This window comes from Rhinoderma darwinii, chromosome 5, assembly GCF_050947455.1.
Source record: "Rhinoderma darwinii isolate aRhiDar2 chromosome 5, aRhiDar2.hap1, whole genome shotgun sequence".
In the NCBI taxonomy this organism is placed as follows: domain Eukaryota; kingdom Metazoa; phylum Chordata; class Amphibia; order Anura; family Rhinodermatidae; genus Rhinoderma; species Rhinoderma darwinii.
In genome coordinates this window covers 316,038,569-316,182,747 of record NC_134691.1, presented here as the reverse complement: position 1 = coordinate 316,182,747, position 144,179 = coordinate 316,038,569, and the positions used below count along the sequence as shown (strand labels likewise).

Below are 144,179 nucleotides of genomic sequence, written 5' to 3'. Positions count from 1 at the left end.
CAGCAACAAAGAGAAATATAATGTTGTTGGTTCGGTTTATTAGACCCATCGAGCCGGGATTTGCGGCCATAACACGGGTGCCGTATGTCAAATAGCAATGACGCTCGATGGACCCCACTGACTTAAATTGGGATCCGTCACGGTGTCTGGTGCATGGGACATCCGACACAAATGTTAAATTTAAATTGGAAATAGTCTTGAAAGGTTTGTAAATGCAAAATAATTACCCATTTGGTTTGTGTCTCTTTTTAGCGTCTCCTCTAAATACTTGACACTATTGGCACTAGGACCCTCTCTTTGCTGTGTGTCCTCAAACCTTGCCATCTCTATACTATCTTACACTTGATATATAGACGCTATAATGATGCAATATTGATATTGGCCTCTGTACATCACTGAGGGCATATATGTTCATTTTAATTTCTCAAACGTAGGACACTCGTGGTTAAATCATTTTTCTTAAATCAACCACACTGGTATTTTAGATCCTTATTTTTAATCTGTGTTATTTAATATTGTGTGTTCAAATATTAATAAAGTTTTGTAATCATTTTCATTACTTGTGGCGCTGTGGCTCCTTTTTCTCAATTTGTTCTCAAAATAATTACCCATGCAGCTCTAGGAAGTGCAGAGGTTGCAGTTGCAACCAAACTCTGGTGTCTAAAGGGGCCAAAGGTCTCTGCCAATTAAAGCAGCTGTCTTATAAAGGAGCAGTGTAGAGATGTGATAGCAAATTATATATATATATACACATATATATGTGTATATGTATATACATCATTTTATATGTATGTGTGTGTGTGTGTGTGTGTGTATGTATATATATATATATATATATATATATATATATATATATATATAGCATATAACCTATACAGTGCAATGTCACAGCACATCACAGTTGGGGGGGGGGGGGAGTATGGCGCACATTTGTATTGGAGTCCAAGAGCTTCAATGGGCCTCCTTAATCAAAACTGTCTAACAGAAAAACTATCCATGTTGCCTATAGCAACCAATCAGTGCTCTGCATTAATTTGCTTAAATGCACTGGAAAAATGAAAGCTGCACTGTGATTGCTTACTCTGAGCAACTAGGACAGTTTTCTGCTAGTTTTGATGAATGAAAACAATCAAAGGAGTTATCCAGGTTGTTAACATATTTTAGGAACAGTTGCAAACGTCCTAAAGGAAAAAAATAATCAGTATTCACCTATTCTTTTCTCCGGCGATCCAGCTATGATGCTCCGGCTGTCCACTTGAACAGCATGTGACCGCTGCAGCCAATCAGAGGCCTCATCAATGACGTGTCACATTCCTGGCATGGCGCCAGGTATACAGCACGTGACAGGGACGTAACTAGGAAAGTCTGGGACCTCCTTGCCCGCAACCAACACCCCCTAACCCCTCATCCTCCACCCTCCCGACAATGAATATTTATCAGTTCTGTGTACAATGTAAAAGTACAACTGGGGCCAATAGTGTTCTCCTATTAACCGTTAGTTACAGGGTTACGAAAATTGTAAAAAACATTAAAAAAAACTGACCCAAAATTTTAAGCACCGGGACACACCCCTGTAAATAGTGCCACACAACGCCCTTGTACATAGTGCCACATACCATCCTTGTAGATAGTGCCACACACAACCCCTCTTGTAGATCGTGCCACATACCGTTCCTTACAGATAGTGCCACTTACCCACTTGTAGATAGTGCCACATAAACCCTCATTGTAGATAGTGCCACACAGCACCCCCTTGTAGATACTGCCACACACAACCCCTCTTGTAGATAGTGCCACATACACACTCTTGTAGATAGTGCCACATACACCCCCTTGTAGATAGTGCCACATACACCCCGTGTAGATTGTGCCGCATAACCCCTCATTGTATATTGCCACACAGCTCCCTTGTAGATACTGCCACACACAACCCCTCTTGTAGATAGTGCCACATACCCCATTGTATATAGTGCCACATAGCCCCCCTTGTAGATAGTGCCACATACTCACCCATTTTAGATAGTGCCACATAGCCCCCATTGTAGATAATGCCACACAGCCCCCTTGTAGATACTGCCACACACAACCCCTCTTGTAGATAGTGCCACATACCCCATTGTATATAGTGCCACATAGCCCCCTAGATAGTGGCACCCAAAACAAATAAAAAAACTTATACCCACCTGCCCCATTCCCGCGACGAATGGTTTCCATCAAGCGACGGAAACGGCGCTTCCATTTTTCTCCTATGAAGAAGCAGAACAATGGAAGACAGAACAGAGATGTGAACAATTGTTCTATATTGACTGCATTCATTTGACATTGTTGTTTTTGTAACAGTCCTCTTCCATAGCCCACAAGCTTTTCCTGGGGTTTCTTCTCTGCTGATTATTTTTAATACTTGAAATTCATTTCTGGAAATTATGCAGCTGATTTTGTAGAAGGAGACAGAAGCCCATCTGTTTGAAAGGCCTCTGCTAACAATCATTCCTTTATGCAAGTCATAAATGAGTTTTCTAATAAGAAAGAAATGACAGTACATTCAGTGCAGCTCTGTTCTATAGTATGACAAGCACAGACGGTCCTGGCCATTTCATTCACTGAGAAGTGACAATTTAAAATGTATTTATAGTTGAACAGACGCTCCATTTCTTATCATCTGGGTGGAGATGGAACATACAGACAATTTTTCTTTACCACTTGCACTTATAAGTAATGAGTGGGGGTATCAGAAAACATTATTTTAGGACTATACACCTTGCTTGCCATGCTTGTGGCTAGTAAAGCAAAAGGTGCACCATGGATCCATGCTTTAGGGTTCATGTACCCAACTGAATTATGGATCTGTACAATCTCCAAGTTGTCTTAATATGGCACCCATAGCCATAGAAGTCAGTGGGGACCTAATGTAAAGTAAAGCACCACATACACACTGCCCCCTGTAGATAGCACCACACCTCCTTGTAGATAGCTGTCAAGATCTGTGGGTGTGTGGACACACTGGGTCGCACTGCCATAGCGGGATGGCAGCTGGACCAACTACAGTGTCCCAAGATAATATATATAGTCCAAGCACAAAGGTACCTGTGATAGTCCAAACAGTAGCAATGGCTAGGCACAGATGGGATCGTGACGGCATGTGATGAGACGAGACAGATGACAGCAGACATGGTGTAACACAGCAGACGTGGCAGATGGCAGAACTCAACTCCAACACTAAAGCGGGCACAGGAACAACTACAACACTGGATACAGGTAGCAGGGCACAGGAACAATGGGAACAGGATAACACTAAGGGACCATTTGAAAGACTAACAAAGGAATACGAACAATGCTCAGGCAATGAGCAAAAGGGCAGGGGCCTACTTACGTCCAGGGTGATCATGGGCTAATTAGTGATGTTAAACATGTGCGCACGCTGGCCCCTTAAGGCCTGGCGCGAGCGTGTGCACGCACCCTACGGGACACAGCAGAGTGGAGCGGAAGTGAGCGCTGGTGTCTCCTGGGGAGGAGATGCGGAACAGCGCTCACAAGTCAATGGCTGCGGCCGTCGGGGGGTGAGTAGTCCTGACGGTCCGCGGATGTTACAATAGCGGCACACACATCCCCCTGTAGATCGCGCCACACACATTCCCCTGTATATAGAGCTACACACATCCCCTGGTAGATAGCGCCACACACACCCCTGTAGATAGCACCCCCCAGTAGATAGTGTTACACACACAGCCCACTGTAGATAGCAGCCCCCGTAGATAGTGTCACACACTCACACCCCTGTAGATAGCATCAGACACAGCCCCTGTAGATAACTCCACACCCAGCACCCTGTAGATAGCGTCACACATTCCATTGTAGATAGCTTCACACACAGCCCACTGTAGATAGCATCACACACAGCCCCCTGTAGACAGCATCACACACACCCCCCTGTAGATAGCGTCACACACACACACACAGCCCCCTGTAGACAGCATCGCACACACACACCTGTAGATAGCGCCACACCCCCCTGTAGATAGCATCAAACAGACCCCCTGTAGATAGCATCACATACCCCCCTGTAGATAGCGCCACACCCCCTGTAGATATTACCACACACTGCTCCCTGTAGATAGCATCACACACAAAACACATCCATCTGTAGACAGAGTTACACACAGCCCCCCTATAGATAGTGCCACAAAGCGCTCCCCCCTTGTATATAGTGCCACACAGAGCCCCCCCTTGTATATAGTGCCTTACAGCGCTCCCCTTTTGTATATAGTGCTACACAGCACTCCCCTTTGTATATAGTGCTACACAGCGCTCACCCCCAAAAAAAACAAATAAAAGAAAAAATATTTTATGTACCTTGCCACGTTCCCGCTACAGACAGAGTGCTACACATCCTTCGGGCAGGATGCATGTGCAGACCAGCGTGATGCAGTGACGTCATCACGTCGGCCTGTGCAGGGAGTCTTCTCAGCGCCTTATAGGCTGCAGGCCTAACGTGGCCTGCAGTCTATAGTATTCATTTGTATCTGCATCCTGAGAATGCTGATACAAGTGAATGTGGCTGTCGCTAGCACCGGTGCCCCTTCCGGAGCTAGCGACGCCACGGGGGGAGGGGGTGCAGTTCAGGTGGCCATGGGCCCCCTGGGAGCCTTGGGCCCTGGGCGCCCTGCCCAAACCGCCCTAATGATGATCCGCCACTGGTTTGGGGTAGTAGAAGGTTCTCTTTAATGACCAAGCTATTTTTTAAATTTTTCCATCGCCGCATTCAAAGTGCTATAACTTTTTCATTTTTGCGTCGACATAGCTGTATAAGGTCTTGTTTTTTGTGAGGCAAGTTGTATTTTTTAAAAGCACTATATGCATACCTCCCAACTTTTTAATTCAGAAAGAGGGACATTTTAAGCCACGCCCCTAACCCCGCCCAATATCCCGCATAAACACATCAAATCACGGCCAGATCCTTCTGCAAATAACAAGCGCACATTCTCACTTTGGATCTCTAGACTGTCTGGATATCACAGATATTATGGATCCGGTTATATCGTCTTTGTGTTACTTTTCCTAACTTGGGTATAATATTTGCTCATCACGGCAGCAGCTACAGGACAAACCAAAAGGCTGAGAACAATGAAAGTCAAGAGGGAGACCCTGTGGTGGATGACTTTTCAATTGACAGGTAGCAGAGTTACATGATGGGGATTTTTTTTTCCAGCTGTGTAACTCTGCTACCGGTCAATGGAAAAATCATCCACCAGAGCCCCCCTGTAGATCGCTCCACACACAGCCCCCCTGTACATAGCGCCAGACACAGCCCCCCTGTAGATAGCTCCAGATACAGCCCCCCTGTAGATAGCTCCACACACAGCCCCCCTGTAGATTGTTCCACACACAGTCCCCCTGTAGATAGCTCCAAACACAGCCCCCCTGTAGGTAGCGCAACACAACCCCCTTATACTTTGTGCCACAATGCTGCCAGAGCGGAGAGTGTTAGAGGTAGCTGGCCCTACTGCTGCCACTCTCCGCTCTGGTTTGACGTCACTCACCATCAGAAGAAGGCAGGAGTCTTGCAGCGGTGTTCTCACTGGTGTCGATGCCGGCCCGGGAGTGAACCAGTCCAGTCACCTGACCTGTCACCTGACCGGTGACGTCAGATGAAAGGTCAGGTGACTGGACTGGTCCACTCCCGTGCCGGCATCGATCCCAGTGAAAACACAGCCGCAAGACTCCTGCCTTCTTCTGATCGCTGCTGCAGTCGTCTGGCATGCAGGGCGCCTGTCAGCAGCGATCAGCTGTTTTGATACAGCTGCAGCGCCCAGCGGGACATTTTGCAGACCGCCCGGGACAGAGGTGAGAAACCGGGACTGTCCCGCCGGATCCGGGACGGTTGGGAGGTATGCCATATGGGCTACATATAATTTATTGACTAACTTTTATTAACTTTTTTTAGGGGGAAAAGAGAAAAAAAAAACAGCAATTTTGCCACACTATTTTGCAACCTAAATTTACGTTGTTTATCATGTGGTATAAATAACATTTTCACTATATAACAATATTCACTTATTTAGCGGGTTTCTACGACTGCGACGATACCAAATTTATATAGTTTTTTCATGTTTTACTGCTTTTACACAGTAAAAGCAGTTTTTTTTTCAAAATTATTTGTTTTTGTGTCGCCATATTTTAAGAGCCATAACTTTTTTATTTTTCTGCCGATGTAGCTGTTTGAGGGCTTTTTTTATGTGTGACGACTTTTTGATTACTTTTTATCAAATATGTTTAAGGCAGGATGAATGGAAAACAGTAATTCTAGCATTGTTTTTAATTGTATTTTTTACGGCATTCGCCGTGCGGATTAAATAATGTAATTGCTTTATAGTTGGGGTCGTTACGGATGTGGTGCTACCAAATATGTGTCATTTTTAAACTGTTTTTTTTTTTAAATAAATCATTTTATAATAGGCATTAACTAGAGGCAGACCTGGGGGCCATTGTTAGGCCCCCGGCTGCCATAGCAACTATCGGAACACGCGTGATCGCATCGCGGGTGTGTCGGTGGGGTAAGAGAGGGAGCCCCCTCCCTCTAAAACCACCCAGATGCGGCGGTCGCTATTGATTGCCTCATCTGTGGGGTTAAGCGGGCAGAATTTATGCTGATTTCGTTCCCATCCGCTCGAGCAGGTCTGCTCCAAGCTTCAACTGCTCCTGGCCATGCAGATTTATTCTCATGCAGTGTCGTAAAAACACCTATGGGCGGTCTCTAACGGGTTAAAAAACCACACACAACACACAGGGCAGACAGGGAGAAGAATGTAAGAGCTGTTCCACACAGACACTGAGGCCCCATGCACACGACCGTAAAAGACCTCAGTTTTTGCGGACCGCAATTGCGGTCCGCAAAAACGGAGCCATTCACTTTCATTGAACACTGACACCTTTCCGTAGCACTACGGAAGGGTGTCCGTGCCGTGGAAATGTTCCGGGAATTATGGAACATGTCCGTTCTTTCGCATTTTGCGGGCCGTTCTCCCATACTTTGTATGGGAGCACGGCCCGAAAATGCGGCTGTCAGTCAGCGGCCGGCCGTGCCCGCAATCGCGGGCCGTGATTGCGGGCACGGTCGTGTGCATGGGGCCTCACAGACATAATGATGAGATTTCGCGGTTTTTAGAAATATTTTGATAATTTCTGTTCCTCAATAATCTACTATTTAACGGATATATACCTGGACAGTGTTACCTGAATGCCAGGGGTCACATGACTGTCCATTCAGTGATCCTATGGGTGCATTTTTTTTATGGACAAATCTGTGGGCTATACATATTTTTTATTTATTTTTAGACAAAGACAACTGCAGTGATATAGGAAAGATATCTGAGCAGAATTTTAAATACATGTATATTAGAAATCTGTATGATTTCCTATTCTATAAATAAATTTTTAAGGGTATGTTCATACTGAGTTTTTTGCAGGCAGAAAATTCTGCCTCAAAATTCCGTCTGGAAATTTGAGGCAGATTTTAATCTGCCTGCACGCCGTTTGCCTCGTTTTTCACCTGCAGCCATTGAGCGCCACAGGCAAAAATGCTGCGAAAAACGCTTTCTCTGCCTCCCATTGATGTCAATAGGAGGTCAGAGACATAAATACCCGAAGATAGGACATGTCGCTTCATTTTCCCGGGAGCTAATCAATGGGAGGTGTTTTCAGACGTTTTTTGGAGCGTTTTCTGCGTCAAAAAAACGTGTAAAAAAACTCTGTGTGAACAGGGCCTAAAGGAGTTTTTCCCATCCAAAACATTTATGACATGTCCACAGGATATGCCATTAATGTCGGATAGGTGACAGTCCCACCAATGGATCCCACTCCGAACGTGAGAATTGGGGGCCCCTGACTCCTGTTTTGACAGACGAGACAAGCTTTATAGCTGTTTTCAGAACTCCCAGAGACTTTAATGGTGAGAGCTGCGCCCACCTTTCAGTTTATTCTCTACCCCGAGAACCTGTTCTATCTGTAGGTTTGATAATGATTACATCTACGGTCAGAAGCAGAGAATATTATGTCCTATCTCTGAAATAATGAGTCTTTGATACAAGGATATATGAACAAATGACTTACAAAATCTAATACACTTTCTTCGGGATTCTGAAAAAGATCTTGAAATACATGATTTTGATGTTTGGGGAGTGTTTCCACATCTAGAAATATCAGTCACTGCAGTACAACATATTGAATAATAGCAACGGCCAAAGTAAGAGCAATTATAGGATTTCTTACACTTGTGTTCTTGTCCACCTTGTCTTGTATTTCATCATGGTAGCTCAATACTGACATACTTACTCTGTTTGACTACATGTCAATCAATGCCCAAATGCCCACTAAGTATTCTACACCTATTAGTGTAAGGCCCCATGCACACGACTGTATTTTTCATCCGTAATTACTGACCCATTTATCTCTATTGGCCACGGACACCTTTCAGTATTTTTACGGATGGGTATCCGTGCTGAACCAATTATAGAACCTGTTCTATTCTTGTCCGTAATTACGGCACGACTCTCCCATAGAAGCTATGGGCGCTACCGTAAATACGGTATTTACGGAAGTGTTGCTATGCAACATGTTGGTGACATCATTTGAAGCCCTCCTCTTTTTTTTTTTTTACAGATCCGTATATACGGATCAAATACGTATGCATTACGGACCGTATTTACGGACATATTCGGACACTTCCGTATATTTGGATAAAATACGGATTACTACGGATCGGTTTTTACGGAAAGATGAAAATAAATGGGGCCTTAGGAGAGTGTCAGGAACATGAACGACAGAGCAAAATGGCGATGGTGTATACAAAGATGGAAAAGGGCAAGAAAAGGACGGTAGACATTGCAATGGCCCATTGTCCTCTTCCAATGTCCTATTAGTTCATGAGGTCTGGGTGTCTGTATTTACGGTGCCTGTGGTCTGTATTTATTTAGGGGATCTGGGTTTTTTATTTAGGGGGGTCTTTATTTTTTTGGTAGATTTGGTGTGGGGTTTGTATTTGTTTAGGGGTCTGTGGTCCGTATTTGGTTATGTTGTTTGGACTGGGGTATTAGGGTGTCTGAGGTCTGAATTTAAGGGGTCTGGAGTCTGTATTTGTTTAGGAGGTCTGTATTCATTTAGGGGGTCTGGTCTGAGGTTTATATTAGTTTAGAGGATCTGGGCTGGGGCCTATATTTATTTAGGGATATGTATTAGTTTAGAGGGGTCTGGTCTAGTGTCTATATTTGTTAAGGGGTTTGGTCTGAGGTTTATATTAGTTTAAATGTTCTGGTCTGGGGTCTGGAGTTATTTTGGAGGTCTGAATTTGGTTAGGAGGTATGGTCTGGAGTATGTATTAATTCAGGGGTTTGCATTAGTTTAGGGGGTCTGATCTGGGGTATGTATATGTTAAGGGGGGTCTATATTTGCTCAGGAGGTCTGGTCTGGGGTCTGTATTTGGTTTGTGGGTCTGGTCTGTATTCATTTTGGGGTGTGATGAAAGGGGGGGGGGGTTCTGCACTATTTGGGTTTCAAATGCTAAAGGTTGGGGGCATGTCCTATATAGGTGGGCCGTGCATAAGGAGAAACCCCTTGCCTTGCTTTTCAGAATCTTCCTGATGTCAATTCTCAAAAGTAGGAGAAATTCTACCATCACATGACAGGAGCTCAGTTGAGGGATGTGTCTAATGAAAAGCTTGTTGACTGTGTCCAATAACAACTACCAGAATTTTTAATGCAGCCAAAAAATGAAGTGGACACGACACCTGACTTTATGTTTGGCCAACACAACTACAAACCTTTATGACCAGGCACTGAAACCAACTGAAACCATTGGCACCGGATCCGTCACCATTGTCACCAGTGATGGAAACGGAAACCTACGGTTTCAGTTTGTGTCAGTCAGGGCTCCATTCCAACGGAAAGTTCCGACAGAACGGAGCCCTGACGCAGGTGTGCACGAAGCCTAACACTGTTATAATGTTATTTGATGTATGTTTTATGCTAACTTTCTACAATAGCATACAACACTTTTTAAAGATGACATGACCATTGCATGTAAAGGTGTCCATAGAGAAGCACTTTGGTTGTTACTACCGCCAATATGACCAATGAAGTATCATTCATATTCACATATATAAACTGTTGTGCATATAATATGCTATAAATTAAATACTATAAAAATACAATTATTATAATCATTATGCAGTTTTGTATCCCGTCATACATCGCATACTGTTCAGTTTGTAACATTGCATTAATATTTGCAGAGCAGCAATCTTATCTATTGTTCTATATTTCTAATCCACGGCGCTTCTTACATAATGTTACAGCACTGGGACAGTCTTCGTTTGATTTGCACCACAAGCTGTTCACATGAGATACAGTTCACTCATAATGAAATACCATGAAAATCTCATTCAAGGTTAATCTCCATATCAAGGGCTTGAAAACTACAGGGAATAGAGATCAGAGAGGATGTACTTGCTGTCTTTGAGATGCACAACCTGTCTGGATTTCTTAAAGTTTTAGACTGTTTCATTATCAGATTGCATTCAGATTGAAAATCTCGGGCAGGTAGAAATCAAGTATCGTTCAGAAACGCTCGGTAGTGGCTCCCATCTGGCTCCATCTCTGGTACTGGATCAAAACATGCCTGACCTAGCTTTTTACACAAATTCATTGTCTATAGTCTTAAGCTATAGACTACAGACTATAGTCGGCCAAAAAGACCATTTTCGGCCAACCATTGGTACCAATTTGTAAAATGAACGAGTGAGTCAGATGCCAACCAAAGACATATCTGTGGAAAAGTTGTCGTTGTTGGGTTCAGTCTTGCAAAGTCGTTCATGCGAATGACAGATCTCATCAATCCATTAATTGATGCCCAGACCAGGCCGCAGATCGAGGCAGAGATTGATCGGCGATTTGTCATTCTAACTTATGGAGTATTCGTCCGGAACGACAACCTTCACAGACCAACTGTGAATTACAATTCGCTCAGAAAATGGGCGTCTGAAATACCTAATGTATGGTCAGCTTTAGATTTGCCAAAACTGCAGCAGATGAAGCATACTTACCTCCAGCTGCCTTCTGTAACTTCCAGAAATTACAAAATTAATCTTCCAGCAATGGTTACTTGCCGAGGCTTTCCACCTGACATATCTACACTAATTTTTACCATGCTTTTAAAGGGTTATTCCCCAAATCATAAATAATCACATATTCATAGGATGGGTGATAATTTTCTAATCGCTGGGGGCCCCAATGCTGGAACCCCCACGACCATGAGAACAGGGGTCTTGAACCCACTGATCCTTGACCGCAGTGAGGCCGCGGCTGAGAATGCACGCTGCCGCTCTGTTCAATGTCTATGGGAATGTCGGAAACATCTGAGTACAGCTCGCCTGTTTTCATCATTCTCATAGACAGTGAATGGAGTGGCAGGCACATGCTCCATTCAAGTTCCTCTTCACTGTGCGTGTGTGTGTGTGGGGGGGGGGGTGCAGTGAGTAGGATATGGGGGTTCAGGACCCTCATTCTCACAATCGGTGGAGTCTCAGCAATGGAGCACACAGCAATCAAAAAATTATCACCTATCTTGTGGATAGGTGATAATTTATGATTTTGGGAAAACCCCTTAAAGTGCCGTAGCCTCCTGTGAAATTTTACATCGATTTCCTATACTTAGAATAAGCCATCAATGTATTGTAGGTGGAAACCTCCAGGACCCGGCTGATCAGCAGAACAAACAGGAAGTGGAGCAGCTCCTTTACTGCAGTACCCGGCACAGCAACATCTATACAAGTGTGGCTGTGCCTGGTACTGCAGCTCAGCCCAATTCACTTGATATGCCTTTAAACCTTCTTGTTGCCAGACACAAAAGACTTGTATAGACAATGGGCAATGATCTAAAAAATGTTTTATTCAAATCAAAATAAAATCCAATTAAAGCTTACATCATCATTTTCTAATAACATTTGGAGACGGCTCCGCTTCCTGCACATGCCTCAGGTTCAGTGATATAAATGTCTTACTTCTGGTAAGATTCTCTTTAAAACAAATTACGCAAGTTAATTTCCTTATTATTAAAATAATTATGATTTGTAATGGTCAATCGCTGGAAGCAAAGTGTTTACATTCCTGCTCCCTGCTGCTTATTCTCATTTTATGTGCAGCAGCGAGAAGCCCCAAGCTGTTTAATGTGCAGAGGAGAGAATCCTATCAGAAGAATATGACATCACAGGTTATCTGAGGACCACCAGCTTCACCAGCAGGAGGACCTATTAACATCTTGAGACATCTGCACAATCTTACCTTTCTCCAGTCATTGTCTGTGGATTACAGGGAACACATACTTGGCTTATATACACTGACCAAACGACAACCACCTGGAGTTTTAATAATCTCACGCTTATAGATAACTCCACCTAATAGAAGAAATAAATCACATTGTTATTTTATCTTTAGATGTATTCAGTTTAGTACTTTTTTTTTAAATGAAAGTATATAAAAGGATGACACAGCCTCACCCAAAAAAAATACTAGTACTATCATACCTTGCTACTTTTAGAGGAAGGAATGTGTATATGTGTAATGCCTTCCATTGAACGTAAGCTTAGTATCCCTATGATAGTACCTACCACAGTCCTCCCGATAACTGTGCTAGCAGCGGTGTCACCAAAAGGTGTTAGCTTAATCACATTGCCCAGAGCCATAACTTAAAACTCCTGGGCCTTAATTCAAAATCTGTAGCAGCGCCCCCCAATTATCAAATAGTACTAGCCTCATATTGGTCAGAGGGACCTTTTGGGCCCCCTTAGGTTCTAGGGCACCGGTGCGACTGCAACCATTGCACCCCCTATAATTTCGCCCCTGACAGTGCTCCCATAACTGTGCCACCACCATGTCTGGATTACAGGTGGACAAAGGAGCAATTGACCTGGGGCCTCCACCACCTAGGGACCTCCACCAGCCAGTTCCCTCTAGCCATACCCAGACCTTACCAGGTGCAAGCAAGAATTTGGAGTTTGAAAAGATTAAAATGTACCTTAATGCTAACTAGAAGAAATCCGGTGGTCAAGCATGTTTATTGTCATAGGGAGCGGAGGATAAGCAGTTAGCAGACACCTCTGTATTCGCTTATCTCCCAGTTGAACAAGGGATTAGGCACTTTAAAATCCAACCTGCTGAACTTTGTTTTCCCAACAACATACAATGGGGTCTGCCCTTATAAACATGAAATGGTTGTTGAGATCTGCCAACATCGGTGGGATCTGCTGACAATTATCTCTGACCAAATTTTGTGCCTAGGGGCTATCACCAACCATGTTCCAGGCCTGTCAGTCACAATGTCCATAAAATATAATGCATTTAAATAGGTAGTTACATGGGATTAAAAAACATACTAATGACTATAAACTAAATCAACCTTAACAAAAATAAACATAAATGAAATAAATAGACATGACACTGGAGTGGTGGTAAAAAAAATAATTCTGGCCACGGCCTTTTATTAAAGTTACCATAAAACATTGCAGAATAAAAAAACATTAAACATATCAACCGGAATTATTAACCTGGTGTAAAGGATCTGGCAGACACAACTTCTGTGTCGATGCCCATAGGTAATCAGTCTGCACCTGCTTCTATGTCTGTGAGACTGACTCCATCTTCCACCACCCAGGATGGCAGGCTTAGGAGTGGGAGAGCCTATCACAGCCTGGCCAGACGGAGCTAGCTCCCGCCCTCTGTCTATTTATACCTGCCTTTCCTGTTCCTCCTTTGCTTGTGATTCTTCTCTGTTGGTTTCCTGGCCCTGCTGCAGCTTCTTGAACTACTGATCCTCTGCTTGTGATTGACCTTGGCTTTTCTGACCACTCTTCTGCTCTGCGTTTTTGTACCTCGCTCATCTCCTGGTTTGACTCGGCTCGTTCACCTCGCTTGTTGCTCACGGTGTTCCCGTGGGCAACTTCCCCATTTCCCTGGCTTCTTTGTACCCTTGTCTGTTTGTCTGTCGTGCACCTATTGAGTGTAGGGACCGTCGCCCAGTTGTACCCCGTCGCCTAGGGTGGGTCGTTGCAAGTAGGCAGGGACTGAGTGGCGGGTAGATTAGGGCTCACTTGTCTGTTTCCCTACCCCGACATTACACCTGGCTTAGCCATAAACTCAAGCCTACTATAAATAATATATATGTCCACTCAAAATGCTGAGCGACTTACCAGTTTCAACAAAAGGCCGTAATAGTACAATACATAATATAAAAAATACGGAGGGAGGGCAGGCGGTGGCAGTGAACACTTCTTCCAGGAATATGTCAGGTCTGCCGAGACCACCGCATATTCCTGGTTTATATCTACCATAACTAATTACCTGGCCACAACTCCTTCACCAATCCCTGATTGTCATTAAGGCCCTAAACTATCCTCACTGTCACATAGGCCACAGCTGTGGCCCAATGACAGACATCACCGGGCAAACTTCATATTCTGCCCTGATACCGGCGGGAAAAAATACCCGCCAAACCTATCTTATCTATAAACCAGGGATATCTGTAATCCCATGTAGAACCCTCCTAAAGGTCAGGGTTCTTTCATGGGAGCAGCCTATCAGATTTGCTGTTGTTCTAGCCAGGGTCGTTGTCAGCACCCGGCAAACCCGGGCAAGTGCCGGGGCCCACTCCACTTGGGGGGGCCCACTCGGCCGCCTGTTGCTGACGCTGCCGTCGTTAAGGCATCACTGTCCATATATGGACAGTGATGTAAGGAGGGGATTCCCAGGCAGAGCGCTAGAAGCGGTTCTGCTCCGGGACTCTGTCTCTGGGAAAGCCCCTGACATCGCTGTCCATATATGGACAGTGAATATGGACAGCGATGCCAGAACCAGAGCAGTGTCCCAGCTTGGCTGCGCTGGTCCCGCCTCGATTCAGTTGGGTTGAATGCTGGAGCCTCGCTCCAGCATTCACTGTGCCGTGAGCAGATCGGCACAGGCAGGCGCGATGTAGTGACGTCACTACCTATCACCTGTCTGCGACGAGTCACTCACAGGACAGTGCAGAGGAGGAGAAGGATCCTCCCCACATTGGTAGGTAAGTAATTATGTTTTTTTTTTCTATTAGGTACATATGGGGGCATTATACTGGGTATGGGAGGGGGGTCCTATTGTAGCTGCTGAGGGGGCATTATACTGTATGGGACAGCTGTGGGGGGCATTATACTGTATGTGGCAGCTATGGAGGGCATTATACTGTATGGGGGCATTATACTGTATGGGACAGCTATGGGGGGCATTATACTGTATGGGACAGCTATGGAGGCATTATACTGTATGGTGCAGCTATGGGGGCATTATACTGTATGTGCAGCTATGGGGGGCATTATACTGTATGGGAAAGCTATGGGGGCATTATACTGTATGGGGCAGCTATGGGGGGCATTATACTGTATGGGACAGCTATGGGGGGCATTATACTGTATGGTGCAGCTATGGGAGCATTATACTGTATGGTGCAGCTATGGGGGGCATTATACTGTATGGGACAGTAATGGGGGCATTATACTGTATGGGGCAGCTATGGGGGGCATTATACTGTATGGGACAGCTATGGGGGGCATTATACTGTATGGTGCAGCTATGGGGGCATTATACTGTATGGTGCAGCTATGGGGGGCATTATACTGAATGGTGCAGCTATGAGGGCATTATACTGTATGGTGCAGCTATGGAGGGCATTATACTGTATAGTGCAGCTATGGGGGGCATTATACTGTGTGGGGCAGTGACGGGTAGCACTATACTGTGGTGGCCAGCTATGGGGGGCATTATACTGCGTGGGGCAGCTACGGGAGCATTATACTGTGGTGGTCAGCTATGGGGGGCATTATACTGTGTAGGGGCAGCTATGGGGGCATTATACTGTGGTGGTCAGCTATGGGGGCATTATACTGTGTAGGGGGGCAGCTATGGGGGCATTATACTGTGTAGGGGGGCAGCTATGGGGGCATTATACTGTGTGGGGGGCAGCTATGGGGGCATTATACTGTGTGGTGGATTTATACTGTGGGAGCAGCTATGGGGGGCATTATACTGTGGTGGTCAGCTACTGGGGCATTATACTGTGTGGGGGGAAGCTATGGGAAACATTATACTGTGGTGGTCAGCTATGGGGGGAATTATAATGTGTTGGGGCAGCTATGGGGGGCTCATTATACTGTGGAGGCATTCATGGGGTCTGTCGGGCAAGGCAGCTGGGCATAGGCGTGCCCAGGGGTCTGGTGGTGTTGGGTAGGGGGGCCTAAGCTGAATTCTTGCACCAGGTACCATGAGCCTTTAGTTACGCCACTCCCAGGCAGAGTGCTAGTAGTGCTCTGCCCGGGACTATGGATCTGGGGTTGCCCCTGACAACACTGTCCATAAATAGACAGTGACGTCAGGAGCTGTGTGCCACTACCTGGGAGGAGGGTGCTGTGTGGCACTATCTACAGAGGGTACTAAATTTATTTACAAACTGGGGGCCTAACTTTTATATGGGGGCATAAACAGGGCACAAAGTGACGATTTTTGGCATTTTACTGCCGCCGTGAGTTTCCCCGCAAAGGGGCCCACTAAGTCTGTGTCGCCCAAGGGCCCACATAAACCTGGAGCCGGCCCGGGTTCTAGCGCAAACCTACCAGTATGTTTGTTCATACCCCATCAAAGTACAATGAAGAGGAAGAGGTGGACATAAAGAGTTAATTTTTATTTCTAATATTTGATTTTGGAGGGGTAACCAATATATGACAGCATCTTATAACCTAAGCAATGTCACTTGCCACTAGATTTGGAAAATAATAGAATATATCCTTGAAATACATTTTTCATAGCACTTCATACTACAAACTACCGGCAGCATAATATAGACAACATATGGGGGAGTATCCCACACCCCCACATATTGTCTATAATATATGTGGCTGGACTCGCTTAAGACAGGATGCATTTCACCAGCGCTTTGCTCCTGTTGTGCTGGCAATGTAATGGCACCAGCCAAGGGCATATGTACTATGGAGGCATCCCATACAGCTGGGTTTCCACTGCCCCTTTGACACTGGGCTGTGGAAATCGCCATGTTCTCTCCTCATTCATCAAGCAACATACTGGGTGCCTACCAAAGGAATTGGGTGCACTTACACTCTGGCATCAGGGGTGAGGAAGGAATTAAAGTATGCTATCAGATTTATTTATTTGGAGATGTAACAGGTCCTCTTTAAAGAGTACCTGACACCTCTCCTGACATGTATGTTTTAGTAAATAATTGTGTTTTCCATAAAATAACAATTCTGGAACAAATTTTTTAAAGCTATGCACTGTGCCATTCCTCTGTTATGTCTCCTGAAAATGTATGAAAACATTTACAACTTGGTAAAACTATTGTCATTGGGGCGTGTTCCTATACACTCTAATACAGTCCAATCTGAGCTGAGAGTGTCAGATTGTGTAGGGACGCGTCCAATTGCCAAGGCTAATGGTAATACCCAGTTGTCAATTTACTCCTACATTGCCAGGAGAAATAAGAATAAGAATGACACAACTCAGAGTTCTTTTCAAGAAAGATGCTTTAAGAATTTTTATTTCAGGGGGAATACAAGTATTTACTAAAATAGACATGGCAAGGGGGGATAACAGGTCCTGCCTAAGCTGAATACATTCTCTTACCCTTTCTGATTTAGACAAAAAAAATGATGCTTTGAAAGTCCCTCCCTTTTATCTGATCAAATTTCTCTTAAAAAAAAATTATATTCCTCCCACAAATCTTTTATGTGTTAGTAAATTTCCCAGTTTGGATAGATAATTCCTTTTATTAGACCGTGGATAGAATATGTACTTAGCTGATCTATAAAAGCTAATCCTCCATGCATTCGGCTCAACCATTTACACCGTAGCAGTGAAAAGGGTGGTCTTTCTGCAGAGGAGCAGCTAGGTTCTCAGGCACCCGAGGCAAAGATTAAGTTTGGCACCACCCCAACCTCTTTCCCGACATCTCCTTCAATCCCTGTAGTGTCACACCTCCCCCTTGTAGATAGTGCCACACAGACTCCCTGTAGATAGTACCACACTCCCCCTGTAGATAGTGCCACACATTCCCCTTGTAAATACTGCTCCACAGCCCCCTTTTAGATAGTGCCACACAGCCCCCCTGGAGATAGTGCCCCACACCCCCCTTGTAGATAGTGCCACACCCCCTTGTAGAGTGCAACACCCCCTTTGTAGATAGTGCCACACATTCCCACCTGTAGATAGTGCAACATAGCCCCCCTTGTAGATACTGCTACACAGCCCCCTTTTTAGATAGTGCCACATATCCCCCTAGTAGATAATGCCACACAGCCCCCCTGTAGATATTGCCACACCCCCCTAGAAGAAAGTGCCACACAACCATTGGGGCTCCCTCTAGGAGTGGAATCCCCAGCCAGAGGGTTGCCGATGCTCTGGCTGGAGATTCCTCTACTGGAGGAGCCCTTGACGTCACCATCCATATATGGACAGGGATGTCAGAGGCTCCCTCTAGGAGCGGAATGCGACTGTTGCCGATACTCTGGCTGGGGATTCCACTCCTAGAGGGAGCCCCTGACGTCCCTGTCCATATATGGACAGTGAAGTCAAGGTATCCTTCTGGAGCGGAATCCCCCGCCAGAGCGGCTCTGGCAGTGGATTCTGCTCCAGAAGGAGCCCCTGACGTCACTGTCCATATATGGCAGAGATGTCAGGGGCTCGATTCTGGGAGCGGATGCCGGGCCAGAGCTTTGGCCCCCCCACCTTTTCTCTTAGTTGCGCCCAGGGCACATGCCCTGCCTGCCTCCCCCCTAGCTACGTCCCTGCTTTCTGTACATAATCCACAGGATAGGTGATAATTGTCTGATCACTGGGGGCCCCACTGCTGGAACCCTTACAGATTGCGAGAACGGCGTCTTGAAAGCCCCATTTCTCCTCACTGCACTCTTCGCAGTGAGGACAAGCTTGAATGAAGCGTTAGTCCGCTCCCTTCAATGTTTATGGGACTGATGAAAACAGCTGAGCATTGTACTTGGCTGTGTCCGTCAATCCCATAGACTCTGAAATGAAAGGCAGCACACATGCTCAACCGTCGCTCCATTCAATGTCTTCATCACTGTGATCAAGCAATGAGGAGGAACATGGGATGTGGGACCCCCAATCTTGCGACCGGTGGGGGTCCGTGGTGGGGCCCCCAGCGTTCAGCAATTATCTCCTATATAACCCCGGAAGTCCGAGGTTTGTCATGGAGAACTTCAGAGGACTTTCGGTCCCCTGTTCTCCTTATCGCTGGGCGTCCCAGCGATCCCACATGTATCCCCTATCCGGCGGGCAGCACAGGCCCCCTCATGTTGCTTTTTGGGAGTTTTGATAACTGATAGTTATATCTGATGGAATAGTGCATGCTTAGGATACATTTCTGTTGACCCCTCATGTTGCGGGCCTTGTAGCAAGCGCTACAGCTGCTACAGCGGTAGTTACGCCGCTGCTGGGAATCCATGGGTTGAAAAGATTGAACCAGAATTGAAAGTGATTATAGATTTCTGGACTAGAGCAAATATATAATCCTAAATGGAACTCCCCAATAAAAAAAATAACTGTTTCCTCCACTATAATTTACGGAGGGATTGGGGGTGTGTTGAATATGTGAATGTTTTTATGTAATGTGTGTAAGCAATCAACCAATTTATAAACCTATTTTGCAATTGACATTACTTTGTTCTATATACTTATATTGGTATTTGTTATGTCTTCTCCTTAAAAAGCTCTTAGAAATAGGAGAATTTAGAAAGCAGTCGATCTGCAAATCAATATAGATCATTCCGTAGACAACACTGACCTCTAATGTGGAAATCTATATATTTTTTCACAATTAACCAGAAAAAGCGATGTGTGCCATAGGAGTAAAGCGATTTTGCAATAGTTTTAAGTTTTTGTCATTTTTTAATTATTGACTTAATTGGGGTAAAATAATGAATAGAAAAAGAACATATGTAAAACCAGCATCATTAGCTTTTACATGAAGGATTTCACATGCAGTCCCTATCAACGTGAGTTCAGATGTAGCAGATTTGTTGAGGGTCTTCGTTGCAGATTCTGCATAGAAAATCAGCACCAGTTCACACTACAATACAAGTGGATGAGGTTTTCAACCACATGTAGCATAATGAATCCACACGGAAATCAAAATATTAATACTTTCGTGGAAATGCTGCGGATTTCCACAGCGAATTTCACTCTTTGCAAAGAGTGACATTAGCAGACCAGTCCGTAACAAAATCTGTTTGTAACACATGCAGATTTTGCTGTGGATTTGCCACGCAGGTGCAGCGAACTCTGCAGTAGAAAAAGTCTGCTATGTCTGGGTGTAGCTTTGGAAGCAGATCTAGGATTGCTTCTGTGATCTGAACACATATAAAACCACATTAATGGAAAAAATAGACACACATCCAATAGATTCAACCTGCCCCTAGATTAGCTGTAAGGTTATACACATGACTATTTCCACAGTGGATTTCGCAGAAAAGTTGTGATGAAATCCGCATACGATACATCACCTATAGGTAGCACTGGAGAGACAGTTTTCTTCCTTCTGGAGGAGAGCTATTTTGCATACGGATTTCGGTATGGATTTCGACCCATGCATGATAAAGAGTAAAATCCACGCTGAAAATCTGCAACAGAACAACAGAATTGTCCATAACAGAATTGACATTCATTATCTCCATAATATGGCGCCGTACTGAGCCACCACACAGTGTCACGCAGACAGCCAAAGGGACTTCATGTGCCTCGGCAAAGACTCTGTGCACACAGCTCTTCTATGTGCATGAGGACTTCGATCCAGAGGAAGACAGAACAACCCCTCTAGACATTTGTAGTACATTTTGAGGGAGAACCCTTCCTGACCCCACAAAGATAGTCGGATAATTTCTTTGGATAAAGATAACATAATTCTCTCCCTTATTATTTTAACAATATGTAATGACCGGGGGGTAGGGAAACGGACAAGTGAGCCCTAATCTACCCGCCACTCTGTCCCTGCCTACTTGCAACGACCCGCCCTAGGCGACGGGGTACAACTGGGCGGCGGTCCCTGCACTCAGTAAGTGCACGACAAACACGACAAACATACAAGGGAATACAAGCAAGGGAAAGGGCAGTTGCCCACGGCAACACCGTGAGCAACCAGAGTGGTGAACGAGCCGAGTCAAGCCAGGAGTGTGCGAGGTACCAAACGAAGAGCAGAAGAGTAGTCAGTAAGCCAGGGTCTGTATGGAGCAGGAACAAAATAGAAGGAGCTGTAGCTGGGCCAGGAAACCACACGAAAAAGAATCACATGCACTGGAGGAACAGGAAAGGCAGGCCTAAATAGACGGAGGGCGGGAGCTAGCTGAGTCTGGCCAGGTTGCGATAGGCTCTCCCACTCCTAAGCCTGCCAGCCTGAGTGGTGGAAGCTGGAGTCAGTCTCAGGGATGTAGATTCAGGTGCTGACTGATTAATTAAGGGAGTTAACCCCGAAGCTGTGCCTGGCAGATCCTTTACAGTACCCCCCCTTTTATGAGGGGCCACCGGACCCTTTCTAAGTGGACCTGGCTTACTGGGGAAACACAGGTGGAGCCTCCTGAGCAATACCCCAGCGTGAACATCCCGGGCGGGTACTCAAGTCCTCTCCTCGGGCCCGTAACCTCTCCAATGGACCAGGTACTGGAGGGAGCCTTGGACCTTCTTGCTGTCCACAATCCTGGCCACCTCGAATTCCACCCCCTCAGGGGTGAGGACGGGAACAGGAGGTCTCCTCGAGGGAGCCAAAGACGGGGAGCAGCGTTTAAGGAGGGAGGCATGAAACACGTCGTGTATACGAAAAGACGGCGGTAACTCCAGCCGGAAGGAGACAGGATTGAGGACCTCAATGACCTTATAAGGCCCAATAAACCGGGGAGCAAACTTCTTGGACGGAACCTTGAGACGCAAGTTCCTAGACGACAACCACACCAGATCCCCGACCATAAACAGGGGGTTAGCAGAACGTTTTCTATCAGCCTGAGTTTTTTGTACGCTCTGGGACGCCTCTAGGTTCTTCTGAACCTGGGCCCAGACTGTGCACAGTTCCCGATGAACGACCTCTACCTCGGGATTGTTGGAACTACCAGGTGAAACGGAGGAGAACCGTGGATTAAACCCAAAATTACAGAAAAAGGGAGAGACCCCTGACGAGTTACTGACCCGGTTATTGAGGGAAAATTCGGCGAGGGGAATGAATGAGAGCCAATCATATTGACAGTCAGAGACAAAACACCTTAAGTATTGTTCTAGAGATTGATTATTCCTCTCCGTTTGGCCATTGGTTTCAGGATGGAAGGCAGAGGAGAAGGACAGATCAATCCCCAACTTCATACAGAAGGCTCTCCAAAACAATGAAACAAATTGTACCCCTCTGTCCGAAACAATATTGACAGGGACCCCATGGAGACGCAGGATGTGTTTGACAAACAAGGTAGCCAACGTATTGGCGTTGGGTAGTTTCTTGAGGGGCACAAAGTGGCACATCTTACTGAAGCGGTCTACCACCACCCACACCACCGACTTGCCTTGGGATGGAGGCAAATCGGTGATAAAATCCATGGAGATATGTGTCCAAGGTCTCTGGGGAATGGGCAACGAACGCAGTAAGCCCGCTGGTCGGGACCTGGGAGTCTTGGACCTAGCACAAACCTCACAAGCGGCGACGTAGGCCTTAACGTCTTTAGGCAACCCAGGCCACCAATAATTTCTGGTAATGAGGTGTTTGGTACCCAGGATGCCTGGATGACCAGATAGTGCTGAGTCATGATTTTCCCTAAGTACCCTTAGCCGGAATTGCAGGGGAACAAACAGCTTGTTCTCAGGAAGGTTCCCGGGAGCTGCACCTTGATCAGCAGCAATTTCAGAGACTAAATCAGAATCGATCGAGGAAATGATTATACCTGGAGGCAAAATACAAGCAGGATCTTCCTCCGAAGGAGGGCTGGCCATGAAGCTACGCGACAGTGCATCAGCCTTAATATTTTTAGACCCAGCCCTATAGGTAACCAAAAAATTGAATCTGGTAAAAAATAACGCCCATCGAGCTTGTCTCGGGTTTAGCCTCCGGGCAGATTCTAGGAAAACCAGATTCTTGTGGTCGGTAAGGACCGTTACCTGGTGTCTAGCCCCCTCCAGGAAGTGGCGCCACTCTTCAAATGCCCATTTAATGGCTAAGAGTTCGCGGTTCCAATATCATAGTTACTCTCAGTTGGCGAAAACTTCCTGGAGAAGTAGGCACAGGGGCGGAGATGGGTGAGGGACCTGGTACCCTGGGACAGGACAGCCCCCACTCCCACCTCAGATGCGTCAACTTCCACGATAAATGGCTCCATTTGGTTGGGCTGAACCAGCACCGGGGCCGAGATAAAGCACTTCTTAAGAACCTCAAAAGCCTGGACAGCCTCAGGAGGCCAGTGGAGGAGATCAGCACCTTTGCGAGTGAGGTCCGTAAGAGGATTAGCGATGACCGAGAAGTTAGCAATAAATCTCCTGTAATAATTAGCGAACCCCAAAAAACACTGTAACGCCTTCAGGGAGGCAGGTTGGACCCATTCCGCCACAGCCTGAACCTTGGCGGGGTCCATGCGGAATTCATGAGGAGTGAGGATTTGACCCAAAAATGGTATCTCCTGTACCCCAAACACACATTTTTCGGTTTTGGCAAACAGTTTGTTTTCCCGAAGTACCTGGAGCACCCTCCTGACATGCTCAATGTGGGAGGACCAGTCCTTGGAAAACACCAGTATGTCATCAAGGTACACTACAAGAAATATCCCCAGGTAATTTCTCAAAATCTCATTTATGAAATTCTGGAAGACCGCAGGGGCATTACACAACCCAAAGGGCATGACGAGGTATTCGAAATGGCCTTCGGGCGTGTTAAACGCAGTCTTCCACTCATCCCCCTCTTTGATGCGAATAAGGTTATACGCCCCCCGTAGATCCAATTTAGAGAACCATTGGGCCCCCTGAACCTGATTAAAGAGATCAGGAATCAAAGGAAGGGGATACTGGTTCCTTACCGTGACCTTATTCAGGCTACGGTAGTCAATGCATGGCCTAAGACCACCATCCTTCTTCCCCACGAAGAAGAAGCCAGCACCTACCGGAGAAGAAGAGGGACGAATGTAACCCTTGGCCAGGGATTCCTGGATATACTCTCTCATGGCTTCACGTTCGGGACAAGAAAGATTAAATATCCTACCCTTAGGAAGCTTAGCTCCTGGTACCAATTCGATAGCGCAATCGTATTCTCTATGAGGAGGTAACACTTCGGAGGCCTCCCTAGAGAAAACATCAGCGAAGTCCTGAACAAACTCGGGTAGCGTGTTTGCCTCCTCAGGGGGAGAAATAGAATTAACAGAAAAACATGACGTACAACATTCATTACCCCATTTGGTAAGATCCCCAGTATTCCAGTCAAACGTGGGATTATGCAACTGCAACCAGGGAAGGCCTAGAACCAAATCGTACGATAATCCCTGCATCAACAGTACAGAGCATTGCTCCAAATGCATGGAGCCAACAAGGAGTTAAAAAAAAGGGGTATGCTGTGTAAAATAACCATTAGCAAGAGGAGTGGAGTCGATACCCACTACCGGGACAGGTTTAGGCAAATCAATCAGAGGCATAGCAAGAGACATAGCAAATTCCACAGACATAATATTAGTAGAGGACCCTGAATCCACGAAGGCACTGCCGGTAGCAGACCTACCAATTAAGGGAGTTAACCCCGAAGCTGTGCCTGGCAGATCCTTTACACAATTAATACCATTAGACATTAGACAAATGTCTGGACCGGGGGTAGGTGAACTTGGTGATTGACTGGAGTAAAGCTAATGAATACATTTTAGCCATTTCATACTGTAGCTTTAAAATTTTACATGAATGATCGATGGCTGAAGATTGTCTGATGTCTACCAAACGTGATCGGTGATGTTGGAATTTTTGGCCAGGAATCGGCGGAGACGAAGGGGAGAATTTATTAAGCACCGAACAACTGTTTTTCTGGAGTAGAAAAGTCGCACTTTTGAATTTTTTGGGCGCCTCCTGCACTCTTTTAAATGGCTGATGAGGCTTAGCGGGAAGGGAGGTGGCCACTCGCGGCCCAACAGATTCACTATGATTTATGTCAGAAGTTATGGAGGAATTATGGAGGAAATCTACTCCAGCCCATGGCCGGCGTAGATTTCCCTTTTTGGTGCACAGACAGCCAGTAATTTAGAGACATGCGCTTCTCACTAAATAATGCAATTTTTTCTCCTGCTCTCCTATCTCTATCTATCACACACACGCACACACACACACACACACACACACACACACACACACACACACACACACACACACACACACACACACACTTTTGCCAACATTTGAGTTTTTTTCCCAAAAAACACTTAGGGTGTGGCGTCTTTGTTAGGTATGTCTAATGGGGCGTGGTTTATCTGGTGGGTGGGGCGTGGCTTTTCAGAATTTCTGCATACAAATAAACAAACAAAAATGTCTGGAATAATTTGGCTGACTACTATGGTGGCCATTATCTCGCTCTGGTTATCTGATTGTTTACAGGCAGGTGATGTCTCACTTTTTCACTACGGCTAGGCGATATGTGCTGACCACTACTGGTAGCGTAAAAACCGGCATATCTACTGCTGATAATGACACACAGCTCCCTGTAGATAGTGCCACACAGCACCCCTGTAGATAGAGACACACAGCCACCTGTAGATAGAGCCACACAGCCCCCCTGTAGATAGAGTTACACAGCCCCCCTGTAGATAGTGCCACACAGGCCCCCTATAGATAATGCCACACAGCCTCTTATAGATAGTGCTACACAGCCCCCCTGTAGCTAGAACCACACATCCCCCTGTAGATGGAGCCACACAGCCCCCCTGTAGATAGAGCCACACAGATCCCCTGTATATAATTTCACAGGGACCCCATGTAGTTGATGCCACACAGCACCCCCTGTAGATAATGCCACACAGCCCCCTGTAGATGATGCCGCACAGCCCCCCTGTAGATGATGCCACACAGCCCCCCTGTAGATGATGCCACCCAACCCCCCGTAGATAGTGCCACATACGCCCCCTGTAGATAGCGCCACCCCCCTACCCTGTAGATAGAGCTATTGTGGCTCACTCTAGGAGGGGAATCCCCAGCCAGAGCATTGCCGTCGCTCTGGTCAGGTATTCCGCTGCAGGAGGTGCCCTTGACGTCACTGCCCTTATATGGACAGCGAAGTCGGGGGCTCCGTCTACGAGCAGAATCCCTGGCCAGGCTGTCGGCAACGCTTTGGTCAGGGATTCCGGCACTCCAGGAGGAACCCCTGACATCACTGTCCATGCATGATCAGTGACGTCGTCAGTGGCTCCTTTCATGAGTGGAATCCCAGTCCAGAGCATCGGCAATGCTCTGGCCTGGGATTCCGCTGCAGGAGGTGCCCCTCCCTGATGTCACTTTCCTTATATAGACAGTGAAGTCAGAGTCTCCATCTATGAGCGAAATCCCCGGCCAGGGCGTTGGCAACGCTTTGGCCGGGGATTCCGTCACTCCAGGAGGAGTGAATGGCAGAGCAGTAGTAGTTTCCTGCTCTGCCATATTATTCAATTGTATCTGCGTCCTGAGGGCGCAGATACAATTGAATGTAGCAGTTGCCAGGACAAGTCCCGAGAAAGTAATTTGCCAGGGCTGCCTCTGTAAATTCGGGACAGTCCCAGCAAATTCAGGACTGTTGGCAAGTATGGTAAGTGCTTTATGACAATTTAATAGGACATATAGTATTATAAAACACTGATCACTGGGGTCTGGCCTCTAAGACATTCCGACCAATCCTGAGAATAGGAATGCATGGTTGCACTCCATTGAAGTGAATGGAGGTTGCGGAAATTGATCAATAAGAGCACTCGTGTCCAGGTCAGCACTTTCTTTCTGGTCTTGCTCTGACACGTTTTGCTTGATCCCAGACAGTCATTTGATTAAGTTCATGAATGGGAGTTATTATATACTAATGGGCAGCACAGTGGATCAGTGGGTAGCACTGTTGACTTGCAGCATTGGGTTTGAATCTGACCAAGGAGTTTGTTCTCCCAGTGCTTGTGTGGGTTTCACCCGTGTACCCTGGTTTCCTCCCACATTGCAAAAAAAAAAACATACTAAAAGAGAATTTAGATTTTGAACCCCACTGAGGAAATTGCCCCAGAAATACACAGGACTATGAAAAAATGAAATAAAATGTTTAACAACTTGACAAATCAGTACAAGTCTTTGGGACAAATGCCTTGTAAGTTTCTTATTAAAAAAAAAAAAAAAAAAAAGGTCACTTATAGTAATAACCACTAGATGGCGTGAATGTATTAGAAAATCTACAGAAAGGATTGGATGCAATATATAGTACTGAACATTCCATTCCATGCTAGAACACATGATATACCATAATTATTCAATACTATTAGATAATTATGATCTATATGGACAGGCCTACTTTTAATTATACATGTGCAGTATATGGTGCCCAAGGTGTACCAGCGAATATGTAATTGCACTGAAGTTTGCACTGCATACCCCATACAGTGCCCGTTTATAGAAGTTATGCCGGGTTGCAAATTTTTGCAGATCACATGATGCCACACAGACTTTTTTTTCCAACGATTACGAAATATGTTGGAGGAAAAAGTGACAGAAGGCTGAATAAATATGGCGTTCAGCATCAATGCCATCCTTCTCAATGCCATGAAAATAATCGGTCTGAGGGCTCATTCAGACGAGCGTGTAACCCGTCCGTATGACGGCCATTAAAACAACGTCCGTCCCACAGACACATCTATTTCAATGGGGCTTTTCACACGGCAGTTGTTTCAACGGAGCGTGTGAAGGGTCCATGTACAAATAGGACATATCCTATTTTCTTGCGTTTTTACGCATCCCTCCATAGACTCAAGCCTATGAGGGATCTTTTTCACATCTGAGGTTGCACACGCTCGTCTGAATGTAGCCTTAAAGAGGCTCTGTCACCAGATTTTGCAACCCCTATCTGCTATTGCAGGTGATCGGCGCTGCAATGTAGATTACAGTAACGTTTTTATTTTTAAAAAACAAGCATTTTTGGCCAAGTTATGACCATTTTTGTAGTTATGCAAATGAGGCTTGCAAAAGTCCAAGTGGGTGTGTTTAAAAGTAAAAGTCCAAGTGGGCGTGTATTATGTGCGTACATCGGGGCGTTTTTAATACTTTTACTAGCTGGGCGCTCTGACGAGAAGTATCATCCACTTCTCTTCAGAACGCCCAGCTTCTGCCAGATCACGCTGTGACGTCACTCACAGGTCCTGCATCGTGTCGGACACATCGGCAACAGAGGCTTCAGTTGATTCTGCAGCAGCATCGGCGTTAGCAAGTAAGTCGATGTAGCTACTTACCTGCAAACGCTGATGCTGCTGCAGAATCAACTGTAGCCTCTGATGCCGATGTGTCCTCGCTCGTCTGACACGATGCAGGACCTGTGAGTGACGTCACAGCGTGATCTGGCAGAAGCTGGGCATTCTGAAGAGAAGTGGATGATACTTCTCATCAGAACGCCCAGCTAGTAAAAGTAGTAAAAACGCCCCGATGTACGCACATAATACACGCCCACTTGGACTTTTACTTTTAAACACACCCACTTGGACTTTTGCAAGCCTCATTTGCATAACTACAAAAATGGTCATAACTTGGCCAAAAATGCTCGTTTTTTTTAAATAAAAACGTTACTGTAATCTACATTGCAGCGCCGATCTGCTGCAATAGCAGATAGGGGTTGCAAAATCTGGTGACAGAGCCTCTTTAAGCACAATTTCTGTTTCTAGTGTGTCGCATGTGCCATATTTGCGCTATAACTTGAGACTTTTCGTTCATTGGCTGACCGTATAGTTTCTGCAGCCTAAAATATTATCAATATAGGCAGCAAATCTCCCAGTGTAAACAGGGAGACGTGCTGCGGACATAATAGAAATGTATGGGGACGAGCGATGGTAGTAACGAGCGCTCATCCCCATACGTAGCTCCTTGTGAAAGGAGCAAATGAGCACCGATGAACGAACTATCTCGTTGATCGGCGCTTGCTTACACACCCCACGTTCGGCTGTGTAATAGGACCCTTAGGCCCTGTTCACAATGAGTTTTTTTGCAGGAAGAAAAATCTGCCTCAAAATTCAGTCTGGAATTTTAAGGAATTTTGACCTGCTTGTACGCCGTTTGCCACGTTTTTTGTGGCGTTTTTTTTACTGCGTTTTTCGGCCAAGGCCATTGAGCACCGCGGGCAAAATATGCCACAAAAAAAAACGCTTTCTCTGCCTCCCATTGTCAATGGGAGATCAGAGACGTAAACGCCCGAAGATAGTGCATGTCGCGTCATTTTCCCGCGAGTGTTTTTTCCCATTTTGAAATCAATGGGAGGCGCTTTTCAGCCGTTTTTTTGTGCGTTTTCCGACGTTTTTTCTTCGTCAAAAACGGTGCCAAAAAACTTCATGTGAACTTCCCCTAAGTCTATGCTCACATATGCGGTGGAGGCTCTATTCGGAGGTTCTGTCGCAAATTGCGTTAAATTTTACATGAAAAAAATAATAATTTCCTGTCAAAATGACCGGCACTTTGGCGGCACCTGACGGATCCGCCACTGTATCATGGCTTCCGTTAATATAAGATTTTCCATTCCATCCGGGATGCACACAAGTTCATGCCTTTTGAAACAACATTCAATTTTTCTTGAAATCAAATTGTGACCAGTGAAGGAGAGAAGTGTTGGGTTAGGCGCTAAACATTCAGCAATACTGAATGTGTTATGTTGGCACCTCCTGACCTAGCATTTGCTTTGTGCCCTCAATGTTTGACTGTGAAGCGGTTTTCTGCTGATTCCATAGACTGTTTTGTCACGGTGTAAATGTGAGCTTTACGCCAGATTCATGCACAGTCCAGTGATTCTCATAAACATTGCATCGTCTTCTACTTATTATTATTATGGTTGAATTCACATATGCATTTTTTGATGCGGCTTTTGCAGAAGTTTCTGGTGCAGTTTTTTTAAGACAAAGTCCGGAATGGATCCAAAAAGAAGAAAACATATCAATTAAAGACTTGTACAATTCTCTTTTCTATTCACTCTTGTGTCTGGCTCAAAATACTGCATAAAGTACTGCACATGATAATCCAGCCTAAGGCCCCATGCACTGAATCCGTAATTACGCATGAAATTGCGGACCCATTCATTTCTATTGGCCACGTACAGCTTTCTGTATATTTACGGATGTGTGTCCGGTCAGTAGAAATGATCTGTAAAATATAGAACATGTCCTATTCTTGTCTGCAATTGCGATACAGACTCGCCCATAGAAGTATATGGGCGCTTCCGCAATTGCGGACGGCTACGGATGTGTATCTGTAGCTGTCGGATCCGTATTTGTGGACAGTAAAAACTATTACGGTCGTGTGCATGAGGCCTAAGGCCCCGTCTATATGTTCAGTATTTCATGCGTATTTCTACGCTGAAATCCGCGTGGATTTCCCTCTCAAATCCACATAAAATTTGCCTCCTATTGACTTAAATAGGAAACCCATTTTTTGTGCAGTTGTGGCAGTAATTTTCCGGAAACATGTCACTTATTGACTTGGATTCCGCACAGTAAAGCACGCAGATTAGCGCTATAGAATAAAACTAATCCGTGTGCAGATCCACCGCAAATCTGCAGCTATGGCTGTAACCATGGAAAGAACATATCACATAAGGCTAGATGTGGGTAGGGTTGCCACCAGGCCGGTAAACCACTGGCCCAGCCCATATTTACAGGTAGGCCAGTAAAAAAGTGAAAGATTTTTACCTGAAATAGCAAGTTCGGGTATTTTTGTATAATAAAACAATGGATTTGCAGTCAGGTTGCTGAACTTATACTACATGTGCTGCCTTTGTGGAGCTTTTTTTGTCATGATTTTAATAAAATGACGTCTAAAAATTTCACAAAACCGTTGTGTAAATACACCATGAACCTTACCGGTATTTTTGGCTGGAGATGGTGGCAACCCTAGCTGTGAGTGTCATTGTTTGTGTATTACTATACTATAGATTTTGTCTACTGGGGTCCTACAGTGTGTGGCACTGTGTGGGGGGCACAGAAGCACCCACAAAAGTGGCACATAAAAATGTTTTACCTGTTCACTGTTGCAATTCAAAAGTTGCATAGTTGCCAACTTTTGATTGTTATCTATCCAGGGACACTTAGGGTGTGGCGTCTTTGGTGGTTTATCTGGTGGGTGTGGCTAGTGGGCATGGCTTTCCAGAATTTCTGCATACAAAAAAACTAACAAAATGTCTGCACTAGTTTGGCTCACAACTACTATGGTGGCCGGTATCTCTCTGGTATCTGGTTGTTTACAGGCAGGTGATGTTTTACTTTATCACTAGGGCTAGGCGATATGTGCTGACCACTACTGGTAGCTTAAAAACCAGCATAGACAGTGCCAAACACAGTGCCCCTTGTAGATAATGCTCCACACTGCCGCCAGTAGATATTTCCACATACTGCTCCCAGCAGATAGTGACACACACTACTCCCTGTAGATGATGCCACAATTCCCTTTATAGATAGTGCCATGCAGCCCCCCTGTAGATGCCACATAGACCCCCTGTAGATGATGCCACACACAGCCCCCCTGTAGATGACCCCACACACAGCCCCCCTGTAGATGACCCCACACACAGCCCCCTGTAGATGACGCCACGCACAGCCCCTCTGTAGATAGTGCCACTCACCTCCCTGTAGATAGTGCCACATACTCCCCCTGTAGATACCCCCCTAGATAGAGCCATTGTGGCTCCCTCTATGAGCGGATTACCCGGCCAGGAATCGGCAATGCTCTGGCCCGGGATCCCGCTGCAGGAGGTGCCCCTGATGTCACTGCCCTTATATGGACAGTGAAGTCATGGGCTACTCCTGGAGCTCCGGAATCCCCAGCCAAAGCGTTACTGATGCCCTGGCCGGGAATTCCGCTCATAGAGAGAGCCCTTATTTCACTGTCCATATAATAGCAATGACGTTAGTAGGGCGCTGGCAATGCTTTGGCTGGGGATTTCGCTCCAGGAGGAGTAAATGGCAGAGCACGAAGCGGAAAGTTTTCTGCTCTGCCATAGTATTCAATTGTATCGGTGTCCTGAGGATGCAGATACAATTGCATGTAGCAGTTGCAGGGACAAGTCACGGGACAGTAATTTGCCGGGACTGTCTCTGTAAATTCGGGACAGTCTCTGCAAATTCTGGACAGTTGACAAGTATGAAGTTGGTGTATATATAGATTCTACATAATAATAACAGTAGTAGTAATAATGATAATAATAATAATTAATAGTAATAATAATAATAAAAAATAAAAAAACACTTATCTCTAGTATATATGTAGGAAATATTGCACCATTATTATTGCATTTTAATACACTAAAAAAAAGAGACTTATTTGTAGAAAATATAATGGATACTATGCAAATGCAAAAATATAAAGTGGACAGGTTTCGTTCGTATGTAAAACACGGTTTTAATAAAGTTGTGGCTTTGAAAAAAAAACAAAAAAATAATATACATACACGTCATTGCCCAAACGCATATTTTTCGCTTGCGTGTTGACGTCATGATTCTAGGTGGTGCTGCGCCTGCTCCTTTGGAATCTGGGTAAGGCGGGGCAGCGCATGCGCGTTCCTGCAGCCTTGACGGGAGCTGTGTAGTGCGCGTCCCCGAGTGTCCGCGCAGCCGCCTCCGCCGCTGTGTCGTGCTGTCTGTGTTTGTGTGTGCGGGGGGGAGATGGATGACGGGCGCTCGCCCCATTAACGTACAAAGTATTGCCAGTAAACCCTCGTGACCCGAGCGTGTATATATAGTGATATAGACTGGGGCCTTTCCCCGATCACCGTGCCCCGGTACCGCGCCCGCCGGTGGACGGGTGTCTGTTATCAGCAGCCCTCTCGCGTCCACACCCCACTCACACACGGCATTGATGGTAATGTATGCAAGGAAACAAGCGAGACTCAGTGATGGGTAATAAGAATACATCGTTCTTCCTCTTCACCCTCCCCTCCTTCTCGCCGCCATTTTCACCCCCCCCTCCTCTAGTGACGGTGGCGACTAGAGCTCCCCCTTCTCTCCCTGCACCCCGCTTCTCTTCACCCCGCTAACACGTCTTCTCTGTCTTGTCTCTTTCAGCTGTCACGACCGAAGGGACTCCCAGCCCTACCAGGTATATACGGAGCGCAGCTACTACTACAGGCAGGCTTCGGCCTGTACTTTAGGCCTTCGCACCGAGCTCTCGGCTTCTCTGGGGGGGTTTTGCTGGTTTTCCTGCAGCTCCCTGACACTATATCACTGTCTATGGGCTCTGCTACATGCGCAGCGTCCTGTTTATTTTATTTCTTATAATGTTATAGGGGGAGGGGAGTCATCTCGATATAATAATTGCAGCAAGCCAAATAGTGCCTTGTCCCGTGTGATCTTCAGCACCAGTGTTGTTTATCACTTCTGGATGAATTGTCAAGAAACTTTTTTTTCTCCTAGAGACGTCAGTTGACCTATAGTTCATCTGTGTCCGTAACCTGTGGGTGGGCAAAAGTTGTAGCGAGCCGTGACTTGGCCGATGCCTTTTAAATCGCATTATGTCAATACGAAGCTGGAGGAGTCGGGTAGCAGCGTGCCCAGAAATTTGGGCTTTTCTCTGAGGTCTATTTGCACTGGTACTGTGCCCACTAAACTCCAGGAGCAGTCACCTAAAGTCTTCAGTAATTACTCCACCCCTCGATTTTGAGGTGACTGATCTGTTTTGACAGCTGGCAGACAGTGTCTAATGTCTGTGTAGCGGGTCTTATATAGATGTATAGGGGGCCATCAACTAGTCAGTCAGGACGAAGAGTATAGTTTTCATTAGAGATGTGGGAGAACAGTACTGTACCACCAGTAAGTTTTACATCATGTCTCAAACAGGGAGAAAACATGCGGACTAGTCAAATAACTATGTAATACTGGGACTGGTCAGGACTGCCGGAACAGGGGACCCATTTCTATGAAGTCTAATAGGGCAGGTGGATAGGTTTTGTCTTGTTGAAACAACCGCTTTAAATGGGTGGTTCTTAGCAGTAACTTGTATGTTCAGATCAAATATAGAAAATATTCTGTCCGATGTTGATGAATCCCCAGAGTAGGCTGGATAGTAGGACATGCTGAGACTCTTAGTTCTGCTGCCTATGGAGCGCCACGTGCACTGACCACATACCAATGGATGAACCTCATACATTAGAGCGATGATGCACATCGTATTACGTCTCAGATGAATGCTCACTTTTACCTTTGATCAAGATATCAGTTTCTTCAATTTTTTTTCAGATCTTTTGGATGAAGGGTCAGTGTCTGTCACTTGGCTGGCAGGTTTATATACAGGCTATGTATTTGTGGCTGAAAATATCCAATATGGTTGGTCTGGTTTTTGCAGTTTTTTTGATGAGTCTTGAGATTTTGTCTGAAGTGCCTTGTATCCAGGAGTATCTAAGGCCTCGTTTATATCTGTTTTGGAGCCTTCGTTGGGGGCCTCCGATGCAGATCTGGCCAAGATTACAAGAAATAATAGCGCAGCATGCTGTGCTATAGTTTATGGAAATACCCTGGACACCCCGACGGTACCCATTAAAGTCAATAAGTTCCATTGACCGCATGTGGAGTCCGTGGTGCAACGGAACTTTTGCTTCCGGTTCTGATCCTCCGATAGAGCAGAGCGATAGAAAGACCAGACACAGATGTGAACATAGTCTTATGTGTAGGGTCATTTTAGCTCATTGTCAGTTTCTGTTGAAGTACATGTGATGGCATGCTTTTCCGGGTACTGGCTATTGGGGGGCTGTCATTTCTGCTGTCACTGGAGAACCTCAGGATGCAACACTGCAGTAATGCTTTGGTAAGATTGTTTTTAAGCCAAAGATCTGGTGAAAATTGGTCTGCTGTTTTTGACTTTTGTCAGTGACTTTGTCCGTGGAGAGCTCCATTGTGTAGGCTTACATAAGTCTATGTACTTGAGGGTCCAGTGATCTACCAGTGGTCCTTGTCCCAGCAAGTTCATGTTGAATGTCTGTGACCAGCCCAAGTCTTTTGTAGCGCTTCACTGAAGACCTCTAACTTAAAAACAAGCTTGAAATCTCCGGATCCAAGTAGCCATGCATGGCATCTAGTAAAGTTACTGGCTTGTTTTCTTTTGCTTTTTGAGAGCTCTTATTGTTGGCCCAAATTGGTTCCTACCTAATATTTTCCACCAGGGCATCGTTTTTAGAATTTGATGCATTCTTGCAGTGGTCTCAAGCTGTTGTGAAAGTACAACTTCCAGCACATTTTTACTACTTTATTGCATAGATCATCTAGCGTCATCACTGCTCATGCACCTTATTCAGCTTGTATCGAACATATTCAGTTTAGGCTCTGTTCACATCTGCGTCAGGTCTCCGTTCTGTCTGAGCTTTCCGTCGTAACGGAGTCCTGACTGACAAACTAAAACCAAAGGTTTCCGTTTCCATCACCATTAACTTCAATGGTGACTGATCCGGTGCCAATGGTTTCACGACGGAACCCTTCGACAACGGAGACAAACGGACGCAGATGTGAATGAAGCCTAAGTTCGTCATGTTCACGAACGTTGCATTTAATTTTGTAATACCCATTAGCTTTGGGTCATGTTTACACAATGCCGTTTTTTTTCCATAATGTTTTCTAACTAGATAAAAAGTAAAAAAGAAACAAAAATGCATCAAGTACATATGACATGACCAAGGCTTTCAGTCAAGACCTTTCTGTTTCAGAGGTTCAGTATATTCCTTTAAGTTGGCTTCACACGCAGTGTTTTTTTGTTTTTTTTTTGTTTAAAAGGGGTTTTCCCTTCTTGGACATTTATGGTATATCCTCCGGATCTGTTATAAGGGTATGTTCACACGCACTGTTTTCAGACGTAATTAGGGCGTTTTACGCCTGAAAGAATGGCTTCATTACACCTACAAACATCTGCCCATTGCTTTCAATTGGTTTTACGATGTTCTGTTGCCACGAGGAGTTGTTTTACGCGTCGCTGTCAAATGACGGCGCGTAAAAAGGCGCCCTGGTCAAAGAAGTGCATGTCACTTCTTGGGACGTTTTTGGATCCGTTTTTAATTGACTCCATTGAAAAACTTCTCCAATAACGTCCGTAAAGCACGCTGTGAAAAAACGCGAGTAGTTACAAAAAACGTCTGACAATCAGGAGCGGTTTCCAGGTGAAAACAGCTCCGTAATTTCAGACGTTTTTGCTACTGCGTGTGAACATAACCTAAATGTCCGATAGATGCGGGTCCCAGCTTTGGGACTTGTACGTATCTCTAGAACAGGGCCCCCTAAACCCCGCTCTAGTTTACTCAGCTCCGCTGCCTCCCGACCACTTCCTAGTTGGGTAGTCGGAGGTTTCGGAAATAGCTGAGCTACGCTGTTCCCGTTATTCACATAGAAGTGAATGGCAGTTATGGAAACGGCGTAGTTTGTCGTGCTGCGCTGTTTCCGTAACTCCTATTCACTTCTATGGTAGTTACGGAAACTGCGTATTTCAGTGAACTCAGCTTTTTCTGTAACTCCCGACTACCCAACCTGGATGTGGCCGGGACGCAGCGTGAGCCAAGTAAGCTAGAACGGGGTTTAGGGCGTTCCATTCTAGAGAGGTGCAGTTCCCGGAGGTGGGACCCACGTCTGTCGGAATTTTATGGCATATCCTGAGGATATGCCATAAATGTCCACGATGGGGAAATAAATACCTTTAAGAAAAATGACACGTATTTTGCGTAGTTTTCCCTTGTTTTTTTTTGCGGCATAGAAACGCTGCGGCCAGATGTTGGCTTGAATACAATAGGTAAATATATAGCGCACTACATTTATGTTTTTTTGGGGGGGAATTTTTCTTTCGTATGTTTTTTGGGGTCAGTGCTGATTTCTCAATTGCAGCAAGACTGGGTGTCTTCAAGTACTTAGTGGCACTATTCTCCTAAAAAAAACATTTTTGCCTCTTCAAAAAAATAAAAATAAATGCATGTCAACCTCTGTATTACATTATTTGATCAGCTGATCAACGGAGCATCTAGCAAAACTGGACAACCCTTTTAACTATAAATAGATTTTAATAGTTTTTCAATAATAATTCTAAAATCTGCTTATTCATTTTTTTTCAGACTCTTAAATATTCAAAGGGTCACCCAAGCAGCGGTGATCACCGTCATGACAAGATGCGAGACTCTGCAGATCCGTCTCCCCCAAATAAAATGCGCAGATCAGATAGCCCTGAAAAATATGCTGACGGTGTTGGACATGGCAAGGCCAAAAGCGTGCACATTCACCGGGTGCGAGAGAGGGATGGAGGTGAGTTACAAATATATGAAAAAAAAACCGAAAAAAAAAACCCTTCAGAGCCGTTTGGATTGCAGTAATTTATAATGTAATGTTATTTTGAGTTGAGGGCAGTTGAGCAAGTTTGTCTTCCCTCCGATATATGGTTACTCTGTGCTAATGGTGCAATTGTTTGGAAAAATTTGACATGCAGATATAGATGCCATGTTCACCTTCATTTGAGACGGGTGAATTTTGCAAGATGCCCATGCAAAAATTGACTGGAAAGATATGAGGATTTGAAAGCGCCATTCATATACATTGTGTTATGCCAAATCCACTCTACATTAGAAATTATTGAAGAAGTTCAGCGTTTTTTTTTTAAATTTGTACTTTTTATTAAAGGTTATAAAATATATATGCAAATGATGTGCCAAATGCAATCCAAAAGCATCTAGAGTTCACGCAGGAACTCCGGTATACAGAGTAAACAATGAAGCAAAATGCAGGAGCTGATAAAAGTCAGTAAAGGTAGAAACGTAAGGAAAAAAAACCACAACCGTACTCATGTATAAAGCACATTCAATCAAGAAGTGGCTTAGGGCTCACATCAGCATTTGCTTTCTGCTCAGGGGTTCCTTCTGAGGTTTCTGTCGTGGAACCCCGCAACGGAAAGTCAAATGTAAACCACAGCTTCCATTTGCATCACCATTGATATGAATGGTGACGGAAACATTGCTAATGGTTTCCATTTGTCACCGTTCCGGCAGGTTTCCGTTTTTTCGACTGAATCAATAGCGCTATTGGTTCCATCGAAAAAACGGAAACCTGCCGCAACGGTGACAAACGGAAACCATTAGCAATGTTTCCGTCACCATTCATATCAATGGTGATGACACTCCGATCCTCAAGTACCACTCAAGTCATGATTTGAGAATCTCCAGTACAGATAACTGGGTCTTACTGATGCATTGACCCCAATTAAATCACCTCTGCGTGAACTGTTGAGCGGTTTCAGTTGAGGAGCGTTGGCCTAGACTTCAGTGACTCGCTTTACTCTTGTCATTCGTTTCCACAGCAGAAATCCTGCGTATATGAAGACGTCCCTGTTTTCATTGCTTGGTGCTGTGTAATTGAATAAGCGGTTACAGCATGATTCCCCGTACAGGGTGATACAGGGAGTCTTATCTACTTCTGTGTCATTTACTGAAGGAGGCAGTACTATCTATGTCTTCATCATTTAAGGGGAGGCAGTACTATCAGTTATCAGTTTGTACTTTTTCCCCTAGAATAGTGACCACCACACTACACTGAAACCTTAGCACAACGATGGTCACTGCTCTGATGTGGTCTGCTAGTATGGTACCACTCCCATGTCACAGGAGGTAAATAAGAAATTCCTTTCTGAAAAAGTAATGGCGTTATAATACATCTATTTTTTTTGGTGCTATTTTGTGTAAGCATTGGTCAGTGGTTCCCACCTTATCACTTCTGTAGACATAGCTTAACAGGGTATTCCCATCTAAGACATTTAAGGTGTATCCACAGGACATGCCATGAATGTCTGATAAATGCGGCTTTCAGCTCTAGAACCCGCACCTATCTCAAGAACACGGGCCTCAGTACTGCATGAAAACAGCTGAGCCAGTGGGATAACCCTTTAAGCAGCACTTCAATGCGAGAACCTTGCATACAGCATCCTAAATCTGACTTGGGCGTAGTAGGGGTGGTCATTATCCGCATTCAAAGCTTAAATGGACACTAACTTTTCAAACAACTTATGCTAATCTAACAGTATACCTGATAGATTATCTTTGTAATATACTTACTGTTAAAATTTAGTTTTAGCCATAAATTCTTTGAAGTTACTGCCACTAAGTGTCTCGCGTCCTGTAATCTGCTGTCCACCCCATTTTGGCAAGCAAAATCTGTCCCTGGTTACAGAGCAGAGGAGACTAATTGCAGGAAGTGGGGGTGTGTCTATTCACTGCCTGCCCGTAGAAGTCTTTGGAGGGGGGAGCAGGGAGAGACAGACCATGATGCGGCCCATATAAGTCTATAAAGGGGAGGTGAGAGCAGGAGCAGAAAGGAGACACAGGCTGCTGGTAAAATTTCTGTCGCTCCAGTGCAGGATTCTCAGCTACACAGCTCATTACTGCTGTATAACCTCCTCCATGATGCTGCAGCTTATATGATAGATAATTATAAAGCATTTGGCAAGTCAGAGCATGCTGGGAGTTGTAGCTTCACAACAACTGGAGTACCAAAGTCTGCTGAGCCATGTCCTAAAGGTTTGAGGGACCTGAGGAATTGTAAGCCTGATTCTCGAGATTTATTAAAACTAGGTAAAAGTGCATAGTAACTAAACAGCTTATCTTGTAAGGTGCTTTAAAAAAAACTGATTTGCTTGCTATCAGCAGCTGCTCTCCTTTTTTTTTTTTTTATTTTCCCTTTACTAGTTTTGGCAAATCTTCCTCAATGTGTGGTGTCTGCCATTCTCCAGCCACCCAGCTTGTCCTTCTCTATTAGCAGGAAAAATATTACATCAAAATATCACATATCAGTAATGTAGGCCATGGAAGTTTTTTTTTTTCTACATTTTATTAGTTAATGCACCACGTCCTATTCTGGCCATGCACCTAAGTTGAAAGATGACCAACTTTGACCCTTTTGCCATGCTATCACTTTAAAATTTTACGTGGCTGACCTTCTACCAAAAAAAAAAAAGTGATCTTTGATTTTGGAGATTTGTCGACTGAAACTAGGCATGACTGGTGTGATATTACTTTTTTTTAATTTTTTTTAAATTTAATTTTTTAATCTATGTTCCTGATCCGCCAGTTTAGTCTGACATTGATGGTCAGATCGTTCACCACATTGTGATCCTAAATTAAGTGTATACTCTAGTCTTTAAAGAGGCTCTGTCACCACATTATAAGTGCCCTATCTCCTACATAGTATGATCGGCGCTGTAATATAGATTACAGCAGTGTTTTTTTATTTAGAAAACTATCAATTTTCAACAAGTTATGACCTTTTTTAGCTTTATGCTAATGACTGTCTTAATGCCCAACTGGGTGTGTGTTTACTTTTGACCAAGTGGGCGTTGTGGAGAGAAGTGTATGACGCTGACCAATCAGTGACCAATCGGCATCATACACTTCTTTACATTCATGTACTCAGCACAGCGCGTGCTGTCGCTTACACCCACATTAACATTACCGAAGTGTCTTGAGAGTACATAGACATCGCTTCCAGCCGGGACGCGATGTCTATTAAACACTCCCGACACGTCGGTAACCTTAATGTGTGTCACTTACTCGATCACGCTTGCTGTCATTTACGGCGACATCACGCTGTAATTGACAGCAAGCGTGGTCTCGAGTAAGAGACACACATTAACGTTACCGAAGTGTCGGGAGTATTTAATAGACATCGCGTCCTGGCTGGAAGCGATGTCTATTACATAGTTAGTACGGCTGAAAAAAGACACATGTCCAACCAAGGGACGGCAAAAGGCCAGGTAGAAATTTCTACACATAGGAGCGAATGTTTTTGTTCTAGGAAATTATCTAAGCCTTTTTTAAAGCCATCTACTGTCCCTGCTGTGACGGCTCCTGCGGTGACTATCCCATAGATTCACTGTTCTCACAGTAAAGAAGACTTGTCGCCTCTGCAGGTTGAACCTTTTTTTTTTTCTCCAGACGGAGGGAGTGCCCCCTTGTTTTCTGAGGGGGTTTTACATGGAACAGGCTTTCACCATATTTTTTGTATGTGCCATCAATATATTTATATAAGTTAATCATGTCCCCCCTTAGTCGTCTCCTGTCAAGGCTAAATAGGTTTAATTCTTTTAATCTTTCCTCATAACTTAGATTCTCCATGCCCCTTATTAGCTTCGTTGCTCTTCTTTGTATTTTTTCCAACTCCAGGGCATCCTTTCTATGAACTGGAGCCCAGAACTGAACTGCATATTCTAGATGAGGCCTCACTAATGCTTTGTAAAGTGGTAATATTACATCCCTGTCCCGCGAGTCCATGCCTCTTTTAACCCCTTCAGGACGCAGCCCTTTTTCAAATTTTCTCCCTACCTTTCAAAAGCTGTAATTTTTTTATTTTTTTTCCGTCTCGCCATATGAGGGCTTGTTTTTTCCAGGACAAGTTGTAGTACAGGTTGATACGATTACGGCGATACCAAATTTGTTTTGTTTATGTTTTACCACTTTTAAAAATAAAATAAAAAAATCCATATGCTAAATTAAAAAAAACGTTTGTGTTGCCGTATTCTAAGAGCCATAACTTTATTTTTGCATCAATTTAGCGATGTGAGGGCTCAAGTTTTGTGGGGCGAGCTGTAGTTTTCACTGATACCATTTTGGGGTATATGCGACTTCTTGATCATTTTCTATTTCATTTTTTTGGAAATGTGCAAAGGGTTTTTTTTTTTTTTTAACTTTTAATACTTTATTGTTTTTGGAACATAACACAAATCTTTATTTAACAGGTTTTTTCCTTTTTTTTTAAAAATTGTTTTATTAGTCCCCCTAGGAGACTTGTAGCATTAGTCCCCCTAGGAGACTTGTAGCAGCGATTTAATGTATTGCAGTATATTGTGATTCTGACAGTCTTCTCTGAAGCCCTGCCAGAGGCAGAGCTTCAAAGGAGTACAAAGATGGCGGACCTGGGGGCTTTTGTTCCGCCCCCAGGCAGCCATAGTAACCGTTGTAATCGCCCACCTGATTCTAACACTATAAATGCAGTGGTCGCGATTGATCGCTGCATTTAAGGTGTTAAATGGGCGGAATCAAAGTAAACTTTGATTACGCTCATTGCATTGAGGTGTCGGCTGCGTGTAACAGCCGTCACCCGCTGTGTATGGAGCGAGCTCAGCCCGTGACCTCGCTCCATACTTCCCCTTAACCCTTATCACGTACAGTTATGTGATTTTGCGTGAAGTGGTTAATACACTACTACCTTGCTGTTATTTAGTTTGATTTACAAGTACACCCAGATCCTTCTCAACAAGTGACTCCCCCAGTGTAGCTCCCCCTAGGACATATGATGCCTGCAGGTTGTTGGTACCCAGGTGCATAACTTTACATTTATCTACATTAAACTTCATTTGCCAAGTGGACGCCCAAACACTTAGTGTGTCCAAATCAGCTTGTAAATTACGAACATCTTCCATAGTCTGAACTATATTACATAGCTTGGTGTCCTCTGCAAAAATAGAAATAGTGCTATTAATCCCATCTTCTATATCATTAATAAATAAGTTGAATAATCGTGGTCCCAGCGCTGAACCCTGGGGTACACCACTTATAACCGGGGACCATTCCGGGGACCATTCAGAGTCCAAAAATACTATATCCACAGCGGCCCCTCTGTCTAGGCTTCTGCTCACCTCTTCATAAAAACAATTTATGTACTCTCAAGACACTTCAGTAACGTTAATGTGGGTGTAAGTGAATACGAATGGAGAGAAGTGTCTAACTCTGGTCAATGTCACACACTCCTCTTTACTTTTGACCAAGTGGGCATTGTACATACACGTTTATTCAGATCATTAGCATAAAGCTAAAATAAGTCATAACCTGGTGAAAATTGATCGTTTTCCTAAGTAAAGACCACTTTTGTTATCTACATTAAAGCGCCTATCACATTATGTAGGAGATAGGCCACTTATAATGTGGTGACAGTCTCTTTAACCCCTTAAGGACGCAGCCTAGTTTGGGCCTTAAGGCTCAGAGCCCATTTCTCAAATCTGACATATTTCACTTTATGTGGTAATAACGTCGGAATGCTTAAACCTATCCAAGCGATTCTGAGATTGTTTTCTCGTGACACATTGGGCTTCATGTTTGTGGTAAAATTTGGTCGATATATTCAGTCTTTATTTGTGAAAAATTGCAAAATTTAGACAAAATTTACAAAAAATAGCATTTTTCAGAATTTAAATGTATCTGCTTGAAAAACAGACGGTTATACCACCCAAAATAGTTACTAGTTCACATTTCCCATATGTCTACTTTAGATTGGCATCGTTTTTTGAACATTATTTTATTTTTCTTGGACATTACAAGGCTTAGAACATAAACAGCAATTTCTCAAATTCTTAAGAAAATTTCAAAAGCCTTTTTTTGAAGGTGCCAGTTCAGTTCTGAAGTGGATTTGAGGGGCCTATGTATTAGAAACCCCCATAAAACACCCCATTTTAAAAACTAGACCCCTCAAAGTATTCAAAACAGCATATAGAAAGTTTTTTAACCCTTCAGGCATTTCACAGGAATTAAAGCAAAGTGGAAATGAAATTTGCAAATTTCATTTTTTCTGCTGAATTTCAATTTTATTCAATTTTTTTTTAGTAACAGAGAAGGTTTTACCAGAGAAATACTACTAAATATGTATTGTCCAGATTCTGCAGTTTTTAGAAATGTCCCACATGTGGCCCTACTGCGCTCGTGGAATAAAACACAAGCCCTAGAAGCAAAGAAGCACCTAGTGCATTTTGAGGCCTCTTTTTTATTAGAATATATTTTAGGCAGCATGCCAGGTTTGAAGAGGTGTTGAGGTATCAAAACAATGGAAACCCACCAGAAGTGACCCCATTTTGGAAATTACACCCCTCAAGGAATTCATTTATGGTTTTTGTTATCATTTTGACTGCACAGTTTTTTCACAGCACGTATTTGAATTGGGCTGTGAAATGAAAAAAATGATATTTTTTCCAATAAGATGTCATTTTTGATCAAAATTTCTTATTTTCACAAGGAACAACATACCCCATTTTGTTGCCCAATTTGTCCTTAGTGCGGCAATACCCCATTTGTGGTGATAAACTGCCGTTTGGGCCCATGGGAGGGCTCAGAAGAAAAGGACCACCATTTGGCCTACTGGAGCTTTTCTGGTGCTAAGTCATGTATGCAGAAGCCCCTGAGGTACCAGTACAGTTGAAACCCCCGAGAAGTGACCCCATTTTAAAAACTACACCCCTTAAGACATTCATCTAGAGGTGTAGTAAGCATTTTGACCCCACAGGTACTGTGTAAAAGATAATGCGCAGCAGATGGTGCAGTGTGAGATTTGCAATTTTATATATATATATGGCATGTCAGTGTCCGATATATTGTGCCCAGCATGCGCCACCGGAGATATACACCCCTTAAATTGTAATGTGGGTTCTCCTGGGTACGGCAATACCCTACATGTGGCTGTTATCAGCTGCCTGGGCACACGGCAGGGCTTAGAAGGGAAGGACCACCATTTGGCCTACTGGAGCTTTTCTGGTGCTAAGTCATGTATGCAGAAGCCCCTGAGGTATCAGTACAGTTGAAACCCCCGAGAAGTGACCCCATTTTAAAAACTACACCCCTTAGACATTCATCTAGAGGTGTAGTGAGCATTTTGACCCCACAGGTACTGTGTAAAAGATAATGCGCAGCAGATGGTGCAGTGTGAGATTTGCAATTTTATATATATATATGCCATTTCAGTGTCCAATATAGTGTGCCCAGCATGCGCCACCGGAGATATACACCCCTTCAATTGTAATGTGGGTTCTCCTGGGTACGGCAATACCCTACATGTGGCTGTTATCAGCTGCCTGGGCATACGGCAGGGCTCAGAAGGGAAAGATGAGGGGGGTAAGCTGTGCGGAGTGCATCAGGGTAAATTAAAAATCAAGGGATGTATGATACATTTTAAAACAATCTTTTATACAGAGCCCTGGTTTTTCGGGACACGTGTCACATTGGTATATTGTGTTCTTCCTTATCCCCCTCTTATAGCAGACTCTGCACCTCTTTTGACTCTTTCCCTTTCCACCGGTTTGGGGAACTTCTCCTGGAAAGTGTTGCCCTGGTACGATGCGTGTGGCCTCGCTTCCAGAAGTACTGGGTGCCCCCCTTCCTGGTCCCTAAAGATTAGATCTTGAAATTCCAGGAAAGTTCCCCTCTGGCCTGCACATCGACGTAGCACGTACGCATTGTACAAAGCCATCTGTATGATGTGCCCGGCCAGCTTCTTATACCACACCGCATGGCGCTGTAGGGCTTCAGGACTTGATTTGACAAATCCATCCCTCCCATGTACCTATTGTAGTCCAGGATGCAGTCTGGTTTGCGGGTGGCCTTTCCTTCATATATCCTAAATCTGTAGATATACCCTGATGCACTCTCGCACAGCTTATACATCTTCACGCCATACCTTGCCCTCTTACCTGGCAGGTACTGGCGGAATTGAACCCTCCCTTTAAAATGTACCAGGGACTCATCAATAGAAAAACACTTCTCGGGGGTGTATGCTTGGGAAAACCGGGCACTGGAACGGTCTAATAGGGGTCTCCGTTTATACAAACGGTCAAAACTGGGGTAATCTCGGGGTGGGCACGGCTCATTATCAGTATAATGTAAGAAGCGAAGTATTGCCTCATTTATTTATTTTTTTAGGTTCCAGTTCATTTCTGAAGTTGCTTTGAGGGGCCCATATATTAGAAACCCCTATCAAACACCCCATTTTAGAAACTAGACCCCTCAAAGTATTCACAACAGCATTTAGAAAGTTTATGAACCCTTTAGGTGTTTCACAGAAATTTAGAGCAAAGTAGAGGTGAAATTTACTCTTTTTATACCATTTTTTTAATAACACAAAATGATTTATCAGAGAAACGCAACTTAATACGTATTGCCCAGATTCTGCAGTTTAGAGAAATATCCCACATGTGGCCCTAGTGCGGTAATGGACTGAAGCGCCGGCCTCCGAAGCAAAGGAGCACCTAGCGGATTTTGAGCCCTCTTTTTTATTAGGCACCATGTCCGGTTTGAAGAGGTCTTGTGGTGCCAAAACATTGGAAACCCCCCAAAAGTGACCCCAATTTTGAAACTAGACCCCTTGAGGAATCCATTGTAGTTTTCTTGGGGTGCATGCGGCTTTTTGATCAGTTTTTATTCTATTTTTAGGTGGCGTGGTGACTAATAAACAGCAATTCTACTATTGTTTTTGTATACTTTTTTTTTTTACAGCATTCACCGTGCGCTATAAATGACACATTCACTTTATTCTGCGGGGCGATACGATTACGGCGATACCAGATGTTTATAGTTTTTTTTGATGTCTTATGGCGTTTGCACAATAAAATACGTTTTGTAAACAATCATTCACTTTTTGTGTTACCTTATTCTAAGAGCCAGAACGTTTTTATTTTTCAATCAATAAAGCCGTGCGAGGACTTATTTTTTGCGTAACGAACTGAAGTTTCAATCATTACCATTTTTCGGGACATGCGACTTTTTGATCTCTTTTTATTCCATTTTTTGGGAGGTGAAGTGACCAAACAATTGTGATTGTGGTACGGTTTATTAATATATTTTTTTACGGCGTTCACCGTGCGGGATAAATAACAAAATAATTTTGTAGTTCAGGCCGTTACGGTCGCGGCGATACCAATTATGTATAGTTTATTTGTTTATATATTTAAATTAATTATAAATGACTGATAAGGGAAAAAGTGGGACTTTTACTTTTATTACTTTTAAAATTTTTATTTTCTTATTTTTACACATCTTTTTTTAACTTTTTTTTTACTTTATTACTTTGTCCCACTAGGGGACTTGAGGACAGGAGGCCCTGATCGCTATTCTAATACACTGCACTACATGCGTAGTGCAGTGTATTAGAGCTGTCAGCTACTCACTGACAGCAAGCATAGTGGGTCCTGACGTTGTCAGGACCCACTAGGCTTCCGTCTATGGCATAGCCGGACGCCATTGTTTGGTGTCCGGTTGCCATAGTCACCATCGCCGGCCGCTATCGTGTAGCAGGCCGGCGATGGCGGATTAACCCCTAAGAAGCCGCGATCGCTATTGAACGCGGCTTCTGAGGGGTTAATCGGCGGGGGAGCTCCGCGATCGGTCCCGGCACATTGAGCAGTGATAGTCTGCTGTCGGAAACAGCAGCTATCACAGCTCATGAACGCGCACCGCGCGAACGGCGCCGTGTTTACTCCATGACCTACTATTAGGTCACTGAGCGCGAACGCTACAGTTAGCATGACCTAATAGTAGGTCATGGAGCGTTAAGGGGCTAAAGAAGCACTCCGTTTTTTTTTTTGTTTTTTTTTTCTTGTTTGAAAATATGATTAGGTGAAAGGTACTTGGGTGTATTGGATTACCGGACACTTTATTAGACAGTTTAGCAAACGCTGTAGGATATGGGTGTTCAGAGTGGAGCTCACGTGACCCAACGACTGTCGGCAACGGTGCGTCTAGCTATCCAATAGTACCAAGTAAGCCAATACACCTCGCTACCTTTCGGCCAATAACATTTTCAAATGGGGGCGGGGGGATCTAAATTTCGACTGATCTCTTTAACTGTAATCGCCCTTTAAAAAACAAGGAAACTAAAATTGTAAAGTACAAATCATACTGAGGTTTTTCCATCTCGGACATGGCGTTTCCACTGGAGGCCACTTCTAGACAGACTGAATTGTGAGGTGACAGAGTACTGTTCTGTAAATCCAATAGACTGCAATGGCACGAGCAGCTACAATGTTCTCCCGATAGGTTGGGGTACCAATGATGATAAACGTCTATGGTAGGAAAAAAACCTTTAAATAAACAAATGCTTATAATATTCAGACACGTAAATGGAGGTTCTTATTACTGGATATACATGAGTTAAGTTAGTCATTATAGGGCAGGCGTTTTTCTGAATTTCCTGCCTGTGTTCCCATTGATGAACACTACACTTATCCTCTCCCTAGCTGAAATGATAGGTTAAGGTTTAGAATGATCGGTTAAGGTTTAGAATGATCGGTTAAGGTTTAGAATGATCGGTTAAGGTTTAGAATGATCGGTTAATGTTTAGAATGATCGGTTAAGGTTTAGAATGATCGGTTAATGTTTAGAATGATCGGTTAATGTTTAGAATGATCGGTTAAGGTTTAGAATGATCGGTTAAGGTTTAGAATGATCGGTTAAGGTTTAGAATGATCGGTTAATGTTTAGAATGATCGGTTAATGTTTAGAATGATCGGTTAAGGTTTAGAATGATCGGTTAAGGTTTAGAATGATCGGTTAAGGTTTAGACTGATCGGTTAAGGTTTAGACTGATCGGTTAAGGTTTAGACTGATCGGTTAAGGTTTAGACTGATCGGTTAAGGTTTAGACTGATCGGTTAAGGTTTAGACTGATCGGTTAAGGTTTAGAATGATCGGTTAAGGTTTAGAATGATCGGTTAAGGTTTAGAATGATGGGTTAAGGTTTAGAATGATGGGTTAAGGTTTAGAATGATGGGTTAAGGTTTAGAATGATGGGTTAAGGTTTAGAATGATGGGTTAAGGTTTAGAATGATGGGTTAAGGTTTAGAATGATGGGTTAAGGTTTAGAATGATGGGTTAAGGTTTAGAATGATGGGTTAAGGTTTAGAATGATGGGTTAAGGTTTAGAATGATGGGTTAAGGTTTAGAATGATGGGTTAAGGTTTAGAATGATGGGTTAAGGTTTAGAATGATGGGTTAAGGTTTAGAATGATGGGTTAAGGTTTAGAATGATCGGTTAAGGTTTAGAATGATCGGTTAAGGTTTAGAATGATCGGTTACGTTCATTGCACAGCAAGAAATTTCAGGTTTGGTGTTTCTCTGTTAGAATTCACTAGCGTCTCCATTAAACTTTATACGTAGTGTTAGTGTCTCCATTAGAAATGTTTATTCCGTGCGCATCATATTCATCTTTCATGCAACCATTGGATGTCAATTGCAGACGACGTCTCCAGAATGGCAATATCCTTTCTAAATTCCAGGTACTACTTTGTTCAAGTGATAAAGGTAAAGTCATGTTAAAAGTGAATAATCGATCACACTGACTTGTATGTCCTTATCTAAACACTGTGAAAGATTTGTATTCTGTCAGGGTATATTCACACTTAGACATTTCTGCAACAAATATACTAACTGTCCCATTCATCTGAATGGGGTTTGCAGAAACAACCCCATTCATATGTATGGAACAGATTCTGCTGTGTGTGAACATATCCTTCTAGTCCAAATGGAGGTGTTTTTTTTGTTGCATGATAGATACAGGCCATTATCTGCATGGCACATGTTTTCCCACACCAGCAGTGACTAGGTATGAGAAGATGTTGGAATTTTGACAGAATTTAATGTGCAATGAAAACATTATTTTAAGTTTATTCTGCGGGTCAATACGGTTACGGCAATACCAAATAAATAGGGTTTTAGTTGTAAAATATAGAAAAAAAAACTACCGTATATGTCGGCGTATAAGACGACTGGGCGTATAAGACGACCCCCAACTTTTACCCTTAAAATATAGAATTTAAGATATACTCACCATTTCGTGCAGGAGCGCTTCACTATGGCCATCGGCGGCAGGACCCAGGACTCTGTCTCTTTGAACTCGCGCATGCGCAGATAGGCGAGGTACATGATGGGGTTAATTACTATTAATGTGAGGAACATGGAGGGTAAATTCATCGCACCTCGCGCCTCACATTAATAAGTGAATGAAAGCCGTGTTTATTTCATTTTTTTACAGCGTACACATCATAAATGATGCAAAAACATTGTTGTCCGCGCCATTACTGAATGTGTGTATTTTATGTATTGAGACTTATTTTAATGTTTATTGTAAAAAAGGTGAAGGTGTATTTTTTTTAAAATGTAACCATACTTTGTTTTTACTTTATTTTTAAACTTTAATGTACTGACATATATCAGATATGTGCCAGTACATTAGCCTGTGGACGGATAGCACACAGGCAGTTGTTAGGACATACTTGGGTATATCCTAACAACAAGAGATATGGTCAGACAGCCCTGGGGTCCGTCAATAGACCCTGGGCTGTCTGCCCATATATGGTATGGCCCTCGATCGCGTCACAGGAATTCCCTGTGACGCGATCCAGGGGCATCCCCCCTTCTCACTTTCCCCTGAATGCTGCAGTCAGCTGTGATCGCAGCATTCACGGGAATAACGGCGGAGATGAGAGGTTCTCTGATCTCCGGCGTTATAGAGCGGGGCTGCGGCTGTGTAATACAGCCATTGCCCCGCTCCTGACAGGAAGTGCGCGCGCGGTCAGCATGAGGAGATGCGGCCGGCGCTGCACTAATGAGCGGCAGTTCAGGCACTGAAGACAACATGGGGGTGCTTTGTAGCGCGCCCGCCATGTTCTGTCTTCAGTGCCGCAGATCATTAGTGCAGCGCCGGCCGCATCACATGATGCTGACCCCGCGCGCATATGTCAGGACTCAGGAGCGGGGCTGTGGCTGAATTACACAGCCGCAGCCCCGCTCTCATAGTCATGTGTACTATACTGAGCTGTGCGGCTGCAACGTGCATCCCTAATATCCGACAATATCCGGCATATAAGACGACCCCACACTTTTGACATTTTTTTAAGGGTGTAGAAAGTCGTCTTGTACGCCGATATATACGGTAAGTATTTATTTTGTGTAGCCAAATTCTGAGAGCCATGACTTTTTTATTTTTCCATCGATGTGGTATGAGGGCTTATTTTTTGCGGCATAAGCTGTAGTTTTTAATACTATTTTGGGGTACATGCGACGTTTTGATATTTTTATTCAATTTTTTTTGTGGGAGATTAGGTGACCAAAAAATAGCTATTCTGGCGGCTTTACAATTTTTTATTTTTTACGTCCTACACCGTGCGGGTTAAATAATGAGATATAGTAATAGTTCAGACTATTACGGATGCGGCAATACCAATTATGTTTTTATTTTTTTCCTGTGCTCCAGGTGGAAAATAGGAAAGGGTTTTTTTAACTTATTTTTTTTATTTTTGAAATATTTTTTTTTTACTAGTTTTACTTTTTTTTTTTTATTAGTCTCCCAAGGGGACTTCAACCAGCGACGGATTGCAGTATATAGTCTTTCTGACAGGCTTCTATTAAGCCCTGCCAGAGGCAGGGCTTAGCAGGAGCACAAAGATGGCGGACCTCAGGGCTTTCATTAGGCAGCCATAGCAACAATCGCCACCCCGCGATTGGGGGTTGCCCCCTCTTTCTAACGATTTAAATGCCGCGGTCGCTATTGACTGCTGCATTTAACGGGTTAAACATACAGCCAACACCTGCATTGTATGGAGCGGGATCACTCCGTGGGCCCGTTCCATACTCCCCCCCCCCCCCCCCCCCCCCCCACCCGGCTATGACGTATGGATGTGTCCAAGGTTGGGAAGGGGTTATCCGGGATGCAAACCTTTTTTATTAATCGCATGAAATGAATAAACAAAAAAAAGCAATACTTGCCTTTCCTTGCCCCCGGCGATCCGTCACTGAGGCTTCAGCGGTTCTTCTGGTGGTTTACATGCAGGTAGATGGTGACTGCTGCAGACAATCATTGCGCTCAGCGGTTGCATTATGTCAGAAATACGATTAGCCACCAGTGAGCCCTGCTGAGCCTTCAGCAGAACCTGAGTTAGAGCACTATAGAAGCCTATGGTGCTCTAACTCCAGTCCCAATCACCCGCGGGGGATACAGATGTTGCGTCCATAATACGGGGTAAAAAGAGCCCCTGTATTACGCTCGTGTGAAAGCGGTCTTAGGTTTATCAGGGTACACTCAACGACAGTGTGCCACGCGGCACCAAATTACCACTTTTTTTTGGGCCGCGTGACTTGCCTTACACATTGAAATCAGGTACTTCAGCTGTTGAAGCAGTGTGGCCAAAAACCACATCCCAAAAATGTGGCATTTAACGGTAAAACCGTGCGCCATACAGTTGTGTACGGGCAGGCTGACACGGTTTTGGATTTCGTTGTTCGGTACCTGTACAGATCTCCTTTCTGAATGATTTATTAGCTCAATGACTTTTTAATTTAGGCACAGGTTCATACATTCCACTGTCTGAACATAAGAGTTCCATCTATGCTATGAGCAAAGCAAGCAAAATGGATGGAATTGTTATCAATTTTGTCATTTCCATCTGTGGCAAACTAGCTGGTGTAACATCATTACTAAGAATCAGGAGACATGTCAGAGCTTGATTTGCGGTTTTATAAGCTAGATAGTGACCATATGGTTCTAAATAAAAAAAATGTTAAGGGCGTATTCCCAACTAAATATTTATTACCAATCCAGGCAGGACGAGAATTGAGTGCCCCTCCGTCTTCGTTCTGAAGAAAAGTGCGGGGCTTAGGTGGGACCCAAATCTGTCACGTTTATGGCCAATACTTCAGTTGGGAATGCCCCTTTAATGAGCTACCCCAATCCAACCATTAGAAGATTGTAAATAGGGTCTATACCTAGTCCCAATATACAGCAGCTGTAGTAGATTATAAAGATGACAGCACTAGTATGTACAGAAAAAAAATCTCTATTATATTCAGTAACACTTTAATCACAATACATAAATGACATATCAGTGACGGGCACCTTTTTAAAGAGAACCTGTCATTGGGTTTGGGGCCACTAAGCCACCAGCATGTCATGCAGCTGGGGTTTAGCATTTCAATCATACCGTTTTGGCATTAGGTTATAATGGAATTTATAAATTATGAGCGAAATCTTGAGGTTAATCCAGCAGCATGAGGTGCAGGTAAAGCCAAGCGACCAAACTCCTCTACACTGGGTCTACTGTCCCCGGCTTTATCTGTGCAATGTGATATGCTGGTGGTTTAGTGGCCCTAAATATCAAGTTACCTTTTTAAATATCTGGAAACAATATAAAAGTAACAAATTTCTACATCAAATGTAAACTTCTTGGGTACAATACCTTATGTCATACTACTATGCATGCAATACGAGTGGAGGTGGGTGGAATATCCGCTAATGAAAAGTTTCTCTCTTTCCATTGTTTTACTAACTGGATGAAAGCTTGTTCTGCTCATGTGGTGATCACACAGACGCACGGCTCGTTACAAGGCACCGCTCCGATAACTAAAACCATGTACCTGTGTGATCGTCACGTGACCAGGTGAGTCTTTCCTCCCCCTCCCCCGGAAGCAAACAATGAAGGTTTATATTGAATAACCGCGAGCAGAGATCTTGAAAACCGCGAGCACTTAATACAGGAAGTGAATTGGGCAATTGTGTAACTTTTCATTATATAAAGCACAACATTTGTGCTGAAATTGGCATACTGCTTTTATTGCCAGTGAACATCCATAATTAGTTATTTTTTACCTCGCCACTGTTAGAAAGGTGTGTTTTTCTCATATATATATATATTCTTGTTAACCGGCGAATTCATGTAATGTGTCTATTCTCACTACTTGTAATACTACAATATGCAAGTGCTTTTCCTAGTCTATCGTACTTGATGATCACATTAGTGATAAATGCTTTTGGCTTTAGCTGTGATTGCTTGCTGGGCAGGTAAAAATTATTTTTTTTCTGGTAATATGAATACAGCAGTAATTGGTCAAGAAGTACTACACCCCCCCCCTAATTTTTTTTTTTTTTACTGAAGATGGAATAAATAAGAGTTTATTCCTAAAGATAAACTTAATTTTCACCTAATACGGCCTAATAGTTGAGACGTTGGAGTCCTTTTTAATGTGGTTTTTCCATAATTTCACTATATGTGATTGTTGGGGGTCTGACTTTTGGGACCTCCCCATATCATGAGAACGTGTTTACCTTGCCGTTCCTGGGAGCCCAGCAGGAATGGATCAGTAGTGCACATGGTCTAGCATGCGCAGCATGGCTTCATTCATATGGGGCTCCCAGAAATGGCAAGGTAAGCCTGTTCTCGTGATCGGTGGGGGCCCAGCGCTCGGACCCCCACCAATCAAAGATTTATTGCATATCTTGTGGATAGGTGATAAATTAACGATTAGGAGGAACTGTGGGGAGACCCAGTTTTATTAGTCATACATTTCTGTTTAACCCCTTCCTGCTTCAGCCATTTTGTGGATTTTCACTTGTTTTTTGCTCGCCACTTTCCAAAAAGCTGTAACGTCTTTTGTTATTTTTCCCCATCAATATTGCCGTATGAGGGCTTGTTCTTTGCTTAACGAGTTGTTGTAGATTTTCACAGCGCCATGTATATTACCATATAATCTAGTGGGAAACTGGGGAAAAAATATTTGTGGGGTGGAAAGAAAAAAACCCCAGCGATTTACTTAATCTTTTGGTTGGTTTTGTTTTTACGGCGTTCAAAAACAGCATGTTAACTTCATGCAATACGATTACAGCGATACCAAATTTTTTTATTTTATTTATTTATTTTATTTTTTTTCACCACTTTTACAATGAAAACGTATTAACATTTTTTTTTCGTTTTATCACCATATTCAGAGAGCAATAACTTTTTCATTTTTCCGTCGAAATAGCGGTCCCCCTAGGGGGACTTGAACCAGCGATCGCTGGATCACCTGCACAATATACTGCAATACTAATGTATTGCGATATATCGTGATACTAACAGTCTCCTAAGGAGCCCTGCCATAGCCCATAGGAGTACAAAGATGGTGGACCTGGGGGCCTTCGTCAGGCTGCCATGCCAACCAGTGTTACATGGGTTCTGTTTTTAGTAATTTAAATGCTGCGGTCGCTATTGACCACGGCATTTCATGGGTAAAACAAGCAGGCTCGCCCTCTAGCAGGAACCTGCTTGTTACCCAGATGTGTCGGCTATAACACACAGCCAACACACGTTATATGGAGCGGCTCAGCCCTTGAGCCCGCTCCATACTCTTTCCCCCCCACCCCATCCGACGTTGTCGGGAAGGGGGTCAAAGTAGTTAAATATTCCAGTAGTTTGACAACATCGGTGGACAAAGTTTGAGAGGGTAAACGTGCTACAGTTTTTTTTGTTTTTTTTTAAAATGTATTCTTCTATACATACCTACCTACTTTTTTATTTTTTTTTGGGCTGTGGAGGTTGTAGTTTCTGCACTTGGTGAGCGGAAACTGAAGGCAGAAGCAGCTGGTCTTACTACTGCACACAGTCCTTAGGCCCCATTCACATTGCGTTTTGTGCTATCCACTGAGCGTGCATCGTTTTTAAACACTAAAAAAAAGTATTTCAACGCATAGCTCCGCATAAACATAGACTATAATGTGTCAAACGTAGATAAATATATCATCTGTTTGTCATGGTCTACATTGGGATAGTTTTTTTTTGTTTTTTTTTGTTTAAGTACTGAAAAGCGTAGTCTGCTACTCTATTCTTCAAAAAAAGGTATACGCGACTTAACTTTTTTAGCTTTGATCTCAATGGACGACATATGCAAACGTAATGCTATATGTTTATCCGTTTACATACAGTATTCACTTAATTTTTATTTATTTTTTTATTTTTTTTTTACTTAAAAGATGGACAAACGTATGCTGACGTATGAGTATACGCTAAACGTACACGCTATAAAAAGAACTCGTAAACCAGAAATGGTTCATGTTTGTATACGATTTCAATGGTCCACACTTAAATAAAAATAATCGTATATCCTCGGTGGATAGCACAAAAGCGATGTGAATGGGGCCTTGCTTTTGAAGCACGGTCAAGTTTCCTTTTTTTGGTTGGAAATATTCTTTGAAGCACAACTTCGCAATCTTTTTCCAGTAAGGCCTCACCAGCCACTAGTGATTCCAAAGGCTTCAGCATTAATTGTAGTCCAGATAAAAAATTTTTTTAAGAGTTTTCCTAAAATTAGACTCCTGAACCTAGTAGTCAGTTCAGTTGCTAAACCAATTTGTGTATAGGTTCAGACAGCACCAGATACGTGGAAGGATGGGGTTTTGCACGTATAGGGGCCCAACCCAAATAGGAGTATAAGAGTATCCGGCACACCAATTTTGAAACAAAGGTATTCTACCGCCATGAGACAGCGGCCAGCTGCTATCTGCACCACTAGCGCTCATCTAAGCAGTTTTCCAGCACGGCGAAGTGCCTGATGAAGGTCGCTTTGGCCGAAACGTCGCACTCTGCCACTGGCATTAAAAACCAAATGAAAATACCTTTTATTTCAAAATTGGTGTGCCGGATACTCTTCTATACTCTGTTGCTAAACCAGACATCACTGCAGCCAGAGAAAGACTTGTGCAGTTTATAATCCCTTATATTAAAACGAACTACTGAGACCTGCTTTAAAGAGAATGTGTTGCTAGATTTAATTTTTTTAATTTTTTTAGTAAAACCATGATTTGAGTGATTACACATTGTTTGAATTTTTTCACAAGTCAGGAAATATTATAAATAAGATTCTAATTTATAAAATTTCCATGTGCTGGGCACTAGAGGGAGCAGTTCCCAAAATTTCAGCATGGTCAATGTGGTAAAGCAACCTCATTGCTTTATGCTGCAAATTTTGGGGTAGACACACTCGCTCTAGTGTCCTCGCACAATCCCCCCCCCCCTCCCTTATTCTGGCAAGTGGCAGGAGAAGGAGGGGTTTGAATCTTCAAACCTCCTACACTGTGTGCCGCCATTTTCTGAGCGACTGCACAGTGTAGGAGGATTAGATACAGGGCTCAGCAGACAGTATAACACGAACATGCACGAACATAACTTAGCTGCTCCTGCCGTCTCTGCTCCTATGCCTTGCGCCTTCGCTTCCTTGAACATATGGCCGCGGCCGGAAGTCGTCATCTTACTGTCCGGCAGCGGCTTCCGGTCCACATGAAAATGGCGCCGGATTTCGCTCTGCGAACGAGCTTTGTTTTGGTCTGTGTTCCCGCACAGACGGTGTACTCTGCAGAGAGTGGAACGGCTCTGTTAATGGACACATACAGAGATGAACAAAAAATGGCAGCCCCCATAGAGAAGTAAAAGTAAGAAAAAAGTAGAACACAAATAAAATTTATTTTAATATCATACTAAAAGCAATATGATAAAAAAAGTGTCATGAATTTATATATTTATTTTTTTTTTTTTTTAAGTGGACTGATCGGGTGAACTTCGGTCATGGCAGCTATCAGCCGATGAATGAGCAAATGGCTTCATTGTCGGCTGATTGGTCTCTCTTATGCTGCCATAAGAATGATTGTTTGCGGAAGCACATCTTTCTGCCGACTGTATGGGAGTGAAACGCTGCATTAACAATCAGTTGCCCCCCCCCCCCCCCCCATATCACTATGATCATAGCTTCATGTAAATAGAACAAACGAATGCCGATCGACATGTCATTACCGATCGGCACTCGTTACCAGGCAGGGATCTGCCTGTGTAAAAAGGCCCCCTGCGTAAAAACCGGGAAACCTCATCCACATGCTGCTGAACAATTTCTGCTCGGAAATCAGAATATGCTGCGTGTTTTCAAATCTGTCCCATGCTCATTCTGTTGTGGATGATTGCTGCGGAGTTCACCCTTTTTTTTGCACACAATGTTTTTCTGTCTGCTCAGGGGCAGAAAGTTCTGTGCGTTTTGGACTTTCTGGTCACTGTGCATGCTACTAGTTGGATAAATACGGTCTTAAATAGTGCAGCAGTTGCATTGCGTAAGTTAGGGCTGCACGATGCATCGAAAAATCCATACTATTTCGCTGCTGTGCACCCTCAAACGGTTCAGTACTGTGAATTCATGTATTTTGATACTAAGCTGCATGGTCCCACAGCTTAGTATTGTAATACATCAATTTAGTGACTGGCATAATGTGATTAGCGGCGCTGCCGGCCCTCAAGACCTAGAACGTGGCGCATACACTTCACAGCGCCCCGCGTTCTGTCTTCAGTGACTGCAGCTCATTAGTGCAGCGCCGGCCGCATCACATGCTGATCAGGAGCGAGGCAATGGCTGCAATACAGCCTCAGACATGCTCTAACGGCGGAGATCGGAAAAACCGCTCATCTCCGTCCTATATCTCCTTGAATGCCGCTATCAAAGCCGACTGCGACATTCAAAGGGAAAATAAGAAAATAATCCCCCCCATTTGATCACGTCACAGGAAATCACTATCACGGGACATACCTTATATGGACAGAAAGCCCAGGGTCCATTGAGGGACCCCAGGGAGGTCTGAGCATATTTCCTGTTAGGGCATACTTAGTACACAGGCAGTTGTTAGGGAATACCTGTAAGTACACAGACTAATGTACTGGCATGTAGATGTATACCGGTTAATTAAAGTTTATAAAAATAAAGCAAAACTAATAAAAAAAAATAAAAAATAAAAATCTGAAAAAAACACAAATGCTCATACAGCTATATTGACCAAAAAAATAAATAAGTTATGATTGACGGGATGCAAAGAGGAAAAAAAATGTAAAAAAAAAAAGTATTCTGTCCTCGTATTGTTTTGGTATCGAGAATCGCAATACTACACGAAGTATTGTTATCGAAGTTATAATTCTGATATGGTGACAGCCCTCGTGTTCAGACGAGCGTTTCCAACCTTGGACATGAAAGTCGTTTTTCATGTCTGAGGTTCACTCTTGCGGGACACATTGTCACGTTTTCCCCCATAGACTAGTCTATGGAGGCATGTTATACAGTAAAATAGGGTGTGTCCTATTTTTTTCACGGACCCTTCGCGCGCTCCATTGAAACAGCGGTTGTGTGAACGCCCCCATTGAATTATATGAGTCTGAGTGACGGCTGTTGTTTTAATGGCTGTCACACGGACTTAATACAAGCTCGTTGGAATGAGCCCCTTAGTGGCATTACGGGCTTCTAAATTGAACAGTGCAGGTTGTGCTAAGATTGGATTTCCTTGTGTGCACGTATGACATAGACGTGAACCCAGAGCTGGAGGAAACACAATGCTATTATTTATTATTATGATCCAATCCTTTTTTACCTGGAGTGTAGTGAATCTTCTCCAAGAGACCTCCCAATGTAGGTTTTCTTTTTCCATGACAAATTTGCTATTCCCTTCTATCCTATTTATATAGGCCCTGTCCTTTTGAGATGACCACCTCTGTAGAAGACTATTCTCAATTTTGCCTCAGACTGCAATGCAATTGAAAGCATAAATTGAATGTCACTCGTATTTGGGTTGTAATTTTCTGTGGTTTCAAATGGATGAAAATACTTTCCTAATGATTTTTCCTTTTTGTTTCTAGGGACCAGTTTTTCTCCACAAGAAAATTCACATAACCACAGTGCTCTTCATAGCTCAAATTCACATTCTTCTACTCCAAGCAAGACAAGTGATTCTGTAAGTTATATTGCCGCAACGCAGACTTCTTGACTGGCACTTTATTTCAGTAGTTTTGGCTTTAGACTATCGGATCAGACTATCAGATTGAGCACTGTCCAAAATAGCCACTTTATTGGGTCTAACCCTTTGTCCACAGTCAAGGGTTACCAAAGGTGTGTATGGGGTAGTGTTGGAGCATTGATTCATTTCTGCTTGTAGTTGGGTATGTACAGTCTACACTGAGAACACTCTTTATTAAAGACACTTAGAGATTAGAGCTTCCCTGTATGGAAATTAAACAGGTGACCCCCGTGCTGTATAAAATAAAGTGAGCACGTTTTCCATGTATCGGTTTCATGGTGAATCAACATTAAAATTGGAAAATCAATAAATTTGAGTGACTTCAAACAAGGTATGATCATCATTACTAGACTAGTCAAGGCCAGTGTTTTATAAAGAAAAAAACAGAACAAAAAGGAAAAAACCTGCCAACCTTGGGGGGCTTCTCATCCAATGGTGTCGAGAGTTTACCGGTAATTATGTGATGGAGGGAGAACATTTAGCGCAAGGGGATCCTGTGGATGGCAACAAGTCATTGACGGAAGTGGTCAGCGGAGGATGTCAAGAAAAGTTCTGGCTAACAGGCGGTGCACAGTCAAGCAAATTGCCACGGACTACAACACTGGTGCCACAACTAACCTGTCCAAACACATAACTTGTAGTTCGCATAGATTGGCTATAACAGCCGACAACCAGTTCCAGTGCCAATGCTATCTAAAGGGATACAGAAAGGCAAGACTCCGTGGGCAAAATATTGCAAAAATGAGGTTACTGAGCAGTGAAAAAAAAACCCCACCTGGCCAGATGAAACCAGATGTCTGTGGCACTGTGCTGATTGGAGGGTCAGAATTTGTCAGGTGTGAAAAGTTCAGGCTGGTGGAGGTGGAGTTTTGGTGTGGGGAATGTTTTTTTTTTTTTTTTGGTACATCCTGGGTACTCTGATAGATGTGGATGGATGTTTAAATAGTAGGGCTTTCCGAAGCATGTGGCCGACTAAGTTCATCCCTCATGGCAGTTGTTTACCCTACGGCAGAAGGACACTTTAGGTCCTGTTCACATCACCCTTTGGCTTCGGTTCTGGGGTTCCGTCGGAGGGTTCTGTCGGCAGAACCCCGCAACGGAAAGTGAAACTGACCGCACAGCTTCCGTTTCAGTCACCATTGAACTCAATGGTGACGGAAACATCGCTAATGCTTTCCGTTTCGTCACCATTCCGTCTGGTTTCCGGTTTTCCGACGGAATCAATAGTGTAGTCGACTGCGTTATTGATTCCGTCAGAAAACCGGAAACCAGACAGAATGGTGACGAACGGAAAGCATTAGCGATGTTTTCGTCACCATTGAGATCAATGGTGACTGAAATGGAAGCTGTGCTGTCAGTTTCACTTTCCATTGCAGGGTTCACCCGACGGAACCCCGGAACGGAAGCCAAACGGTGATGTGACAAAAAAGCGATCCTGTCCGCATGCGCCAATATTCCTGCAAACTGTCAACACCTAGTGTAATCTGTCATGACAAATTGCTGCACTTTTGAAGACCAAAGGAGGTCCAACGCGCTACTAGATGGGTGCCTGTAATAAAGTGGCCATTCAGTGTATATAACATTTTGAAGTGTTTTTAATACTAGTAGATTTTGTCACTTTTTGAGGGGAACTTTTTTTTTTAATTTTTTTTATATGAATCTCTGTATTTAATGGTTAGTTCTACTTGTCTGAAAATATCAGATTGTGTACAGTTAGCATTGAATCTTCAAAGTCTCTTTATGCTTTGTAGACATATGAACCTGCAGATGACTGGTCTGAACATATCAGCTCTTCTGGTAAAAAGTACTATTACAATTGCCGAACAGAAGTGTCTCAGTGGGAGAAGCCGAAAGAGTGGCTTGAGAGGTAAACGTGCAAGAAATGATAATGCTTCAATATCTACTATGGCTAAAGATGATCAGCTGCAGATGTCTTAAATGCCACTGTCATTACAATTGTACAAAATTAGGCAATCTATATCATTCCCAAAAATGGGGGAGCAGTTAAGGAGTGCCTGCTTTTTGTTTTTTTGGAGCATGCAACAGAGGTCCGGTTTAAACTCTTACTAGCAATTTTCCTGATGTCTTTAAAATGTCCTGCTCTTACGACAATGGCGCTGTACATTTTAGTGCATCAGGTGCAAATTATTCATGGGGAACTAGAACTGTACCTTGGACCAGTCTTAAAGGCTATGGACACCTTTGAAATCATGCTTGTTTTTATATAAAAGTGTATCAGTGTGATTGGTGCAACTTCCTAAATACACTTTATTAAAAATGCTTTTTTACTTTTTGCGATACAACCACTTTTTATCCTGTATACGGAGCAACTATATCGTTCGCAAAGACCTTAATCCGTCAGGTCCACCGGATTTACGGGTTCAATGTGATCGGGTCCTGCATGTCTGACACGCAGGATCGAGCTGCTAACTATCACATTTAAGTTCATAACTTAGATGTGATCAATTACAGGTGGATCCGACCCGCTGACCTGACGGATTCAGGTCTTGTCAAACAATACAGCAGCTCTGTATACAGAGTACAAAGTGGCTGTATCTCAAAGTAAAAGAATTTAAAAAAAAATAAATAAAAAAAATATATATATATCTATATATATAAAGTTGCACTAATCAGACTGATACACAATTTTATAAAAATAAAATCAACACTGATGTCAAAGGTGTACATAGCCTTTAATATTAGGGACACAACCATCCTTGGGTCGCAGACCTTCTTATCTGACAGCTTGTGTCTTCATAGAGCTTTGCATTTTTACTGATCTATACTTAAAGAGGCTCTGTCACCAGATTTTGCAACCCCTATCTGCTATTGCAGCAGATCGGCGCTGCAATGTAGATTACAGTAACGTTTTTATTTTTAAAAAACGAGCATTTTTGGCCAAGTTATGACCATTTTTGTAATTATGCAAATGAGGCTTGCAAAAGTCCAAGTGGGTGTGTTTAAAAGTAAAAGTCCAAGTGGGCGTGTATTATGTGCGTACATCGGGGCGTTTTTAATACTTTTACTAGCTGGGCGCTGTGAAGAGAAGTAACATCCTCTTCTCTTCAGAACGCCCAGCTTGTGACAGTGCAGATCTGTGACGTCACTCACAGGTCCTGCATCGTGACGGCCACATCGGCAGCAGAGGCTACAGTTGATTCTGCAGCAGCATCAGCGTTTGCAGGTAAGTTACAGCTCCTGCTTAGAGGACGAGCGCTCACAGGAGCGCTCATCAGCCTGATCTGCAGCGACGCCAAAAGACGTCCCTGTAGACTAAGCACCCGCACCGCCTGACGTCAAAAGACAGTGGGCGGTCGGGAAGGAGTTAATTTGCCAAGTGGACGCCAAACACTGTGTGTTCAAATCCGCTTGCAAATTACAAACCTCTTCCATAGACTGAACATTACTTTATAGCTCGGTGTCATCTGCAACAATAGAAATAGTGCTATTAATCCCATCCTCTATCATTAATAAATAAGTTGAATAATAGTGGTGTGTGTGTGTATATGTATTATATTTGTGTGTTGGGGATGTCACGATACCAGAATTTGGGCTTGGATACCGATACTGTGTGTAGTATTGCGATTTCGATACCGAAACGATACTTTTCCAACAGTAATAAAAAAAATAAGTTCTTACATTTTCTGATGTGAGGCGCGTGGTGTAATGATGAATTTTGAATGTGCCTCACATGAATAGTAATTAACCCCATCATGTTTCTCAGTCATAATGGGTTAATGAGTAAGGTACATGATGAGGTTAATTACTATTAATGTGAGGCACATGGAGGTTCATCACACCTCGTACCTCACGATAAGTGAAAAAGCAGTTTTTATTTTATTTTTTCAGTGTACACATCATAAATGACGCAAAAAATTGTTGTGCAGATTATTACGGCCGCGCCAATACTGACTGTGTATTTTATGTATTGAGTCTTTATTTGAATGTTTATTGTAAAAAAGGTGTAGGTGTATTTTTTCTTTTATTATGTTTTTACTTTATTGTTAAACTTTAATGTACTGACCTGTATCTATATGCCATTACATTAGCCTGTGTACGCAAGTTGTTAGGGCATACTTAGGCATGTCCTAACAGGAAATATGTTGACAGCCCTGGGGTCCTTCAATGGACCCTGGGCTGTCTGCCCATATATGGTATGTCCCTCAATCGCGTCACAGGGATTCCCTGTGATGCGATCCAAGGGGCATCCCCGCTTCTCATTTTCCCATGAATGCTGTAGTCCGTTTTGAATGCAACATTCAGGGGAATAGCGGCGGAGATGAGAGGTTCCTCTGATCTCTGCCGTTAGAGTGGGCTGCGGTTGTGTAATAGTCATTGCCCTGCTCCTGACAATAAGTGAGCGCATGGTCAGCATGAGGAGATGCGGCCGGCGCTGCACTAATGAGCGGCTCTTCAGTTACTGAGGACAGAACATGGGGGTGTTTTGCAGTGCGCTCGCCATCTTCTACCTTCAGTGCCGCCGCTCATTAGTGCAGCACTGGTCGCATCACCTCATCCTGACGGTGCGCACTTGTCAGGACTCAGGAGCGGGGCAATGGCTATATCACACAGCTGCAGCCCCGATCATGTATTACTATATGAAGCCGTGCGGTCGTACAGCTCGGTATCGAAATACATAAAATAACGGTATCGAATGGTTTGAGGATGCACAGTATCGAAACAGTATTGAAGTTTTGATTGTGTGTGTGTGTGTGTATATATATATATGTATATATATATGTGTCCTATTCTGGTGATACATTCTCTTTTTTTATTTTCTTTTTAATTTTCTTTCTACTTTTTCACGTAGAGAACAGCGACAAAAGGATTCAACCAAAGTGGCAATTAATAGTTTCCCCAAAGACCGAGACTATAGAAGAGAAGCAATGCAAGCCACCGCTACAGGTGAGTTTCATACTCTTTAAAGCAGGATCGTTTGTAAAAAGGTTTTTTGGTCTTGCACATTTATTGGCTGTTTTTTTTTTATTTGGTTTTTACCACGTGTTTAAATTCCTTTCAAGTGGAAAATGGTATATAGAGGGATATATTCTGGTTTTCCTTGGAGCTACTGTAAAGAATATATTAATGAATTGCATAAAGAAGCTTCTGAATAGAATTTGTGCACGGCTGTGGGAATTTCAAATTCCCTGTGGTTGCCCTGCAGACCCATTAGCAGGCATTTTTAACCCTTTCACAAGTTATAGACTACTGCAAGCAGTCAAAATGTAAGGAGAATCGGGCGTGTTATATTTTAACATGCCTGAACCTTGTGATCCACGGGACATAAGCTGGTGTCCAGGAGAAATAACAGTCGCGTGAATAAGTGTTCTTCTGGCAGCTGTGCAATGTGTGTGGCGACCTTTTAAGGAAGTTAGTACAATAATGTTTTGTTGCCGATGTGCCCATGACTCTTCTTAACCACCCGTGTGATTTGTTAGGGGCATCAGGCTGTGGTTTTATTGTTCAAACGAAAGGTTGTCTGCGTCGTAAATATTGAATGTAACTTTTCAGGTTCAGTTTCACAGTACAGTTTGGATCTGAAGGCTGGGTCCACACAAGCTGTTATTTATTTCTAAAGGTTAAATATTTTTACTGTCATTTATCTTACTAAAAATAAAAATCGCAGTGCAAACCGCAGCAAAATTGATACTTGTAAACCTAGCCTTATACAAAAGTAAATTAATATGAAATTGATGTAAAAGCTCCCTTTTAAAGAAGTTTTCACACAAGAGGTGATCAACTACCAACTACCAGGAACCCCATAATCCTCAGTAAGAGGGAACGTAGCACTTGTTAAAGCGTATCACTGGTTATAAAAAAACCAACAAAGGCTTCTGAATAGTGGAAGAAGAGAGTTAATTCTCTTATAAGTTGTATTACAAAGTTTCTTGTCTACGCTGTCGACTTATGCAAAGCTTTAATAATCAGAGGTACCCTTTAAGTGCTACCGCTCTATTAGTTTTTCTTTTTTACAGCACGCTGCTCCCGTCCACTTGCAGTTCAGGGAAATGCAGCACATTCGTGTTCATTTGAATAGATCTTTGTTGGAGTTCTATGCACAGCTGAACATGACACGTTCTGTGCAGAGAGAAACCCGATTGGTTTCCACCCCTTCGTTCTCAGGGGCCCCAGAGGTCAGATTCCCGCTAACCATGAAGTGTTGATGTGCCATTACTTCTTAAAGGGGTTTTCCCATGAGACAATTATGACACATCCACAGGATATTTCATAAATGTCAGATAGATGTGGGTACCAGCTCTGGGACCAGCACCTATCTCTAGAACGGGGCCCCCTGAACCCCATTCAGCCGCTGTGTGTTGCTGCTGTTTGCTTAACTACTATTAAGTTCTATGAGACTTTTGTAAACCGCGAGTTACGCTGTTTACATAACTTACGACCATATAACGTTTTCCATGGTCGGAAAACGCCTCATTCAGCCGCAACACACAGCAGCTGAACGGTGTTTAGGGGGCCACGTTCTGGAGATCGGTGCGGGTCCTGCATCTATCTGACATTTATGATATATCCTGTGGATGTGTCATAAATGTCTCTCGTGGGAAAACCCCTTTAAGAAGGAAATGTTACTTCAAAAGAAATGTAAGTAAATGTATTTTTTGTAGACACGGGTAGCAGTTGATTGTATGGCATCTGCTTTGTATAGTCATGAGAAGCTTATAAGTGATTTAAGATTAATTGGTCAATTTACGTTTTGTTCGGAGCGCAGCAAAAAAGCCATTTTAACGGCGCATGTCAATGCACCCTAACGCATAAGGGAACAGGTGACTGCTTGATTGTGGATTTCAGCTTAGCAAATGTTACTGTAAATACTCAGCATTTCTCTAATACTCCTATTACACGATTCGCTCCCTTTCTGATCAGAAGTAATTTGTCTAAAGACTGAGCAGCATCTGCAATTCTGTTGATGGTGTACCTTTTGATTTTCCCACTTCTGCTCGAACGCTCCTCATCAGGCAGGATAAAGAGGGCATTTATTTACTATAGGTACATTATGGAATTGCTGAATATCTATTTTCCCCAATATACAAGCAAGGATTCTCTAAAGTTCTCGTCTGGCTAGTTGCACTGTATTTTGTTCATTCATTTTGTATACAGTTTGGTTATTTTGATGGTAGCTTAGTTAGGTTTTTGCTGTAATGTTCGGTAGGTTATCATAGATTGTGATACATGGGTTCTGCTGGTTTGTATATTAGTTGATGCTTGTGTACTATTTTAATGGTCATTATTATTGGTGGTTCTGTGTTGTAATTCAGTGGAAGTGTTCTTGGCAACGCTAGTGGCTGACCGTATCAAGAAAGTAAATTGGTACGGGTACAGGATGCCTTGTATGTGCTCTGTGGGTTTGGAATATAATTGAATACATCCACAGCACAATGTTATTTACAATTTTATTTGTATGAAAATGTTGTAGTAGGCAATAAATGGAGAAATAACTCCGGCTTCGTTCACATCTGTGTCGGGATTCTGTTCATAGGTTCCGCCACACCTCTCAGTCAGGGGGACCCATGAACGGAAACAAAACAAACCATAGCTTTCCCTTTGCATTACCATTGATTTCCATGGTAATGCTTCTATTGCTAATCGTTTCTGTTTGTCTCTGTTCCATAAGGTTTCCGTTTTTTTTTTTTTTGTGTAATCTATAGCGTAGTCTACTACTATAGTGATTCCGCTGAAAAAAACGGAAACCTTACGGAATGGAGACAAACTGAAACCATTGGCAACGAAAGCGTTGCCATTGAAATCAATGGTAATGCAAATGGAAAGCTATGGTTTCTGTTCATGGGTCCCTCTGACGGAACCCATGAACGGAACCACGATGCAGATGTGACGATGCCATACTTCATCCGATAATGGCACACTATTTTTTGGTCCGTTACAGGTTGCTGACAGGCAGCAGATCACCATACTTCTCCCAAATGTGGTTTTCAGTTGAATGTTAACCCCTTCCCGACATCCGCCGGGTGGGGGAATATGGAGCGGGCTCACGGGCTGAGACTGCTCCATAGAGCGAGTGTGTTGGCTGTGTGTTTACAGCCGACCCTTCCGGGTAACGAGCGGGATCCCGTTCGAGCGCTATCCCGCTTGTTTAACCCGTTAAATGCCGCTTTCAATAGCGGTCGCACCATTTAAATTACTAAAAACAGGGGGGCGACCCCCTGTAACGTCCCAACTGCCCACCCCGAGGCGAGATCGGGCAGAGCCGTTGGTTGGCACAGCTGCCTGGGGGCCTGACTAAGTCCCCCAGGTCCGCCATCTTTGTACTCCTATAAAGCTCTGCCTCCAGCAGGGCTTCATGGGTGACTGTAAGAAACGCGATCTACGGCAATACATTAGTATTGCAGTATATCGTGCAAGATCGCTGGTTAAAGTCCCCTAGGGGGACAAGTAAAAAACCGTAAAATAAAGTTGTTTTTTTTTTTAACAAATAAAAAAAAAAAAAAATTAAAAGCTCAAAAAAACCCTATTTTCCCTCAAGCACAATGTAAAAAAATTAAAAAGCTAACATAACTGGTATCGACGCGTCCGTAAAAGTCTGAACTATTACAATATATCATTATTTAGTCCGCACGGTGAACGCCGTAAAAAAATTGAAAAACCTCAATTGCTGTTTTTTTGGTCCCTTCTCCCACAAAAAATGAAATAAAAAGTGATTGAAAAGTCCGTACCCCAAAATGGTACCAATATAAACTGCAGCTCGCCCCGCAAAAAAAAAACCCTCACATGGCTAAATCAACAGAAAAATAAAAACGTTATGGCTCTCCGAATGTGACGACAAAACTCTTTATTTTTAACAATAAGTTTTTTCCTTGTAAAAGTAGTAAAACATAAAAAACTATATAAATTTAGTATCACTGTAATCGTATTGACCCGCAGAATAATGTTAACATGCCGTTTTTACCGTACGATGAACGCCGTAAAAACAAAACCACCCAAAATGTTGAGGAATCTGTGTTTTTTTTCCGATTCCACCCCACATATATTCTTTCTCGTTTCCCACTACATTATATGGTACAAGAAATGGTGCTGAGAATCTACAACTCGTCCCGCAAAAAACAAGCCCTCATACGCCAATATTGATGGAAAAATAAGAGTTATGGCTTTTGGAAGGTGGGGAGGAAAAAACAAACGGGAAAATCCGAAAAATGGCTGTGGCGGGAAAGGGTTAAATAGGTTATCCAGGGGCCAAAAATTGCATTGCAATAATATATTTATGTTAAACTAAGTAACTTACTAATATACTTTAATTAAAAATTCTGTGCTAAATGGTGGAGTTCAAACCTCAGGAATTATCCAGGAAGTGCTGGAGCTTTTCTGATAGTGATGACGCTCTGACACGGCCCCACGTGACTGAGCTCTTGCTTCATGTGCTGTTCGTGAACATGACCGCAAGGGACTGTCACATTGCCTATTGCTTGAGTCCCGAGCAGAGCATCAGGTAGCGCTTTGATCGGGACTCCAGCACTGCTCCCGACGTCCATATTTGGTCAATTCTGGGGTTTCCTATCGCTGGAGTCCCAGAGCAAAGCATCAGCTGATGCTCTGTCTGGGGACTCCAGTACTACTCTGCCAACGTCATTGTCCATATATGAACAGTGATGTGGGCAGAAGTTGTGGAGTCGCCAGGCTGAGCAGCTGATGCTTTGCTCTGGGACTCCAGCGATAGGAAACCCCAGAATTGACCAAATATGGATGTCGGGAGCAGTGCTGGAGTCCTGAGCAAAGTTCTAGCTGATTCTCTGCTCGGGACTCAAGCAATAGGCAATGTGACAGCCCCCTGTGGTCCTATTAGGGTATGTGCACACTTAGTGACCAAAAACGTCTGAAAATACAGAGCTGTTTTCAAGGGAAAACAGCCCCTGATTTTCAGACGTTTTTCGCGGCGTTTTTTACGTCATGTAAAAAAAAAACACGAAAAACCGAGTGGTATGTGTTTTTTTTTTTTTCCTTCTGGGATCTCTCAGGGTGGGATCGTTATACTGACGTATATTAGTCCGACGGAGGCCAAAAGGATACTCCGGTGGGAGACGTTTATCGTGTACGTCAGGAGCTTTCCTGACGTACACGATAAACATAGGGCAATAACGTGATGTGGATAGGGCCTTATGTCCATGACCAGAATGATTTTATAATCGATTATCAGAATTGGTTAGTACCAAGTCTGGTTTCCACATATAGAAGTCTGCTCCATCAGTCACAACTAGTAATCGTTCATATCTATAAATGTTGCGGGACACTATCGTAATACGTTTACATTTTCCCATTGTCCAAGAGCATGGCAAAAATTGCATATATTTGAACTGTTCGTTTTGGGGCTAAATCTTTGCGTCTGTGGCCTGATTAAGACTGCTGTTACCATGGCAACCCAAGAGGAATAAGTAATGTGAACTATAATCACTGCAGCAGTGAGAAGTTCAGGTGGAAGTTGTATATTTAGTGTATTTTATTGAACTATATTTAACCTTTTCACCACAAAGGACATAACCGTTACATCCTGGCAGTAAAGGGCTAAATTTGTCAGCGGGTTTTATTTGTTTTTCATTTAGAAATGGCAAACCTTTATTCGCAACACACAACTGTTTACATCTTGGACAAGTAAGATCTCTGCCTCGATGCTAATCCACAAATGTTTTAATATTTCTCAAAAAGACAACCCCCATTTAACACATCCAAGAATTGCGTGCTTCTTTGTTCTTAACCGCAACAAAGTTCAGTCTTTTTATATGATTCGTACGATTGTACAAAATTAAGAAAAACTTTAAATTCTGTAATTTTTCATCTAATTTCCCCAAATGCAGAAGATCAGTAAAAAATGTAAGTTCTCTAAACCTACCCCCACCCCCAATGATATGTGACTGACAGAAATGAAAAAATGTAAGTTGTCTATTAAATGAAGGGAGCGCAGAACAGTAATTCATGCTCTGACGGGTTATCAGTACAGAACAGGGTTGAGAATTCTGTGTCTTTTCTTTGTATTTGAACACAGTTTCCAATATAATTTAAAGCTGAGCAATTCGGAGCTTTGTACACTGTACATCATTTAACATTAAATGGTCATGTTGCTGTATTAAGCATTTTTTATTTTTTTTGTTTTTTTTTTATTTTTTCTTTCTATAAAAATTCCCAATCAGTTGATGAGAAACATTCCAATGACGCCAGCAGCATGCTTCCACAGAATATCTTGTCGCAGACAAGCCGGCACAATGATAGAGACTACAGACTCCCCAGAACAGAGACTCACAGTAGTGCAGCCCCGGGGCAGCACACAGTTAAACCGGTGGTTCACCCTTCCGCTGCCCCAAGCGCTGTTCCTTCTAGTACTTTTACAGTACAGCCTGATCACCCTCCTCCAAAAAAGTCATTTGACGCAAATGGAGCAGCGGCTTTATCGAAACTGCCTATCCCTACATCTTCCATCCCAGCACAAAAATCGGACAGAAAAGGTAATGTGTGACATTGGGAATACATTCTAATGGGGGGGAGGGAGGAGCACTGCATACCTGTGCAGCATATTTGCATCTCGGTTTCACATTTGCACCAGTGAGTTTGAATTTACTTTTATGAGCGTAGAACAAATTCATAGTTGTTGCTGTTATGTGGCATTATTATAGAGAAGAATTCGCGTGATGTGTCTGCCAGGGTACAGTTTTGTCAGAAGGACCTGTGACATTCGGCATTACTGCTGTGGTCTGATCTAATTATAAAGATACATTTTATTTTATTGATTACTTTAAGAACAAAATCTTAAATTGTAACTACATGTATCTGTACAGCGATGGCGAATCGTTGCTCGCATCTCACTGGCATGTTAGCAGGAAGTGATAAAAATTATTATTGCTATTCAATGTGGTGTGTGTACAATTATTAAGTCGGAAATGGAAAGCAGGTCTTCAAAAAATGGGAAATTCCAGTACTCATGATAGTTCTGTGATTCCAAAAGGTATTCTTCCATCAGGACAGCCCTTTGCCATGTGCCCTCTTGGGTCATGCCTCTATGAGGCAGTTCCGCCCCTGCTTTGGATGACTTTGGCCTGAGCATACTAAATGCCCTCGCATTTGTCCTTCCCTTCCCCTAGTACTGACAGCGGATCACTGAAATTTCAGCTGCCTGACCCGTCTACATTTATAAAAGCAATTATATTGATAGGACCCCCCCTTTACATATTGATGCATTCACCAAGCGTAGATGCTGGATACGTGTATGTGCTTTCTTTCTCATGTAGTTTGTTGATTAACAAGGAACGATTCCTATGGTGAGTCCTGGAATTTCTGTTTTTGGAAAGCTACTTTTCCTGTGTTTAGTACCGTGCACAATAAGGAAATCCTGGTAAATTATAAGAGACCAAAACACAAAACAGCTCACTTAATTTTTTTGAAGGGGTTAAAAGTTTTAATATACTACATTTATTTAGTGGGTTTTTCTACCATATTTCTTAATAGATTGATAAGTGTATCATTTATTTTTTTCAAGCAAGTTTAAAAAAAAAAAAAAAAAAAAAAAAAAAGGGTGTCCATTCATTAGCCAAGCCTAGACACTGCCTCTTACTTTCCTAGAATAAAAACATTGTAGTCCTTATCAGTACTCATATACGGTAGTTCTTATAATTACTAGTGTTCAAAGGAACAGTTGTAGCAATTACATACTGCGTTGGCTAATGCTAAAAGCAGGATCCTAGTAATTCTTTGAAAATATTTTAAGAGGTTGTTCCACCATTGAATATCGTATTCATTGTATAGATCATAAAAATGATTACATTTTTTTTTAATAGCATTTAAGTGGCAAGGAGTTATGACATTTTACTTGCATAGTATCCCACCACATGTCTAAAGTATATAGCAATGTGCTTGTACACCTAACGAGCTTAGTGCTGGTAGACACACATTCTTCTAAACTCTCCCAACAGCCAGTTCTCTGCATAGTGATTCTCTGTTCACGCAGAGCAGCCAATAGAAATGGCATTCTGCCCTGCTTGTCAGGGAAGGAGCAGAGTGTTGGCAGTAGCATGGCAGTATAACTGAGGAGACTCCTCCTGCAGGACAATTAAGAGACAATATTTTCAGCTGCCAGAAGGGGAAAGGAAATCTGCTCAGAGCCCCCCTCTCTCCCAGCAGCACAGATTAGCAGCAGCACCAAGCGGGGCACGGGGAGACAAATTTATGATGATAAACAGTGTTTTGTTCATGCTAGAAACACTGTAAATTACCTCAAAACCGCTATTAACAGAATTTATGGAGACTTTACAGAGAACCTTTTACCTGCCCATACATGTGCAGCATGTAATGGGCAGGGCTGTACGAACCTTTTCTCACTACATTTTTTTTCCTATCTTTCTCGGTTATTTAGATATCTGTGCTGTTATATTTGGCGCTTGATATGTAAATAACCCCCAGAACTGTCAATGGGGTGTGTAACATCTCTGTGACACTGTCCAATCTGCTACGGGCTGTCATAGCAAGAGCTGGAGAGCGTGTGCGCATGCGCAGCTCTGCCGTCACCACGGAACAGAAGAGGAGGAGAAGCATGTGAATTCTTCTGTTCCATGGCGGCGGGAGTAATTTTGGCAGCCACATCGGAGTTGGGTGTGCGCGCTCTCGCTCACTGTTCAGCTCTCGGCAGACAAGGACAAGACTGATCTCTCGCGAGAGATCACGGTCTTGTTCAGCTTGTCTGCCGAGAGCTGAAAAGTGAGAATGTGCGCGTGCATGCTCGCAAAGCACCGAGCTGCGTGTGCGCGCACACGCTCTCCTCTCTTCAGCTCTTGCTATGACACTGTGGCTGATTAACGTCGCTGTGACACTGTCCACACGCCCCCTTGCCAATTATACCCCCCATTGACAGTTTAGGGGGTTATTTAAATATCGGGTGCCAAATCTAACGGCACCGATATCTAAATAATGGAGGCGGATAGGAACATTTTTTGAAGTGCTCCAGTTTGTACAGCTGTGCCCATTACATGCTGCACATGTATGGGCAGGTGAAAGGTTCTCTTTAAGGAATCCAGTATTTAAAACCTGAATTTATATTTTTCTAGTGCATATTTTGAGTATTTTCGTACCTTTTTTTTTTATCTGAGAACGAAGGCTAGGCAGGCATAAATGCCATTTAAATACTACCTCAAGTGATCTTACAATATACCTTTTAGGATTTCCAATCTAGAATTGAAAAAAACCGACAACTAAAACGCGCTACTGTTGCAGTCTGCATATGGTGTCTGAAATTGCAGCCCTTTAATTTCTCCTTGCTGAGATCTAATTAAAACTCTTGAATTTATTACCCTAACAGGGAATTATAAGCAGTCTGTTTCTGTACAGGGCAGTTACTAGCTAATAAAGTCATGTGATCAGTGCAGCATAGGCACGGACTTCAGTGGATTTAAACTTTTCAAACATCTTATGCTGATCTAATAGTATACCTGCTATAGATCAACGTTGTATTTTTTTTTTTTTATCCACAAATTGTGTGAATTTACTGCCACTAGGTGTCTCCCTTCCTGTAAATTCCTCTCCACCCCTTGTCAAACAGTCCAGCCCTGGTTACAGAAGGCCTGAAGGTAGGGGTGTCTCTTCACTGCATTTCCATACAATTCTATGGAGGGGGGAGGAGTGCAGGAGGAGCGAGCACAGAGACCATCTGCATACAAGCCTATGAAGGGGGGAGCTGGAGGAGGAAGCAGAGAGAGACCCAATCGCTGCACACAAGTCTATGAAAAGGGGAGGGTTGAACAGGGGAAGGAAGCAGGATCAGAGTGAGAAAAACACAGGCTGCTGGTAAGATTTGTATGTCCCGCCAGTGCTGGCTTTTCAGCTACACTGCTTGTTACTGCAGTGTAATCTCCATGCTGCAGCTTCTCTTTTATACAGGAGTCTCCCCTTTTGTGTGTGTGTGGTGTGTAGAAGACATGATGGCAGTTAGGCTCTGTCCACTAGCTTAGACACGACTGAAAATTAAAAAGCCTGCAGAGGGGAAAGCTGATAAAAAAAAAATGCTGAATACAAGTCCTATAATGTGTTATTCCTCATGTACGCACACGTATGACAGCTTATTGTGAAAATGAGTTCAAAGGTTCACATAACCTGTAAAGTATACCACTCACAGTGATGTAAGAAAAACAATTACAGAGCAGAACTTCACAATAGTTAAAAGTGTAACTAAACTTGTGACGTAATAAATTTTGAGCGGTGGGGGTCTGAGAACTACGACCCCCATCAACTGCTAAAACGAAGCGGCAGAAGTGCTTTCTGGTGAGTGCTGAGCCGTTTGGTTTCTGATCTGCTTTTCTCAGAAAGCCGGTGAAGCGGTGTACTCAATAGAAAGTCTGGGCCCGTACACCGCTACATTGGCTGTCCGAGAACAACCGATCAGTAACCAAGTGGCTCAGTGCTCACCCAAGTGTTTCTGCTGCTTCATTTTAGAGATCGGTGGGGGTTTCGGTGCTCGGACCCCACTGATCAAAACTTCTGACATTTCAGAAGTTTGTTTGAAAGTTTAGTTACCCTTTAATAGAAGAGAATTCTGTTGCTAAATAACGGCAAGCATCGGTTTATGCTGCTCATACCTATGCAGTAGGAGATGCAACATCCTGCTCTGGCTCTTAGGTTCCCTTCTTCTGTATGGAAGCTGCCTCCTACAGCAATACACGTGAGCAGCCCGCAGCAATGGGCATGATCAGCTCACAGCAATGGGCATGAGCAGCCCACAGCAAAGGGCATGAGCAGCCCACCGCATGGGCCGTGGCTGTGCAGCTGTTTAGCAAAAGAATTCTCTAATCGAACTATTAAGAAAAAATATCTTATGAAGTCCTGTGCTATAATAGTTTTTCTTATATAGTTGGAGGTACACTTGACTGCCTACATGGTAACCACCATTGCTTTACCTTAAATAGATTCTGTGCAAACCTGAGAAACCCTCAAAGGAATGAAGGATTGGAAATTCCAGATAATGTATCTCTCTGTAAAACTACCCTTAGCCTTGTCCCTAACAGATGGCATAATTACTAGAATTACAGCCGTCTCATGGACGAGAATGTAAATTCTCGCTGATCTTAATTCCCCAGACAAACTTTCCTGTGATGAGCATGTCCTCCATTCAGGGTCCCGTTATATTTCAATTGCAGCCTGAGGCCTCCTGCACGTGGGATGAAAGTGTTGCGGATATCTGGATATTTCACAGTGTGTTACAGTAGCAGCAATATGTTTAAGAATTTAAAGAATCTCATCCACACGCTGCGGAAAAAATCAGCAGGGAACACATATGGAAATTGACTTGTGCTGATTCTCAACCTGCAGCATGCAAAATTTATCTTGCGGAAACACTAATGAAATTCCACAGGCATTTTCCTACTGTGTGCAGGAGGCCTATAGTGTGCATACACTGCAGAGGGATTATGGAACATGTTGTATCAGGTGTCAGACGCTCGCAGACCAATGCTCCAGCTTAGTGACTCAAAGGACTGCTGGGGAAAGAATCAACGAAAAATAGATTTTTATACGAATATACTATTAAACTGATGGTAAGAGCTTTTGGTCCTTGCTATTGGGAAAATCCCTTTAAGTATTCTTTTCAATATATACCATATCCACATTCTGCTACTGAAGCGCATAGTTGCTTAAGACAGACCGCTTATTTACTCCGCTCTACATTGTCTCTAGAACAGTGATTCCTTTACATTGATTGCTATGTACAGAGATCCCTCAAAGTATTGCCCATAGGCTGTCGCGTGTATGGACGGTTTTGGTTTTTATGGGCAATAAGGACACCTTTCCTCCAGAGTTGAGCTTTTATTTTCCAAACACTACTGGAAAGTGAAAGGGACTTTCACCTTCATGACTGTATCTTATGAATCAACATTGCCTCCTTGAAGTGCTCGGCTATTGAATCTGCATGTTGATATGGGGCAGAGTAGCATGAGCCTTGGATTACTGAAGTTCTTCATCTTTATCTAAAATAATTGCATGCTGTCTGTTTGTAGGGGGGAGTCTGCCAGTTCTGTGATTACTATGGAATTGGCACTAATTCAACCAGTGTATCGGAGTCTATTTACAGGGAGGGGGTAAAGAGTGGCAAAGGGTAATGTGAGCTAGCAGGCTTGTAGAAACAGTGACTGGGACCGGGCTGCAACTCCACTATCTTTTACATGATAACTTTCCGTTAATCGGAAGGTGAGGTATGTGGTGCAAATGGCTGGGCTTTGCAGGGAAAGGCATCACAAAGGTACTGGATTGAAGAGCACTGAAGTTTTTATTTTTCACTGCGGATACACTTTAACTGAAGGTAGGACACAAAAGTAAACACATTTTACCCACATTTAACAATGCATTTTCGCCTATTTTTTATTTTTTTTTTCTTGCCAAATTTAATTAATACAAGTGTCGTATTGGAAATGAGGAAAAAAAGCGGTGTCCGTAATGTATGTTTAGTCCCACAAGGGGACATCATAAAAAGCGATTGTTTGATCGCTTATATAATACTTTGGAAAACTTAGTATATCAAAGCATTACTTCCTGTCATATGGTGACAGAGGGAACCTTCTCCCTCTATCAAACCACTTAAATGCTGCGGTCGTCATTGATCGTGGCATTTAAAGAGTTAAACAGGCAGGACACCGATCCGGTCTGATAGGCAGGCATTCGTTGATCACACAGGAAGAGCTTCTGTGCCCGCACGATCAGGATGACAAACATGCACATCATGTGTCAAGGGGTTAATTCTATTTATGTAGAATCTAACAATCCTGGTCTTCCCACTGGTCACGGAGTGCTCACAAAAAGGCGAACCCTTCCTGCTCTGTAGAGCTCAACATACAGCGTGTGCTGCGTGCACTGGGGGCAGGGTCAGCAGTCATCAGACAACAGGATTACAATGAACAGTGACGCCTCTATTACAAAGTTGGAGACTGATAACGCAGGATTACACCATTGACCATAAGTGATGGGGACAGCTCAGCTCTGCCTCCCCCACCCGTTCATGACCCAGCATGTACCAACAGATGCCAAGAAAGTCACTCACCTACTGACTTCTGCCCCAGTTACAATGTCACTTCAAAACCTACGTTAGGGAGCGTTTATAGAAAGTGTGTTGTGTGGTTGTGCTGATCACCTTATGTGAAGTGCTCTTAGCTGTTGTCACAACCAACATGTGGCTCTCTGGCACCTGCAGTTTTCATCTGAAAATGTTACTGTGTACCAGTGACGTCAGAAACCTATTACTGGCTTCTGCTATTTGTTTCCTGGGTCAGGATCATATAACTGACATCCGTTACTATGTTCAGTCTAGACTTTGCACCTCCACAGTATCGCTGATGATCTAATGTTTTGCATATTAAAGTTTCCTGTTTAAAGAGGCTCTGTCACCAGATTTTGCAACCCCTATCTGCTATTGCAGCAGATAGGCGCTGAAATGTAGATTACAGTAACGTTTTTATTTTTAAAAAACGAGCATTTTTGGCCAAGTTATGACCATTTTTGTAATTATGCAAATGAGGCTTGCAAAAGTCCAAGTGGGTGTGTTTAAAAGTAAAAGTCCAAGTGGGCGTGTATTATGTGCGTACATCGGGGCGTTTTTAATACTTTCACTAGCTGGGCGCTCTGAAGAGAAGTAACATCCTCTTCTCTTCAGAACGCCCAGCTTCTGCCAGATCACGCTGTGACGTCACTCACAGGTCCTGCATCGTGACGGCCACATCGGCACCAGAGGCTACAGTTGATTCTGCAGCAGCATCAGCGTTTGCAGGTAAGTCGATCTTACCTGCAAACGCTGATGCTGCTGCAGAAGCAACTGTAGCCTCTGGTGCCGATGTGGCCGTCACGATGCAGGACCTGTGAGTGACGTCACAGATCTGCACTGTCAGAAGCTGGGCGTTCTGAAGAGGATGTTACTTCTCTTCAGAGCACCCAGCTAGTGAAAGTATCAAAAACGCCCCGATGTACACACATAATACACGCCCACTTGGACTTTTACTTTTAAACACACCCACTTGGACTTTTGCAAGCCTCATTTGCATAATTACAAAAATGGTCATAACTTGGCCAAAAATGCTCGTTTTTTAAAAATAAAAACGTTACTGTAATCTACATTTCAGCGCCTATCTGCTGCAATAGCAGATAGGGGTTGCAAAATCTGGTGACAGAGCCTCTTTAAGGTCCTTTTCCACGAGCCCATTTTAGCCGGCACAACTAGCGCCGATCAACGAAACAGCTCGTTGATAGGCGCTCGTTTGCTTCTTTTCACAAGGAGCCATGTGTAGAGACGAGTGCTTGTTACTGCGATTGCTCGTCCCTATGCATTTGTATTTTGTCGGCAGTTCGTCCCCCTGCTTACAGGGAGATGTGCTGCCCACAACGATAATATTTTGGGCGTTTAAAACGATGCAATCAGCCGATAAACTACCGTTTGCCCATTCATCGGCTGATCGTTGGCCTGTTTACACGGCAATTATCGGGAGCCAACATTGTGAACACTCGTTTGCTTGATAATTGCCTGGTGTAAAAGGGCTCTTAGTTTCAATTGCTTTTACAGTTAATAAACTCGTAGACCAATACATTTATACGCTATTATTTGATTTTAGTTATATATTTCACTGGTGGGTTTTTGTTTTTTTAGTTTTCCGTGAGCAAATTGAGCTAAAAAGAAAGAAGGTTGTGAAGACTTGATGTACAAAGTATATGAAGTCTAACAACGGGACGTGCTACATCAGCTTGAATTTTGTTACAGGGGCACCAGTGGTGAAAAAGTCTCTGCACCTTTCAGATGGTGAAACTACGTCCTTCATGTTAATGTGGTTACACGTGGCCTGATGCTGGAACCGCAGTCAGTCAGTTGTGAGATTCTCAGATTGTCATCAATGTCATTGTAGTGTGTTCGGTAATGGTATTGGCATCTCCTGTCACGTTTAGGACTTCAGTTTTTTCATGGTTTGCAGTAGATGTGCCTGGATTATTTCAGGCCCTAAGCCTGTGTCTACTTTGATTTGTGTGTTATACCGCTTTGTTTTTGTGCTTTGGTTCTTCTGCAATACACCTGAAATAACCATTCTGGAGTATCTTTTCCTAGAACTCCGTATTGTGCCATTCCTCTGTTATTCCTCATGAAAATGTATGTGCTACAGCAATAATATGCTCACATCATTGCGAATGTATGTTGCCTAAAACAACAAGCTTTGGCCACTAATCTTTTTTTATTTTTTATCTGCTCTCGTGCTTACAGCTCCTAGCCAAACCTGTATGTATCTCCCTTGTTAAACGACCTCTAATTCTTGGTACTATGACTAACCGCTAAGAATAAAGTTTTTGCTGGTTTGTCGGTTACCATAGAGATGCATAGGTCTGCTTTAGAGATTCTGCATCCAATACTATATATGGATGCAGCATTTAAAAGGGTGGAATTCTGCTCTGGTTATCCAGGCCCAAAAAAGTACACCTGATCATGAAAGGGGTTAAGCGAATAGGTTTAATGTATTTACACTCCAGCAGCACTTGTTGAATGAAATTATCACTGGCAGCCCATGTGATGTATCTATAGGTGTCAGTGACACCCCCCCCCCCCATGCTGAGTTGCTTCAATAAACTCCCAAAGTGAATAGAGAGCTGTGCCATTAATGTCTAAAATTAGAATGTCCCTTAAAGAGGCTCTGTCACCAGATTTTGCAACCTCTATCTGCTATTGCAGCAGATCGGCGCTGCAATGTAGATTACAGTAACGTTTTTATTTTTAAAAAACGAGCATTTTTGGCCAAGTTATGACAATTTTTGTATTTATGCAAATGAGGCTTGCAAAAGTCCAACTGGGCGTGTTTACAGTAAAAGTACAACTGGGCGTGTATTATGTGCGTACATCGGGCGTTTTTACTACTTTTACTAGCTGGGCGTTCTGACGAGAAGTATCATCCACTTCTCTTCACAACGCCCAGCTTCTGGCAGTGCAGACACACAGCGTGTTCTCGAGAGATCACGCTGTGACGTCACTCACTTCCTGCCCCAGGTCCTGCATCGTGTCGGACGAGCGAGGACACATCGGCACCAGAGGCTACAGTTGATTCTGCAGCAGCATCAGCGTTTGCAGGTAAGTAGCTACATCGACTTAACTGCAAACGCTGATGCTGCTGCAGAATCAACTGTAGCCTCTGGTGCCGATGTGTCCTCGCTCGTCTGACACGATGCAGGACCTGGGGAAGTGACGTCACAGATCTGCACTGCCAGAAGCTGGGCGTTCTGAAGAGAAGTGGATGATACTTCTCGTCAGAACGCCCAGCTAGTAAAAAGTAAAAACGCCCCGATGTACGCACATAATACACGCCCAGTTGGACTTTTGCAAGCCTCATTTGCATAAATACAAAAATGGTCATAACTTGGCCAAAAATGCTCGTTTTTAAAAAATAAAAACGTTACTGTAATCTACATAGCAGCGCCGATCTGCTGCAATAGCAGATAGGGGTTGCAAAATCTGGTGACAGAGCCTCTTTAACCACAAGAAATATGGTCGGACAGCTCTGGGGTCCTTCAATGGACCTTGGGCTGTCTGCTCATACAAGTTATGGGCTTTAATCGCATCATGGGTTTTCTGTGATGCGATCAAAGGGCAGTCCCCCCTTCTCTGTCCCATCCCCCCTCTTTCTCTTACTTTGAATGCCACGATCAGCTTTGATCGGCATTGAAGGGGTTAACGGCTCTGTATTACAGCCGTTGCCCCGCTCCCGAGCGTACACTGCTGTTACACACGACGAGAATGCTCGTCCTAATGCGCGAAGTACCCTCTGCTCAGGGCGAGCATTCTCGTCCTGTGTCGGCAACTAGTTAAATGTCCCAGAAGTGACCTTATGCGCCCTCATGGGTCACACGTTAATGTTTTATTAATACAAATTGCTGGTCAGCACCGTTGTGGTATTGTTAGTGTCTCCTGGCGTGCATATGACACTGGTATTTGGCCACATGCCAGGAGAACGCCAAAAATATGAAGGCTGTGTCCCGCCACTAACGACGCATCATTGGAGTGGGCGTCCAATCAGTGTTTCGAACATCAAAAGTGAAGGCCACGGCTAGTACCCACCCCTTCGTGATGTGCGACCAATCCTAATACTGGATGAAATAGCGTGCTTAGTTGCTTGGGGAACCACAAGCCTTGCTGTCCGATACATCCGCTGTAGATGCATATTGCTCTATCTAAAGTCCCAATGCCATATTGCTGTTCCTATATGCTGTATTAAGGAAACCGTACTGGTATTATAAGGCTATGTTCGGAAATACCTTAAAAATAAAACGGACAATACTTATGATGCCCTAATTAAGTCACCTAATTTTACACACAAATGCTGTATGTATTTATCAATTTAGTACTGCCAGCTCCCTAGAAAAGGACCACTGGAGCAATTTAATAAGATTAGCGCTGTAATGTAGGTGACAACAGTGGTTTTTATTTAGAAAAACGATCTATTTTCACCAAGTTATGAGCGATTTTAGCTTTATGCTAATTACTTTCTTAACCCCTTAATGACCAGCCCATTTTAGACCTTAATGACCAAGCCATTTTTTACGTTTTTCCATAGTCTCATTCAAAGAGCTATAACCTTATTTTTATTTTTGCGTCGACCTAGCTGTATAAGGCCCCATGCACACGACCGTGCCCGCAATCACGGCCCGCAAAAAGTATGGGAGCACGGCCCGCAAAATGCAAAAGAACGGACATGTTCCATAATTCCCGGAACAGTTCCACGGCACGGACACCCTTCCGTAGTGCAACGGAAAGGTGTCCGCGTTCAATGAAAGTGAATGGGTCAGTTTTTGCGGACCGCAATTGCGGTCCGCAAAAACTGAGGTTTTTTACGGTTGTGTGCATGGGGCCTAAGGTCTTGTTTTTTGCGGAACAAGTTGTAATTTTTAATAGCACCATTTTGGAGTACATAGAACTTATTGATTTTAAGTTTTTGGGGGGGGGGGGGGGAGGAATAGAATAAAACCATCAATTTGCCACACTTTTTTGCGTCCTAAATTTACGACCTTTACCGTGTGGTATAAATAACACCATAACTATTCAGTGGGTTGTTGCGATTGCAACGATTCCAAATTTGTATAGTTTTTGTATGTTTTACTAATTTTACCCAGTGAAAACACTTTTTTTTTTTTTTTTTTTTTTCTCTTCAAGATTATCTGTTTTTGTCTCTCCATATTTGAAGAGCCGTAACGGTTTTTATTTTTTCGCAGATGCAATTGTAGGAGGGCTTTTTTTTTTTTTTTGCGGGACGACTTGTAGTTTTTATGGGTACCATTTTGGAATAGATGCGACTTTTTGCTCACTTTTTACCATATTTTTTTTTTTTTTAAGGCTGGATTCAAAGAAAACTGCAATTTTTGCATGTTTTTTTTTTAATTTTATATTTTACGACATTCACCGTGCGGGGTAACTTATATAATAACTTTATAGTCTGGGTCGTTACGGACGCGGCGATACCAAATGTGTAACTTTTTTACTTTATGTTGTTAATAATAAAGCAGTTTGTTAGGGGGAAAAGTGGGTTTTTCAGTTTTTGTTTTTTTTTCCACTTTTTATTTAACTTTTTTTTTTTTACTAGTCCTACTAGGGGACTTCACTATGCGACTATCCGATCGCATTTATAATACACTGCAATACTTCTGTATTGCAGTGTATTATGACAGTGTAAAACGGACAGGCATCTGCTAGGTCATGCCAGAGGCATTTACTACAGGCAGGCCTGGGGGCCTTTATTAGGCCCCCGGCTGCCATTGGAGACACAGACACTTGGCGATTTTATTGCTCGCTGCCGGTGGGATGAGAGGGAGCTCCCTGCGCTTCTCCATAACGACTCCGATTCGGCACACACTCTTGCGCGCCGCATCTGACTGGCTAAACGGGTACGATACTAATATCTATCTCACACGGTCGAGCAGGGATGCCCCCAGCCCTCTGCTACTTCCAGTAGCTGAGAGCAGGGAGGTTTGACAGCTCCCTGCTCTGTTTACTTATTCCGATGCAGTGACGTAAAAAGTCTATTGCATCGGAATAAAGCCCGTTAGTGACTGACGTAAAAACACTATGGGGCGGTCACTAACCAGTTAATGGACAACTGGGTGTGTTTTTACTTTTGACCAAATGGGTGTTGTAAAGAGGAGTGTATGATGCTGACCAATCGGTGTCATACACTTCTCTCCATTCATGTGATCAGCGCATAGTGACCCTGCGTTGTTCACTATGTGCAGTCTCATACTCGCTCATTAACGTTACTGGAGTGTCTCGACAGTGAATAGACATGACTACCAGCCAGGACGGGATGTCTATTCACAATCCCGACACTTCGGTAATGTTTCTGTGGTACTTACAGCCCAGCAAGTGTAATCTCGCGAGATCACGCTGTAAATGACAGCTTACAGCGAGATTACGCTTGCTGTGCTGTAAGTACCACACAAATGTTACCAGAGTGTCAGGATTGTGAATAGACATCCTGTCCCAGCTGGAAGCAATGTATATTCACTGTCAAGACACTTCAGTAACGTTAATGTGTGTGTATGTGACAGCACATAGTGAACAACGCAGGATCACTATGTGCAGAGTAAATTAATGGATAGAAGTTTGACGCTGAATGGTCACTGTTTGGTCAGCGTCATACACTCCTCTGTACAACGCCCACTTAGTCAAAAGTAAAAACACGCCCAGTTGTCCATTAAGAAAGTCATTTGCATTAAGCTAAAATAGGTCATAACTTGGTGAAAATAGGTTGTTTTTCTAAATAAAAACACTGCTGTTATCTACATTACAGCGCCGATCACATTATGTAGGAGGGCACTTATAATGTGGTGTCAGAGCCTCTTTAAGGGATATAAACCCCAGTAGTGTACCCTTCACAGAATGCAGGTGTAGGAGATGTGTTTATTGGGACCCATTTATTTGAAGATCTCCATCCTAAAAATCCATTGTGCCGCCTCCTGTAAAATTATTTTGTCCCAATTTCCACCTCTAATGTGTTCCCGCCCCTAAAATCTTAATATGGTGGAATCACCCTGGTGGCATTCCCATATGTCAGGAAACTGAAGCATCCTCCTTTCTGATTACGTCACATATATGGTCCCTAATTCTCCTTCTAAACTCCCTTATTGTCTTCCCTACACGTTGAAGATTGCAAGAGCAGGTCCTAAGATAAGCAACCCCTCTGGTTTTGTAATTGATGAATAATCTATTATCATAGACCTTTCCTGTCTAATTACTCTTAAAGGTTTTGTTGCTATAGATAAAATCACAGGCTTTGCAGGCACCACATCTAAATGTACCTTTTAAAGCTTGTGGTCAAGCAAGTGGTTATCTTCTGTGCTTGTAGGTGACTATGCACCATTCCATCTGATGTTTCGTCACCTTCTATAGGTGACAGAGAGGTTGTCAACCACCAGCCTACCGATATCGGGATACGCCTTGAGGATACCACAATATGTTTCTAGGATTCCTCGAACTTCTTGGCTGGCTGAGTCCTAGGTCCCTATGACTCCAATTCTCTCCTTTTCCCAGATGTTTCTTGGAGATCAAAAGTTGATCTCTATTAAATCCAAGGGCATGCTGATATGCAGTCTTCAATACTCCCTGTGGGTGACCTCTCCATTTAAAAAGTCAACCCAGGATTTAAGAGAAAGTTTCAAAGTCTGAAATTCTGGAACAATTACGCTGTGCTCTAAGGCATTGCCCCTTCGGTATACTTTTTCTTGAGTGCTTTAGGATGCCAACTTTCCTAACGTAGCTAGTTGCTGTATCCTTTCTATACGTATTTGTTTGCATGCATCCAAGCTCTGTTTTTATTGATTCTGATGTCCAAAACTGTAATGTGCCTTTCCACAATCTTAGATGAAAAATATAATCTCAGGTTATTTACATTGAGAATAGACGCAATTTCATTGAATTTCTCTTTCGATCCTGATCATGAGATCCGGACATCTTCAATGAATCCAAGCCAGAGAAGGATGGATGATGTCCACGTTTCCATCTCCTTATAAAAGACCACTTCTCTTTCCCACCAGCCCAGATAAAGGTTGGCGTACGATGGAGTGCATGGGCTGCCCATGGCCACAGTTCTGAGCTGGTGTCAAACAAGAAAAAGTTGCGAACGTAAGCAACTTGACCCTGAATTCATTAGGGGCGTTAAACTGGGTCCCTCTACCTAGAAGGAAGCTCTCCACAGCCCTGCACCCTATATCATGGGGAATAGAGCTGTAGATTCCCTCAACATCTAGGCTGGCCAATAATACGCTGTTTACACATTGTAAATCTTCCAATCTTCCAATTTTATCAGTACATTCATTGTGTCTCTCACATGCAATGGAAGATTCGTGATCAGGGATCTCAGAATATTGTCCACATACATACTGGCATTCTGGGAGACCCTGTCTATCTCAGACACAATGGGGTGACCCTTCAAGAGGTCTAGTCCTTTGTGGACTTTAGGTAGACTATAGAAGGTGGGATTTTGAGGATGTTCATCAAAAATGAATGCGATCTCTTTATCAGTCTATCCTTACGAGCATCATTCATCACTCTAAGCTCAATTCTATATCCTGACTTATGGTCATTTTGGTCAAATTTGATAGCCCTCCCTATCTTTCAGAATGTGATTTCACATCTCGCTGTACGGGGTACGACTCATGACTACGATATTGCCACCTTTGTCTGAAGGTTTTATAACAATGGTGTCGTCATTCTCAAGTGTTTGCAAACCCAACGTTTCCTCTCTAGAGGTATTCTATTGTGGCCCTTTCTGATCAACCGCTACTTCCAAGAAGTCATCAATGGGGGTATGGTCATTTATTGGGGGATTTTTTACAGAAGGTAATGTCTGTAAAAGGGCCCTCCCATATCTCTTACCTTCATCCCATAGTTCACCCAACATACTCTGGTGTGGCAAGTCCTCTATGATGCCCAATTATTAACTTTGATGCCCATCATGTGTTTTGGAAAACGTCTTCCACTTCTATTGTCCTGGGTTAAAAGACCTTAATTTATTTGCACAGAAAATTGATCTAATTTGTTGGTGGGGAAAAAATAATCTTTTTTTTTTTAATAAAGATTAATTTCATCGTTTGGTAAACTGCGTGCTGGCAAGTTGATAATCTGAAGATCATCTTCAGGAGTGGAGACCTCCGATTTTAGGTCTCTTTTGTCTCTTAGTGGATACATTGGCTAAAAAAAACCTTCCCGATTTTGTTCCGTTGCCTCTTCCTTTACCCCTCTGATTCAGGCGGGCAGGATATCTCCCCTGATCACTCCCTCCCCGTCCTCTTAGTGGGTACCTCTGATTCTCAGAATCGGAGAGCATGTTCAGTGGATAACTGTTCATCATTGTATACCGATTGACACGATGAGCTCCTCACGTGTTGGCTGCAATAGTATAAATACTCAGCATTATCTGTATATAGATACCCTGTACATAAAACAGAGCAGCAAACTGTCATTTCAAACGATACTACGCTTGCTGTGCTGTAGTGTTGGGATTGTATTAGCGAAGTGTCAGGATTCTGAATACACATCACGTCCTGGCTGGAGGTAATGTATATTCACTGTCAGGACACTGCAGTAATGTTATAGTGTGTCTATGTGGCTGCACATAACGATATAGCTATATCGCTAGTGCAGTGTAAATGAATGGAGAGAAGTGTATGACGCTGACTGGTCAGCGTCATACACTCCTCTGTACAACACCCACTTGGCCAAAAAGTAAACATGCCCAGTTGTTCTTTAAAGAGGCTCTGTCACCACATAAGTGCCCTATCTCCTACATAAGGAGATGGGCACTGTAATGAAGGTGACAGTAATTTTTATTTTAAAAAACGATCTATTTTCACAACGTTAGGAGAGATTTTGGTTTATGCTAATGAGTTGCTTAATGCCCAAGTGGGCGTATTTTTACTTTCGACCAAGTGGGCGTTGTACAGAGGAGTGTATGACGCTGACCAATCGGCATCATGCACTCCTCTCCATTCATTTACACAGCAGAATCGCGTTCTTACTAGAACATGATCTGCAGCCACATACACAGCGATTCTGCTTGATTAACGTTAATCCAGTATCCTGATAATGAATACACATGACCATCCAGCCTGGACGTCATGTGTACTCAGAATCCTGACACTTCTGAGTCTTTTCTGTGAGATTCCAGCAACGGGTACGAAATTTCGCGAGAAAAACACGGCTGTAATCTACATTACAGCGCCGATCACATAATGTACAATGTATGCCACTTTTATAATGTGGTGACAGAGCCGCTTTAAGCATACTACACGTGTTTAAAAAAAAAAAGTGAATGTAAAGATTGTTTAGTGACAGGCGGGTGAAAATATAATTTTCCAAAGAATCTGTTCCAATGGTCAGAAATGTCTTAGGCTTTTAATAATGACTGTCGATATGACCTTTAGTGTGTAATGGGTATCGCTAGAGAAGCGGTCAGGGGATTTTGTGCTGGCGATTGGGTTCTGACAGGATAGGGACAATATGAACTTTTTATTTAGTACGACCGACTTGATGCTGCGATCCGGACGCTGGTAAACTTCCAGGTTGTAGAGTCCATAAACGGCCTATTAGGCACAGAGCGGTGATTTTAGATGAACTTTATCATTTGACTTTATGGCTGAGTGAAGCGAAGCAGGAGTTTTGGAGCTCTGTATCAGAAATGCAGAGCGCCGATTCCCTATGAGAATTATTAAGTCACAGAATTGTGGATTTGTTTATACTGGACTGTAAGTAATCCCCTTGTGTCTTTAAAATTAACCTTTTTGTAAAGATGTATATTTAACAAGTATTCTCTTTTATTCCTACAGACTCATCATCTGCTGACAAGCCGTCCTGTACTACTCCCTCCACATCATCTGCTCCTGGACTAAATCCCACTTCTGCTCCACCTGCTTCCACCACCTCCTCCTCCTCCTCCTCCTCCTCCTCTTCTGCTACTGCTACTACTACTACTACTACTACTACGGTCCCTGTGTCACCGGTGCCACAATCACCGATTCCTTCACTATTGCAGGATCCCAATCTCCTGCGACAGCTGCTTCCTGCCTTGCAAGCCACTCTACAGATTAATAATTCTAATGTCGATATCTCCAAAATTAATGAAGGTATAGAATGTTTTCCATCCAGTTTAATCGTCTTGTGTGTAGGTGTTTGTGTCTTTGTGTTAAGAATTTTCAGAGAATAGAAAAAAAAGTTTTAAGGGGTTATCCGGGTTCTGAAAATGTTAGGGTAATGGCTGCAAATGACTTAAATAAGTGAAAAAAACATAGTACTTGCCTAACCTTTCCACCGGTAATCCAGCGCTGATGCTCCAGCAGCGCTCCCGGTGATTATTTACCTGCATGTAGCATGTGACCACTGGAGCCAATTAGAGGACTCAGTGGTCATGTGTTGTATTTCTGGGTTATATATCATTGGGTGCAGAGGTCAAGTCCACAATCACCGGGAGTGCCGCCATAGCGTCAGCGCTGGATTACCGGTGGAGTTTACGTGACTCTGCACCCAATGAGAGGGCTCAGTGATAACCAATCTTATTTCTGGCATAATGGCAGAAAAACAACACATTTGGATCCAGTGGTCAGATGCTGCATGCAGGTAAATAATCCCCGGGAGTGCTGCTGGAGCATCAGCGCTGATTAACCAGGGGAAAAGAGGTGTTTTTTGTTTTTTTTTCCTCCCTTCGCCCTAATATGTTACGGACCCAGCTAACCCCTTTAACCCCTTCAGGACTGAGCCTGTTTTGGCCTTCAGGACGAAGCCGATTTTTAAAATCTGACATGTGTCACTTTATGTGGTAATAACTCCGGAATGCTTTTACCTATCCAAGCGATTCTGAGATTGTTTTCTCGTGACACATTGGACTTTATGTTACTGGCAAAATTTGCCCGATAGATTCAGTATTTAATTGTGAAAAACACCAAAATTTAGCGAAAAATTGCAAAAATTAGCATTTTTCTAAATTTAAATGTATCTGCTTGTAAAACCGATAGTAATACCACACAAAATAGTTACTAGTTACCATCCCCCACATGTCTACTTTAGTTTGGCATCGTTTTTTGAACATTATTTTATTTTTCTAGGACGTTACAAGGCTTAGAACTTTAGCAGCAATTTCTCATATTTTCAAGAAAATTTCAAAAGGCGATTTTTACAAGGACAAGTTCAGTTCTGAAGTGGCTTTGAGAGTCTTGTATATTAGAAAGTCCCCATAAATCACCCATTTTGAAAACTGCACCCCTCAAAGTATTCAAAACAGCATTCAGAAAGTGTATTAACCCTTTAGGCGTTTCACAGGAATTAAAGCAAAGTAGAGGTGAAAGTTACAAATTTCATTTTTTTTATACAAAATTCATTTGTAATACATTTTTTTCTGTACCACAGAAGGTTTTTCCCAAAAAATTAAACTTATTATTTATTGCCCAGATTCTGCAGTTTTTAGAAATACCCCACATGTGGCCCTAGTTCGGTCATGGACTGAAACACAGGCCTCAGAAGCAAAGGAGCACCTAGTGGATTTTGGGGCCTTCTTTTTTTAGCATATATTTTAGGTACCATGTCAGGTTTGAAGAGGTCTTGTGGGGCCAAAACAATAAAGACCCCCAAAAGTGACCTCATTTTGGAAACTACACCCCTCAGGGAATTTATCTAGGGGTATAGTTAGCATTTTGAACCCACAGTTTTTTTGCTAAATTTATTTGAATTAGTTTGTGAAGATGAAAATCTACTTTTTTCTGAAAAAACGTAGAAATTTTTAATTTTTTCAAGGTATAAAAGAGAAAAAACACCCCAACATATGTAAAGCAATTTCTCCTGATTATAGCAATACCCCATATGTGGTAATAAACTGCTGTTTGGACCCACAGCAGGACTCAGAAGGAAAGGAGCACCATTTGGATTTTGAAATTCTGATTTTGCTGGAATGGTTTTCAGTGCCTTGTCGCGTTTGAAATGCACTGGAGGGAACAAAATAGTGGAAACCCCTGGAAAGTGACCCCATTTTGGAAACTACACCCCTCAAGGAATTTTTCTAGGGGTAAAGTTAGCATTTTGACACCACGGTTGTTTTGCTGAATTCATTGAAATTATTCTGTAAAGGTAAAAATCGACTTTTTTTCTGAAAAAAGGTAGCCATTTTTAATTTTTACAAGGAATAAAGGAGAAAAAGCACCCCAACATTTGTAAAACAATTTCTCCCGATTACGGAAATATGCCATATGTAGTAATAAACTTCTGTTTGGACCCACAGCAAGGCTTAGAAGGGAAGGAGCGCTATTTGGCTTTTGGAGCTCAAATTTAGCTGAAATGGTTTTTGGGTGCCATGTCGCATTTGCAAAGCCCCTGAGAGGCCAAAACAGGGGAAACCCCCCAAAAGTGGAAATTACACCACTTAAAGAATCTATCTAGGGATATAGTGGGCATTTAGACCCCACAAGTCTTTTGCAGGATTTATTAGAATTAGGCCGTGAAAATGAATATCGACATTTCTTCCACTAAAATGTTGCATTTTTTTCAATTTCACAAAGGATAAAGGGGGAAAAAGCCCCCCCAACATTTGTAAAGCAATTTCTCCCGAGTACGGCTGTACCCCACGTGTGGTCATAAATGGTTTTTCATTAGAAAGTAATTAACCCTTTCTGGAGTGATCCATTTTTTTCTTTTCCTTCTTAGTTTTTTCCTCCCCGCGTTCCAAGAGCCACAACTTTTTTATTTTTCAGTCAATAGAGCGGTATGAGGGCTTATTTATTGAGGGACGAGCGGTCGTTTTTATTGGTGCAACTTTTTGGTACATACAACTTTTTGAGCACTTTTTATTACATTTTTAGGTAGAGCCAAGGTGACCAAAAAAACAGCGATTTTGCCGTTCTAAATTCTTTATTTTTTACGTGAGACGCTCCATACATCACCCCCCACACTAAGACATGCTATGTCATGGTGCGCGCAGGGGTTAATGCGCAGCGCATGGTGCGGAGTGAAAATTACAATTTTCCACTCATATGCCATTTTAGTGCATTATATGTTATGCCCAGTTTGTGCCACTGAAGACAAATAACTGAAAATATTAACCGGGTTCTCCCGGGTATGGCGATGCCATATCTGTGGACGTAAATTGGTGTTTAGGCACGCTGCAGGGCTCAGAAGGGAGGGACGCCATTTGGCTTTTGGGGCACAGAGTTTGCTTGGTAGTTGTTCTGTTTGGGGTTTTACTGGTGTTTCAGTTTATAATGTGGGGGCATATGTAATCTGTGCGGAGTACATCAGGGTACATGTTATCTGTGCGGAGTACATCAGGGTACATGTTATCTGTGCGGGGTACATCAGGGTATAATAAGAGGGTATAATAATGCAGTAAATAAATAATAATCCGCAGATGTGTGGCCAGTGTCGCACTTATAAATGGCTCCTGATCTTATCCGCTTTTGGACACTACACATTTTGCATCGCCATATTCTGAGAGCCAGAACGGTTTTATTTTTTCTCCACCGGAGCCGTGTGAGGGTTTATTCTTTGCGGGACAATCTGTAGTTTTCATTGGTACCATTTTGGGGTACCAGAAATTTTTTTGATCACGTTTTATTCCATTTTTTGGCAAGCAAGGTGACCAAAAACCATCAATTCTGACAATGTTTTTTATTTGTTTTTTTTATGGCCTTCACCCTGGGCTATAAATGACCATTATACTTTATTCTGCGGGTCGATACGATTACAGCGATACCAGATGTATATAATTTTTTTATGTTTTGCAGCGTTTGTGCAATAAAATCACTTATTTATTAAATAAATTAATTTTTGTGTCACCATATTCTTAGAGCCGTAACGTTTTTATTTTTCAGTCAAAAAAGCGGTGTAAGGGCTTGTTTTTTGCGGGACGGGATGTAGTTTGTATTGGTACCATTTTGGCGTACGTGCGACTTTTTGATCACTTTTTATTGTATATTTTGGGAGGGTTGGTAACCAAAAAATTGTGATTCGGGCACTGTTTTTCGTTTATTTTTTTCGCGGTGTTCACCGTGCGGGAAAAATAATATTACAGTTTTATAGTTGGGGTCGTTACGAACGCGGCGATACTAAATATGTGTACTTTTTTTAACGTGTTAATTTTTTTCCTATAATAAAAGACTTATTATAGGAAAAAAAGCATTCTTTGTTTATGTCACTTCTAACTTTGATTTTGACACTTTTTCAAAACATTTTTATTATCTTTTTTTAACTTTTTTTACTTGTCCCACTAGGGGACACTTAGACTGGCAGCTCTGATCGCTGCTGGAACACATTACACTACACACGTAGTGTAATGTGTTCTAACTGTCATTGTGACGTGACAGTCACACTGACAGGAAGCAGAGGAGGAACGGCCGGAGGCTGATCCTCCGAGGCTTCCGTACATGGCAACCCGGAGGTCATTGTTTGGCCTCTGGTTGCCATGATAAGGATCGCCAGCCCCCGCAAATACATGTGGGGGGCTGCCGATCCGCTGTAAACCTCTTCGATGTGGTGATCGCAATCGACCACCGCATCGAAGGGGTTAATTGCCGATTTCAGCGGCGACAGGCCGCTGATCGGCAACGGGGAGAGCAGGGCTGACACCCTGCACAGTTAACCGCCGCTGCGTTGTAGCGCCGCGCGGCGGTTAACTTTTAAAGCGCGGACGTAACTGTACGCCCAGGTGCGCGAAGTTACTGCTTATCTGGACGTACAGTTACGCCAAGGTGCGGGAAGGGGTTAAGGGTTTCCCCTAAGCATGGATGGCATATCCATCACAGATCCATAAATGTCATATAGGTGTAGCTCAGACGGCTGGGCCTCAACTATGTCTAGATTCGGACTGTGAAAGAATGGGAATTTTCTTCAATCGCTTTTTGCTCTGACCGGATGAAGGTATACAATTTGCAGAGCTCTGTTTGCATTGTAGTTCATTGTGGACAACGTTTCTGATTTTTTTTGTCAGCCATACCGGAGAAAGATGTTAAAGAGAACCTTTCACCTCCCCATACATGTGCATCATGTAATGGGGGGGCTGCACAAACCCTCGGGCACTTTAAAAAAAAAAATACTATCTCCCACCGTTCTTTAGATATCGGTGCCTTTTATATTTGGCACTCAATATTTAAATAACCCCCTGAACAGTAAACTGGGCGTGTACTGGCAAGGGGGCGTGTTACTATGGCTGTGACACTGTCCAATCAGATATGGACAGTGCCACAGCAGGAGTGTGTGCGATTGCAGTCTTTTCATCCGAACAGGCGAGGGGGGCGTGTCAGTGCTATGGACAGAGCCGTGGAGAGGAGGTCTCATCTCTTCAGCTCTAGTGAGAGATCAGTCTTGTACTTTGTCTGACGAACTGGCAAGGGGTCATGTCTCTGCTACAGACAGTGTAAGAGCTGGGGAGCGCATGCACTGTCCACATCTGATTGGACAGTGTCACAGCCATAGTAACACGCCCCCTTGACCGTACACGCCCCGTTGACTGTTCAGGGGATTATTAAGATATCGGTGCCGTTATATTTGTCGCCCGATATTTAAACGGTGGGAGGTACAGAAAAAAATGTATAGTGCCCCAGGGTTTGTGCAGCCCCCCCCCCCCCCATTACATGCTGCACATGTATGGGTAGGTGAAAGGTTCTCTTTAAAGAGGCTCTGTCACCACATTATAAGTGCCCTATCGCCTACATAAGGAGATCGGCGCTGTAATGTAGGTGACAGTAGTGGTTTTTATTTTTAAAGAAACTATTTTCACCACTTAGCGATTTTAGATTTATGCTAATGAGTTGCTTCATGCCCAAGTGGGCGTGTTTTTACTTTAGAACAAGTGGGCGTGTTTTTACTTTAGAACAAGTGGGCGTTGTACAGAAGAGTGTATGACGCTGACCAATCAGTGACCAATCAGCGTCGTACACTTCTCTCCATTTAGTCAGCGCGTAGGGATCCTTTTAGATCGCTATGTGCTGTCTTATACTAACACATTAACAATACTGAAGTGAATAGACATTCCACGGGATGTCTATTCACAATCTCTGCACTTCGTTAATGTGTCTGGTAGTTACAGCAGAGCACAGCGTAATCTCGCGAGATTACGCTGTAGATGACCGGTTACAACGAGATTAAGCTGTGCTCTGCAGTAACTACCACAGACAGAGTAAAGAAGTGCAGGAATTGTGAATAGACATTCCGTGGAATGTCTATTCACTGTCTAAACACTTCAGTATTGTTAATGTGTTAGTATAAGACCGCACATAAGGATCTAGCAGGATCCCTATGTGCTGTGTAAATGAATGGAGAAGAGTGCATGACGCTGATTGGTCAGTGTCATACACTCCTCTGTACAACGCCCACTTGTTCTAAAGTGAAAACACGCTCACTTGGGCATGAAGCAACTCATTAGCATAAATCTGAAATCACTAATAAAGAGGTGAAAATCGTTTTTTTTTTTAGTAAAAAGCACTGCGGTTCTCTACATTATAGCGCCGATCTCCTTATGTAGGAGATAGGGCACTTATAATGTGGTGACAGAGTCTCTTTAAAGGCTGACGTGTTTTATTTTTTTTATTTTTTTTTATAAATAAAAGCATCCTGTGGTAATGTCAACTGATCAACGCTCTGCTCTGAGAGCCGTGTCCAGGGTGTCTCAGCTCTGGAGTATTGCAGGTATCCTTGAATGGAGCAGAAAATGCCGGGGCTGTGTAAACTGTCCTTGAGACTTCTGAGAGGCTGGCTTTACGTGATATAAATCTGTTGTGTAATTTTTTTTTGTTTATTTTACATTGTTCAAAAATCTATTTTTACAACAGAGATTTGTTAAAATTATGAAAGTCATACCATTCATTAAAGAGGCTCTGTCACCAGTTTCTAACTGCCCTATATCCTACCTAATCTAATAGGCACTTTAATGTAGATAACAGTTTTTTGGGGTTTTTTCTTGTTCGTAAAAAAAACGTTTATTTTTTACCAAGTTATGATCTTGCGAGACCACGCTGTGTTGGGACTTCCTCCCACAGGTTCTTCACCGGAGCGACAGAAGAGTCAACAGACATCGCCTCCAGCCGTTCTGGGACGTTTATCCGAATCTGCAGCGGCTGGAGGCGGTCTTTTCAGTCTTGCATGGCTCCGATGAAGGACCTGTGGGAGGAAGTCCTGTCTCTGTGCTGTGAAACAAGCTGGGCATGAATGAAGAGAAGCATATGATGCTGATTGGTCCGCGTCATGCACTTTTCTTTACAACGCCCACTTGGTGAAAAGTCAAACGCCCAGTTGGGCGTTAAGGACAAATTAGCAGAAAACTAAAAATTCTCATAACTTGGTCAAAAATAAAATAAAAATGCATGGCACTGGCTCAAAAGCAGTCGGTGCCATCATCCCCGGATATCAGCTGTATCGGACAGCTGACATCCGGCTGTAACGGCGGGGACCGAAGTTGGCTTCAATCCCCGACCATTAACCACTTAAATGCAGCCGTCAAAAGCGATGGCTACATTTTAAGGTGTTTGCAGCTCATCGACACCCGAGCAATGAAATCGCTGGGGTGTCTGTGGCTGCAATGGCAACCGGAGGTCTAATACTGGCCTGCCGGTGTGCCTAGCACAGAAAACCTCCAGCCCCCTTCCTGTAGGCGGGGCCTGAAAGGTTTCCGTAGGCGCCGGCTCAGGAGATGAGTCAGCGTCGTCAGCGGTGGATATCAGCTGTATGTAACAGCTGACATCCACCTGTAAGGGCAGGAACCGGAGCTAGCTCCGATCCCTGCCATTAACCCCTCAGATGCAGCGATTGGATGCGATCGCTGCATCTTTGCGGTTGCTAGCAGATCGGCAGCTGTGCCCTGCAATCGCACGACTGCTATTATGGCAACAGGAAACCTAACAATGGCTTCCTGTTTGCCATTACCGAAGCCGATTAGTCCCCGCTCGGAGGCGAAGCCTAACCTGCTTGCTGGCAGTGAATGACTGACAGATCTAATACATTGCACTACTTAGGTAGTGCAATGTATTAGAAAAAAAATATGACTGTTGGACCTTCAAGTCCCCTAATGGGACTAAAGTAAAGGGTAAAAAAAAGTGGAAAAAAAAGTTAAATAAAAGTTTCAAGTAATAAAATAAAACACAATCACCCTTTTTCCCTTATCAAGTCCTTTTATTATTGAAAAAAATAAACCATACATATTTGGTATCGCCGCGGCCGTAACGGCCTAAACCATAAAAATATTGTTATTTCACGCGGTGAACGGCGTAAAAAAAGCCAGTATTTCTGTTTTTTGGTCACTTTTCCCTACAAAAATTGAAATAAGTGATGAAAAAGTCTGCCTATAAAAACTATAGCTCGTCTCGCAAAAAACAAGCCCTCATAAGCTCCGTCTACGAAAAAATTAAAGTTATGGTTCTCACAAAATGGCGACAGAAAAAATACGTTCTTTTTACAAAAGTAATTTTATTGTGCAATAAGTTGTAAAACCTAAAAAGTTCTATAAATTGGGCATCGCTGGAATCGTACTGACCCGCAGAATAAAGTTAACATGTAATATGTAACGCATGGTGAACGCTGTGTAAAAAAAACACTGTCAGAATTGCTGTTTTTTGGTCACCTTGCCTCTCAAAAAGTATGATAAAAAGTGATCAAAAAGTCGCATATACCCCAAAATGGTACCAATAATAACTACAGCTCGTCCCGCAAAAAAAACAGCCCTCATACCACTACGTCTATGAAAAAATAAAATTAGTTAAAGAGGCTCTGTCACCAGATTTTGCAACCCCTATCTGCTATTGCAGTAGATCGGCGCTGCAATGTAGATTACAGTAACGTTTTTATTTTTAAAAAACGAGCATTTTTGGCCGAGTTATGACCATTTTTGTAGTTATGCAAATGAGGCTTGCAAAAGTCCAAGTGGGTGTGTATTATGTTCGTTACATCGGGGCGTTTTTAATACTTTTACTAGCTGGGCGTTCTGACGAGAAGTATCATCCACTTCTCTTCAGAACGCCCAGCTTCTGACAGTGCAGACACAGCCGTGTTCTCGAGAGATCACGCTGTGACGTCACTCACAGGTCCTGCATCGTGTCAGACGAGCGAGGACACATCGGCACCAGAGGCTACAGATTCTGCAGCAGCATCGGCGTTTGCAGGTAAGTAGCTACATCGACTTACCTGCAAATGCCGATGCTGCTGCAGAATCAACTGTAGCCTCTGGTGCCGATGTGGCCGACACGATGCAGGAACTGGGGCAGGAAGTGAGTGACGTCACAGCGTGATCTCTCGAACACGCTCTGTGTCTGCACTGTCAGAAGCTGGGCGTTCTGAAGAGAAGTGGATGATACTTCTCGTCAGAACGCCCAGCTAGTAAAAGTAGTAAAAACGCCCCGATGTACGCACATAATACACGCCCACTTGGACTTTTACTTTTAAACACACCCACTTGGACTTTTTGCAAGCCTCATTTGCATAACTACAAAAATGGTCATAACTTGGCCAAAAATGCTTGTTTTTTAAAAATAAAAACGTTACTGTAATCTACATTGCAGCGCCTATCTGCTGCAATAGCAGATAGGGGTTGCAAAATCTGGTGACAGAGCCTCTTTAAGGCTCCAATAAGTCAGGAAATAAAAAATGTTCAGATCAGAGGGGAACATTTTGTCTGTGTCAAGAGGCGATTTATCGGGGCCCTAAAATTAGGAAACCAGGAAGGGGGGGCCCGAACATATCTGCTGGAAGCGAGGGTGCCCGTATTATACCAGGACATCACTTCCTAGCAAAATTCCCCAAACTGCAAAGGTGCGGAGTGTGGACCAAAAGGGGGATAAGTAAAGACACCGTTTATCAGTTCGACACCGGCCTGTGCAGAAAGGATTGCTTCACAGCGTAACACACAGCTATGGATTATTTTATTGTTTACCCCATTATTCTACCCCCTGACTATGGCCCTGATGTCCTCTGCCCAGCTTACATATGCCCCACATTATAAACAGAAACACCAGTAAAACTCCAAAGAAAACTACCACCAAGCAAAATCCACGCTCCAAAAGCCAAATGGCGCTCCCACCCATCTGAGCCCTACAGCGTGCCCAAACAGCAGTTTACTTCCACATGTATGGCATCGTCATATCCGGGAGAAACCTAACACTTTTTGGGGTGTGTCCAGTAGCACAAGCTGGGCACGACATACTTGCCACTGAATTGGCAATTCTGGGGAAAAATGTTAATCTTTACTTTGCACCATACGCAGCACATTTATTTAATAAATGCCTTGAGGGGTGCAGTTTCTAAAATGGGTTCACTTCTAGGGGGTTTCTTTTATTATTTCCCATCTGAGCCTCTGCAATTGTGAACCAATTCTGTGTAAATCGCCAAATTAGGCCTCAATTTCACATGGTATTCTCTCACTTCTGAGCCCTGTCAAATGTCAAGGCAAAAGATTAGTGCCCCATGTAGGGTGATTCTAAAACCGGGAAACATTATAATAATTAGAGAGCTGTCTTGTTATGGTGGCACAAGCTGGACACCACATATTGGCATAACTATGAAAAAAAAATCTCTTTTTCACTCTGCAATATTGAGTGCACACTAATTTGGGCAAAAACACCTGCGGAGTTAACATGCTCACTACACCCCTAGGTGAATACCTTGAGCGGTGTAGTTTCCAAAATGGGGGTCACTTTTTTTGGGGGGGGGGGGGGGGGGGTTTCCACTGATTTGGTACCACAGGGCTTTTGCAAATGCTACATAGCGACCAGAAACCAATCCAGCAAAATCTGTAGTCCGAAAGCCAAATGGTACTCCTTCCCTTCTGAGCCCTGCCGTGTGCCCAAAAATTAGTTTATAACCACATATTGGGTATTGCCATACTCGGTAGAAATTGCTTAACACATGTTGGGGTTCTTTTTCTGCTTTATTTTTTGAGAAAATGAAAAATTTTGCACTAAAGCTATGTTATTGTAAAAAAAAAATGTCATTTTTATTTTCACTGCCCAATTCTAATAAATTCTATGAAACACCTGTGGGGTCAAAATGATCACTACACCCATAGATGAATTCCTCAAGGTGTGTAGTTTCCAAAATGGGGTCACTTTTTGGGAGTTTTCATTGTTTTGTCTCCTCGGGGCTCTGCAAATGTGACATGGCCTCCGCAAACCATTCCTGCTAAATTTGAGCTCCTAAAGCCAAATGGGAGAAATTGCTTTACAACTTTTGTGGAGCTTTTTCTCCTTTAGTCCTTGTGGAAATGAGAAAAAATTAGCTAAACCTGCATTTTCTTTGAAAGAATGTAGATTTTCATTTTCACGGCCTACTTCCAATAATTTCTGCAAAAAACCTGCGGCGTCAAAATGCTCACTACACCCCTAGATAATTTCCTCAAGGGGTGCTGTATCCAAAATGGGGCCACTTGTGGGGGGTTTCCACTGTTTTGGTCCCTCAGGGGCTTTGCAAATGCGACATGGCCTCCGAAAACCATTCCTGCTAAATTTGAACTCCAAAAGCCAAATGGTGCTCCTTCCTTTCTAAGCCCTGCTGTATATTCAAACAGTCATTTATGACCAAGTGGGGTGTTGTTTTACTTTGGAGAAATTGCTCTACAAATGTTGTGGTGCTTTTTATCATTTAGTCCTTTTGAAAATTAAAAAAAATTATCTAAACCTATATTTTATTTGCAAGAATGTAGACTTTCATTTTCATGGCCTTCTTCCAAAAATTTCTGCAAAAAAACTGTCCAGTCAAAATGCTTACTATACCCCTAAATAAATTCCTGGAGGGGTGTAGTTTCCCAAATGGAGGGACACTTTTGGGGGGTTTCCACTGTTCCGGTACCACAAGAGCTCTTCAAAGCTGACATGGAGCCTAAAATATATTCTAATATAAAGGAGTGTCCAAAATCCACTAGGTGCTCCTTTTACTTCTGAGGCCGGTGCTTCAGTCCATAAGCACACTAGGGTCACATGTGGGATATTTCCTAAAACTGCAGAATCTGGGCAATAAATATTGAGCTGCATTTCTCTGGTAAAACCTTCTGTGTTACAAAAAAAATGGATTAAAAATGAATTTCTGCAACAACAAAAAATTAAATTTGTAAATTTCACCTCTACTTTGCTTTAATTCTTGTGAAACGTCTAAAGGGTTAAGAAACTTTCTAAATGCTGTTTTCAATATTTTGAGGGGTGGAGTTTATAAAATGGGGTGACTTTTTGGAGGTTTCTAATATATAAGGCCCTCAAAGCCACTTCACAGCTGAACTGGCCCCTGTAAAATTAGCCTTTTGAAATATTTTCTTGAAAATGTGAGAAATTGCTGCTAAAGTTGTAAGCCTTGTGACGTCATAGAAAAATAAAAGGATGTTCAAAAAACGATGCCAATCTAAAGTAGACATATGGGGGATGTTAATTAGCGACTATGTGTGGTATAACTGCCTGTCTTACAAGCAGATACATTTAAATATAGAACAATGCAAATTTTTGCAATTTATCGCTAAATTTTGGTGTTTTTCACAATTAAATACTGAATGTATCGAGCAAATTTTGCCAGTAACAAAGTCCAATGTGTCACGAGAAAACAATCTCTGAATCGCTTGGCTAGGTGAAAGCATTCCAAAGTTATTACCACATAAAGTGAAACATGTCAGATTTGAAAAATGAGGCTCTGTCAGGAAGGTCAAAAGTGGCTAAAGAGGGAAGGGGTTAAAGCGCCTATTAGATTAGGTAGGATATAGGGCACTTATAAACTAGTGACAGAGCCTCTTTAAACTTGTGCGGTAAATCGCTCACCGTGCATAATGTTAATGGCGGGTTGTATGATCACATAGTGTCAGTGGAATTCACCTTAGTGATTCTCCGATTTCAGATAATGAATTTTCCAATGTGTACCAATTCTTCAGTTTTTGATAACTTTTTTTTTCTTTTTTTTTTTTTAGAAAAAATGTGTTCAGTTTTCAACATTAAAGAGGCTCTGTCACCAGATTTTGCAGCCCCTATCTGCTATTGCAGCAGATCGGCGCTGCAATGTAGATTACAGTAACGTTTTTATTTTTTAAAAACGAGCATTTTTGGCCAAGTTATGACCATTTTCGTATTTATGCAAATGAGGCTTGCAAAAGTACAACTGGGCGTGTTGAAAAGTAAAAGTACAACTGGGCGTGTATTATGTGCGTACATCGGGGCGTGTTTACTACGTTTACTAGCTGGGCGCTCTGAGAAGTATCATCCACTTCTCTTCAGAACGCCCAGCTTCTGGCAGTGCAGATCTGTGACGTCACTCACAGGTCCTGCATCGTGTCGGCCACATCGGCACCAGTTGATTCTGCAGCAGCATCAGCATTTGCAGGTAAGTAGCTACATGGACTTACCTGCAAACGCCGATGCTGCTGCAGAATCATCTGTAGCCTCTGGTGCCGATGTGTCCTCGCTCGTCTGACACGATGCAGGACCTGTGAGTGACGTCACAGCGTGATCTCTGGAGAACACGGCTGTGTCTGAACTGCCAGAAGCTGGGCGTTGTGAAGAGAGGTGGATGATACTTCTATACACAACGCCCAGCTAGTAAAAGTAGTAAACACGCCCCGATGTACGCACATAATACACGCCCAGTTGTACTTTTGCAAGCCTCATTTGCATAAATACGAAAATGGTCATAACTTGGCCAAAAATGCTCGTTTTTTAAAAATAAAAACGTTACTGTAATCTACATTGCAGCGCCGATCTGCTGCAATAGGAGATGGGGGCTGCAAAATCTGGTGACAGAGCCTCTTTAAATTAATATATATAATCAGATCGTAAAGTAGGAGATTCTAACATGCACTTGGCATCGCGACAGCTTCTCCGTCGTTCCACCTTTCTATATGCATTTCAAAACCCTACCCTTACCCGCCTACCAGGTCTCCACCAAAATCTACATAGTTACTGTTAATATTCAATGCCTAAAGATTGTTAATTTCTTCTATAGTGAACCTCTCATTTTTAATAGTTCCTTCCATCTCCTATGAAATCTCCTCTCTATTTTTTACCAAAAAAATTCCACCAAGTTTTCGAAAAATGTCGGGATTTTGTAATATCCATTGATTCATAATTGCAGAACTCTGCTTGCTGTCTAAATAAACAATGAATGTTTCAACTAATGAGGTCGGATATCTGTCCTGGTCATGTGATCACACAGGTGCAGTACTGATTATGAGGCAGCACTCTAACTAAACGAGCCCTGCACTTGTGTCATCATCACATGACCAGGACAGAATTTCATCCCCTGAAAGGGAGCAATAAGGGTTCCTATTGAATGATGGCAAACTGGGATCTTGCTGTAATTGTTCCAGAAAGTACAGTATATTGGGAAATTGTATGACTTCGTTATATAATGAATACGCTTTATTTGCAGAAAACAGAATACCCCGTAAAACATGGCATTCGACGTATCAAAAGATTGAATCGATATGGGTGGGGGGGGGGGTCAGTTATCTCTGAAATCTTATTGTGTCCCCAGTTGAAAGACCACGCAGCCAGGTTTTGGAAGTCTTTGACACTGATCACTTGCTGCTTCAGCATGGATTACAGCTTTGACTAGCTTCATATGGGTTTGAATGCCATGGTCCTTCAGAAGAATTTCCTCTGTAATGTGCAGCCATATATCAGAGAATGCAAATTTACTGAGAATATTTCATAATTTTATTTTTGTTTGGCATTTTTAGACTAAGATCCACTATAGAAGCAGTGATTGATATATATATATCAGATTTTTTTGCCCTCTTAAAACAAATTGTGTTTAGCTGCCACCTAGTGGCTGGATTTTTCTTTCTTAGCATAGTCCATATGTAACCTGTAGCAAGTGACTTTCGTTTTCATTTTTGCTTTTGTCTTTCATGTGTATCTGTTTTCGCAAATATAACCGGGATGTGTGTTTTTAGTCCTTACAGCTGCTGTGACACAAGCTTCTTTACAATCTATACTTCACAAGATCATTACTGCTGGACCCTCCGCTTTCAACATCACTTCTCTCATCTCCCAAGTCGCACAACTGTCTGCACAAGGTCAGCAATGTCCTTTAGTCACACTTGAAGTAGCAATTCTAAATTCACACTGTTCTAATTCACAGCTGGCTAAATATATTGGCCCATGTCAGGGCATTTATTGAATCTATATCCAATCTTGGTATTGGCACTAGATTTGTGGAGTTTGCATCCTTTTAGTATTCCAGAGGCTTATGAAATAAAAACTGTCATTTTTTATATTTTTTTTCAGCAACGCAGTCTAATCAGTCTCCTATGTCCCTGACATCTGATGCCTCCTCACCAAGATCATATGTATCGCCCCGAATCAGCACGCCACAGACTAATACCGTTCCTCACAAACCCTTGATAAACACAACGCCTGTATCTTCACAGCCAAAGGTAATATACTCCGCTGCTCGTATTTGGCTTTCCGTTATATAACCTACCCATCGTCTACTAAACTATGGCATTAGAAATCTAATCGTAACACCCCTCCCTCCAGAACTGGGGACTGGTCTTCCCCCTAAGAATAAAAAAACATGGGACCTGTTTTTTATTTGAGTTGCTCCCTTTAAACATTTCTCAAGGGTATCTTGTTTTACACTACCCTTTCAGGCCACTTTTTTGGAGGGAACCCGCCATGGTAGACTGACTTGATCCATAGAACATTAATTTTCCACAGACCTTTCCAGAGCTTCTGCTGGTAAAATTAAAACAAAGCATAGTGGCTCAGGTTACACAAGGGGAGGGTATTTTGGATATTTTGCCAAATTCTGCTTTTCAAGGTTTTATATTTTTCTGACCAGTTAAGTAAAATGCGAATGTCCATATTTTTGTAGGCAAATACCACAGTTGGTGCTAAGCAAGGGCCATCTACACAGACCGTACCACAACAGACTGCAACTGCTGACAAACCCCAAGGACATGAACCCAGTTCCCCTCGAAACCTTCAGCGACAAAGGTAAATTTACCAGTAGCTATTAAAGGGGCTTTCTCACAAACTCATGTGTCCCCTATCTATATGTGTGCGTGCTGGGGGTCCGGCCGCTGGGACGCCCAGCAATGAGGAGAACGGAGGACCAAAGTGCTACATGTGAATACACGTGCATGCTCGATCACCGTTTTTTTTCCCTTTCTATGGTGCTGCCAGAGACAGCGGTCCCGTAGCATGCGCACCAGCACTTCGTTCTGACGGAGCACTTGAGGGGACTTTCGGTCCACCAGTCTCCTATTCTCTGGGGGTCCCAGTGGTTGGACCCCCAGTGATCACACGTCTCCTATCCTGTGGATAGAGGATGTATGGGTTTGTGGGAAAATCCCTTTAACGTTTTTAGCTTATTTAAAGGAACAGTGTCATCACAAATTATTTTTTTATATGTTAAAGATGTTAGTGCTTTATTAAAAACGTTTATATTCATTTGTGTGTTTGTGTTTTACTTTTTCTTATTTTTACACTTTTTCTTCCCTATGGGGGCTGCCATTTTTTGTTCCATTTCTGTGTGTGTCGATTAACGACACATACAGACATGGAATACGGCAGCCACAGTCCCATAGGGACTGCGAACGGCTCCCGTCCCATTGACTGCAGTGTACGGCGTCTGTGTGGGAACTGCGCATGCGCCGCTCCCACACAGTCCAATTCGAAATTGGCGCCGTCCGGCGCCATTTTCCTGTGGACCGGAAGTCGCGGCCGGACAGTAATATTACTACTTCCGGTCGCGGCTTCCGGATTTGTGCACTTGGACCAGCGGCAGCAAACGGAGCGGACGGGCCGGAGGGAGCCGCGGCGGCAGGAGCAGGTAAGAGATTTCAATGTATGTTCGTGTTTGTGTGTGTTTACTACTGTATGTAAACCTACTACACTGTGTGTTAGCTCAAAAAATGGCGACACACAGTGTAGGAGGTTACACCGTTCAAACCCCTCGTTTATCCCGGCACTAGCCAGGATAAAGGAGGGGGGGTTGCTGAGAGCTCACTAGAGCGAGGGCTTTTTACCCAATTTTGCAAAGCTGCAATTTTGGGAATAGCTCCATCTAGTGACCAAAAATGGGTAGTATTATAAATTAGAATTAATTTATAATATTTCCTGTCTCGTGAAAAAAATAAAAAAAATTTGAACAATGTTTAATCACCCACACACTAAATGTTTCATTTAAAAAAAACAAACATGTTTTTCTGGCAACACATTCCCTTTAAAGGAGCATCAAGGAGTTGGTTTGTGCGATCCAATGTAAGACGACTTGTAGGACAGTTATTGTATTAAAGCCGCACCAAATGAAATCTGCTCAAATGGTAAGATCCATTGTACTTGCACTCTACTAGTCCCTACTGGAAAACTCTTCTCATAATAAAGCTGCCCTGGCAATCAGATGTTCTTATCAGGCGAAGCTTTGGACACCAGGGGAAATCTAATATTCCATGGCACCCATCCAAATTAATATGCAATGGTTGAGGGAGGTCGTGAGCAGGGGAACCTCTTCCGTGTCATTTATATTCCCTCATAGGATATGTTTAAATGGGTAGTCCAGACTGGACAATTTTCTGTAAGAACTGCTTTTTGTTTTTTTTCTCCTGTACATATCCGATGTATAATCCAATTTTATGATGGCTGTTGTAATGAGCTTGTTAACGCGGTTTTAAGGGGGGAGGGGTCAGAAAACCCCTCCTATACCGTTTATCTACGACAATGCTTGAGTAACAGATTTTTCATGTTTGATTTATTGATCTCACTGTAGTAGTCAGAGAAGCCCGTCTCCCAGTCCAAACCATACCGCCAGCACTTGTGTCTCCAGCACGTCATCTGTAACACAGGGCACGTCTGCACGATCGTCGTCCTGTTCACTGACGCCAACGCTAGCTGCCTACTTCAATGAAAACTTAATAAAGCATGTTCAAGGCTGGCCTGCAGATCATGCAGAGAAACAGGTAACCCCAAATATTTTATGTACTTTACAGATCTAAGATCACTCATTGAGACATGTACATGTGATGAAAGCACGCCTAAATCCGGGTTCTCGTATTTTCCACTGCAATTTTTTGTGCAGATAAAAGTTTGAAGCAAAAAATACTCCTCTCTAACCGTTTGATGCAGAATGATTGTTTTTCCTACATCGGATTAATGTACAGTAAGGCCCCATGCACACGAACGTAAAAACGGCTGTAATTACGGCACTTTTTTACGGGCCCATGGACTTCTATTGGCCATGGGTACCTCCCCGTATGCTTACGGGAAGGTGCCCGTGCCGTTGAAAAATATAGAACATGTCCTATTTCAGGCCGTAATTACGGCACGGGCAGGCCTATAGAAGTCTATGGGGCTCCCGTAATTACCGGTGACTACGTGTGTGCACCCGTAATTACGGCAGCGTTGCTAGGCGACGTCCGTAAATGGTCACTGTCCAGGGTGCTGAAAGAGTTAAACGATCGGCAGTAACTCTTTCAGCACCCTGGACAGAAAATATCGATCACAATATAGATCAACCTGTAAAAAAAAAAAAAAAGACGTTCATACTTACCCAGAACTCCCTGCTTCTTCCTCCAGTCCGGCCTCCTGGGATGACGTTTCAGCCCATGTGACTGCTGCAGCCAATCACAGGCGGCAGCAGTCACATGGACTGCTGCGTCATCCAGGGAGGTCGGGCTGGATGTCGAAAGAGGTACGCGTCGCCAAGACAACGGCCGGGTAAGTATGAAATTCTTTTACTTTTACTATGGAAAGGGCTGTCCCTTCTCTCTATCCTGCACTGATAGAGAGAAGGGGCTGCCGATTACTGCAGTGTAATTTTGCAGCAAAAACGTGCCCGTAAATATGGGTGGAATACTGGTGACACCGGAGCCGTATTTATGGGCACGGGTCCGTAAATACTGGTGCAATACGGGTCGAATACAAGTGACCAAGGACCCGTATTTACGGGAGGACAAAAATACGTTCGTGTGCATGAGGCCTAACTGGTTGATTTGCAATCTGGGAAGTCTTATCTTTGCAGAGAAAGTTCTGTACAGACAGGAGTCGGGAAGATATACTGGGAGATTTTTGCTCAATAGCCACAGAAGAGATGAGCGCAAACTTGGGTAGCAACAAATGGTAATGAAGGATAGTGGACGCCAACTTAGGTTGCAAAGACAAAAAAGCAATAAATCTTAAGGAAATACAACAATTATTGCTTCTAACGCCATCAGCAATGTAGATATTAACCAACATGGACATCTGTGTGCGCCGACTGTGCTAATAAATGAGATATGGCGGCTCAGTGGTTAGCGATGTTGCCTTCCAGCAGTGGGATCCTGGTTTAGAATGAAATCAAGGACAACCTCTACATGTTTTCCACCAGATATTTTGGTTTCAGGGCTATTTTAATAGGGCACAAAATATTCATATTGTAAGATGGGTTTGCTGAAAATAAGTGTCCCATGATTTCCCCTGCAGCAGCTGCTTCTTCATGATCTCCCGTGTAGTGTTCGATGGGAGAAAGACAGACAGCTCCCTGGTTCTGCTTATCTAATGCATAACCTGCTGTTCCTCTGGTCTAGCAAAGACCGGGAGTAGAGAGAATCAATGCTGCACTTAAGGCTTATTTACATGGGCCAATGATCGGGCGAACGAGCATTTGTACCAGATCATTGTCCTGTATAAAGAGGGCAGTGATCTGCCGACACATGAGCCAACGCTAGTTCGTTTGCGGTTTTTTCTTTTATGCTTCCCCGAAAAATGTACCGATCAGCTTCTCCGGCTGCCTCCGGGCACCTGACGTCCATGCCAGAGGCAGATGGCTCCGGCCACAGACTAGCGGCCAAGCTGCAGTACTGCAGCTCTGCTCCTATTCAAGTGAGTAGGAGCAGACCTGCAGCACGGCCCCTATGCAACATACAGAGCATTACATTGCATACTGTGTAATGACATCCGGTGCTCGCAGGCAGCTGGAGCAGCTGATCGGTGCACGATCCGGGTGTCTGACCCGCACGATGATACGCTGATGACCTATCCCGTGGATAGGTCGTCAGTTGTCCGCTAATGGACAACTTGTTTAAAGGGGGCTAATCCTCGTGTGGATATGCTGCACATCCACTGCAGAATTGCCGTGGATAATGTAGGAATTTGTCGAGTTTGCATTATGCAAATTCGACACGTGAATGTAGCCGTATATCTATAGTTTGGCAAATGAGCTGTACGGAGACCACCGCTTTTTACCTACGTGTCTTTGAGATGAGCAAATTAGATTGTGAGGCCCACTGGGAACAGGGACTGCTGTGAATGATCATCTGTGTACAATGTCGCGGAATAGGTTGCCACTATATAAGCAACAGAAAATAAAGGTGTTTTGTGGTTTTTTTCTCTTTAGGCCTCAAGATTGCGTGAAGAAGCTCACAACATGGGGAGCATTCACACGTCAGAAATTTGTACAGAGTTGAAAAATTTAAGGTCTTTAGTTCGAGTATGTGAAATTCAAGCGACTTTGCGCGAGCAGAGGTTTGTAAGCTATTGTGTACCACCATTTTCTTTTTTGGCCCAATCATAACCAACGTAAGAACAGACCCTGTTAAATTTCTGTTCACATTATTATGTAGATTCTTAACTGAGTCAGTGTTGTGGAATGAATCTGGACCCATTGATAATGAGTCCTTCAGGTTTTTAGTTTCCACTATGGAACAGAGAATGCGCTGATGTGAACTGACTCTTATTGTCATGTATGTTTTGTTTGTGTTTTTAGACTCAATTATCTAAATTAACTAAACTTCAACTTCTCACGTCACTATGACCTTTCCAAAGTTTTGTTATTTTATCGGTGGGGTTCCGAGCATTAATCACGATCCCTAAAACCGAAACGGCAGTAGCGCTCGGGTGAGTTCTGTGCTGCTTCGTTTCTGATGGTCTTTCCTCGGAGCGGTGTACTGGCTCGATAGAAAGTCTGGGTCCGTACACTGCTCACTTGGTGGCTTTCCGAGGAAAACTGCTCAAACAAAGCGGTACAGCGCTCACTCAAGCGCTACTGCCGCTTCGTTTTAGCGATCAGTGGAGGTCTCCGTGCTCTGACCCCCACCGATCAGAGCTTCTGACGTGCCATGATGACATTTCAAAAGTTTTTTACGTTTAGTTACCCATTAATGACTAATAATAAACTGATGATATTTAGCTCCATCATGTGACGCTTGTTCTCTCTCCCCCTTTAGGATACTGTTTTTGAGGCAGCAAATTAAAGAACTTGAAAAACTTAAAAATCAGAATTCCTTTATGGTGTGAAGAGTTGTCTTGCACGTGAACGTGGGACTGTAAAGCGGATCGAGCCCGGTCCCAACACTTTTGAGCTGCAAACTAGTAGACTTTGGACCGTTGAGCCGGGCAGTGGACACTTCAGGGGGAGCGGGACTGGAGGGCGTCAATTCAGGGGGGGAAATACAAACGTGATTTGTAAAACCCTTGAAATGTAGATTTCTTGTAGATGTATCCTTCACGTTGTAAATATGTTTTGTAGATTGAAGCCATGGGATGCCCATGTGTATCAGAGCTTTGACATCCAAAACTAATCAATGCTGAGGTGGTCAACAACCCTAGCCTTTTTCATGTAAGCTTGTCTGCAAAATTAGCCGTTATTATTATAATTTTTTTTTTTCCATTAATTTATCATTCAGAATTCTTGCTTTTTCCGGAAATTACATACCAGCACCAAGCAAATGTATCTGTGTCTGAAGTAATCTCAACAGTTTGGGCCGTGTACAAAACATTTGTGCTAGATGTCATACTCTCACCCCAGCCTTGTTTGAGAACCGTGCTTAATTACGTTATTTTTTTTTATTTTTTTGCGAAGAAATATATTCCTGGAACTTTACCTCCCAATTACTAGACGACTTTTCCCATGCATCTTACGTTTTCTCCTTAACGGCACTGTTGCTATGGCACTTTTTTCTATATATTTTTTTCATTCCTGTGTACAGTAGCTTAACATTGCAGTGATTGATCGACAAACCCACTTGCTTGTATAAATTATTGAAGTTCTTTCCACACGCAGCCTGTGATAACTGCCGAGCCGGACACGTGTCATGTGCTTACAAGCACGTTACTCGCTCAGTCATACAATATATTAAGATTCATTTTTATTTTTTTTTGACCCGATGGAAAAAAATAAAACTTCAAATGTTTGTGTGGGGAAACAGAGGAAAACAAGCTAGTCAGATGTGAACTGTATCTGTTGTAATAAACCTGTTTAAAGATTACCGGTTTGCTTTCCTTTCATTATAGAAATCTGTTAAGATTATCTTATTGTAATGTGAAAATTGGGTGGGTGGGGGGGGGTTGCCATACAGTTTATGAATGTTTAATATATAGGGAATGGGAGGTTGGATCCATTTTCTGGAATGGCATCACAACCTTTGACAGCGGTAGATGGGCAGCTTTTCAAGTATTTGCCATTCTTTTTATTACAGGGGGCGCTGTTGCGATGGTCACCTGAGGCATTTCGGCTCTCGGCCACATCTATACCCAATTAAGCTGCATTGTTGTGTACATTGGCCTGATGTCTAATATGTAAAACATTGATCATGCTACAGAGAAAAATTCTTGTCTACGTTTTTCTGTTTGATGCTCCCATCCCATCCCATCGACACTGTTCCTTCCATGTCGTCTTGTCTCCCGGCAGTCGTCTTGTGTTATCGTTTACCTGTCTTGACGTCATGCTTTTCAGTTTAATGGATGCTTGTAATGTATTTTGGTGTTTGGTGCTGACTGGTGCTCTCACCACCACAGACTTCTATCAATCTCTGTGATCGATACAAACCACTGTTACCTTTCAATGATGGAGAATCTCGGCTTTGTATATTGTTTCCTAAACTATTACAAATAAACAGGAGAAGAAAAACACTTGCTACTATACTACCAATCTGTTTGTTTCTTTGAAAGCTCAATAGACCACTTATTTTTCTAACTGTATTATTTACGGATGTTACATGCAGCAAACTGATGTAGCAGAGCTGTAGTTGCCCTATTACTCCAGAGCTACATTTATTTGTGTTTATCAGTCTATTAGGATGTTTCGTGATGACCCTTTTTCTTTAACTTAACAAGTCATAAGAAAATGGGAGTAACGGTGGGGCCCTAGAGGTTGGACCCCCACCTAACTTTTATTTCCTATCTGAGGGGTTCAAACTTAATGGGAGTTTCTCACCAACCCCCCTTTATTTTATTTTTTATTTTTTTTGTTAGTGGAGTAAATTTAGCTGCTACTCTATAGTAAACTATATAGAAAAATTGTGTGGAAAATTCTGCTCTGCTACATCTGATCATCTTGGTCAGTGACCACTTCACCCTCCAGTTCACCTAGGTCATAGTGGGTGACTACTGTTCTCTGTACCACCACCCTTTACAGCTCCTTAGTCAACCAAAGTCCTAATATGGGACCGTACAAGTGCACTGGATGCTGATGAAGTACTTACATCCCGGCTTGATTATCTAGTTCTTCTCCTTTAATCAAGTATTGCTTCTAATAGAAGAAAGAACAGGGAGAGGAATCCTCCAGCTCACCAGTCCTGCGTCCTGCACTCCAACTTCACCCGGGTCTCCGTGACGGTCCACGGTAAGTTACAAGAGAAAAACAAGGAGAGTCGATCCAGCGCTGGTATGGTGCTTTTAAAAGGGAATCAATGTTCCCACTTTTATTATTGTAGTGAAAAATATACAAATTGAACAAATGGACGGACGCAGTATTCACGTCTTGATCTATATAAATTTTACACGTATTCACTGCTGCGTGCGTCCCCAGGGGTGGAGAAATACTTACATGGTCCGACACCATACATAAAATCCGTTTCTAGCGCGGCTTTTGACTCCAATTGCATTCGCCAAAAAAAACAACAAATCATACTACATAGTAGGCGTAAAAGACTACCGTACCAAATCCAATAAAATCTTTCATATGTAGAAGTACCTGTATATTGTCCTCCAAAGGACAAGTTGTCCACTATTGATTCAAATGAAAGTATACACTTTGCATAAATAGCTTCCTTGTGGATTCTCAAGGGTTACTCTTTTACGCTTACCGCTAATTACTACAGCTGTTTCTGTTTAGAACTATACCGCCCCATTCATGTAGCCACTCTATAAACCCAGGAGGCCCTCCGCATCCGTGAATACTAGCCATGACTAAGAACACTGAAAGTGCTCAAAACGCGTGGGCTTCAGCACTATCTATTCTAAAACTGCCTCGCTACTGCGTCCGTCCATTTGTTCAATTTTTCTTTTTCACTACAATAATAAAAGCGGGAACATTGATTCCCTTTTAAAGCACCATAACCGCGCTGGATCGACGCTCCTTGTTTTTCTATTGCATTTAATGTTAAGGTTTGCACCATGAGAAGAGTCTAGGAGACCACTAAATTGGCAGAAAGGCTACCAAACAATCCCTCTTGTGTAAGTAGAGGATCCCAAGATGTCCTCATTTCCATTGCTTTTAATACAAGGTGGTAGATGTTTAGAGCCTCTGAGCGCCTCTCCTTTCTGTGCACACGTTGTTATAGATCCGCTGCGTTCACATTGATGCATAATATTCACTAGCTGCTCTATAACTGGTTTGAGTGCATGGGAATTATCGGAGATTCATCATTACCAGCATGGGAGATTTCCTCCAGTGAATTACACAATATATTTCTCTGCTGTTAACTTTCACCAGAAGGAATTAAAAAAAGTTAAAACATGGTTCTTAAATGTACATCTAAAGGCTCTTTTACACGGGTCAATGATCGGCCATACGAGTGTTCTTATGAACGATTTTTCCTGATCATTGCCCTGTGTAAACAGGGCAACGATCAGCCGATGAACGAGCAAGCGCTTATTCATCGTCTGATCGCATAGTTTTTGCAGCACTAAATGTCGTCGGCAGCACATCTTGTGTAAACAGGGAGACGTGCTGCCGACCTGATGGAAATCTATGGGGATGAGCGATCGTAGTGGTGATCGCTCATCCCCATACATAACTAATCGTTGCGCCGATCACCTAGCTATCTTAATGGCGCTCGTTTTCACGTCTCCTATTGACCTGTGTAAAAAGGCCCTTAGGACACATTTGAGTTTTGCTATAGCAGTAAATATTGGAAATATGGTAATAGTGGGGTTCACGGATTTCTAGCTAAGCCACTTAACGTAGTGGTCGGCCAAATGAGCATTCTGCCAACCGCTATTTCTCCAGACTCCACAATAAACCAATCATGCATGTTTTTTTTTTTCAGAGAAGGGAAGGAGATGGATACAGATTCTCGCCCTTTGAAAAAAAATAAAATTCTCATTTAAAGATGACCTGTCTGGTGTCCTATTCTGCCCTACAAGAGGGGGTGCAGCATTATACAGTTTTCTAGTGTGCTGCTTTATCTAGGGGTGACTGCCCCTAAAGTGTTGTCTAGAATCTTAAGAAAGCCCATGGTCTGGCTTCCCCCACAGGAGATGAATGAGCGCTCTCCCTGTATACACTCTCACAGTGGAAAGGCTGTCGTTAACTGCTGCAATCTTAGTGACTGGACAACATTTCTATGTATTGTAATGGACCTGCTGAGATAATGGTAGTGTTGGAATATCTGTTACATGGTATATCGGCGCACTTTTATCTAGTTTTCTACATATACTTGCTGTAAAGCCTTTATTGGACAGTACTGAATATATACTTTTTGGTATTTGTTACTCTTTGCCATCCTGGGTGCAGTTACTTGGCATTTAGGTTGCAACATTGATCATTGGGGGTCAGATCTCTGGCACCACTCGCTGGTTTCTGTAACTCCTGTTCAGATCAGTGAGAAGAGACTTTGTATGTGCCGCCTGCTCTCTCATTGTAAACTGCAGTTTAATACTGGCCCGCTCAGGGCATTGGTGGGGGTCCTAATGGTCAGACGCCAACATTAAGGTGTTATGGCATATCCTATTCATATTTTATAAAACAAAATAACGTTTCTAGTCATTTCTTATTTTATGTAGATCTGTGGTGGGCAGCATCCTACATTATATAATAATGTCTTGGTCACACTGGTGCATGGTTGAGCAGCAATAGTTCAGGAGGAAAACCATGTTTAGGCCAATTTCAGAGGGCGGTTATACAGCTGCAACACCTGGACCCCATGTGGGTCTATTGGACGGAGCCTCAATCACCATAGACCCCTCTAAACCGTTCACTAGGACCTTGGTGGAGTACGGGTGTTATGTCCATAGTACAGACTGGTAAATACAGCCAAAGAGGGAAAAGAGCAGCAACGTTTCAGTACGCCCAATGGAACCGTTCTCTAGCTTGGATGCCTGAATGCATACAGGCTGTGGCTACACACAGTTTTAAATCACATCTATGCCCTCAACTCAAGGTGGTTTGGCTGGTTACCTCGGCTGCTTTGGTAATTCCGGCAGACTTCCAGCTTAAGAGACTCACATGCGTGGCCAACTCTTCCCATTCGTCTAGGCAATTTGGTTTATAGAACAAGTGTAAAGGGACCCCCAACTTATCAGATGTGGTTGAATGTCTAAAGGGGTAAATCCCTTTAAGTGAATTCAATCTTCTGTGTGACTTCAGTCACCACTTGGGGGAGCCTACTGTGTGCTGTTTATACATTGAACTCAATAATAAAATACTATGTACTAAGCTCCCTCTAGTGGTGGCTGCAGGTAGTCTGAATTTTATCATTTGACTATGCAGGGGATTTAGAGCTCTATAAGAAACTTGGAGCTTTGACTGTTTAAAAAATATATTAAGAAATTAATCTGCACAGAATATGAAACCTAAAAAGGACTTTAAATTAAATATCAAACAAACTTCGCTTTTCTTAGATTAAAATCCATTAACCTATTTTGACACTGGGCGGCTATGTTAAACTCTGGACCCCAATTTATACTGATATACTGCTGCTTGTGAGCTTTGTCTCCTATAATACAAAATATATATATATATTTATGTTTCTTACTGGTTTACTGGGGTTTCTTTTGTATTGAGATGTCTTTGTATGAACTTCCAAATGTATTCAATATTCTCGATTTCTGTCTTATTCACATGTCGTCTAGTGTAAATACACTACCGTTTAAAAGTTTAGGGTCACTTAGAAATTTCCTTATTTTTGAAAGAAAAGCAGTTTTTTTCAATGAAGAGAACATTAAATTAATCAGAAATACACTCTATACATTGTTAATGTGCTAAATGACTATTCTAGCTGCAAACGTCTGGTTTTTAATGCAATATCTACATAGGTGTATAGAGGCCCATTTCCAGCAACCATCACTCCAGTGTTCTAATGGTACATTGTGTTTGCTAACTGTGTTAGAAGGCTAATGGATGATTAGAAAACACTTAAACCCTTGTGCAATTATGTTAGCACCGCTGTAAACAGTTTTGCTGTTTAGAGGAGCTATAAAACTGACCTTCCTTTGAGCTAGTTGAGAATCTGGAGCATTACATTTGTGTGTTCGATTAAACTCTCAAAATGGCTAGAAAAAGAGAGCTTTCATGTGAAAATCGACAGTCTATTCTTGTTCTTAGAAATGAAGGCTATTCCATGCGAGAAATTGCCAAGAAACTGAAGATTTCCTACAACGGTGTGTACAACTCCCTTCAGAGGACAGCACAAACAGGCTCTAACCAGAGTAGAAAGAGAAGTGGGAGGCCCCGCTGCACAACTGAGCAACAAGACAAGTACATTAGAGTCTCTAGTTTGAGAAATAGACGCCTCACAGGTCCTCAACTGGCAGCTTCATTAAATAGTACCCGCAAAACGCCAGTGTCAACGTCTACAGTGAAGAGGCGACTCCGGGATGCTGGAGCTGTTGTGGGAGCAGCTTGACCGTATGGTACGCAAGAAGTGCCCATCAAGCCAATCCAACTTGTGGGAGGGGCTTCTGGAAGCATGGGGTGAAATTTCTCCCGATTACCTCAGCAAATTAACAGTTAGAATGCCAAAGGTCTGCAATGCTGTAATTGCTGCAAATGGAGCATTCTTTGACGAAAGCAAAGTTTGAAGGAGAAAATTATTATTTCAAATAAAAATCATTATTTCTAACCTTATCAAAGTCTTGACTATATTTTCTAGTCATTTTGCAACTCATTTGATAAATATAAGTGTGAGTTTTCATGGAAAACACAATAGTCTGGGTGACCCCAAACTTTTGAACGGTAGTGTACATTCTTCATTGTTCATCTCTTTTAATCTTGTATTTCATTGTGGACCCTTATTTTAGTTTAATCCACTAGAGTAAATATGTTTCCTTAAGTTACTTAGTGTATTTTATTAAAATGTATGCTTTTCATAGCTTCTATTGTAAATATATATTCCTGTTGCTGAGCTGAACATTATTTAAAGAGAGTTGTATGAAATTAAGAAAAAAAAAAAAAAAAAAAAGCCCCCCCCCTCACTCCAAAAACAGTGCCACTCTTGCCTATGGGCTGTGCCTGGAATTGCAGCATTCAAGCTTCTGGAAAAGAGTGGCGCAGTTTATGTATTAAAACAATCTTATTTTCTTATCTCATACAACCTCTTTAAAGGGGTTTTCCAGGAATATACATTCTTAGGATAAGCTATCATTGGTGGAAGAACGACCCCCGGCGCGGTCCCTTCAGTGTTTTATTAAGGCACAAATGAATAACAAATAATCTGAAATGTGTTCGTGGAGGAATAGATCTCTTTATTCCATGTTGCAAATTCAATACAAGATCCTGTGATCTGTGAGGTAGCTAATGCTGTAGTCTGTGATAGAATGCGCTTAGTTGTAGCCTCTTTATTTGAATAAAATATGATCTTCATAATGGCACGGTTTTCCTTTCTTCTGTATTGGAGAATGTCAAATATGGCGAGTACTATATCTCATATCTATCTAAAAAAAAAACTGAGGAATCATCCATAATAGCGGCAGTGCCCATAGACTTCTATGGGGAGTCCGTGCCGTAATTACGGACAAGAATACGACCTGTTAGATTATTTGGGGATCATTTCTACAGCACGGACACCCATCCGTAAAAAAAAAGGAAAGGTGTCCGTAGCCCATAGAAATGAATAGGTCTGTAATTACGGATGAAAAATACGGTCGTGTGTATGGGGCCTAAGAGCACGAGAATTAAAGTGTGGTAGTACTGAGGACAAGTGCCTTTCTTTTATAGCAGCAGCCTAGGAAAAACTGTAATGTGATGACATTATCCCTGCTATGGTATCAATGTAACGTGGTTGTCAGGGGAGCAGTACCTCCTTTTCCCACCCTGTAAACTATGTAGGCACAGATATCACTGCCACCCTGTTTCTCCCTCTAAATGACGTAGGCACAGATGGTATTGCCTGTTTCTTTTCCTGTAAATGATGTAGTAACAGATAGTACTGCCCTGCCATCTCTCCCTGTAAATTATATAGGCACAGATAGTACTGCCTCCCTGTAAATGATGTAGGCACAGATAGTACTGCCTCCGTGTCTCCCTGTAAATTATGTAGGCACAGATAGTACTGCCTCCCTGTGTCTCCTTGTAAATGATTTAGGCACAGATAGTACTGTCTTCCTGTAAATTATATAGCACATATAGTACTGTCTCCTTCTCTCTCCCTGTAAATGATGTAGGCACAGATAATACTGCCTCCCTGTTTCTACCTCAAAATAAAAGAAGAACTTCCTGAAATACTAGGGACAGAAAAACATGGTTGGTGATAGCTCCCTATATTTGAATTCCAAATAGCAAACCAATTTAAGCTCCAACCTCTGTTGCCCAGAAACACTTCCATATCGGTTTAGAAACAATAACTTTGTGTAAATTTGCATAATCTCCCTCTCTGTGATTGTGTTTCAGGGACAATCCTTTAAAAACAGGACTGTTGGTAGATCTGAGCAGCTGCCATCTATAGGAGTTGAAATGTGAGGTCTGTGGTGAACATTTCTTGTAGAGCACGATCTTCCCTTAGATATTCAGCAGTGTAAAGCAACAACATAGTAACCTTCTATGTGCAATCACCTCTACTAGATGTAAATAGGTTAAACAGAAAAGGGCAAGTTTGAAGATGCTGGACCTGTAGTTTCCGAATTTTCGTTCTATTTTATTCATTTAGAGCCATGGTCCTTATACTAGTCCTAACGTTCACACCAGTGCTTGACTGCCTCCCAGAAGTCCCACAGTCAGCAGGACCGTCCTACTGTAGCGGCAGAAGTGATCGATCACAGATTCCTTCATTCAGGAAAATATTCTTGTATGCAGGTTGGCACTGGAACATGAAGATACAAGATAATTTCCTTCTTTCAGCATTAGAGGCAGGAGTGTAAAGGTTACTGGTACTGGGGCACCGTGCCTGGCACTGACAGTACTCTACATGTCCTTCTTTTGGCATGGATGTCTGGTGAGGCCCAGGTGTCAATATAGTTTGTCTGGTGAGGCCCATAAAGAAAATATTTCATAAGTCCTGATTTACATTATATTAGTCCTGGTTGTGTACGATGCTGCCCCCTTGTGTACAAAGTGCTAAGTGTGATTAGATCATTAATTCTGTAATGGACAAAAAATTATAAATATTAGCATAAAGATTCATGGCATATAGTTAGGATGTGCTATACAAGTGTTATCGGCGCAGTTCTGAGCAATAATGAGAACAAAAGGACATGAATTCGCTCGAATGGGACTGAGCTGCAAAACTGGACACAGCACCTGGGCATAAATGGCCATTTGTTGGGCAAAGCTTAGAAGGATCCGAGGCTCTCCACCGAGCTCTGTGCTCCCTTTGTTGTCCTGACCAGGGGTGGTTCCAGCAGTCTGACAAGCAGTTTAGGAATATGAAAAATAAAAAGTTAGTCAGCACCTACTAAAATAATGAAATAAATGGGAAGGTGCAAATCTTCTGTGACCGCTATGCACAAGCACGCTACGGAGACTAAGATATATGTCAACATTGAATATTTGAGTCATTTTAAATCTCGTTACTGCCATATGACTAAGGTCGTGTTCACCCGGCGTGTATTTGTATTTTTGCGTGTTTTATGCACCAAAATACACATAAAAAAGCCGCTTGATTAAGCTTCCCATTCAAATCAATGGGAAAACACGCCGTAAGTACATACAAGGCATTTTTTTCCGCAAGCGTATTTAAAGAAACGTGTTGTGTAACAAAAAAAAGCGTCAGGTCAATTCTTTGACGCGTAAAATGCGCTAAATGTTCCCATAGTCTATGCGAGACTTAATTGTGCACCAAAAAAAATGTGCAAAAATTGCGCACAAAACGCATTAAAAATACCTGTATTTTAAAGAGCACTTCACAAGAAACGCCAGCTTATTTCACACATTTACACGTCGTCTTTTTTTTAGCGCCGTCTGAACATGCCCGCATTTTGTATTTTGCATTGTACTTCCGGGAGAGGTGACCGCCTCCATCTTGATCGTTGAACGAGGAAGAAACAACTTGCATGTTTGCTACAAGATGTTACTTTTCATTTTCCTTTTAACTGGTTGCCGAGCTATGACGAGTGTGTCAAAATAAAAGTTAATATCAAACTCTAATGTATATATACACCAAAAAATGGCACCTACATAAAGTAGCCCCGTACAGTAACGTCGAACAAAAAAAAATTAAAAAAGTTCTGTGTGCCCGGATGTAAAAAGGAATTTAAAAAAATTGTTCTGGTCCTCAAGGTTAAAATTGGCCCTGTCCTTGGGCCTCATGCCCACTTCAGTTTTTTTCGTCAGGGTGCTATCCGTTTTTTTAACAGATCGCACCCTGACACATTCATTTCAATGGGGCCATGCACACTTCTGTTGTTTTAACGGAACCGTGCGGCCGTTCCCGTCAAAAGTAGAGCAGGTCCTACTCCTGTCCGTTTTTGACGGAACAGTCTCGGCCTTTCCATTAATTAGGTCCGTGAAATAACGGGCTGCACACGGAAGCCACCCGTGTGCGGTCTGTGATTCACGGAACCGTCATTAGCGGCCGTTCAACGGCACACGGAAGTGTGCATGAGGCCTAAGGGGTTAAAATACTGAATGATCTGCTTTCGCGCTACATAATCTACACCTAGTTCTGGCGAAGATCCTGCAATTTAAGAAGAAATTCCTGGTGCGATTGCTGTACAAAGTACAGTAGATTGAGATCAGTAAAATGTCCCAGGAGTTGCACAGACTTGCAGAGCTCCAAGATAAGAGACACGGATTTCAGAAACCTTCCCTATATAACTTCCCTCTCGGTAGTCCACAGCTGGTGCTGGCTGAACGCGCACAATCTTGATAATATGAAATTGTAATAAACTATTATATGCCAGTCTAGTCTTGTATTAAACCATGGGCGCCAAGCTAGACTAGTTCCGGTGGAGATGTGCTCTAATCTCAGCTGTTTACCGTTGTTTCATCCGGCCGCATTATCTGTAGAACAGCTTACATTGTTCCCCTCCAGTGCTGAGATATATTTGAACATGAAAGAAATGCACACGACTTGACAGCATTTTCTATTTATTTTCTCTCTAAACGTTGGAATATAAACATAGGGCTGATATTTTGCATGCAAAAATATATATTTCTTTTACATAGTTTCATCAGCATAATGGATTTACGTGTCTCCACTGAAAAATAAAGTGGCAGAATAGTGCCACCTAGTGGTTAACATATTGTGTTAAAGTGGAGAGTACATACATGCAGGTCACAAGGAATAACATGAGTTTTAAGGCCCTATTAGGGTATGTGCGCACGATAACTGCAATTACGTCTGAAATTACGGAGCTGTTTTTAGGAGAAAACAGCTCCTGAATTTCAGACGTAATTGCATGTACTCGCGTTTTGCAGGGCGTCTTTTACGGACGTTCTTCATTGGAGTCAATGAAAAATGGCTCCAATTACGTCCCAAGAAGTGTCCTGCACTTCTTTTGACGAGGCTGTTATTTTACGCGCCGTCTTTTGACAGTGACGCGTAAAATGACAGGTCGTCGGCACAGTACATCGGCAAACCCATTGCAAGTAATGGGCAGATGTTTGCCGACGTATTGGAGCCGTTTTTTCAGACGTAATTAGAGGCGTAAAACGCCTCCATTACGTCTGAGAATAGGTCGTGTGAACCCAGCCTTCGGTATGTGCACACACAAACTCAAAAACGTCTGGAAATACGTTTTTTTAGCAACTCGCGTTTTTCGTTGCGTTTTTTGCGGCCGTTTTTGGAGCTGTTTTTCTATAGACTCAATGAAAAACGGCTCAAGAAGTGACATGCACTTCTTTTTCGTGGGAGTCTTTTTACATGCCGTATTTGGAAAACGAGGCGTAAAAAAACGCCCCGTCGGAACAGAACACTGTAGTTCCCATTGAAATCAATGAGCAGATGTTTGTAGACGTTCTGCTTCCATTTTTTCAGGCATTTTTCGAGGCGTAAACGCCCCGAAATACGCCTGAAAACACTCCGTGTGAACATACCCTCGGACCGGCCGATTTTGGTCGGTACAACGAGTGCCGATCCACACGGCAGCTCTTTGATCGCTGATCGTTTGCTACTTTCACAAGGAGCTAATATGGGGGCAAGCGCTTGTTACTCCTATCGCTCGGCCCCATCCATTATTATCATGTCGGCAGCACGTCTCCGTTTACACAGGGAGATATGCTGCCGGCAATGATAATATTTTACTTTTTAACTGGTTGAAGACGCAGGACGAGAATGCTCGTCCTGAGCGGCAGGTTGTTGCCGCATTAGGACGAGCATTCTCGTCCTGCAGTTAAACTGTCACCGCTTGTAAACAAACGGTGACAGGACAGTGACTTCAGCTGTCACAGACAGCTGAGCGTCACAGCTATCGGCGGTGGGACCAATAACGGCTCTCCCCCCCCCGTGGATCGCTGTGATTGGTCAGTCACTCCAGACTGACCAATCACAGCAGAAAAGTGAATTGCCGCCCTTCCTCTGTGACGAATCTCCTCATTTCTGTCACAGTTGTGACAGTTCTGAGGAGATCGGACCAGAGTGAATTTAATGTGTCCCCTCACAAGTTAAATACAGCACACAAACCCGTTTTTTAACCCCATAGAGCTCCCCAATCCACCTCCCCTCCCCTCTCCTTTTGTCAAGTTACTTCGTTTGTTAAAAAAAGAAAAAAAAATCTAAAAAAAAATCTAAAAAAATTATAGGTAGTGTAGGATATATATAGGTGATTATTTTATATAGAGTGGGCCATTTATATGGATACACCTAAATAAAATGGGAATGGTTGGTGATATTAATTTCCTATTTGTGGCACATTAGTATATGGGAGGGGGGGAAACTTTTCAAGCTGGGTGTTGACCATGGCGGCCATTTTGAAGTCGGCCATTTTGTATCCAACTTTAGTTTTTTCAATGGGAAGAGGGTCATGTGACACATCAAACTTATCGAGAATTTCACAAGAACAACAATGGTGTGCTTGGTTTTAATGTTACTTTATTCTTTCATGAGTTATTTACAAGTTTCTGACCACTTATAAAATGTGTTCAAAGTGCTGCCCATTGTGTTGGATTGTCGATGCAACCCTCTTCTCCCACTCTTCACACACTGATAGCAACACCGCAGGAGAAATGCTATCACAGGCTTCCAGTATCCGTAGTTTCAGTTGCTGCACATCTCGTATCTTCACAGCATAGACAATTGCCTTCAGATGACCCCAAAGATAAAAGTCTAAGGGGGTCAGATCAGGAGACATAGGGGGCCATTCAACTGGCCCATGACGACCAGTAGCGTCCCACTGTTCCACTGCCTATTTGATAAAAATACAGTCGCCCGTGGCACAATACGGAGGAATCAAAAAGGCCTCCCAAAAAATTTGGTCGACCAGAAACTGAGACCTGGTGATAGCAGGTCATTGTCTAATGGGACTGTGATGGTGACCAAATTTAGGGATAAAAAAGATGTTTTTATCATCACGTCCATTCATGGGGACAGCAGCACCCCTGTTCCAGTAAGAGGGCATAATGCCACCACCCTCAAGCCTGTGTGTATACAGGAATATAACCAGCACATGGGTGGCGTAGACCTGGCAGATCAAATGCTACAGCCATACAGCGCAATGAGGAAGTCCCGCGCATGGTACAAGAAGACTGCCGTGCACCTCATACAAACAGCGCTGTACAATTCTTTTATTATTTATAGGAAGTCAGTGAATCAAGCACGGTATCTTGAATACCAGGAAAAAGTAATAAAGCAACTACTTTTCAAAGACCGAGCAGAAGAGGCTGCAAGTACATCCCATAGCAGCAGAATTGTATCAGGGCAGCACTTCCCAAGTGAAGTGTCCCCCACCGAGAAAAAGAGAAGACCGTACAAAAAATGTTGCGTCTGTTATAAAAACGGAATGCGAAAAGACACGGGCTATCAGTGTGACACTTGTCCTGATAAGCCAGGATTGTGTATCAAGGACTGTTTTCGCGCCTACCATTCCTTCCTAAATTATTAATTTTATGACTTACTCTCTACTTTTTTTTTTTTTTTTTTTTACCCATTTTTGGCCTTTCATCCCTATTTCCGGTACATTATTGCCCATTTATGAATTGGAATTAAACCTAAAAAAATAACTAAATACTTCATTATACCCCTAGATGAATACTGAAAAACTAAATACTTCATTATACCCCTAGATGAATACTGAAGGACAGTGTTTTCTGCTCAGTCACTTCAGAAAGTCTGCAAATAAATTGTGCCTGGAATTCATCTAACTAGGCCCAAAAAGCCACAAGGCGCTCCTTCAGTTTTATCCTCTCCCGTAATTCTAGCTAAAAAAACCGACATGGTCAACATAATCACTATACCCCTAAATGAATACTTTCAGGGTGTAGTTTCCAAAATGGTGTAACTTTTTTGGAGTTTCCACTGTACTGGCACCTCAGTGGCTCTGTAAACGTGACATGAAACCGAAAACCAATCCAGCAAAATCTGTTCTCAAAAAGCCAAATGGCACTACTTCCTTTCTGATCCCTGCCGTGGGTCCAAACAGCAGTATATTACCACATATGTGGTATTCCCGTAATCAGGAGAAGTTTCTTTACAAATTTTGTGGTTCTTTTTCTCCTTTATTCCTAGTAAAAATTAAAAATGTCTACGTTTTTTCAGAAAAAAAGTCGTTTTTCATATTCATGCCCGAATTCCACTAAATTCTTCAAATAACCTGTGGGGTCAAAATGCTCACTATACCCCTAGGAAAATTCCTTGAGGGGTGTACTTTCTAAAATGGGGTCGCTTTTGGGGGGTTTCCACTGTTTTGGTACCTCCAGGACGTTGCAAAAGCGACATGGCACCGAAAATCATTCCAGCAAAATCTGTGCTCCAAAATCCAAATGGCGCGGTTTCCCTTCTGAGCATGGCGCTGTTTCCCTTCTGAGCCCTGCCGTAGGTCCAAACAGCGATTTATTACCACATATGCGGTATTCCCGTAATCGGGAGAAGTTGCTTTACAAATTTTGTGGTTCTTTTTCTCCTTTATTCCTAGTAAAAATTAAAAATGTCTACGTTTTTTCAGAAAAAAAGTAGATTTTCATATTCATGGCCGAATTCCACTAAATTCTGCAAATAACCTGTGGGGTCAAAATGCTCACTATACTCCTAGGAAAATTCCTTGAGGGGTGTACTTTCTAAAATGGGGTCGCTTTTGGGGGGTTTCCACTGTTTTGGTACCTCCAGGACGTTGCAAATGCGACATGGCACCGAAAATCATTCCAGCAAAATCTGCGCTCCAAAATCCAAATGGCGCTGTTTCCCTTCTGAGCCCTGCCGTAGGTCCAAACAGCGGTTTATTACCACATATGCGGTATTCCCGTAATCGGGAGAAGTTGCTTTACAAATTTTGTGGTTCTTTTTCTCCTTTATTCCTAGTAAAAATTAAAAATGTCTACGTTTTTTGAGAAAAAAGGTGGACTTTCAATTTTACAGACTATTTCCAATAATTTTAGTAAAAAACCTGTGGGGTTAAAATGCTAACTATACCCCTCGATAAATTCCCTGAGGGGTGTAGTTTCCAAAATGGGGTCACTTTTGGGGGCTCTCCACTGTTTGGGCAAAACAAGACCTCTTCAAACCTGACATGGTGTCTAAAATCTAATCTAAAAAAAGGAGGCCCCAAAATCCTCTAGGTGCTCCTTTGCTTCTGAGGTCCGTGTTTCAGTCCAAGAGGACACTGGGGCCACATGTGGGATATTTCTAAAAACTGTAGAATCAGTGTAATACATTTTGAGTTGCAATTCTTGGCTAAAACCTTCTGTGGTACAAATTTTTTTTATCACAAATTAATTTTGGAAAAAAAAATGAAATTTGTAAATTTCACGTCTATTTTGCTTTAATTCCTGTGAAACGCCTAAGGGGTTAAGAAACTTTTTGAATGCTGTTTTGATTACTTTGAGGGGTGCAGTTTTTAAAATGGGGTGATTTATGGGGTCTATCTAGTACATAAGGCCCTCAAAGCCACTTCAGAACTGAACTGGTCCCTGTAAAAATGGCCTTCTGAAATTTTCTTGAAAATGTGAGAAATTGCTGCTAAAGTTCTAAGCCTTGTAACGTCCTATAAAAATAAAAGGACGTTCAAAAAACGAAGCAATCATAAAGCAGACATATGGGGGATGTTAACTAGTAACTATTTTGTGTGGTATTACTATCTGTCTTACAAGCATATAGATTTAAATTAAGAAAAATTCAAATTTTCACAAATTTTCTCTAAATTTTGGTGTTTTTCACAAATAAATACTGAATTTATCGACCAATTTTTTTCACTAACATCAAGTACAATATGTCACGAGAAAACAATCTCAGAATCGCTTGGATAGGTAAAAGCGTTCCGGAGTTATTACCACATAAAGTAACACGTCAGAGTTGAAAAATCGGCTTCGTCCTGAAGGCCAAAACAGGCTGTGTCCTTAAAGAGGCTCTGTCACCAGATTTTGCAACCCCTATCAGCTATTGCAGCAGATCGGCACTGCAATGTAGATAACAGTAACGTTTTTATTTTTAAAAAACGAGCATTTTTGGCCAAGTTATGACCATTTTTGTATTTATGCAAATGAGGCTTGCAAAAGTACAACTGGGCGTGTTGAAAAGTAAAAGTCCAACTGGGTGTGTATTATGTGCGTACATCGGGGCGTTTTTACTTCTTTTACTAGCTGGGCGTTCTGACGAGAAGTATCATCCACTTCTCTTCAGAACGCCCAGCTTCTGCCAGATCACGCTGTGACGTCACTCACAGGTCCTGCATCGTGTCAGACGAGCGAGGACACATCGGCACCAGAGGCTACAGATGATTCTGCAGCAGCATCAGCGTTTGCAGGTAAGTAGCTACATCGACTTACCTGCAAACGCCGATGCTGCTGCAGAATCAACTGAAGCCTCTGGTGCCGATGTGTCCTCGCTCGTCTGACACGATGCAGGACCTGGGGAAGTGACGTCACAGCGTGATCTGCCAGAAGCTGGGCGTTCTGAAGAGAAGTGGATGATACTTCTCGTCAGAACGCCCAGCTAGTAAAAGAAGTAAAAACGCCCCGATGTACACACATAATACACGCCCAGTTGGACTTTTACTTTTCAACACGCCCAGTTGGACTTTTACTTTTCAACACGCCCAGTTGTACTTTTGCAAGCCTCATTTGCATAAATACAAAAATGGTCATAACTTGGCCAAAAATGCTTGTTTTTTAAAAATAAAAACGTTACTGTAATCTACATTGCAGCGCCGATCTGCTGCAATAGCAGATAGGGGTTGCAAAATCTGGTGACAGAGCCTCTTTAAGGGGTTAAAATGATACGATCAGCAGATGAACAAGCGTTTACACAGGGCAATTATCGGCAACGGGCGTTCTATGAAGGATCGTTTGCCCGATAATTGCCGAGTGTAAAACCCCCTTTAGTTTACCTTCTGTGTTTAACTTTATTGTCAATGTAGAAGAAATACACTGGACAGCTATAAACATTAAAACCACCTACCTAATATTGTGCCACCAAAACAACTCTGACCCGTGGAGGCGTGGAGTCCACAAGACCTCTGAAGGCGTCCTGTGGTGTCTGGCACCAATACCTTAGCAGCAGATCCTTTAAGTCCTGTACGTTGCCAGGTGGAACCTCCATAGATTAGACTTGTTTTTCCAGCACATCCCACAGATGTTCAATCAGATTGAGATCTAGGGAATTTGGAGGACAAGTCAACACCTCGAACTCTTTGTCATGTTCCTCAAACCATTTCATTGATCATACTGGTCCCCTTATATGGGGCACAAGGACCTTTTGGGTCCCCTCAGGCTCCAGGGCCCAGTTGCGACTCCAACCTCTGCACCCCCTATAGTTATGATCCTGCACATTAACCAGCTAAAAGGGGCCACTGCCATTAGAGAATGCTGTTGCCATAAAGGGGGGTACTTGGTCTGCAATAATATTTAGGTATGTGTCAAAGTAACATCCACATGAATGCCAGGACCCAACGTTTCCCAGCAGTACATTACTCGGTGCATCACTCTGCCTCCGCCGGCTTGTCTTTTTCCCATAATGCATCCTGATGCCATCTCTTCTCCAGGTAAGCGACGCACACGCAACTGCCCGTCCCCATGATGTAAAAGAAAACGGGATTCATCAGACGTGACACCTTCTTCCATTGCTCCATGCCTCAGTTCTGATGCTCACATGTCCATTGTAGTGCTTTCGGCAGGAAACATGGGTCAAACAGGGGCTCTCTGACTGGTCTGCGGCTACGCGGCACCATATACAGCAATCTGTGACGCACAATGTAATCTGACACCTTTCGATCATCGCCAGCATTACCGTTTTCAGCATTTTGTGCTAGTCGTTTTTTTGCGGGATCAGACCAGACGGGCTAGCCTTCGCTCCTCACACGCGTCACACGCGTCACTTAGCCTTGGGCGCCTATGACCCTGTTGCCAATTCACGAGTAGTCATTCCTTGGACCTGTTTTGGTAGGTACTAACCGCTGTATTATGGGAACACCCCACAAGACCTGATGTTTTGGAGATGCTCTGACCCAGTCATCTACACATCAGAATTTAAATCCCATCGCTGGTTTCCACAAAGTGTTTTTATTGCGTTTTTACAAGGTTTTTATTGCGTTTTTATTGCAGTTTTGATGTGTTAAATTGATTTTAGAGACACATTTTAAAAAACGTGTTTTGCCACGATTTTGCAATGCGGTTTTTGGTTGTATGGCTATTACAGGTGAAACGCGTGGTTTGAATCTGCTTCACCAGTAATAGCCGCATGGCCAAAAACGCAATGCAAAATCACTGCAAATCGTGGTAAAAAGCATGCGTTTTTCAATACGTGATTTTAAAAGCAATTAAGAAGCACATAAACACTGCAATCAGAACGCTGTAAGGCCATGATCATACACACAGTTTTGATTCCGTTTTTGTGGCAGTTTTTGGCTACATTTTTTGAGCCAAAGCCAGAACTGGATTCAAAAGAAAATAAAGGTATAAAGGAAACACTGATGCATCTTCTTTCTTTTGTGTCTAATTCTGTGTTTGAGTAAAAATCTAGCGTTAAATAGTTGTCAACAGAGACGTTTCCATGTGTATCAATGAAAAAAATCTAATGATTAACATTATTAAGATATGGAAAATGTTACATAGGACAATAATTTTTACTATAATAAAATATCTTTGCATGTACGGTATTATTAGACTGACACCAACTAAAAATAAACCATTTCAATAATAAAGAAGTCTGTAATGTGATTCATTGAACACTAGATGGCGCATTTGCTACATTACCAAGTACAACTTTACCATATGCTAAAATATTCATTATAAAAGGTGTATATTATGTTAGGCGTCACTTGATCTGGCATCATTTGACACATTTAATACAGTGGATATAGGTATAAGTATTTACACTATAGTTATAATGTCATTTCATAACTTTTTTGATAAATATAGTTGAAATATATATTTTTTATCTGATAAAGTACCGTAATGCGATGCAGCTTTGTCTATTGAAGGACTATAAATAAACAATTTCAATGAATGAATGTTGCATATATACGAATACAACATCTATGAATACAAATAATAGATGTTGAAGTCGATGAAGAGAAATTATTACATAAAATGAGTCTCTAACAAGAACCTCTAATATTTCCTCTACTGCTGTGCAAATTATTAAAGAAATAAATGTTTTATCTAAAGATATATTATATTGTATGATGAAAAGTTATGTAACTTTCTAATTTATTTTGAGTTTTAATGTCTCACAATTGTGTAAGATCTCTGCTTGCTGTCAGTGAATGGCATGTGCAATTAAAAGGGTTATTCCATAAATTATTTTCAAACCAAAAGTCCTGAAATGCCAGTACAAGCTGTTTTAAAGTAATTTGCAGTAATTTCTATCATTAAAAAAATATATATACCCTTTTCATCTTTTTTGTGCTTCCATGTGTGCCCTTTTGTGCTGCTTCTAATCTGTGCTTCTGGGGGAAAGGCACTGAGCAGAAGCAGTCTCCTTCTTCCTCTGGCAGCTGACAATATAGTCCCTTCTTACGTCCTCTGCAGAAGAAGTGTTCTTGGCTATCCTACTGCAGAAACTCTGCCCCTTCCCTGACAAGCAGGCAGAAAGCTATTTTTCTATTAGCTGCCCTGTGTAAGTAAATTTCATAACTCCTCATTGGATTATATTTTTTACAGCATGTACATGACATACATTGATCATTTTTTATGATCTTCAAAATGATTAATATATTTAAAGTTGGGACAACCCCTTTGGGTCCTCCAGAGTGAGAGACACTCTTTACAATCGCTCTCCACTCTGGCTGAAAGATTAGGGTCCTGACCGGGTGCCCTCCTCTTATAACTCAGGATTAGCCAATAGGGTACTTAAAAATGAGTTTTCTAAATCCGACACACCTCTAAAATCTGGTGGTGTCACCCCTTCTCCGTTGATCAGACACAATCCTCACGTATTTGATCTGCTGCTTACAAAACATTTCCTATGAAAAGTAATTCATTAATAGGACTGAATGACTTACTAACGAATAATCACAATTACATTATTGTCCATTATGTTATAGGAATATTTCTGAAATCCTGTGGAAGCAGCAGAGATTGGCACTGGGCTTTTCCCCAGAGAATCTTTCTGTCCTGCTAGTCCCTTTCACCCGATGCCCCTTAAATCTTGCTCCGTCCTGCAGAAGGCATCTTAGGACATGCAGTTGCAAGTCTCTGCTATGTGGATTGAAGCTCCTCTGAATGTTGACACGCGGCCATGTCTATAAAATGATGGTGACACTGTGTCTCACACACTTTCCAGTGGAGCAAAAGTTCTGAGAAAACGACTTTTGTCCTGAGCGCTGAGTCTGGCCAAGGGAGCAGCTCTAAAATGCGGAGTATGAATGGTGCATACAACACAATACTGTTTCCTGGCTGAGGTGTGAATTTGCCTGATTCCTATGAAATGTTCAAGAAAATGTCATAATATTTCACCGATAGGAAGAGTTGTTTTCATTCTTCTTTCCACTTGGAGTTTTTCTTGAACAGAATTGAATTTCTTTTATAAATGCAGTATGGTCCCCTAAAGAAGATCTGTCACAGCAGAAAAACGTGCTCCAATGATGCCAATCTGCAATACCAAAAATCGCCTCTATACAAAAGTGGCGCTGTTTTAGAAAAATTTAGTCTCTTCTAATCTCATACAACTCCTTATAATCATTGTATAAGGAAATCTCATGTTGCCTGTGAGCCCCCCTACGAACTCCAACGATCCTTGGCATGATGATTTTTTATTGATAATAACAGTTCGTTTCAGCTACTGAGTTGTCTTACCTGTGGTTCGAGACTTTGACCTTGAGAGAGTCCCACCTGGAAATGGTGGCACCTGACACTCACTGGACACGGTACGACGGGTGAACGGACCAGCTCCGCGGGTCATGATGGTAGTAGCTTCCTACTACCCAAGGGTCAATGCTATGCCCCCTGTCCTTGGCTGCGGCGTGAGTTTAGTATCACTGATCAGTGCTACCTCCCCCTCTACGGGTCACGGTGGGAGCTTCCTACTATCTACGCAGAATTCCACTTCTCCTACAGACGTTGTATATGGTGTTTTAATGTTTTACCATTTTCAAGATCTATGTGTGCTGTCAGTGAATAGGAAAATTTTTGTGCCAGCACCGTTTTTCGGAGATGTTGCTTCTAGAGGAAAATATCCAGTGTAACATGCTATGGTTTTTAAGTTGGAGCCTGCATGAGTCTGACCAAAAACACCTCTGTATGAGGCATATGGAGGCACAGTAGGACCCCATAAACGGCTATGGGGGGCCATATTATGGCTCTGTACAGCTCAGAAATAAGCCCGTACTATCAGGAAAGCAGTGCAAGCAATCCAAGTGAACTTTCTACGTATAAATATGTTTAAGGGCTGATAAGACTTTGCCAAATGTTGACAGTGATGTTTCTCTATAATCTATAAAAGTCACTTAGGCCAAGTGCAAATATTTGGAAGTGACTCGTAGCTTTCACAGACGACTCCAGAAATGCTCGGGCTCATTTATCTCTTTGGTCGGCTCTGACTGATTAAATTGAACAGGAAATCTTCATTTACCACAAGTGGCCTTGGGGACCCTGGCAATGCTACTGCTCTTATGTGCCAACTGTTACTATCAGAAAATGGAAGCGGACCACCCTCATTCAATACACTTTTAAATGAATTCCTAAAATAGTCACAATAAACAGTCCTGCAAAAAAGGTTAAAGCAATAAATAAAAGAATACAGAACCTATAAAATGTATTTACCCGCTGAACTTTGTGGTTTATTGTGCATTAAAGGGGTTGTCCCATAAGAACAGACCCTATCCATAAGCCCTATTAGGACTTATGACATATTAGGACTTATGGACATCCTAGAGGGGGTCGACTGCTCAGGACCAAGGAAGAGAGCTGCCATGTAACACTGCAGACGAGTAATCACAGCTGACTCCAAGACCCCAACCAACTTAACAGAGCTCACTTTAAAGAAATAAGGAAAAAAACGTAGTGCGTACATTTGCAAAGCTCATAAAAAAAATCTCCCCGCCTGAAGGCTGGATTGATGGATAAGATTCCTCTCCTGACATGACAAATAGACTGAAAAATTGATGAAACTGACCTCAGTTTAGGCTCTGTTCACATCTGCATCGTGGTTTCCTTTTATCACTGAAGCCACGAGACCTGACGGACCCCAATGACTTACAATGGAGTCCGTCTGATCCCTGTGACGTGTCCATCCTTTTGATGACGCTTGTTGCATAGCTATTTTTCCCGTCAAATTTGATTAAATCTGCGATGGAGGCTCGAATACAGATTTGAACATAGCACTGCATCCGTTTCCATCTGAAGATGGATGAAAATGGATGCACTTTTGTCTCAGATTGGGCAGCTTAGAAATAAATAGGATCCATTGACTGATTTTGTTCATTATGCATCAATCTTTGTAACATAACATAACACAGGAACCTAAATATAAATATCTAGTCTAAGGGTTTATATATCATAGAAGCATCCAAGGCAGCTGCTGGGGGGCCATGACAGTGGGCCCAAATCAGGTTGTCCGATCCTTTTGTTCTCAATGGTAGTGTGAACCTGTTTAAAGGCGTTGTCCTGTTTCAGCAAATTAATGTTTTTAACTGTATAATTAATAGTTAAGAAATTTTTCAATATACTATTCTGTATTAATTACTCACGGTTTTCAAGATCTCTGCTTGCTGTTATTCAATAGGAAGATTCATTGTTTACTTCCAGTGGATAAAATTTAGCACATGGTCATGTGATGGACACACAGGTGCTGGGATCGTTACATGGTCATGTGATGGACACACAGGTGCTGGGATCGTTACATGGTCATGTGATGGACACACAGGTGCTGGGATCGTTACAAGACACAGCTCAGTTACACATACTGTAACTGTAACAAACAGTTCATCTGTGTGTCCATCACATGACCATGGGCAGAATTTTATCCACTGGAAGTAAACAACAAATGTTCCTACTGAATAACAACAAGCAGAGATCTTGAAAACCGGGAGGAATTAATACAAAAAGTATATTGGAAATTTGTATAATATTTGATTATACCAAACAAATAACATTAGTATGCTAAAACCGGACAACCTCTTTAGGGAGTCTGTCACCAGAAATGTACCTATCAAACTAGCAACAGAGTAATATAGTCTAGGCTCACCTGAATATAACGTTATTTTCCTTTTTTACATGGCTGCCTCCGTTGCAGAGAAAATCACTTTAATTAATATATGCAAATTAGCATTTTGGAGAAATTAGGGCATCACCGTTTCACCAAAATGCTTTGTCTTCTTTCCCCAGTCCATCCCTTCTTTCATTAATTGACAGGGGCCAGGAAGTGTAATAGCCGAGTTCACGCCTGACCCCGTAGTCTCCTGAACGCGCGCGCGGCTCTGCTCCATAAACGGCGCATGCGCAGTACACCCTTGACGTTTCACTGGTCTAATCGGCTGTACTGCGCATGCGCCGATGACGTAATACATAGTACATTTCTGGTGACAGAATCCATCTCCACATTTGCAAATTAAAGAAGGGAAAGCGGCTTGTTGGCCGTAAGTCCCTTTTGTTCTACAGGAAATGACTAGGAGGGAAGGGTTGGTGACATACAGGGCCGCCATCAGGGGGGTATTAGGGGTACTACTGTAGGGGGCCCGGCCAAACTTAATTGAAAGGGGGGCCCGGCAACTGCCGCGACTTGCCTTTGGTAGAAAAAAACAGGCCCCTGCAATGGGGCCTGTTCTTTTCACCAAAGCAATGTCGTGAGCTGCGGGCCCCCCTCTCGTCAAACACCGGCGTGAGCTGCGGGCCCCCCTCTCTAACGCCGCCGCGAAACACCGCGCTCGTTACCGCAAATGCGCGCTCACGCGCGAACGACCGGACACGCCGGAAAGCAACCCGCTCGTGCCCGCCGCCGAGAGGGATGCGGTGCGCACGCACCAAAAGTACAGCGACCAATCAACTGGGAAGAACAGCCAGGACAGCGGCGCACAGTCTAATTACCTGCTGGCACGCCTCCGACTCCGCCTCCTCGTCCTCCTCCTCGGCCTCCTCGTCCAGCGCCTCCTCGTCCGACTCCGCCTCCTCGTCCGACTCCGCCTCCTCCTCCTTCTCCAGAGCGTAGCTGCGTAAGGAGAGGGGGAGGAGTCCAGTTCTTGCGCGGCGGCAGGAGTTCTTCGATCCCCGCCATTGCCTGGAGGTGAAGGACGACATCTGGACCGAAGACATCGCCTGACGAACACTGGAGTGGGAGCATCTCTTCTGACACAGTGAGTAAAATGTCTCAAAGTGCTGTTTATGTATGGCCCTGTTCACACAGAGTATTTTGCAGGCCGAAAAAATCTGCCTCAAAATTCCTTAAAGAATTTTGAGGCAGATTTTGACCTGCCCACACTATCTTGCCGCGTTTTTTGCTGCGTTTTTTGCCTGCGGCGATTGAGGACAGCAGACAAAAAACGCAGGGAAAAATGCATTTTCTGCCTCCCATTGATTTTGATGGGAGGTCAGAGGCGGAACAGCGGCAAGAAAGGACGTGCTGCTTTTTCTTTTTTCCGCGACTGGCTCCCATTGATTTCAGATTAAATCAATGGGAGGCGGTTTTGGAAGTTGTTTGGTGCTGATTCTGACGCAGTGTCCGAGTCAATATCAAGGCCCAAAAACTCTGTGAACTGGGCCTTATTGTTAGGGCTTATTCAGACGAACGTGTAATACGTCCGTGCAACGTGTGTGATTTTCACGCGCCTTGCACGGACCTGTGTTACTCTATGGGGCCGTTCAGACTGTCAGTGATTTTCATGCTGCGTGAGTCCGTGTGTCCGCTGCATAAAACTCACGACATGTCCGATATTTGTGCATTGTTCGCGCATCACGCACCCATTGAAGTCAATGGGTGCGTGAAAATCACGCCCAGCACTTCCGCAGCCGTATAAACTATGAATGAAAACAAAAGCACCACGTGCTACAAACATACAAACAGAGTGTCATAATGATGGCGGCTGCGTGAAAATCACGTAACCACGCATCATACGCTGCTGACACACGGAGCTGTTATGGACATTTTGCATGCGCAAAACGCCACGTTTTTGCGCACGCAAAAAGCACACGCTCGTGTGAATCCGGCCTTAGGGTAGGAACACACTAGGCATGAACACTGCGGATTTTATGCAACACATTTTATTGTGGAAAATCCGCAGCGTATTACAGTCGCAGCCGAGTGGATGAGGTTTAAACAAATCTCATCCGCACGCTGCAAAAATAATTGACCTGCAGTGTGGCTTTTGGCTTTTTAAGCCGCAGCATGTCAATGTATTCTGTGGAATTGCCGCTCCTTTGTTGCGGAAATGCTGCGGTTCTGCCGCAAAAATCACAAAAGAGAAAAAAAAAAGGTACTTTTTTACATTTATAAAAAAGTTTAGACTTGCCCCGGCCGTAGTCCTGGTGACGCGATCCTCTATTCTTAGCGCAGCCCGGCCTCCTGTCATGACGTTTCATCCCATGTGACTGCTGCAGCGGTCACATGGCCTACAGCGTCATCCCAGGAGGCGGGGCTACGTTCAGAAGAGAGAGACGCGTCACCTACACTACGGCCGGGGTAAGTCTAAACTTTTTTTTCCCTGCAGGATTCCCGCAGCGGACATGCCTCACGAAACCTGCGCCACTATTTGGTGCGGTTTTGCTGGCAGAAATCCCTGCGGCTACCGGGGCGGATAAGCTGTGGAGTCTTACTCAGCATATCCGCCTAGTGTGTCCCTTATGATGTCGCTCCTGGAGCTGCTGCCGCTCTCTAAATAGGCAGTTGGTCCAGTAGAATTTGAAATTATTTTTTTTTGTGAACCAGCTTAAAAAAAATACAAAACTTTTGTGTTAGGGCCTGTTCACATCACCGTTCGCTTCCGCACCGGGGTTCCGTCTGAGGTTTCTGTCGGGTGAACCCCGCAACGGAAAGTGAAAGTGACAGCACAGCTTCCGTTTCAGTCACCATTGATCTCAATGGTGACGGAAACATCGCTAATGGTTTCCGTTCGTCACCATTCCGGCAGGTTTTCGGACGGAATCAATAGCGGAGTCGACTGCGCTAATGCTGACGGAAACGGAAGCTGTGCTGTCACTTTCATTTTCCGTTGCGGGGTTCACCCGACGGAAACCTCAGACGGAACCCCGGAGCGGAAGCAAACGGTCATGTGAACAGGCCCTAACACAAAAGTTTTGTATTTTTTTAAGCTGGTTCACAAAAAGAAATAATTCTAAATTCTACTGGACCAATTTCCTATTTAGAGACCGGCAGCAGCTCCAGGAGCGACATCATAAGGGTAGGAACACACTAGGCGGATATGCTGAGTAAAACTACACAGCTTATCCTCCCCGGTAGCCGCAGGGAATTCCGACAGCAAAACCGCACCAAATAGTGGCGCAGGTTTCGTGACGCATGTCCGCTGCGGGAATCCTGCAGGGAAAAAAAAGTTTAGACTTACCCCGGCCGTAGTCCTGGTGACGCATCTCTCTCTTCTGAACGTAGCCCCGCCTCCTGGGATGACGCTGTAGACCATGTGACCGCTGCAGCAGTCACATGGTATGAAACGTCATGACAGGAGGCCGGGCTGCACTAAGAATAGAGGATCGCGTCACCAGGACTACGGCCGGGGTAAGTCTAAACTTTTTTATAAATTTAAAAAAGTACCTTTTTTTTTTTTTTTCTCATGTGTGATTTTTGCGGCAGAACCGCAGCATTTCCGCAACAGAGGAGCAGCGATTCCACAGAATAAATTGACATGCTGCGGCTTAAAAAGCCACACTGCAGGTCCATTTTTTTTGCAGCGTGTGAATGAGATTTGTTTAAATCTCATCCACTCTGCTGCGACTGTGATACGCTGCGGATTTTCCACAATAAAATGTGTTGCATAAAATCCGCAGCGTTCATGCCTAGTGTGTTCCTACCCTAAGGCCGGATTTACACGAGCGTGTGAATTTTGCGTGCGCAAAAACGTGGCGTTTTGCGCATGCAAAAGGTCCATAACAGCTCCGTGTGTCAGCAGCGTATGATGCGTGGCTGCGTGATTTTCGCGCAGCCGCCATCATTATGACACTCTGTTTGTATGTTTGTAGCACGTGGTGCTTTTCTGTTTTCATTCATAGTTTATACGGCTGCGGAAGTGCTGGGCGGGATTTTCACGCACCCATTGACTTCAATGGGTGCGTGATGCGCGAACAATGCACAAATATCAGACATGTCGTGAGTTTTATGCAGCGGACACACGGACACATGCTACGTGAAAATCACTGACAGTCTGAACGGCCCCATAGAGTAACATAGGTCCGTGCGAGGCGCGTGAAAATCACGCACGTTGCACGGACGTATTACACGTTCGTCTGAATAAGCCCTAACAATAAGGCCCAGTTCACAAAGTTTTTGGGCCTTGATATTGACTCGGACACTGCGTCAGAATCAGCACCAAAGAACTTCCAAAACCGCCTCCCATTGATTTAATCTGAAATCAGTGGGAGCCAGTCGCGGAAAAAAGAAAAAGCAGCACGTCCTTTCTTGCCGCGGTTCCGCCTCTGACCTCCCATCGAAATCAATGGGAGGCAGAAAATGCATTTTTCCCTGCGTTTTTTGTCTGCTGTCCTCAATCGCCGCGGGCAAAAAACGCGGCAAGATAGTGTGGGCAGGTCAAAATCTGCCTCAAAATTCGGTGCGCGGTTCCAGGCGGTCGCGGGTGCGCATGCGCGGGAGTTTGCGGGTGCGCGCGATCGGTCGCACTGGCGGCAGTGTTTGACGGCCCCCATGACGACCCCCATGCCACCCAGGGCCGCCATCAGGGGGGGTATTATGGGTACTGATGTGAGAGGCCCGGCCAAACCTAATTGAAAGGGGGGCCCGCAGCTCACGACATTCTTTTGGTGAAAAAAACAAGCCCCATTGCAGGGGCCTGTTTTTTTTTCTACCAAAGGCAAGTCGCGGCAGTTGCCGGGCCCCCCTTTCAATTAGGTTTGGCCGGGCCTCTCACATCAGTACCCATAATACCCCCCCTGATGGCGGCCCTGGGTACCATGATATAGTGCTGGACGGAGTACCGTTAACAGGCGGTGCCACGGTAGGGGGGCCCAGAAAATTTAGCTGTAGGGGGCCCTGAAATTCCTGATGGCGGCCCTGGTGACATAAACCAGCACCAGGATGGGGCCCCATTTTGCTCTTGCTGTGGGGCCACTAGCCTCTATGTTCACCACTGCCTGGACTCTTCAATAAGGTGATATGACAGTCACTGACCTGTTTACCCAGCAGTAGACCTATCAACTCCCAAAAAGAAAACCAGTGCAGAGCATCAATATGATGGGCGCAATGACGTCATCATAAGTCATACCTGGCCACAATCAGTATATTGGCAATGTACAGCATATGAAGCAACTGGTGGACATACTCCAAGAGTCGATCACCTGGCATGGCTACCTGGTGGACCTGCTGAGTACCATTCTTCTTACCATATCGGTTGTTAGATTATACATGGCCGGTATCGACTTCGGAATTGCTGCCATGATCTTATTTTGAATCCTAATTATTACACAATGTGATAATACCATTTTATTTTTCTAACTTGTGAAATAGTTGTTGAATTTCTATATTTTATAAGGGATGCTTTATTTTCCCAGGAATATCTTGGCGTCTGATCGTATGTAAGCAATCCAGATGAAAATAAGCAAAAAATGTGTTAGAAAAGTTTATTTAACAAAGAAGTTGAGACAGTATAAATATTCCAGTGGTAACAGAGCTACTGAGGGTCTGTGGAATATAAGCTGCTCCCCTGATACTCAGTCCTTACAGTTGGGGGTAAAAAGATCAATAAATGACTTCATGTTTCATTAACCCGGATTATACAGACCTGATGGTTATAAATTTAAGATATCAGGATCAACAATATAAAGTGTACAAATGAGAAAGATACTATTATTTCTCTCTTCAATCTAAATAATTAGGTGCTAATTAAAAAGGTTGTATAAGATTAGATCTTTCAGAAACAGCGCCACGCTTGTGTATGGGTCATGTCTGGTATTGCAGCTTAGCCCTATTCACTTGAATATATTGGTGCTGTTGCTGAAAGAAAGCAATTATATTTTTGTAATGTCATTCAACCAATTTTATTTCAGAATATATATTTTTAAGGATCTGGTTATTCAATTAGGTGCATCCTATTCCAACGTTCTTGAGAAGAAAGGGGTTGTACAGGCATAGCGCGGTTTTTCATACTGATGACCTATCCACGGGATAGGTCAATAGTGTTTGATCGTGGGGGTTCGACACCCAGACTCCACATCGATCAGCTATTCCGGCTGCCTCCGGTGCCGGAGGCTATGCAGTTGTCGGTGCCGGAAGCTGGTGGCTCCAGTCACAGTATAGTGACTGTGCTGCAGTACTGCAGCTCTGCTTCTATAGTGAACAGCCATAGAGTGTACCGAGCCATCTGCTTCTGGCACCGATCACTGGCCAGAGGCAGCCGGAACAGCTGATCGATGTGGGGTCCAAGAGTCGAACCCCACCGATCATATACAGTGGATAGGTCATCAGTATGAAAAACCGCCCCGTGCCCCGACAACCCCTTTAAGACTGGTATATGAAACATCAGTCTTAATAAATTCCCCCAATGTTTCTATGACTTAGGTTAATTGTCATTATACCAAGTAATTAATTCATAGATTATTCCTGAAAACACATCTCCATTCCCTGGGATTTTGGTAATTTATTTTCTCATCTAATTCTCAGTTGTATTTAGTATAGACGTACCTTTCCTCTAGTTTTGTGTTTGTTGTGGACCTTATTTTTCTTCTCTCCCCTTAAAAACCCCAAATACCAAAAAAATCCTTCTGTCTTTAATCACACTGCCAAGTCCAACATCAATAGTAATAGTGATATTATAACACGACTTCTGGAAAGTGGCTTTCTCCAGTTATCCATCAATCATGATCTAGAAAACATACAGCAGTGCCTGGATACCCTTGTTGGCCCCCATAGATATACGTTCCTGCTGCACCCTGGAAGGACCACCAGCAGTGGGTAAGGTGATAGCTCAGAATTCATACTTATTCAATTCAATAGGGTCTCCGCTGTGCTGCCATATGTTAGTGTGGTTTTGTGATGTAAACATATGTCCACAATGTAATGGACTCAGATGACAAGTCGTCTCCAAAGTAGGTTTCTAGGACTTAGACGCTGCCACAGGAATGACAGAGAATATAGTGCAACTGTACGAAAAAACACCAGATGACCATTGCAAGTACGAACAGTAGTAAATAGAAGTAGAAATAGTAGTAGACCCCCATCCTGGTAATTGAGACAAGAAGCAGGCTCTCCAATCTTCACTAGCGTAGTATTAGCAAATAGGGTGGGCGCCTACAAGAGAAGACAAATGGCAGATAGATAAGGAGACTACACGAGAGCGCTTAAAATAAGTAGTTCTCAATTTTGCCTTTGATTTTCTAAGAAGAATTTAAAAAGTATCCCCGGCATGACCTCAAGGTGATCTCATTTTAGATATATGAAGATTTGTTCCCCTGATTATCTTACTAATGGCACATTAGGAGAACACTATAAAGAAGCTGAAAGATCATGTTATTTGCTGGTATGACTTATTACTGTGAAGCATAGCCATGTTCTGTACGTCATCAGGCCTTGAGGCTCATTCAGACGAGTGTGTAACTCGTCCGTGTGATAGCCGTTAAAACAACGGCCGTCACATGGACACAGGTATTTCAATGGGGTCGTTCATACGGCCGTTGTTTCAACGGAGCGTGCGAAGGGTCCGTGGAAAAATAGGACATGTCCTATCTTCATGCGTTTTCACGCATCCCTCCATAGACTGTAGTCTGTGAGAGATCCGTGATAAAGCATCCTGCACGGGTGCATCTCGGACGTGAATGTTGCCTAAATCATCCATAAAAATCGTGATCAATTTATTATTCAACGGAAGGATTGCATTTTTATGATGTGACAATTAGGGATGGTACACGCTTTTTTGGTGCACAAGGCAGGGGTTTCAGAATGTGCCCCCTCCACTCTCGCCCCCTGAAGTTCAACACGATAGTTTTCGGATGGACAGTCATTCATTTAATTGTCCCCTGTTGCCCATTTCCCCACTAAATCAGTAAAAAAACAAATTTTGTCTTATTTTTTTAAATCCATATATTGTCCCCAGTCCCCTTTGCAATGGTGCCCTAGATGATAGCCCACTCTACTTATGCCTCGTCTCTACCCTGCTTACAGTACATCAAACCCAGATTGACCACCCTGAAATACCCGGGGGCCTTAGGTTGGTTGGTGCCCTTTGCAGTATTAATGCCGCCTGCCCTATGGTTTACCCTATAGTACCCAAATACAATCATAATGCCCAAAATGGTAGATAGTTGCCTAAATTGCATTGCGAGACAGCTGTCTAACTATCACTGTCCAATCTAGGGCCAAGACGAGGGGCAGATGGAGTAGGCGCCTGGGGCACCATAGAAGGGGGGGTACAATTTATGGATTAAAAAATAATAATGTCCTGCTATTGATTTGTACAGTCAACTGGATGGTGTTTCCAAGCTGCTGCTGATGCTGTAGGTATGAGGCATGATGAGCGCTTCCCCGTAGAGTTGAGGAATGAAGCCAGGACCCAGCGGACTCTACGGCAGATACAGGGTAGGGTAACCCAACTCCATTAAGAACTGCACAAATTAGGAAATAAGGTGAGTCTATTATAAATAAGAACGCTAGGGATTAGTGGAGAAGGGTGGGGGGCGACAGCGGGCACTCAAATTAATTATTGTCCATTCGACAGCTATCATGCTGAACTTCAGAGACTGCGGGGGCACATTCTAAAAATCCCGGCCTTGATCATCAGGAGAGCCTGTCCTGCCGCTGGTCCAATCAATAAAACAGGGAATGAAGCGCGGGATTGCGGGGTGCGAGCCATCAGTGCCAGTAGAGCCCCCTTCAGTAGTGACAGATGGATCACCCAGTGCGACCACACAAGTGATACACCTGTCAGGTCCGTATTTCACACCGAATAACCACCTCTGTAAATTGAAAGCTGAAGGCATGCCTGGAGAGAAGTACACCACACAGATGTTTGGTACAGCCTTCCCTCTCTCAGTCAGGAGGAACACTGAAAAACTCTTTATTCAGAACAAAGAAACACAGAAAGAGACACATGCCCCTCCCTCGAGATATGGGACTTGCTTAAGTCCCATTGGCTCCTCTGCTGTAAGTTTTCCTATACATTCTTCTGCACACTCCTCTTTGCATTCCAGGGGGCGGTGTCTTCCATAGGCGTGTTATGCAGGCTCTTTGTGCTCCATGAATCCAATCTCTTTGTGTAATATACTGAATATATATATATATATATATGTAAGGATAATATTTTTCAAACAATATACATGGTAATGATCCCTGACACACCTAAGGCTGGCCCTGACTATACCTCCAATTTCATACAGAGGCATAGAGAGGTTTTTTGACTGTCAAATTCACATGGGATCGAGACAAAAAAAAATTGTCATGTCCTATCAGATGCCGTATTATGGAGATATTGTCTCAAAGAAGCTTTCATGGGAGAATACCTTCGTAATAAGATACCAGACAGTTGTACCTTATGGTGGCACACAGAGTGCAATATGGGTCCGTGGTACAGAGCTGTGGCTCTGCCGTGGGCATTAGACCTTATGGCTGACTTTTTTGCAGACACTGGCTCTCTTCTGGTGAGTTATATAATACTTCTAATATTCGAGTCTAACACACATCATAGATCTTACTGTCAAATACTCTCGCAAAAAAAGACTGTCCGTGGTTTTCTTTAAGCTTTCTAAGACAAGCAAAGGATCGTCTTCTCTGTATATTTGTTCTCCTGCGCTGCTCCTCCCGGCATATAGATACTGAAACCCCATATTACATTCAAGCAATGTCTACTTTGGCAGAGAACATGTGCAGAAAATGAAAGGGAAAATAAAAAAAAAAGAAGAAAATAAGAAAGTCAGGCCGAGTCCTCATACACTGCTGCGATTGTTCTGCTGCGTGAGAAAACCCTCAATTCTGATAATACCCTGCAGCTTCCTAAGCGCCATCTCCCTGTTGGAATTGCCATTATCAAAGTATTTATAAAATTCCAGATTCAATTTGGAATCCAGAGTAAATATAAAAACACAGGTTTAACCTTCATGAACTGGTCCAAATTTTCTACAGAGACCACAACATGACTACGCCTTTAAAACAATGTAGAAATGTGAGTCACATAAATGAAGGAGGCAAAAATCTGATTTTATGGCTTTAAGATATATTATAAAAAAAAGTGAGGTTTTAGTCTTGCAGTGTAATCTGAGACAAACAGGTTGTCTGACAACCCCATATATAAGTCTCTGGTTGTTAGGCTGTCTGTCCCTAGCAACCAGTCTGTCTCAAATGATTCAGCTGATCATCACCAGGGTGGATTAACACTGTGCTGTCAGCGGAGAAGGGAATAATCACTTGTCAGCAGTCATACAATGCCCTTCCTCATTTAAGCCTTCTTTATTAATCAGATTTTTTTTATCAATAATTCTTAAAAGCGAAACTTTACCTGTGAGTTAACATTAACTATATAGTTAGAAAATGTGCATCTTTTTAATATATCTTCACTCTTTTTCTTGCAGTTTTTCAGTTTGCTTTATTATTGG

The 144,179-nt window shown here is 43.0% G+C and overlaps 1 protein-coding gene across 4 annotated transcripts; it reads left to right on the top strand.

Annotated features, from left to right (window-relative positions):
* The first annotated feature begins 32,812 nt into the window (after positions 1-32,812).
* WAC (WW domain containing adaptor with coiled-coil) lies at positions 32,813-110,793 on the top strand. 4 transcript variants are annotated; one of them, XM_075827502.1, is made up of 14 exons: positions 32,815-33,164; positions 33,330-33,363; positions 37,343-37,529; positions 59,478-59,572; positions 61,387-61,502; positions 64,446-64,540; positions 70,783-71,094; positions 88,448-88,744; positions 103,501-103,623; positions 103,835-103,983; positions 104,424-104,545; positions 106,320-106,509; positions 108,924-109,051; positions 109,753-110,793. In XM_075827502.1, exons 1-14 carry the CDS (start codon positions 33,124-33,126, stop codon positions 109,820-109,822), a joined length of 1,959 nt encoding a protein of 652 aa, XP_075683617.1. In that variant the 5' UTR covers positions 32,815-33,123; the 3' UTR covers positions 109,823-110,793. The 4 variants fall into 4 exon arrangements, with proteins under 4 accessions (XP_075683618.1, XP_075683617.1, XP_075683616.1 ...); XM_075827501.1 differs by having other exon boundaries at positions 106,308-106,509; XM_075827504.1 differs by lacking the exon at positions 70,783-71,094 and having other exon boundaries at positions 32,817-33,164; positions 106,308-106,509.
* The last annotated feature ends 33,386 nt before the right edge of the window (positions 110,794-144,179 follow it).

Bases quoted from the DNA above. Each gene is read 5' to 3' on its own strand.
- WAC (XM_075827501.1), top strand. From the start codon at position 33,124: ATGGTAATGTATGCAAGGAAACAAGCGAGACTCAGTGATGG. The intron at 71,095-88,447 runs GTAATGTGTGAC...TTATTCCTACAG, and splicing joins ACAAAAATCGGACAGAAAAG to ACTCATCATCTGCTGACAAG. The intron at 109,052-109,752 runs GTTTGTAAGCTA...CTCCCCCTTTAG, and splicing joins GCGACTTTGCGCGAGCAGAG to GATACTGTTTTTGAGGCAGC.